This window comes from Delphinapterus leucas, chromosome 15, assembly GCF_059928025.1.
Source record: "Delphinapterus leucas isolate spDelLeu-1000000601 "Yukka" chromosome 15, BTC_Dleu_Yukka2, whole genome shotgun sequence".
Taxonomy (NCBI): domain Eukaryota; kingdom Metazoa; phylum Chordata; class Mammalia; order Artiodactyla; family Monodontidae; genus Delphinapterus; species Delphinapterus leucas.
Window position 1 is genome coordinate 9,111,825 of NC_143143.1, and position 130,824 is coordinate 9,242,648.

The 130,824-nt window shown below is 47.7% G+C and overlaps 4 protein-coding genes across 6 annotated transcripts; 2 read left to right on the forward strand and 2 right to left on the reverse strand.

Annotated features, from left to right (window-relative positions):
- Nucleotides 1–1,283: 1,283 nt before the first annotated feature.
- On the forward strand, nt 1,284–24,217 carry POM121C (POM121 transmembrane nucleoporin C). 2 transcript variants are annotated; one of them, XR_016387760.1, is made up of 13 exons: nt 1,284–1,867; nt 2,808–3,023; nt 3,328–3,486; nt 5,096–5,176; nt 6,619–6,790; nt 15,409–15,500; nt 16,150–16,223; nt 16,976–17,100; nt 17,215–17,317; nt 17,566–17,742; nt 18,645–20,321; nt 21,499–21,792; nt 21,981–22,078. XR_016387760.1 is itself a non-coding variant. In XM_022588057.3 (13 exons), the coding sequence occupies exons 1-13, from the start codon at nt 1,299–1,301 to the stop codon at nt 22,076–22,078; spliced, it is 3,666 nt and encodes a 1,221-aa protein (XP_022443765.2). In that variant the 5' UTR covers nt 1,284–1,298; the 3' UTR covers nt 22,079–24,217. The 2 variants fall into 2 exon arrangements, 1 of the variants encoding a protein (XP_022443765.2); XM_022588057.3 differs by having other exon boundaries at nt 21,499–21,621; nt 21,981–24,217.
- Nucleotides 24,218–24,332: 115 nt separating this feature from the next.
- On the reverse strand, nt 24,333–57,195 carry NSUN5 (NOP2/Sun RNA methyltransferase 5). Of its 2 annotated transcripts, XM_022588058.3 has the most exons (10): nt 57,084–57,195; nt 56,857–56,979; nt 56,172–56,346; nt 55,967–56,075; nt 26,363–26,501; nt 26,157–26,272; nt 25,281–25,459; nt 24,863–25,073; nt 24,646–24,786; nt 24,333–24,570 (listed from the first exon to the last, which is right to left on the reverse strand). In XM_022588058.3, exons 1-10 carry the CDS (start codon nt 57,174–57,176, stop codon nt 24,456–24,458), a joined length of 1,401 nt encoding a protein of 466 aa, XP_022443766.2. In that variant the 5' UTR covers nt 57,177–57,195; the 3' UTR covers nt 24,333–24,455. The 2 variants fall into 2 exon arrangements, with proteins under 2 accessions (XP_022443766.2, XP_089751890.1); XM_089895764.1 differs by lacking the exon at nt 24,333–24,570 and having other exon boundaries at nt 24,642–24,786.
- A 3,939-nt stretch (nt 57,196–61,134) lies between these two features.
- TRIM50 (tripartite motif containing 50) lies at nt 61,135–70,562 on the reverse strand. Its single transcript, XM_030763697.2, has 6 exons — nt 70,088–70,562; nt 67,008–67,103; nt 65,808–66,038; nt 65,664–65,686; nt 64,467–64,591; nt 61,135–63,548 (listed from the first exon to the last, which is right to left on the reverse strand). The coding sequence occupies exons 1-6, from the start codon at nt 70,484–70,486 to the stop codon at nt 62,959–62,961; spliced, it is 1,464 nt and encodes a 487-aa protein (XP_030619557.1). The 5' UTR covers nt 70,487–70,562; the 3' UTR covers nt 61,135–62,958.
- Nucleotides 70,563–75,635: 5,073 nt separating this feature from the next.
- FKBP6 (FKBP prolyl isomerase family member 6 (inactive)) lies at nt 75,636–83,977 on the forward strand. The gene is made up of 8 exons (XM_022588648.2): nt 75,636–75,853; nt 75,948–76,065; nt 76,410–76,499; nt 77,290–77,492; nt 78,950–79,069; nt 82,125–82,319; nt 82,445–82,554; nt 83,746–83,977. Exons 1-8 carry the CDS (start codon nt 75,674–75,676, stop codon nt 83,834–83,836), a joined length of 1,107 nt encoding a protein of 368 aa, XP_022444356.2. The 5' UTR covers nt 75,636–75,673; the 3' UTR covers nt 83,837–83,977.
- The last annotated feature ends 46,847 nt before the right edge of the window (nt 83,978–130,824 follow it).

Below are 130,824 nucleotides of genomic sequence, written 5' to 3' on the forward strand. Positions count from 1 at the left end.
TCTTTCCAACCTCCCTATTCCACCAAACATCGTAATCTCCAGCCATATCAAACTGTTTGCAAACTCTTGTGTCATACTCCTTTCCATCTCTGTGCTTCTGCAAAATCCTTCTTCATCTGCCTTGAACCTGCTTTAAGCCAGTTCTCTTAGCTCAAGTAGCACCTCCCAGCCCATCTTCCCCTTTATCATTCCTTCCCTTTTTGTGCCTCTGTTATCACACTTACCACGATGAACTGTTAACTTTCTATTTACACATTTTTCTTCCCTACTAAACTCAGGGCTTCTAGAGATCAGAGACCCTGTGTTTTCCCCCATTACTCTCTTTAATGTGTATCAGTAATAGAATGAGTAAATCAATGAATGAATGGCCAAGGAAGCTGAGCTAGGCCAAAGCCTGAATTAGCAGACCACCAAGTTTTTTTTAAACAGTTTTATTAAGATATAATTCAAATACCATACAATTTCACAGGGTTGTGCAACAATCACCATAATCTAATTTTTAAACATTTTTGTCCCCGCCAAAAGTAAACTCTACCCTTCAGTAGTCATTCTCCATCCCCTGACGCCCAGCACACTCCCCGGCCCTAGACAAACACTAATCTACTTTCTCAGGCCACCAAAGTTAACAAAGGTAAATTGATCACAAATGCTAAAAATCTACCCGATTCTGGAGCATAATGTGAAATTTGGTAGATAATTGCCCCTCTTTATCAATGTGTACTGCAGAAACGCAAACTTCTATTGCAGCTTCAGGTCTGATCTGCAGTTTATTAGACTATTAGGCAGTTTGATCGGGAATTTATTAGTACCAGATCCACATTTAATGAGGGTGGATAGTTTGGGTTGGTCTTGATTTTTACTATTGCTGTTGAAGTCAACTCCCTTTAGCAGTTTATACTTTGGTAGAAAACTGAGTAACTGAAAAAACTAGCAGCCTCAGGTAGCAATTGTGAAAGTGCCTGATAATCTCTTCTAGGGTGTTTAGGCCCCTAGAAAATAAGCATCACGTGAGTAGTCGCTTTCCGGAGCTTTTATTTCTAACAAGATTCTTCCAAGAGGCTCACCTCTGGATGGGTGCTGTGCGGGTGTACACGAGGGACAAGAATCACAACTCGGCGTTTAGCGAGGCGGCATTTTCTGAAATGGGTCGGGTCTAGCGCGTCGCCAGGCAGTAGCGTTTCCCTTCGCTGTCGCTCGTCCGAGTCGCGTGCGCAGTGACGCAGTCGGCGCGCGGTGACGCGACGCGCGGCGCGGTGCACGCTGGGATATTTAAGTCTTCTCCGCGGCGCGGAGCCGCGATGTCTCCGGCGGCTTCGGCGGCTGGAGGAGGCGACCGACGGCGGCCGTTAGCGAGTGTCAGGGACGGCCGGGGCCGGGGCTGGGGCTGCGGCGGGCCGGCCGGGGCGGCGCTTCTCGTCCTGTCGCTGCTCGGCCTCGTGCTGTACCTGGTGCCGGCGGCGGCTGCGCTGGCCTGGCTGGCTGTGGGGGCTACCGCGGCCTGGTGGGGACTGAGCCGCGAGCCCCGGGGTTCGCGCGCCTTCTCGCCGGTTCGGAACGCCAGGCGTCAGCGAACACTGCTCGCCTCGCCTCCGGCCAAGTCGGCAGTAAACGGAAATCTTCTAGAGCCGCGGAGCCTGCTAGAAGGACCCGACCCCGCTGAACTGCTCCTCTTGGGCAGTTACCTGGGCAAGCCAGGCCCCCCGCAGCCTGCCCCCGCCCCGGAGAGCAGGGACCTGCGGGAGAGGCCGGGCCGACGCCCACCCGCCCGCACCGCGCCGCCCGCTCAGTCGGCGCATCCCCGTGGCGTTCAAGTTCACCCCTTCCTCCCCACTCCTCTCCTCCGATCCTCTAGGAGGCCTTCCCACCGGTAAGATAACCCTGATCTTTCCCATACTCTTCTCTCTGTCGACGGGCTTTGAATTAGGGACTTGACTTTCAAATCCGATTTTCTTTTTCATTAAGTCCAAAGTGGATTCTGTGTCGTTTTGCCATCTTAAACACCTTGATGCGTGTCAGTCGTCTCCTGCCCCTCTTTACCCTTTGGAATGAGATGTGATGCCACAGCTGTTTCCTTCCTTTTAGTTCTTAAACCTGTCTGAATTTTCATACAGTATAGATTTAGCAGAATACTTGATAAACCATTAAGTATTCCTACTTCTAGTGAAAATGTCTTTATCTTTCGATTGTAGTCATAGAGTATGTTTTGTTAGATTTTTTTTCTTTGGACCACTAAGAGAAATTCTATGGTTAGCCGAGCTCAAAGAGGTGTTCCCAGGAAACACCTCTTTGATTGATAAAACTTGGTAGATAAAGATGATCAAATCAAAGAGACAGTTTCATTTAGTCCCAATAGCTGAGTGATACAAGAGAATACAAAAATTTGGTGAAAATATTAGATTCTTGAAAAGTACATTTATTTGAGAAGATGAATGTTTAGGTGTTAAAAATGTTTAACTTTGAGTGTATGTTACTGATGGATTAGCATAAAAGAGTGAAGCATTCTTGAAAAGTTTCTCCCTACACATCCTAGCACACACTTTTCTTCCATCGTAGTTTACTTGTGTGGGCAAGGTTTTCAATTTCCCTCTCAAATTGTTGAAGTCCATTGTAGGGACAGCTGGTAAGCAGCTGTCACTTTCTGCCCTTAGACAAAATGGGGCAAAGTTGCCATAAAAATACCATGTGTTCTTTGTTGCTTAGAAAGAGGTTTAAACTCTCTGGAAAATATCTGAACCCACGTGGTTCTTTAGTCATTTAAAATTTCTGACATTCCTTTAAGCTTCTTTGGTATCTCCCATTCTTCACAGGGATTGTGGGACTTTATCACACCGTTTTGTAATAACACCTCGAAGAAGATATCCAATTCAACAGACCCAATATTCCTTGCTGGGGGTACTTCCCACAGTATGCTGGAATGGTTACCACAAGAAGACTGTGCTATCTGCTCGTAATTCCAAAATGGTGTGCAGCCCAGTGACAGTGAGGATTGCTCCTCCAGATAGCAAATTGACTCGTTCTCCGATGTGAGTATTGTCGTTGGAAGAATAGACTCCTATTTGTCCACTTTATTCTTTGGTTATTCCTGTGACAAAGCAGAAAAAGAAGTAGCTGCTTATTTGAATGAGAAATCCCAAATTTTAGTAATTGAACCATCTTTTTGTTTTGTTTGCCTTGGATTGTAGCTTTAATTGCAAAGGGCAATTTCTGTGAGTGTATAAATTATACTTTTGCTTGTTGGTTAGCTTCTGATGTCCAGTGACTGAAGTCTGTGCTATATGGCATGGTAATTAAAATATCTTGATGCTGGAATCTTATCTTTCACTGTAGACGAGAGCAAATTATCAACTCAACACTGTCCTCACCATCAACTAGTGCCCCAGACCCATGTGCAAAGGAGACAGTACTGAATGCCCTCAAAGAGAGGAAGAAAAGGACAGTGGAGGAGGAGGACCAAATATTTGCTGATGGCCAGGAAAATAAAAGAAGGTAACAGTCCCAACAGAGTAATAACAGGCCTCTCAGGTGGGCTCCCGGGATTTGTTGAAATATAGATCACTCTCCAGAAGATATAGAGGCCAGCTCCAGTTTGTGACCCTTAGTAGGTCCTGTTCTTTGGCTTTCATGGAAGAGCTTGGTAACAAGGGCTTTAATGCTGTTCATTTCCTAAGACACATGTTAGATAAATTTTGTAATTTACCTTTTCCATAAGTACTAGAGATATGCCAATAACTGTTATCCATGTTAGCCTCATACTTTTGATACAAACGTGTTAACTTTTATTTTCGAGAGAGCATGCTTAAAGTCTTCGCCTCACAATCTCGTGCTGTTTAATTATTTGGGTAACCACCAGCTGCAGTATTGTGATTGTGCTGAGGGCAGTGCTTGGCAAAGAAGAGTGAGGACTAGGGTGTGGTAGACTTACCAGTAATGAGAGTAAAACCAGTTTCATTATGTTGTTTTCAGTAACTTAATGAAAATGGGTGTTAAGGCTTTAACAGGCTGCAAAGGAGTAAGTTAAGGAGTCCAGTCATTTTTCTCATTCAATAAGTTGAGTACCCACTATGTGCCAGAGCCTATTCTAGGTAGAGTGGAGAGAGCTTTGAACAAGACGGAGTCCTCATGGGACTTGTTTGAGGAAAAGAGACCAAAAAATAAGGATAATAAAATAAGCAAGATAATTATCAATTATAAGTGTATAGAGATAAAAAACAGAGTGATATAACAGAGGGTAATGAGAAGGGGGCTTCTTTATATAAGGTGGGCAAAGAAGTGCTCTCTGAGGAGACAGTGGACCCCACATGTAAAATCACTGGCCCCATTACCTAGAGAAGATTGTTCATATCCTATAGGTTCAAAATTGGTCAGCTTTGATACTGTAGGTGACAAAATTGAGTAGGGAAATGTTAATCAGTGCAAGTGTATGTATGTAACGGGAAGATCACGTCATCATGACTAGAGATAGGATTGACAAGTGAGCAATTTGAGCTAATGTCAACTAAGTAGGAGTGGCAGGGGGTGGGGAGGTGTGGAGGTGGGAGAAGGAATAACTATTTTTAAGGTGCAGATAGGTTTCTCATGTTCTGCAGGGTGGTAATTTTGCTTGACCCCAATGAGCCTATAACTGAGGATTCTGTACTATCTTTCCCATGATGGGAATAAGCAATGATTCTGTGCACCATGCATAGGCCCTTCTTGTATGTGATATGTAAAGTTTTTCCTTAATAGACTTGCCATATTAACCTCTAGAGCACTATAGGATGTGTGGGTTAATCCCTAAAGGGTTATTTTTGTTTTCAGTTTGGGGATGGTAGGATGTTAAATTTGTGATTCTGATACTTTGGTGAGAAGTTAGCAAATAATTGATATACCTGAAGAGTTCAAAAGGTCTTGAAGTATTTTCATACTTTTCTTACTGCCTGGACACTGTTAGCATAAATTTACCTTTTGGAATCTTTGGAGTTGAAGCATTCCTCTTCTTGTCTAGCATGGAACCTATGCTCCATAGGAATAGTATAGGGTCCCAAGAATATGGGAATATGATTTAAGGGGAAAGAAAAGTAACTTCATTTAATTGAGAGTTTTTTGATTTGTCTAGGCGCCATGATAGCAGTGGGAGCGGACATTCAGCATTTGAGCCCCTGGTGGCCAACGGAGTCCCTGCTTCTTTTGTGCCTAAGTAAGTGAGCATCCATGGGTGAGATATAGACTGTTTGGAAAAAGGGAATCATCAGAGTTACTGTCCTGTAGACTTCCTTTGCTTTTTTGCATTGTTTTATTAGTTCAGGTTCAGATCTTTGAAGTCAGAGAGGAACATTTTGAGTAACTTGCCACAATAACTATCTTCTAATTCCTTTTAATATTTTTCATTGATGTGGAAAAAACACACTAAGGCTAAGAGGGTTTATAAATACGTTTAATGACCAAGTATATAAACAGAAAGATCACAAGGTTTGTGCAGTGGATAAAATGTAACAATATGAAATTTAAGATAAATATTAAATCTCTACATTTGAGTTTAAATACATTTGAGGAGGAATTGGCTGGGAGGAAAAGTGGCCCAGCAATATGTGTGAAAAGCCTTGTGGTAACGTATATGCTTAATTTGAGTCAGCAGTATGCTATGGCTGCCAAAAAAGCTAATGTGCTCCTAGTCTGTGCTGATAGAAGAACAAAGACTAGAATGAGGCCGGCGAGTGGTAGTCTTGCTCGTCTTAGCTCTTCTCAGATTGTCTGTGGAGTGGGTTTGGTTTGGTGTACTACACTGTAAGCATGTACACGAACTGAAATGCATTCTGAGTGGAGCAGCTAAGATTTTATGGGCTGGTGGTGGGTAAGGCAGTTTTGAAGGGGTATGAATACTAGCCCAGAGGAGAAAAATCTCAAGGAGAATAAGGAAATTTGGATAATGGTCTCCAAACTATGGAAGGACTGTCACATGAAAAAAGAAAACCAGTTTGCTCAGTTTGGCTCCAAATAGTATCCATGGGTCAAAGTTAGAGGAAATACATTTTCATCCAGTATAAGAATAAACTGGTCCGTGGTTGAGTATCATAACAGGGGTTGGATGACTTATTCTACAGGAAAGATGTACAGGGAATTTCTGTTTCATTTGGAAGCTGAGAAAAAGTGGTTGGTTTCTCTTAACTCTGATTTTTTACAAAAACAGTTTTATTGAGGTATAATTGGCGAATAATAAACTGCCTGTTCAAAGTGTACAAGCTGATAAGTTTTGACTTGCATACACCTTGGAAAGCATCACTGCAGTCAAGATAATGAATGTAAACATCACCTCCAAAAGTTTCCCCACGCCCCTTAGTAATGCCTCCCTCCATCCTGTCCACATCTCCAGGTATCTGCTGATCTGTTTCCTGTCACTGTAGATTAGTGTGCATTTTCTAGAATATTATATCAGTGGACTCATATATTTGATTTTTAAAATATTTGGCTTTCTCTTCTTGACTGTCAGATATATTTAGCCAAACTGTTAATAATAAAATTAAGAGCATTATGCTCTTTTATTAAGTTTTTTTTTTTTAAGGAAGATTTTGTGTCCATGGACAAAGCCTTAAAAGAATGTCTTTAATAATACATCTAACTATCTTTTCCCCTTTTTATTAGGCCTGGGTCTCTGAAGAGAGGTCTCAATTCCCAGAGCTCAGATGATCACTCGAATAAGAGATCGCGCACCTCTTCTATGAGCTCCTTGACAAGCACATACACAGGTGGCATCCCTAGCTCCAGCCGCAATGCCATTGCCAGTTCTTACAGTTCTACTCGAGGTCTCTCTCAGGTACATTTGTCTTGCGCTGTGGGAGAAATGGGTTCCTAGCATTAATTAATCGATCAGCCAGTGTTTACTACCTGGTAGTTACTACCTGGTTATCTGTAGATATCTTCTATCTGTCAGATATTGGGATTACCACTAACAGAAGATACAAACCCTTGAGTGATAACTATAGACCAGTGGAACAGAATAGAAAGCCCAAAAAGTAAAGCATTCATATGTGGAAACCTGATACAAGACAAATGGGCAAAGGACGAATAATTCAGTAAATGATATTAATTTAATCAAAAGGTAGATTGACTCCAGATTGCATTGGATCATAAAAGAAATTTATCCTATAGGCATTGAGAATTTAATGAAAGTTTTAAAAATATGAAGTGGTTGGGGCTTCCCTGGTGGCGCAGTGGTTGAGCGTCCGCCTGCCGATGCAGGGGATGCGGGTTCGTGCCCTGTTTCGGGAAGATCCCACATGCCGCGGAGCGGCGGGGCCCGTGAGCCATGGCCGCTGAGCCTGCGCGTCCGGAGCCTGTGCTCCGCAACGGGAGAGGCCACAGCAGTGAGAGGCCCGCGTACCGCAAAAAAAAAAAAAAAAAGAAGTGGTTGTAATTCTTTTTTAGAAAGAGAATGTAGTATCGCCTAGGGAACAGAGCAAGCTTTGCTACCAGACAGATGTGGGTTCCAGTTTGGCTCTGACACCTAGTAGCTCTGGGGCCTTGGGCAAGTAAATCACTAAACTCTCTTTGTCTCATTTCTAAATCATTGTTGTAAAGACTGAAGGTAGTGTTTGAAAAGCACCCATTACAGTGCCTGTTAATAAGTGGGTACCCAATATATTGTAGCTAGGAAAAAATAAAGCATGTGTGGAGGAAGATTTTCAAGGGGAGAAAAATTTTGAGATAAGTTAATCAATCCAGAAGGCTCTTACAGTAATATAAATGAAAGATGAGTGTGATAGGTGAGGAATAGTATTTAATTTGTGTCTCTTATGAGTGAGTTTGAGCAGCTTTTCATACACAGTACTAGAGAAACATATTCCAAATGAACTAAAGATTTAAATGTAAAATAGAAACCATAAAAATAAATGTTTGCAAAAGCAGGCTTCTCGGAATTCCCTGGTGGTCCAGTGGTTAGGACTCGGCGCTTTCACTGCCGGGGGCCCTGGTTTGGATCCCTGGTGGGGAAACTTAGGTCTCACAAGTGGGAGCATCAGTTGGTACAGTTCCCTAGAGGGCGGTGTGGCCATTGTTATTAGCATTAGAGATGCACATGCCCTTTGGTCCAGCAGGTTTACTTTTAGGAATTAACCCTACACATATACTCAAAGACATATACAAGGATGTTGATTGTAGCATTATTTTTGCAGAAGCTTGGAAACAATGTAAACATACCTTTTTAAGGGGCTGGTTGAATGACTTACATTATTTCCATAAGTTGAAATACTGTGTAACTGTTAAAAACAGTAAGGCAGCTTTAATAGGCACTGATGTGAATGAGCTCAAAATATTATATTTAAAAAGCATGGTGCAGAACTGTGTGTATAGTGTCCTCTATTCATGCTGCTGGTTTCTTTAATCTTTTGATGTGCATAGAATAATGTTGACAGGATATATTAGAAACTGTAATAACTATTGGATAGGAAGGAAACTTTTTACTGAATTCTTGTTGGAATTTGTAACATGTGCTACAATATTACCTTTCCTGGTTTCAGAATTTTTTTTAAGTATAAATAACCGTTAAGTAAAAATTCCCCTGTCCTGGCTATCTCAGTGTCCATCCCATAGGCACCTATTGTTAACATTCCTACTATGTATGTAAACACAGATGATACACAAGATTTCTGGTCTGTTTAACAAAATGGAATCATAGCATATATGGTTTTTCTACATCTTTTTTAATCATATATTGCATAGCATTCCATGTCATGTAATCTATCTAACGGCTGTTTTAAAATTAGAGTATAATGTGCAGAAAAACAAATATAGATGTACAGCTCCATGTAACCACCACCCAGGTCAAGTAATAAATCATTTTCAACATGCAGAAGCCCCTCTCATACCCACTCACAGTCAGTACTTCTTCCCTTTTTCCTTCCTCAATATTAGCATCATATATAGTTTTCCCTGTTTTTGAATTTTATATAAATGGAAACAGAATATGCTTTCTTCTGTGTTTGGCTTCTTTCATTCAACATTTTACTTGTGAGATTCATTCATGTTGTTGCATGTGGTCATAGGTCTTTCATTTTCATTGCTGAATACTGTTCCATTATATGAATATACCACAATTAATTTATCCATTCTACCATTGGACATTTGAGTTTCTCGTTGGGAGCTGTTATGCATAATGCTGCTATGGACATTCTTATGTAAGTTTTTTTTTTTAATTTAAGCATAGTTGATTTACAATGTTGTGTTAATTACTGCTACACAGCAAAGTGATGATTATACATAATATACATCCTTTTTTTAAAAAATTCTTTTTTGTTATGGTTTATCATAGAATATTGAATATAGTTCTCTGTGCTATACAGTAGGATCTTGTTGTTTATTCATCCTGTATATAAAAGCTTCCATCTGCTAACCCCAACCTCCCACTCCATCCCTCCCCCAACCTCCTCCCCCTTGGCAACCACCAGTCTGTTCTCTGTTTGTGATTCTGTTTCTGTTTCATGGATAGGTTCATTTGTGTCATATTTTAGATTCCACATGTAAGTGGTATCATATGGTATTTGTCTTTCTGACTTCACTTAGTATGATAATCTCTCATTGCATCCATGTTGCTGCAAATGGTATTATTTCGTTCTTTTTTATGGTTGAGTAGTGTTCCACTGTATATATGTACCACATCTTCTTTATCCATTCATCTGTTGATGGACATTTAGGTTGTTTCCATGTCTTGGCTGTTGTGAATAGTGCTGCTTTGTATAAGTCTTTTTTTTTCCCTGTACTGCACAGTTTGTGGGATCTTAGTTTCCCGACCAGGAATCGAACCTGTGCCTCCTGCACTGGAAGTGCAGAGTCCTAACCACTGGACCACCAGTGGTCTAGGGTTATTCCCTGTATAATTCTTTCTAAGGTGATGTTTCAGTTGATTCTCCTACCAGCGCAGTATGAGATTTTGTTCCTGTGTTTATACATCTTCACTAACACTTGGTGTTGCCTGTCTCTTTTAATTACCCATTCCAGTGAGTGTGAAGTAGTATTTCATTGTGGTCTTAATTTGTATTTCTCTGATTAATAATGAAATAGAGATATCAACTGTTCATTGACCATTTGTATGTCCTTTTTTATGAAGGGCCTGTTCAAGTTTCTTGGCTCTTTTCTATTAGATTGTCTGTCTTTTTCTTACTGATTTTTGTAAGGTCTTTATATATTCTAGATACAAGGTCTCTGTGAATTATATGTGTTGCAGCAAGTAAGTGTCCAACTCTGTGGCTCACCGTTTCATCCTTTTCACTTATGGTTAGTGTATTTTGGGTACTGTTGAGGAAGTCTTTGCCTGCCTAAGGTCATGATGATATTGTCTTATGCTACCTTCTAGAAGCTTTATTATTTTTCCTTTTTAAATTTAGATCTATAATCCTCTTGAAATTGGTTTTTTTGGTTTTTTTTTTGCGGTACGCGGGCCTCTCACTGCTGTGGCCTCTCCCGTTGCGGAGCACAGGCTCCGGACGCGCAGGCTCAGCGGCCATGGCTCACGGGCCCCGCCGCTCCGCGGCATGTGGGATCTTCCCGGACCAGGGCACGAACCCGCATCCCCTGCACCGGCAGGCGGACTCTCAGCCACTGCGCCACCAGGGAAGCCCTTGAAATTGATTTTTATGTGTGATGTAAGGTAGGGATCAAAATTAGTATTTTTCCATCTAAATATCTATTTGACTCAGCAACGTTTATTGAAAGGCCCGTCCTTTTCCTATTGCTCTGCAGCATCACCTTTGTTATAATTTGTGTCAGTATATCTGTAGATCCATTTCTGTTGATAGATTCTGTTTTGTTGCACTGGTCTGTTTTTCTGCCCCGTGCCACACAGTCTTTAAGTTTTGATATCTAGTAGAGTAAGTCATCCAACTTTCTCATTTCTCTCATTCCTCTTCAGAATTGTCTTGGATCTTGGCCCTTTGCATTTCTATATAATTTTATCATCTTGTCAATTTCCATACCAAAAACTTTGCTAAGATATTGATTGGGATTGCCTTTAATCTACCAGTTATTTTGGAGAGAGTTGACATTTACAATATTGAATCTTCCAGTCCATGCACATGGGGTAGTCTTCAGTTATTTACATCATCTTTAACTTACCTGTGCAGTGGTTTTACATATTTTTTATTACATTTATTCCTAGGTACATGTTTTTGATGCTATTATAAATAGCATATTAGAAATTTGTTACTGATATATAGTAATACAACTGATTTTTGTATTCAGAAAATTTGCTAAATTCTGAATATTCATCTGTATATTCTTTAGGATTTTTGTATGTACATCATGTTGTCTACAATAATAACAGTTTTTTTCTTTTTAATTCTAGTATTGTTTTTTCTTTTTAGTTTTTTAGAAATTAATTTTTAAATTTTATTTATTTTTGGCTGTGTTGGGTCTTTGTCGCTGCATGCGGGCTTTCTCTAGTTGCTGCGAGTGGGGGCTACTCCGTTTTGGTACACGGGCTTCTCATTGCGTTGGTTTTTCTTGTTGCGGAGCACGGGCTCTAGGCACGTGGGCTTCAGTAGTTGTAGCACTCAGGCTCAGTAGTTGTGGCTCGCGGGCTCTAGAGCGCAGGCTCAGTAGTTGTGGCGCACAGGCTTAGTTACTCCACGGCATGTGGTATCTTCCTGGACCAGGGCCAGGGCTGTCACCCATGTACCCTGCATTGGCAGGCAGATTCTTAACCACTGCGCCACCAGGGAAGTCCTTGAATATTATCTTCTTACATACTTCTTTGTTCTTTTGTTTTACTGTCAGACATTGGAGGGGTGGGGGGACAATGACTTGAAGCTCTGAATGATAGTATCTTCCTCCAAAGAGGTCTGTCTTTTGCCTCTGGCAGGCAGCTAGGATTGGGACAGATTACCCCTGTACAGTTGGAATTGACATGATTCTGAGTTGGTTGTCAGTTCTTGTGAGGGCTGGTTTATTTCTGATTTGCCCTGTACCCTACTGTGTAGCCTTTGGGATTCGAACCAAAAGCCTAAGGTGTATATTAGGGCCCCTCTACTTTGCAAAGCCCTGAATTCCGGTTTTTGTCTTCCCAGCCCTACAGGGCTGCCGAAAGCTTTTCTCAGCCTCTCAACTGCAGCTTTTACTTTTGGAAGGAGCAGTCGCCCTGAGGCTCCTCACCTGCTGGCTCCTCTCCTCTGTCTTACCTCCACAGTGTCTCACTGCCTTGGTAGCTCTCCATACCACCACACCTTCAAACATATGTATTTTATATTTTCTTCAGCATTTTTTGTTTGTCCTCCACAGCAGGGTTGGTCTGAAACAACGTAGTCAATATGTAATAACTCATAATGGAAAAGAATCTGAAAAAGAATGTGTACACACACATATGTATGTATAACTGAATCACTTTGCTATACACCTGAAACATTATAAATCAACTATATATCAATAAAAACTAAATAAATGGTGCTTATGCATTAAAAAACAAACAAACAAACAAACCCATAGCCTGAAACATGGTCAGATTTTGTTTTAAAGCACCCTCACCCCTGGTAGAGCCTGTGATGTCACTACGGCAAGTAATATACTCACTGACACTAATAGCTTCTGGATGTTTTATTGCAAGTAGTTACCAGTCCCCTGTTTGTGTGTGATATTTGAATATATAATGCTGTCAGAAGGAGAAGTTCTAGAACGGAGAGCATAGTGTACTTTCAATTTTGATCATAATTGTCTTTGAAATGGTCCATGGCATGAGTTATTTTAAATTATCAGGAAAGTAAGGGAGTCTTTGGAAGCGGAGATTAGAGTAATATGAAAGTTCTTTATGTTGAAACTTCTCTTTCAAAGAAATGTGTACTGAAGCAGTAAACATCCCCAGTAGTCAACAGAGATGACAGCCCTTCTATTTGGTGCAAGTGGTAGTAGAGATATTTGACTTAATTGTATTTTTCCAGAGGAGCAGTAGTATATACCCAACCCACAGCTACCCAAACTAGAAGTTCTAACTTTGATATTATAAAATCATTACAAATATTAGACTGGTGCCAATTAGAGAAAGTGAACTGTCCTTAGATCTTGTTGTGCGTGACATTGATATCTTCGTAAGTCTTATATAAGACTTGTCATTTTCCAAAGTAGGAATAGTAACCCTGGCCTTCAAAACCTCAAAACCCTAGCTTGCATTTCTGACCCTGTCCCTTATTATTCCTTTACATATACCCTATATTTAAGTCAAAGCAGCATATTTGTTATCTTGTAAGAGCACCTAATTCCTTCCTGCTTTGTTGCCTTTTCTTGTCCTGTTCTCCATCCGGAATCATGTGTCCATCCTACTGCAAGCCTATAAAGTTTGTCTTTCTTCAGGTGTTTTTGTCAGATTATGAAGGACCATCACAAATGTCACCTTCATCCTTTATTATTCTTCTAACCGAACTCTGCATAATCTCTCTCTTCTTGGACTCCTTTTTAGAGACTTCATTCATCTCTTGTCTATTATAGTCAATTTGTGTACCATCCTATCTCTTTTCTAGATTGTAAATTTCTTGATGATGGGAATGGTCTTGCTTGTACTCTTTGTAAAGTATAAAGGATAGTACCTTTATGAAATAGGAACTTGACAAAAATTGAATTACAGTGCAGAACTAAATTGACTGCTGGATACATAGATTGACTGTTTCTTTTTATGACTTGCCTTGGTATAGCCTTTGCCCACTTTTCATTTGATATGTTTATTATGTTTATATGGAATTGCAAGACTTTCACTTTTACATGTTAAGGATATTAACTTATCACTTTAGTTGAATATATCTACCTTTTAATTTTGTTTCTAGTTATGTTTTTATTTCATTTTGGAGTGTTTTTGTTTCCTGTCCACATACATTTTATTTCTAGTTTATGGAAACATTACTGTGGTTGAAAATTCAGATGGTACAGAGTATATAGTAAAGTCTCCTTCCCACATGGAGACATTTTTATTTAGAGAGGTTCTTAGTTGTCCTATGACAGTCCGTCAGTTTTCTTTCCTTTGTTTCTGGAATAGAAAGTCTTTTCCCTACCCCAAGTTATTTAAGAGCTCATTTGGTTTTTTTAAATAGTTCTTTATGACACCTGGATTGTATGTGTGTATAGTCTATGAAGTAGAGATAGAACATTTTCCTCCTAATTGTTGAACCAGGTTGTCTTCCACCCTGGCTAAAGGTTAGAATCACCTTTGGCACTTCGTTAAAAATACAGGTGTGAGGCCTAAGCACTTGTTGTTTTTTCAGGTGGCTGTCCTTTCTCGTTATTTACCTGAGCATAACGTAAAAAACTACTACTGATTTCAGCTTTTTCCTCAAGCTTATTCTGAGTCTCGGTTTCCTGACATTAGTCTTATGGAACTACTCTACTGCTTTACCACCTGTCTTTGATTTAAAACCCTCTTTACCTTTTAAAAATTTTTGTGAAGTATTGTTGCCTCCCTGTTTGTGCTTATATGATACAATTTTACTGAGTAAGAAATCACTAGAAGCTTCTCAATAGGAAAATTGCTTATGGTGATAGTTCAGTATCTTTGTAAATAGGCCAGAGACAGTGAACCTATTTGCAGAGAGCTTGCTCTTTGTCAAGTACTTTGCTGCTAGGCCCCTTCGAAGGAGGCAGAGATGAAAACAGACTACCTTTGCTATCAGGGGACTCCACTTGGTGAAGAGACAGATGCATGGATAATTATAACGATAAATACCACTGATGCTGCAAAAGTCATAGATGTCATGATCGTATATATGTGTGTGTGTGTGTATATATATATATATATTTTTTTTTTTTTTTTTTTTTTTTTTTGCGGTACGCGGTCCTCTCACCACCGCGGCCCCTCCCGTTGCAGAGCACAGGCTCTGGACGCGCAGGCCCAGCGGCCATGGCCCATGGGCCCAGCTGCTCCGCAGCATGTGGGATCCTCCCGGACCGGGGCACGAACCCGTGTCCCCTGCATCGGCAGGCGGACTCTCAACCACTGCGCCACCAGGGAAGCCCCATGATCGCATATTTTTAAAAAATAAAGTTAATAAAGTAAAACTGAAAATTTAATGAGAGCAAAACTAAATTAGTTTATTAGCTTATCTTCATTGGAACAGTTTAATTTACTTTTATCATTTCCACAGACAATATAGAGTAAACGTGTATGCACGTCATAGCTCTAAAACATTACTGAATGTGACAGTCCCCTTTTTAATATACGCCAAAAGTACATTCATTCCTTCTACATTTATTAGTTAGCGTTCCGTTAGTTTTTCAGGCTTTTTCTCCTGTAGTTAATACTGGCAATTGACTTTCTTTTCAGGAGCCTTCCTTCACAAAGAAATATTTTTTTAGTTACCTAAAAGGAGATTTTATATGCAGTGATGAATAGAACCACAGCATTATATTGAAGGTCAGATGATAAACTATCAACTAGGGTCAGTCACGTTATTTGTGTTTGCCTTTTAGCTGTGGAAGAGGAGTGGACCCGGTTCATCTCCCTTCTCTAGCCCAGCCTCATCCCGCTCCCAGACACCAGAGCGGCCAGCGAAGAAAATAAGGTACTCCATTATTGTTTGCTGCGTGGATTACTGAGCGGTCAGGAAAAGAGGGACGTTTACTTGGCTGTTAGGCTTTCTGCAACTCTGATTTGGAGGATCAAAGAAATTAACATCTAGAGGACAGGGAAGGACCCGCCTGAATCGCTCTCATCTCTTACAGTTCTTTTGTACCAACTGTAGAGGCCTCTGGCTCTCTTCCTCACACTGTAGCGTGAGTGACAGGGGTGCAAGAGTAGAGGCCACACAGAATAGAATGAACAGAGCGAACGATGTCATCGGGCAGCAGACTTCCATGTTTTTGACTCCAGCTGACCTTCTAGGTACCTACAGTCAAGTTGAATGTCATTCTGTTAGGGATCAGATCTGTGACTAGAACTTTCAGGGACTTGGTGGGTTGTAAGTAAGGTTTTGAAGATCACTGATTTGTGCTTGTTGTAAGACAAAGGTTTCTCCTTGGTTTCCATGAACTGACTCCATTCTTTTCTGTTGGAATTTTCTTTTGACTTCTTTTATTTTTTCTCCTGGCATACTGAGGTCTTATATCATGGTTGTTCTAGACCAGTTGTTAGGTAAGCAGGTACAAGAAGTTATCCAGTACTTTTTGTCAGCAAGTCTTCCTTAAACTTAATTCTGCCTTTTCCTCCTACAGAGAAGAGGAGCTTTCTCATCATTCTAGTTCTTCAACTCCATTAGTAACAGACAAGGAGTCCCAGGGAGAAAAGGGTAAGTTGATGAATGCACTAGAGTGGCTTTTGGTGGTGGAAGTGTTGAGCATTGCCTTGTGGACGGCCTGTTAGATACAGAGACAGGAGTTTCTGTCCTTCAGAAATTTATAGTCAGGTAAGGGAGAAAGGTGACACAGACAGGTACAGTATAACGTGTGGTAACGGTGGGCTACAGATAAGCTTAGGTTGAGGTATCTGTGACCAATCCAGATAATTATTGTCCAGCAAGCAGTTGTATACCTGCATTTGGAGCAATTCTGCCTTTATATCCTCTTGACTATATAATCTTTTTTTTTTTTTTTTTTTTTTTTTGTGCGGTACGCGGGCCTCCCAACCACTGCGCCACAAGGGAAGCCCTTGACTATATAATCTTTCAGACACCATCCAAGAGCCCAAAATCATGGAAGGTCGAATCTTTCAGAGATACCCATTGAAAACTCAATGTTAAAAACGGGATAGGGCTTCCCTGTTGGCACAGTGGTTGAGAGTCCGCCTGCCGATGCAGGGGACACGGGTTCGTGCCCCGGTCCGGGAGGATCCCACATGCCACGGAGCAGCTGGGCCTGTGAGCCATGGCTGCTGGGCCTGCACGTCCAGAGCCTGTGCTCCGCAACAGGAGAGGCCAGAACAGTGAGAGGCCCGCGTACCGCAAAAAAAACAAAACAAAACAAAATTTAAAAAAACAGGATAGACAAACCTATCCATTTCTGGCAGAGAGGAGGAAGAAAACAAGTCTTTCTTTTTTTTTAGTTGCAGATAAAACCACATGTAAGAAACAGAACTCGTGGAATTCCCCATCAACACCTGGCAGCTCTGGGCGGCGTAAACGGAAGGTTCAGTTGCTGCCCTCCAGGCGAGGGGACCAGCTGACCTTGGTATGGTCTTGTCCATCTACCTCTGCCCACCCCCACTTAACTCTGTCTTAGGAAGGCTAAATATAGGATTCTTCCAGTTTCTCCTGATTGACAACTTCTTTTTCTCTTTGGTAGCCTCCACCTCCCCAGCTTGGTTATTCAATCACTGCTGAAGACTTAGACTTGGAAAAGAAAGCTTCTTTACAGTGGTTTAACAAGGTCTTGGAGGATAAGACTGGTAAGGAATGTAGATCAGTTTCACACCCCAGAGAGGGTTTGTTTCCTTTGGTTTTATTTTGGTCTTTCTCATCTAGGAAGTCCATTTGGGTCCTCAGTGGAATCTGGAGAACAGTGAGCATTGAGACTGAAGGGAAGCCTTTCTAAATGAGTTGTCCTGAGGCCCTGAACTCCCCGTGCTCCATGATATGCCACTGGAAAGAATTCCCAAACAAGGGAGGACAATGTCATCTTTTCTTTCTTCCCTAGATGCTGCCTCAAACTCTGTCACTGAGAACCCACCTGCCAGTCAGTCTTCTTTCACTTTTACCCTGCCTGCTGCTGGGACTGCTTCATCCCCAGCCTCCCTCCCAGCCCCAAGCACTAACCCACTGTTGGAGAGCTTGAAGAAGATGCAGAATTCCCCAGGCCTACCATCCCTCCCCGGTGAGTGGGAGAGCTTACTTTAGAGCACGTAATGACATCAGCCTTTGTTTAGATGGAAGTAAAAGCACCATGCCCATCAGTTGCTGGAAATTGCTGTAAAGGTTGAACCTATTCTAACTTCCCAAACCTGAGCTGGTGCAGGCTTAAGAGCTTTAGAAATCTGTAATCAGGACATTTTAGGGAAGGGCTGCGACACTTAAAGCTGGGGAAGGCAGCTTAGCTTTGGTAGTCAAATAGCTCTTGATTTGAAACCCAGTCCCTTAGCTGCTCTGAGCCTTGTTGTTTTCATCTGTAAAATAAGAACAGTGCTCACCTCATGAGGTGTCCCTGAAGTATAAACGGTCACATGGTTAAGGTGTCTTGTCACATGCTTGCTAGACGGCAGGCACAAGGTAATAGGCTTCCAAGGACCTGCTGGCTGTTCCAGCCCCTTGCCTTGGCACTGCATATATACACACTCCTCTACTGCACTTCATCATAGTGTAGAATATATTAGGCATTCAGCCCCTCCCAGGGCTCATGGGCAGAGACCATCTCATTCATGGTCATATGCTCTGTACTTAGTGCCTGGTGGGTGAATGTAATATAGTACATCTTTGTTAGATGAATAAGGTATATCTACATAATTAATTGGACTTGAGTTCAGGTAATTGGATTTTTCTCAGTTTCTACACATTTAACCCCCAACTGGGCCAAGTTTTATCCTCTTCTGTTTTTCTTATGACCTGTGAAGGGTAGAAATTATGAACACTTCTTTGACTTTCAGGAATGAACAGTTTAAAGGCCTGTGGTATAGATTTAGTCATAATTGTTGACTGTTGAATCCCTAGCACTGTGCTAGGCATTGACACTGCGTCATGTTTGAGATATTCCAAATTCACTTTCTCTACTCTTCTTCCCAGAATCTGCTGGCGTGGCAACCACTGTGGCCCATTCGCCTCCAAAGACACCCAGCCCTCTGGCCCCTCTGGGCTCTTCAGAGTCAGCACCCCTTCCAGGCACCTCCGAAGACTCCAAATCCACCACCACTTTCTTGGGGCTGACCCCTGCTTCTTCCCCAGGACCAGTCACTGACGTCAAGTCACCTCCGGACCCTCAGGCTGAGACATCTGCCAAATCCCAAGCCCCATCCGCCCCGTCTCCCAGCCCCAAGCAGAGTATTCTGTTTGGAATGCTGAGCACCCCACCTGTTAACCCTCCTGCCTCTGCGGCCCCTGCTGTGTCTTCAGCATCTCCCATGTTCAAGCCCATTTTTGTGGTCCCACCTAAAAGCGAGAATGAGGGCCCCTTGCCCTCTAGCCCTTCCAAGGTCACAGCCACGGCATCTTCCAGCTCAGCTGTCCCCATGACGACTAGCAGCCCACCCCTCACTTTCAAGCCTATCTTTAGCAACATGGGGCCACCTGCATCTGTGCCCATGTTAACTCCCTTCTCCCTCAAGCAAACGGCTACTCCAGCCACTACCACGAGCGCCCCTCTCTTCAGCGGCCAGGCTGGCGCCACCTCTGCAGTGGTGTCCATGACCACAGCCAGCGCCTCCGCAGACTCTGCTCCGAAGCCCGCGTTCAGCTTCGGTGTGCGCGCCGCAACCAGCACCCCGAGCAGCGTGACTAGCACCACCGCTTCCGCCTCCCAGCCCTTCCTCTTTGGGACTCCCCCTGCTTCCGGTGCCAGCTTCACCCCAGCCGTGGGCCCCATATTCCAATTTGGCAAGCCTCCCGCCATGCCCGCTTCAACAGCAGTCGCCACCTTTGGCCAGTCCCTTCCCGGTGCCGCCCAGACCGCCCCCAGCAGCAGCAGCAGCAGCAGCAGCAGCAGCAGCACAGCCAGCTTTAGTGGCTTTGGCAGCACCCTCACCGCCTCAGCCCCAGTCAGCAGCAGCCAGCCCACGCTGACGTTCAGTAGCGCCACCGCCCCAGCGTTCAACATTCCCTTCGGCTCGAGCGCCAAGCCACCTCCCCCGTCCTACCCAGGAGCCAACCCCCAGCCTGCCTTCGGGGCTGCGGATGGGCAGCAGCAGGGGGCTGCCAAGTCGGCCCTTGTCCCCAGCTTCGGCAGCTCTTTCACTTTTGGAAACTCTGCAGCCCCGGCCCCGACTGCAGCTCCAGCGCCAGCCCCGGCCCAGCCAGCCTTTGGTGGCACCACGCAGTCGGCCTTCAGTGGTCTGAAGGCCACGGCCTCTGCCTTTGGCACCCCTGCCAGCACCCAGCCAGCCTTTGGCGGCACCACAGCTGCCTTCTCCTTCGGTGCAGCCACCACCTCTGGCTTTGGAGCTACAACCCAGACCGCCAGCAGTGGGACCAGTAGCTCAGTGTTCGGCAGCACGACACCATCGCCCTTCACATTTGGGGGACCGGCAGCCCCAGCCGGCGGTGGGGGCTTTGGGATCAGTGCGGCCACCCCAGGCACCAGCTCTGCCTCTGGAGCATTCGGCTTTGGAGCAGGACAAAGTGGGACCACTGGCAGCACGACCCCTTTCGGGGGAGGCTTGAGTCAGAACAGCTTGGGCGCGCCCAGCCAGAGCACACCCTTTGCCTTCAACGTGGCCAGCACGCCGGACAGCAAACCTGTGTTTGGAGGTAAGGTCAGGAGTTGACTTGGTCTGCTGTGCGGCGTCTGCTCTTGGGGAGCTTTACGTTGTGGTAGTGAAGAAACAGGTGTTAAATGTGTAAATAGTGTGTCAGGTAGCAATAAATGTCTTGATAAAAGTATGTGATTAATGACCGTGGAGGGATGCCTTTCTGAGAAAGTAACAAATTTAACCTCTGAGACTGACAAGAAGAGCTTGGGCTGTGGCTGGGGGGAGGTGTGTGTGAGGGCACCGCAGGGCCTGTTGAAAGTGGTCGCTTTGGAGCTGGGGAGAAGATGGGATGGGATCACAGGCAGCTCTGAGGCTGGAAAAGCGTGCTTGTGAAGTTACAGTGAGGCCAGTCGGCACCGTTCTTTTTCCCCAGCGCCGTTCAGTTACGAGATACAGACCTAAAATAGGTGGTAGCCAGCAAGGCCCGCCTGTCGCAACTCACCAAGTAAAGCAGCAGGGGCGGTGGCCCAGAGGTTCTCTGAGGCTGAGGAAAAGCAGGAGCCAGAGTTGCTGCGGTGGCGAGCGGGGAGCCAGTGCAGTGCCTGCAGGGGAGGTGGGAGTGGAGGGAGAGACGGGGGCCAGGCCGGGCCCCAGGAAGCCAGAAAGACGCCCGCCCCAGCCCGGCCCCCCACCCCCACCCCGGGACGAGGAAGAGCTGGGAGAGCAGGCGGCCTTCCCCGCGGGACTGGTGCGGATGGCAGCACTCAGTGAGGGCGGGGTGTTTTCTGGTGGCTGAGTCCCAGTGGGCCCCGGGGGGAGACCAGGGGACCCACCAGGTGGAGGGGAGGAGACCGGTGAACAAGGAGAAGAGGCATAACGCTTCTAGTCCCGGTGGAAGGGAGGTAACTGGGTCAGGCTACAGGTGGCGGTCCACTGATGGTCATCAGCTGCTGTGTCTGGTGGCCAAGGGAATGCAGAGGCCCTACGCCGTAGGTGGTCAGAAGGCAACCTGAGGGGCTTGTCTCCACCGCGGCACAGCTGTTAGCAGGCTGGGAGGCCCACCTGGGGCAACGCGTGTTAAGGCCTCCTTCCAGCGGGCTGAATGGGAGCTAAGGGGCCCTGCGGGGAAGGCCCTGCCGAGAGCAGACCTCCCCACTAGGCTTATAACCCTCTGCTTTGAGGCCCTCTGCTCACCGGCCTGGTCTCTACAGTTCTCTGCTGTCTCTTCATCCTAGGCACCTCCACACCCGCCTTTGGTCAGAACACCCCTGCTCCTGGGGTGGGCGCATCAGGCAGCAGCCTCTCCTTTGGGGCATCCTCAACACCCGCCCAAGGCTTTGTCGGAGTTGGACCTTTCGGTAAGCGGCCAGTCTCCTTGTTGCCAGTGTGACCTGCGTATCTCCTCTCTGAAGATGGGGTGGGGTGGGCTGGCAGCTCCGGCTCTCCGAGGCCCGTCTGGGAGTCCAGCACAAGCCAGGTTTGGAGTTGGGCAGCAGAGATGAGAAGGAGCCAGACTGCTGGGACGCCAGGTAAAAATGCCTTTCTGGGCCTTGCTCCCAGCCTATCTATCTGTGGTCTTGGGATTTTGCCTTTTTAATAAGCCCTCCCCCGGAAGAATTGCTAGAGCTTGGCGAGGCTTTCTCCCAGCATCCGGTGTTCTTTAGAGACTGCTCTCAGGTAGCAGCTACCCTGATGAGATCTTGTTGAATCTTTCCAGGATCGGCGGCCCCCTCCTTTTCCATTGGTGCGGGATCCAAGACCCCAGGGGCTCGACAGCGACTGCAGGCCCGAAGGCAGCACACCCGCAAGAAATAGCCTTTGCCCCGGCCCCCCACACCCCCGCCTCCCTTGCCCAAATCTGGACCTCAGCACCTGCTAGGAAGAGCCTCTGACCCTTCCAGTTCCATAACACAGACCTGCCCCAGACCTCTGGCTTCGGCCACCAGGGAGGTGGTGGCAGCCCCAGGGGCTGTTTCCCTCTTCCAGGAAGCAGAAGCCTCGGGCCTCTCGAGGGAGGAAGGGGAGGCAGGATGTGGCGGGGCAGAAGCCTATTACTACCTTACTTGAACAGTTCCACTGGTGAGGCTGGAGAGAACTAAAGAAACATCTGTACATATTGTCCACTGCCTTCCCTGACTCTCGTTTAGTGTATGAGCTTGGTCAGGCGGCCTCCCTTCCCGCCTTTTCCCTGAGAGCCATCTTTGCTGGAGGGCAGCAGGTAGAGCCCTCACCCACTTGCATCTCTGATATGCACTTGATGGGATTGGGGGATGGATTATCCCTAAAACTTTACCTTGCTTGGCTTGGCTATAAAAAGTGGTTCTCCCCCTCTGGTCCCATTAGGGGACCCTGTTTCCCCATTTCTCGCTGCTTCATCCCTTACTGGTTCCTTGCAGGATCGATTCCATTTAAAATGATCCTGACTCTAGCTTTGCCTTTGGAGACCCCAGCGGGTGCTGCTCCTGCTGTTCCACTTCCTCCTGCCAAGTCCGAGCCGCTGTTTCATCCCCGACCCTCTCTGCCAGTTTGGCCCCTAAAAGCCTGGTGGCTCAAGACTGTTAGTCTGGCAGACCCAGGGGTGATACCTTCCCCAGGAAAGGGAAGCTCCTGGAGCAGGCAGGACGCCCCCGCTGCTTTCAGCTGCCTCCTCGCCCACCGTCCCCATTGGCCTCATTGGGCTCGTCTGCCTCTCCGGGATCGTATGTCTAAAGCCTTGTCCTGTGTTATTTTGTCTGATGCTCAAGTCTATTGCTCTTTGAATCGAGTTTGGAGGAAGAACTGAATTGTATGAGTGGCGGCATGTTGGTAGTGCCGGACTTAACTGTTTCTCAAGTTCCTGGGGCCTCGCTAATTGAATGTGGAAAGTAGCACCACTTATGGCTACAAGTGCCGAGTCCTGAATTTTCAAATGGTGTTTTGACTTTAAGGGCTGGCAGCCCAAGGAGGATGGGTCTGAGGGGAAGCAAAGGCCTCTTCCCTCTGCTGTTTCTTTCCCACCTGCCTAACTTCACCGTAGGCTAGATCACTTGTAGTATCTGTTAGAAAACCTAAATTAACCACATTTTAAAATTGTATCTTACTTCCTCCACCCCTTCCTTCCTTCTTCCTTGGTTCCAAAACCACATACCCCAGGCCCAAAAACCTTGCTGCCATGCCCATCCTCTTTGGGAGAAGTATGAATGCGTGTGTCTAAATTAAAAGGAAAAATATTTAAACATTTTTTAACAAAATAAAAATTTATTTTTGTATTTAAGCTAAATTGCCTTTTAAATTCCTTCAAGCTTGGTTCATTGAGGTGGTTAAGTATAAATGCTATTGACTAGAAATTTAGCTGTATAGTTAAGTTATACCTGTGTGAAGAAGAGGCTCAAATGCTGTCCCAGGCAGCTTTCCTGAGGGACTAGAGCTCCTTCCGGAAACACAAAATGTAATTCTTATTTTATAAATAATGTGATGTAGATGTAACTAGTCCCCCTCCCCTTGGTGAATGAGCGTGAATGTTGTGTGGCAGGGGACTGTGCCTCCCCAGCCCCAAGGAGAGCTCTGTTAGTACTTAACTGTTGTGTGTGGAGCTGAGGAGGGACCCGAGCCTCAGACACCTGCTAGGATCGGAGGGGGTGGGGTGGGGCGTGGGTCTAGAAATCAAGCTTCTGCCTATACCTTACATAAGGTAGCCCCTCTCAGCTTAGTACTCGCAGCTACAGCTAGTTTACCTCAGTTCCACAGGCATGACAGTTGATCCAGGAGCCCCCTGAAGCGGGCGTCCTGGCGCAGCCTGAGTGTGAGCGTGTGAGTGTGGGTGTGGACATGTACGTGCACTGGACAGGGACGGGAGGCTGGGACTTTCCATTACAAATACAGACTGAATTCCTGTGAGTCTAGTTGGAATTTTTAGTATGAACGTGAGATTGTTCTCCTCGCTTATGTCATTAAAAAAAACTGTGATCTATCGTAGACCATGTCCTGCCTTTTATTTATGTGGGAAGCAGTGCATCTCACCAGCAAGAACAGAGCCCAGGGAAAGGACCCACAGCACAGGGATATCCGCTCTTTCCAGCTGGAGAAACGCGGTTACCGGTTTTCCTCCTCCAGCCATAAAAAGAGCCTTTGCAAACAAAACTGCGGCCTGGGGCTGAGGGCCCGAGACTCAGCTTGAGAGGAGGGCCCGAGGGGTCAAGGCTCCGAGCACCTGCTACATGCCAGGCTGTGAGCTGGGGGCAGCTGTTGCTTTTCGCCGCCTCTTCTTTCTCTTTGGAGCTGGGTTGGGTGTAACTTCTGGGGCTGATGCTTCAGCCTGTGAGACGGAGCTGGAAGAAAAGAAGAGTGAGTTAGATGTGCCCCAATCCTCCAGCGTCTTCCAAGCAGGCCCCCTGCTCACTCACCTTGGCACCTCTACCCGTTCAAGTACAGCAGTGAAGAAGCCGCCAGTGAGCGTGGTCTCAGGGGAGGCCCGGAGGCAGTGCTCAGCACCTGGAAAAGTGCCAAGGCCTCGGTGCGGCCAGGAGGGGAGGACAGGAGCCAGCCTGCAGAGAGGAAGTGGAACGGGCTTCTAAGTAAGAGGGCGGCCCTCGCCCCAAGACCCTGGTGGACACCCACTACCTGAAGGCCGCTGGGCTCCGCTGCAGGGCGGCTCGCACCACGTCTTCGTTCTCCTCCTGGTAGAGGGAGCACGTGGAGTAAACGAGGCGCCGCAGGGCGGGGAACGTGAGTGCGTGGCTCAGCGCCCGCTGCTGGAAGGCAGCCAGTGCTCGCAGGCGCTCCTGGCTCGGTACGCCGGTCCCGGGCTCCTCCAGCTGTCTGGTCAGCATCCCTAGGGAAGAGTGCTTTCACCACACGCTGCCTGATTTCGTATGAAATCCCCACGTACAGATGAGCACATCTGACCATTCACAGGATAACCTGAGCCAGAACTAAACCCGAGGCCAAAACGAACGACCACCGCCACACACACCCCCATCCCCGCTCTAAGGCTGCTCTGGATCTGTGGGGCCCTTGGCCGCGTTTTCCCCCATCTCACCAGAGCCACTACAAGAAGGATCCAGCAAGATGTACTGGACCTGACGGTAACGCTGGTCTGAGGGCGAGACCTCCAGGAAGTCCTGCTCAGCCAGCTCACAGCAAGAAACCCCGGCCCGGGCCAGCAGCGTAGCCGTAGAAGCCAGCCGCTTGGCATCCAGGTCAAAGGCAAAGATCTTCCTGGGGAGGAGGGCAGAGTTGAGGTGAACTGAGAATTTACGTAACACGTAAGAGCCCACAGGTCTGACACAGTAACACGTACTTGAAGTCAGGACACACAAAATCATACTTAAATGTCTTTAAATTCTCAATATTTAAAAAGGGTCAGTGGGGGACTTCCCTGGTGGTCCAGTGGTAAAGATTCTACCTTCCGATGCAGGGGACGTGGGTTCGATCCCTGGTCAGGGAACTAAGGTCGCACATGCTGCGGGGCAACTCAGCCTGTGCACCACAATGACCGAGCTCGCGCACCTCAATGAGAGCCCACGTGCCTCAAACTACAGAGCCCGCGCCGCAACGAAAGATCCTGCACGCCTCAACCAAGACCCTGTGTGCCACAACTAAGACACGACACAGCCAAAAATAAAACAAAAAATTAAAGTGAGTCATGTGAAGTTTAAAACAAAGTTAAAAAAAGTAAAGGTCAGTGGTTAGAAATAACTGCCCAGGGCCCTCTGCCCCAAGGGCTAAGGGATTCACATCTCACACGTGTAACCCACTGGGAAGCTTAGGGAACTGCCCTAGGTCCACGAGGAAATATTTAAAGGGAAGGCCTCCTTTCAGCCTTCATGACCTACTGGAGTTGAGTTCCTTATTTCTTCTTATAAAATATAGCATCAGACCCCACCCCACTCCTCTGTCTGACCATGGCACTCACCCTTGGTTCTTCAGAAGGGCAGCCAAGTGACTGGTCTTATTGCCTGGGGCAGCGCATGCATCGATGACATGGGAACCTGGAGGTGGAGCCAGCAGCATGGCCGGGAGACAGCTCGCCTGGCGGCACACAGCACAGGGGCTGGCTGAAAGGGACCCCAGGCTGATCACTCCCCTCCCGCTCCTCCCTTTTCCACCCATCCACCCTACCTTGTCTTGTAGGATGAGGTGACCAGCTTGGTACAGTGGATGTTCATGCAGATCTGTTCGGGCAGGAAACACGAGCAACTCTGGCAGCAAGGAATCCAGAAGAAAGCACTTCCCTTTGAGGGCCCGTACGTCCTCGAGGCTGCCGGGGAATAAGAGCTGTTCATGCCACATTTTCTGAACCCCTCCATGCCAGGCAGCAAGCCAGACATTTCACATGTCACCTAACTGCTTATTTATGCAACAAACGGTTAAAACTGCTATGAGTAAATTAACAAGCTGATAAGATAGAGGCAGCAGTTACGAGAACAGGCTTCTCAGGCCAGACTCTAGGTTCAGGATCCCACCTCCATCATTTACCAGTGGCGGGAGCACTGACACTTCAGCCTCTGTCTACACTTCTGGAAAATGGTAGATCTCGTGAGGATTAAATGACATGCAAAATACTTAGGAAAATATTTTGCACAAATTAGACACTCACTAGCCAGTACTATTAAAACATAACCCTGGGGAGAGGGGCCTGGTTCAGGGAGGTAAATGCTGAGCTGATTCCTGATGTTCATATAAGTAACCTGAGGAGGTAAGGTGAAAACTGTATTCTCCACACTGCAAAGGAGCATTGTTCATTCACCTGACCCACGAAGAAAACAGGCCTAGAGAATAACAACTCAGAAAGCTATGAAGTAGCAGAGCTGGAATTCAAACCCAAACACAACCATTCTCTACCACCCTGGTCACTAAGCAGCATGCTAGAGGCAGATGGGGGAACATCTACAACAGATGGAGAGAGAGGGAGAGAGAAGAGGCAGCTTCCCAGAGCTGTCAAAGGACAGACCAGGAGGTAGGTGAGTGCAGGGAAGCCTGGGGTGAGGAGCAGCAACCACTGTGATAACACAGGTGCACAGAGTGCATGGCAGATGGGCCTGGAAAGGAAGCAGGGGGCACAGCGCAATGGAGAGCCACGGGTTTTCAGCAGGGGAGTAAAGCATCAGATCTGGCTGCAGATCTCTCTGCAGCCAACACGAGGACAAACATGACAAGAAAGTCTGGAAGTGGGGAGACCAGTTTAGGAGATTATTCTGCCAATCATGATAGGATATGCTGCTTAAACCCAGGCAGTATCCAGGAGGACAAAAAGAAAGATGCTGAAGGCACAGTAATAAATGACTGAAAGGAGAGGAGGGAAGCACCTATGATGACTCAGTTTCTGCCTTGACCAAATGGGTGCATAATGGTGATATCTGTTAGGTTAAAACAGGGAATGCACAAGATGCCAGTGTCAGGGATGCAAGGATGGTTCAACACCCACAAAGTAATCAATGCGATATACACAATTAACAAAAAGGATAAAAATCACATGACCATCTCAACAGATGCAGAAAAAGCATTTGAAAAAATTCAACATCGGGCTTCCCTGGTGGCGCAGTGGTTGAGCGTCCGCCTGCCGATGCAGGGGACATGGGTTCGTACCCTGGTCTGGGAAGATCCCACATGCCGCGGAGTGGCTGGGCCCGTGAGCCATGGCTGCTGAGCCTGCGCATCCGGAGCCTGTGCTCCGCAACGGGAGAGGCCACAACGGTGAGAGGCCCGCGTACCACAGAAAAAAACAAAAAAAAAATTCAACATCCACTCATAAAAACTCTCAACAAACTGGGTACAGAGGGAACACACCACCTCAACATAGTAAAGGCCATATATGACAAGTCCACAGATAAAATCATACTCAATGGTGAAAAGCTGAAAGCTTTTCCTCTAAGATCAAACACAAGGCGAGGATGCCCACTCTCGCCACTTTCATTCAACCTAGTATTGGAAGTCCTAGTCAGAGCAGTCAGGCAATAAAAATAAAAAGCATCCAAATTGGAAAAGAAGAAGTAAAACTGTCACTATATGCAGATGACATGATCTTATATAAAGAAAACCCTAAAGAATCCACCAAAAAACTATTAGAACTAATAAATTCAGTAAGGCTGCAGGATACAAAATCAATATACAGGGAATTCCATGGCAGACCAGTAATTAGGACTCCGCACTTTCATTGCCAAGGGCGCGGGTTCAATCCCTGGTCAGGGAACTAAGATCCCACAAGCCATGTGGCATGCCCCCCCCCCCAAAAAAATATATATATACGAAAATCTGCTACATTTCTATACACTAATAATGAACTATCAGAAAAAAAATTAAGAAAACAATCCCATTTACAGTTGCATCAAAAAGTAAAAAATTCCTAAGAATAAATTTAACCAAGGAGGTGAGAGACCTGCACACTGAAAACTATAAGACATTAATGGAAAAAAACCTGAAGATAACACAAATAAATGGAAGGATATTCTGTGCTCATGGATTGGTAGAATTAATACTGTTAAAATGTCCATACTACCCAAAGAAATCTACAGATTTAACACAATCCCTATCAAAATTCCAATAGCACTTTTCACAGAAACAGAACGAACAATCCTAAAATTTGTATGGAAGCTCAAAAGACCATGAATAGCCAAAGCAATCTTGAGAAAGGAAGAAAAAAGCTGAAGCATCATGCTCCCTGATTTCAAACTATACTGCAAAACCTATACTGCAAAACCACAGTAATCAAAACAGTATGGCACCAAGGAGAAGGTCAAGGTGGCAGAGTAGGAGGACGCTGAGCTCACCTCCTCCCCCAACGAACATATCAAAAATACATCTACAATGTGGAGCAATTCCCACTGACAACAAACTGGAGACTAGCAGAAAGACTCTTATACAACCAAGGGTGTAAAGAAAAACCCACATGGAATATGGGTAGGAAGAGAAGCAATCAGGTCAGGACTTGTGCCCCTAGGAGGGGACAAAGAAGAGAGGGATTACACAATCCTCCTTGGGTTTCAGGATGCTGGCACCATCTGGGTGGCATCACCTGAAGGACCACATGGAAGCTGATTCCCTGCCACAGACACCCTCACTATTCATTACCAAGAGGAACTCCTATAGATACTGTGGTGTAATACTTGTAGACTTTTAAAAAATCAGTATTTATTAACAACCAGGAAAAAAATGGAGCTCATACTTAACATATGACTCCATGACTTGTTTTCCCATTTGCTATATTGTCAATAAACATTCACACCATCAATGTAAGCAGCTCCCTGATATTTCACAGTCTGGATAAAACCAAAATTTACTGAACCAAATACATACTGTTGGGATATTTTAGAATAAATGTAGATCGAGCCCAATTTTCCCCTATTCGAAACAAAATTATGAAAATTTCAGAAGTGCAATCTAACGATAAATGACTAAAAGCAAAATTGCTCAAAAAGGGCACACAGGGCTTCCCTGGTGGCACAGTGGTTAAGAATCCGCCTGCCAATGCAGGAGACACAGGATCAAGCCCTGGTCCAGGAAGAGCCCACATGCCGCAGAGCAGCTAAGCCCACATGCCACAACTACTGAGCCCACGTGCCACAACAACTAAAGCCCGTGTACCTAGAGCCCGTGCTCTGCAACAAGAGAAGCCACCACAGTGAGAAGCCTGCGCACCACAACGAAGAGTAGCCCCCCTCTCACCGCAACTAGAGAAAGCCTGTGTGCAGCAACAAAGACCCAACGCAGCCAAAAATAAGGGTGCACAGGTGAGTGGTTCAAACCACATTATTAGGCACCACAGCCCTAGGGTCTGACACCAGGAAGATGAATCCCCTTAGCTGGTTTGAAAACCAGTAGGACTTAGAGAACAGCTGTTAGAAACCTAGATTCCACTCATGAAAAACAAGCACATGCTTGCTTACTCCAGGGAACAAGGTGCAGGAAGCTGACTGAAACAGCCTGGGACTCTGGCTGGTTTCCTGCAAATGCCCCAGCCCAGTGCACACCCCAGCCCATGTCAAGCAGCTGCACTGATTCCCTGGCTCTGGCACAGCTCCACGCTAGGGAGAAGGCTGCCGGTGCCAAGGAGAGTGCACAGTTTGGGGTGGGGGGGGTGGGGACGAAGCCAGCTCAGACCTGGCATGGCATTCAGTTGGGGCAAGGGCAGCCATTACTGGCATTCGTAGAAGCAACAGATCAGGAGTGGTCTGGAGCTCTGACTGGCATGCCAGGACTGCCCCAGAGTGTGCCCCAGCCCATGCCAAGCACCCACTCCAGCCCCTCTTGCTCCAGCACCACCCCCTCTGGGGCAAAGGTGCCACTGCTGGGAGCAGGGTAGAAAGCACACTTAGAGGAAACAGAACCAGTTCAGACCCAAAACTTGGCTTCTGCTCCAGTATCCTGGGACCAGACACCACTCTCAGTAGGGCAGTGACAGCCACTGAGAATAGGAGAAGCCCTGGCTCACACCTGGCTCTGGCTCTAGCTCTAGCCCCTCCACCTCCAGCCCCACCTCCCACCAAGGTGATAGCTGCCAGCACACCCTGGGGAAAGACATGACCTGTGCTTACTTTAGATCCAGTTCTCCCACCAAAGGCACTGGGCACACAGAGACTGCATAGTGATGCTCCCACACAAGGATACCCCATCAAGACTGGGATAGGTAACTTTTTCACCTAATTTCATAAAGTTAAGCAAAATAAGAAGACAGATGAATTTGTTCCAAACAAAAAAAACAGGGAAAAAACCTGAAAAAAACAACTAATGAAACAGATAAATAATTTACTAGAAAAAGTGTTCAAAGCATTAGTAATAAGAGTGCTAACTGAACTAGGGAAAACAGACAAACACAGTGAAAATTTTTACGAGGAACCAAGTCAAAGCTGAAGAATACAGTAAGTGAAATGAAAAACACACTAGAAGGAATTAACATCAGATCAAGTGATACAGAAGAACACACATTTGATCTGGAAAACGGAATAATGGAAACTACCCAATCAGAACAAAAAAAAAATCTTTAAAAAATGAGACCAGTTTAAGGGATCTCTGGGACAACATCAAGCATACTAATATTCACATTATAGTGGTCCCAGAAGGAGCGGGGAGAGAGAGAGGTCAAAAATGTATTTGGTGAAATTATGGTTGAAAACTTCCCAAACCTGAAGAAGGAAACAAATATCCAGGTATAGGAATCACAGAGTGTTCCAAACAAGACGAACCCAAAGAGACCCACACCAAGACATCATAATTAAAATGGCAAAAGTTAAAGAGAGAATTCTAAAGGCAGCAAGAGAAAAACAAAGAGTAACATACAAGGGAATACCCAGAAGGCTACCAGCTGATTTCTCTGCAGAAACTTTGCAGGCAAGAAGGGAGTGGCATGATATATCTAAGGTGCTGAAAGGGAAAAACGTACAATGTAGGATACTCTATCCACCAAGATTATCATTTAGAATTAAAGAAGAGAGAAAGAACCTCTCAGAGAAGCAAAAAATAAAAGAGCTCATCACTACTAAACCAACTCTAAAAGAAATGTTAAAGGGTTTTCTCTAAGTGGAAAAGAAAAGGCTATAACAAGAAGTAAGAATTTATAGGAAAGGAAAAATCTCGCTTGTAAGACAAATATATAGTAAAGGTGTGGATCAACCACTTAAGCCAGTATGAAGATTAAAAGACAAAAGTTGTAAAATCAACTATAACTACAATAAACAGTTAAAGGATAAACATGAAGATATAAAACATGACATCAAAAACACAAAACATAGGGGAGAACAGTGAAAAAACATACATCTTTTAGAATGTGTCTGACCTTAAATGGCTATCAGTTTAAAACAAGTAGATACAGTTATAGATCAACATATATGAACCCCATGGTAACTACAAATCAAAACCTACAGTAGATACACAAAAATCAGAGAGAAAGGAGCACAAGCATACCACTTAAGAAAAATCATCAAACCACAAGGGAAGAAACTAAGAACAGAGAAGAACTACAAAAACACCCAGAAAACAAGCAACAAAATGGTACATAACTATCAACAATCACTTTAAATGTCAATGGACTAAACGACTCAATCAAAAGACATAGGTAGCTGACTGGATTTAAAAAAAAACAAGACCCATCTATATGCGGCTTACAAGAGACTCACTTCAGAGCTAAAGACACACACAGACAAGTGAGGGGATGAAAAAAGGTATTTCATGCAAATGGAAATGACAAGGAAGCTGGGGTAGCAATATTCATATCAGACAGAGTAGACTTTAAAACACACTCTGTAACAAAAGACAAAGAAGGGCATTATATAATGATGAAAGGATCAATAAAAGAAGAGGATGGGGCTTCCCTGGTGGCGCAGTGGTTGAGAGTCTGCCTGCTGATGCAGACCGTGCCCCGGTCCAGGAGGATCCCACGTGCCACAGAGCAGCTGGGCCCGTGAGCCATGGCCGCTGGGCCTGCGCGTCCAGAGCTGTGCTCCGTGGCGGAAGAGGCCACAGCAGTGAGAGGCCCGCGTACCGCAAAAAAAAAAAAAGAAGAGGATGTTACCCTCAATAACATATATGTACCTAATATAGGAGCATCTAAATATATAAAGCAAATATTAACAAACATAAAGGGAGAAACAGACAGTTATAAAATAACAGTAGGAAACTTTAGCACCACACTTACATCAAAGGACATATTGTCCAGACAGACAGAAAGTCAATAAAGAAACAGTGGTCTTGAATTACACATTAGACCAGTTGGACTTAATCGGTATCTACAGGACATTTCACCCCAAAACAACAGAATACACATTCTTTTCAAGTGCACATGGAATATTCTCCAGATAAATCACATGCTAGGCCACAAAACAAGTCTCAACAAATTTAAGAGAATATATCAAACATTTTTCCAACCACAACAGTATGAAACTAGAAATCAATCACAGGAAGAAAAATGGGAAAAACACAAACACATGGAAACTAAACAATACACTACAAAAAAGCCCCAATGGGTCAATGAAGAAATCAAAAAGGAAATCAGAAAATACCTTAAGACAAACAAAAATAAAAACTCAACTTTCCAAAACCTATGGGATGCAGCAAAAACAGTTCTAAGAGAGCAGTTTATAGCAAATACAGGCCTACCTCAAGAAACAAGAAAACTTTCAAATGATCAACCTAACCTATCATGTAAAAGAATTAGAAAAAGAACAAAGCCCAAAGTAAGCAGAAAGAAGAAAATAATAAAGAGAAGAAATAAAATGGAGACCAAAAAACAAACAAACAAAAAAATAGAAAAGATCAATGAAACCAAAACCTGATTTTTTTTTAAAGGATAAAATTGATAAGCCTTTAACCAGGCTCATCAAGAAAAAAAGAGGGCTTCCCTGGTGGCGCAGTGGTTGGGAGTCTGCCTGCCGATGCAGGGGACACGGGTTCGTGCCCCGGTCCAGGAGGATCCCACGTGCCGCAGAGCAGCTGGGCCCACGAGCCATGGACGCTGAGCCTGCGCACCCGGAGCCTGTGCTCCGCAACGGGAGAGGCCACGGCAGTGAGAGGCCTGCGTACCGCAAAAAGAAAAGAAAAAAAAAAGAGAGAGGACCCAAATAAAAGAAATGAAAAAGGAAATATTACAACCGATATCATAGAGATTAAAAAAATCATAAGATCCCATTTGTTTATTTTTATTTTTATTTTCATTACTCTAGGAGGTGGGTCAAAAAAGATGCTGCTGTGATTTATGTCATAGACTGTTCTGCCTGTGTTTTCCTCTAAGAGTTTTATAGTATCTGGCCTTACATTTATGTCTTTAATCCATTTTGAGTTTATTTTTGTGTATGGTGTTAGGGAGCGTTCCAATCTCATTCTTTTACATGCAGCTGTCCAGTTTTCCCAGCACCACTTATTGAAGAGGCTATCTTTGCTCTATTGTATATCTGGCCTCCTCTGTCATAGATTAGGTGACCACAAGTCTGTGTGTTTATCTCCAGGCTTTCTATCCTTTTCCATTGATCTATATTTCTGTTTTGTGCCAGTACCATACTGTCTTGATTACTGTAGCTTTGTAGTATAGTCTGAAGTCAGGGAGCCTACTTCCTCCAGCTCCATTTTTGTTTCTCAAGATTGCTTTGGCTATTCGAGGTCTCAAAGGAAACCATAAATAATAAGAAAAGACAACCCTCAGAATGGGAGAAAATATTTGCAAGTGAAGCAACTGACAAAGGACTGCTCTCTAAAATATACAAGCAGCTCATACAACTCAATATCAAAAAAACAAATAACCCAATCAAAAAATGGGCAGAAGACCTAAATAGACATTTCTCCAAAGAAGACATACAGATGGCCAACAAACACATGAAAAGCTGCTCAACATCATTAATTATTAGAGAAATGCAAATCAAAACTACGAGGTACCACCTCACACTGGTCAGAATGGCCATCATCGAAAAACCTACAAACAATAAATGCTGGAGAGGGTGTGGAGAAAACGGAACCCTCATACACTGTTGGTGGGAATGTAAATTGATTCAGCCACGATGGAAAACAGTATGGAGGTTCCTTAAAAAAATAAAAATAGAACTACCATACAACCCAACAATCCCACTACTGGGCATATACCCAGAGAAAACCATAATTCAAAAAAACATATGCACCCCAATGTTCATTTCAGCACTATTTACAACAGCCAGGACATGGACGCAACCTAAATGTCCATCAACAGAGGAAAGGATAAAGAAGATGTGGTATATACACAATGGATATATAGATATACACAATGGAATATTAGCCATAAAAAGGAATGAAATTGGGTCATTTGTAGAGACGTGGATGGACCTAGAGAATGTCATACAAAGTGAAGTCAGAAAGAGAAAACCAAATATCTTATAATAACGCATATATGTGGGATCTAGAAAATGGTATAGGTGCTTGCAAAGCAGAAATAGAGACACAGACGTTGAGAACAAATGTATGGATAGCAAGGGGGAAAGGGGTGGGGTGTGAGGAAGTGGGAGACTGGGATTGACACATATACATTATTGATACTATGTATGAAACAGACAACTGGTGAGAACATGCTGTATAGCACAGGGAACTCTACCTAATGCACTGTGGTAACCTAAATGGGAAGGAAGTCCAAAGGGAGGGGATATCTGTTATGTGTACAGCTGATTTCATTCTGTTGTGCAGTGGAGGCTAACACAACATTGTAAAGCAACCATACTCCAATAAAAATTTAGAAAAATCAATCTGAAAAAACAACATAAGGGAATACTATGAACAAACAGTTATATGCCAACAAAAGACAACCTAGAAGAAATGGATAAACTTCTAAAAACATACAATCCTACAAGACTGAATCAGGAAGAAATAGACAAATCTGAAGAGACCAATCACTAGTAGTAAAATTGAATCAGTAATCAAAAAACTCCCAGCAAACAAAAGTCCAGGACCAGATGGTTTCACAGGGAAATTCTACCAGATATACAAGGAAGAGCTAATACCTATCCTTCTCAAACTATTACAAAAAAACTGAAGACGGAACACTCCCATATTCATTCTACAAGGTCACCATTACCCTGCTACCAAAATCAGACAAAGAAACACTCCAAAAAAAAAAAAAGAAAATTACAGGCCAATATCTCTGATGAACATGGATGCAAAAATCCTCAACAAAATATTCGCAAACTGAATTTTAACAATATATAAAAAGGATCATACACCATAATCAAGTGGGATTTATTCCAGGGATGGTTCAATATCCCCAAATCAATCAATGTGATACACCACATCAATAAAAGGAAGGATAAAAATCACAAGACCATCTCAATAAATGCAGAAAAAGCATTTGAAAAAATTCAACATCTATTCATGATGAAAACTCTCATCAAAGTTGGTATTAAAGTAACATATCTCAACATAACAAAGTCTGTATATGACAAACCCACAGCTCACATCATACTCAATGGGGAAAAGCTAAAAGCTTTTCCTCTAAAATCAGGAATAAGACAAGGATGCCCGCTCTAGCCACTTCTATTTAACACAGTATTGGAAGTCCTATCCAAAGCAATCAGACAAGAAAAAGAAATAAAAATGCATCCAAATTGGAAGGGAAGTAAAACTATCACTATTTACAGATGACAAGATAAAGAAAACCCTAAAGTTGCCACAAAAAAACTGTTCATTAGCAAATGAATCCAGTAAAGTTGCAGGGTACAAGATTAGCATTATACACTTTTCTATGCACTAATAATGAACTATTAGAAAGCAAGAAAACAATCCTGTTCAAAAGTGCATCAAAAAGAATTAAATACCTAGGAATAAACCACAGAGGTAAAAGACCTATACTCTGAAAACTATGACACTGATGAAGGAAACTGAGATGATACAAAGAAATGGAAAGATACCCATATTAAGGGATTGGAAGAATTTAAATTGTTAAAATGTCCATACTATCCAAAACAATCTACAGATTTAATGCAATTCCTATCAAAATATCCATGACATTTTTCATAGAACTAGAACAAATAATCTTAAAATTTATATGGAACCACAAAAGACCCTGAATAGCCAAAGCAATCTTGAGAAAAAAGAACAAAGCCAGAGGTATGAAGCTTCCAGACTTCAGACTCTACTACAAAGCTACACTAATCAAAACAGTAAGGTACTGGCCAAAACACAGACACATAGATCAATGAAACAGAACAGAGAGCCCAGAAATAAACCTACAAACTTATGGTCAATTAATCTATGACAACAGAGGCAAGAATATACAAAAGGGAAAAGACAAAGTCTCTTCAATAGGTGGTGCGAGGAAAAACAGACAGCTATATGTAAAAGAATGAAATTAGAACATTTTCTCACACCATATACAAAAATAAACTCAAATCAATTAAAGACCTACATGTAAGACCAGAAACCAAAAAACTCCTAGAAGAAAATATAGGCAGAACACTCTTTGACATTAATCGTAGGGGAATTCCCTGGCAGTCCAGTGGTTAGGACTCTGTCCTTCCTCTGCAGGGGACACGGGTTCAATCCCTGGTCAGGGAACGAACAAAGATTCTACAAGCTGCATAGTGCAGCCAAAAAAAAAAAAAAAAAAAACTAGCAACTTTTTTGTTTTTTGATCTGTCTCCTATGGCAAAGGAAACAAAATAAATAAATAGGACTAGTTAAACTTAAAAGCTTTGGTACAGCAAAGGAAACCACTGACAAAATGAAAAGACAACCTACTGAATGACAGAAAATATTCACGAATGATACGACTGATAGGGATTAACATCCAAAAACATATAAACAGCTAAGACAATTCAACATCAAAAATACAAACAACTGGGCTTCCCTGGTGGCGCACTGGTTGAGAGTCCGCCTGCCGATGCAGGGGACACGGGTTCGTGCCCCAGTCCGGGAAGATCCCACATGCCGCGGAACGGCTAGTCCCGTGAGCCATGGCCGCTGAGCCTGCGCATCCAGAGCCTGTGCTCCGCAACGGGAGAGGCCACAACAGTGAGAGGCCCGCGTACCGCAAAAAAAAAAAACAAAAAAAAAACGTGAAGGCATGAATAGACATTTTTCCAAGGAAGACATACAGATGGCCAACAGGCATATGAAAAGATGCTCAACATTGCTTATCAGAGACATGCAAATCAAAACCACAATGAGATATCACCTCACACCCATCAGCCATCAGAAAGGCCATCATCAAAAAGAACACAATTAACAAATGTTGGCAAGGATGTGGAGAAAAGGGAACTCTAGTACACTGCTGGTGGGAATGTAAATTGGTGCAGCCACTATGGAAAAACAGTATGAAGGTCACTCAAAAAAGTAAAAATATAACTACCATATGATCCAGCAATTCTACTCCTGGGTATATATGTGAAGAAAATGAAGTAACACTAATTTGAAAAGATACATGCACTCCAATGTTCATAGCAGCATTATTTACAATATCCAAGTTACTGAAGCAACCTCAGTGTCCATCGATAGATGAATGGATAAAGAAAATGTGGCATACATACACAACAGACTATTACTCTGCCATGAAGAATGAAATTCTGCCATTAGCAAGAATGTGGACAAACTTGGAGGGTATTATGCTTAGTGAAATAGAGAAAGACAAATTCTGTATGTTATCACTTATATGTGGAATTTAAAAATAAATTAACAAATACAACAAAACAAACAGATTCACAGATACAGAGAACACCACAATGGTTACCAGTGGGGAGGGGTGTAGTGGAATAACTGAGGACATGGAAAGGAGACGTGACCCATGAGCCCCCCCTCGGCAAACCGAGGGCTAGCGAATAAGCCAGAACCCCTCGGCAAACCGAGGGCTAGCGAATAGGCCAGGACTGCAGGCAGTCCTGGACACTTTGGGCACTGATCCATGAAATGACCTCAGTATAATCAGAACACAAGGAAACGTCCTTGTGCTACTTTAGTATAATCAGAATGATGGGAACACAAGGAGATGTCCTTGTGCTGCTTATGAGCTCAAGGACGAAGCACGGCACGTCAAGAAAGCCCATTGTTGCTTGTATAATCAATAAAAGCATATGTTGCTGCTTTGGATTTCTGGAATGTTAAGAAAACAAGTCTTAAGATGTAAACATAGATAATGCTTAAATAAAAGCTACCACAGCAGGACAGACGGCACTGTATTCTACTGCTGTGCTTCTGCACAGTTCATCTCGGGTGATGAGCTTACTTTCGGCCCTGTCATAAGAAAACTACAACAGAGGGGGAAGGAGGGAGGGGCAAGATAGAGGTAGGGGATTAAGAGGTACAGTACAGAGAATGTAGCCAATATTTTATAATAACTTTAAATGGAGCATAATCTATAAAAATATTGAATCACTATGTTGTATACCTGAAACTAATATAATATTGTAAATCGACTACACTTCAATTTAGGGAAAAAAAACCAGTACGGTATTGGCATGAATATAGACACAGATCAACGAATCAGAATAGAGAACCCAGAAATTAACCCACAAATATATGGTCAAGTATACAGTTAAGGAGCCAAGAATATACAGTGAGGAAAGGACAGTCTCCTCAATAGATGGCATTGAGAAAACTGGACAGCTGCAAATAAAAGAATGAAACTGAAAAAAAAATAAAATAAAAGAATGAAACTGGACCACTATCTTACACCGCACACAATAAATTAACTCAAAATGGATTAAAGACTTGAATGTATGCGGCACATTACTCAGCTATAAAAAAGAATGAAATCTTGCCATTTGTTGACAATATGGATGGACCCAGGGGTTATTATACTAAGTGAAATAAGTCAGAGAAAGAAAAATACTATATGATTTCACTTATATGTGGAATGTAGAAAAAAAATGAATAAACATAACAAAACAGAAACAGAGTTACAGATACCAAGAACAGGTGATTGCCAGAGGGGAGGAGGGTGGCAGGGAGGAGAGAAATAGGTGAGGGAGATTAATAGGTGAGGGAGATTAAGAGGTACAAGCTTCCTTGGGCTTCCCTGGTGGCGCAGTGGTTGGGAGTCCGCCTGCCGATGCAGGGGACACGGGTTGGTGCCCCGGTCCGGGAAGATCCCACATGCCGCGGAGCAGCTGGGCCCGTGAGCCATGGCCGCTGAGCCTGCGCGTCCGGAGCCTGTGCTCCGCAACGGGGGAGGCCACAACAGTGAGAGGCCCGCGTACCGCAAAAAAAAAAAAAAAAAAAAAAAAAAAGAGGTACAAGCTTCCAGTTACAAAAAAAATGAGGCGGTCTTCCCTGGTGGCGCAGTGGTTACGAATCCGCCTGCCAATGCAGGGGACACAGGTTCAAGCCCTGGTCCAGGAAGATCCCACACACTGCGGTGCAACTAAGCCCGTGTGCCACAACTACTAAGCCTGTGCTCTAGAGCCCACGAGCCACAACTACTGAGCCCACGTGCCACAACTACTGAAGCCCATGTGCCTAGAGCCCGTGCTCCACAACAAGAGCAACCACAGCAATGAGAAGCCCGCGCACCACAACGAAGAGTAACCCCTGCTCACTGCAACTAGAGAAAGCCTGCACGCAGCAACAAAGACCCAATGTAGCCAAAAATAAATAAATTAATTTTTTAAAAAAATGAGTCATGGGTATGAAATGTACAGTATGGGGAATATAGTCAATAACTATGTAATATTTTTGTATGGTGATGGATGGTAACTAGACTTATCAATTGTGGTGATCGTTTTGAAATGTATAGAAATATCAAATCACTATGCTGTGTAACATGAATTAACAGTGTTATAGGTCAATTATACTTCAAAAACAAATCAACCAACTCATAGAAAATGAGATCAGATTTGCGGTTACCAAAGATGAGGGGGAACTGGATGAAGGTAGTCAAAAGGTACAAACTTCCAGTTATACAATATGTAATGTATATGTAACATACACCATGATAAATATAATTAATACTGATATATGTTACATATGAAAGTTGTTAAGAGAATAAATCCTAAGAGTTCTCATCACAAGGAAGAATATATTTCTTTTCCATCTCTTTCATTCTATATCTATGTGAGATGATGGACGGTCACTAAACTTACTGTGGTCATCATTTCATGATGTATGGAAGTGAAATCATTATGCTGTGCACCTCAGACTTCTACTGTGCTGTACGTCAATTACATCTCAATAAAACTGAAAGGAAAATAAAAGACTTGTATGTAAAACCTGAAACCATAAAATGCCTAGAAGAAAACAGGTGTAAGCTCCTTTACATCATCCTTGGCAACGATTGTTTGGATTTGACACCAAAGCAAAGGCAACAGGGGCTTCCCTGGTGGCGCAGTGGTTGAGAGTCTGCCTGCCGATGCAGGAGATACGGGTTCATGCCACAATCCGGGAAGATCCCACATGCTCCGCAACGGGGGAGGATCCCACATGCCGTGGAGCGGCTGGGCCCGAGAGCCATGGCCGCTGAACCTGCGCATCCAGAGCCTGTGCTCCGCAACGGGAGAGGCCACAACAGTGAGAGGCCCGCGTACCACAAAAAAAAAAAAAAAAAAGCAAAGGCAACAAAAGCAAGCAAAACAAACACAAAAACCAAGTGACACTACATCAAAGCTTCTGCACAGCAAAGGAAACCATCAACAAAATGAAAAGGCAATCTATGGAATGGGGGGAAATATTTGCAAATCATATATCTGATAAGGGCTTAATATCCAAAATACACAGCGAACTCATACAACTCAACAGTTTATTAAAAACACCCAATTAAAAAATGGGCAGAGCCTCTAGAGAGATATTTTTCCAAAGAAGACATACAGATGGCCAACAGGTACACTACACTGTACGGTTGTTAGCATAAGCGACACCATCATAAGTCAGGACAGTTTCTCCTGTCCTGCTGACTCTACTCAGGAATATACTGTGCAGTAAATCTTCTCTGCCGTCAGGGCTTTGTAGTTAATAGATAGTGTTTAATAATCATTAGGACCAGTGGCCTCTATGCTCCGTTAGTCCCCAAACAATGGTGAAAACCTTTGCTGGTGTATTCCCAGCACCCATGAGACTCGTCACTGATTTATAAATCTTGACTTAGGAATGCACGCCCTGTTTCCAAGGACCTACCCACATACCCTAGGTTAACTATAAAATTGTCCCATTGGCCCCTCTGCTGTGCAGAGTGCAGCAACAAATCCTTCCAGATTGTTGTCTGACCAATCCCACCCTGTAAGTTACCCTGTAATAAACTGATCCATTGATTATCTAGAGCTGCCTGCCTCATTTTTCGGCCTCCTGATGCCTTCTCAGTTCAGTGAGCACTTTTCATTCCCTCCATCCTCCAACAATTGGCAAGCCAGTCAGGAAACTGAAAACGACACAGGAATGGGTAAAGGGGCAGTAAAGCCCACTGATGGTAGGGGAAATCCCAGGCTGGCCAGCCACTTCCACGTGCAGTGATTTGGCTAGGCTTAGGGAACACTTCCAGCCAGTGTGTGAGTACAGGGATGCCCCCAAAACACCAAAGGGCTTATTAGATATATCAACTGAAGCGGTGGGAAAGCAAAAAGTGGAAAAACAAAGTAAGCTATTGCATTGCATGACCTTTGTTATGCGCTCTAATGACTGGCACAGAAAAAGAATTACAGCTCAACAGGGAACTAAAGAAGACTAAAGATGCGCCGGCATTAGAAAGGGATGTCCAGATGGCATGTTCCACCACTTCAGACATGTTAAAGACAATACAACAGGAAGAACATGTTGAAGTGATAACATGTAAGATGCCTAAAATGCAGGGCCACAGGCTGTTCCATTCAAACGTGAGGACCTTTTCACAGGAGAACTGGGACCCCAAGAGGTGGGATCCTTGGGATAACTACATGTCAGAAGATGTGGACATAACTCTAGAGGAGGAAGACCTGCAGGCAAGACCTCTGATCCAAACTACAACACAGGCCACTAGGGAGCCAGGAGATAACCGAGAGGAGATCCCTAGAATCCAAGACACAACTATGCGGGGATATTTCTCCACTGAGTTAGAATTCACTGGCAGGTTTAAACAAAAGAGTAGGAAAGGAATTGCAGCCTAGGTGTTCCGTTCATGGGATACTGGGAGAAATGGCATTATGTTAAATGAGTCAGAAACATCAAAAATGGCCTTGGTCACAGCACAGCCCACCCTCCAGCAACATTTGTATGCGACTGGGTTGGGAGAAACCCAAGGGTGGCTATAGCCACCTTGACTGACTAGATACATGCAGGTATACACACGGCTGGGCCAAATGAGGGGGATGTGCCGTCCCCATCCTGAAGATGGGCCTCTACGCAAGAGTTACAAGAAATAGCTACGGGAATTGGGAACAAAGCATGCTACCTATGCTCCTAATTTCCGAGAACTTGATGAAGAGTTATTTACAACAGGCATAAAGGATGGTATCCTGCAGTCTACTCTAGGAGCTTGGTACGGGACCTTAGTTTCAGTTTTGGCCCCAATGGTTAATCGACTCATTCAGACGGGGCACCCATGATAGCTGATCTAAGCAAAACTGAAAAGATCTGGCATTAGGGAAACAGAAGGGGAGATAAAGGCAAAGAGAAAAAAAACGAAAAGTGAGGAAACTAAACAAAGGGGCACAACTAGAATTTCCCACAATTATGGTAAGACCTGGTATTAGCTGGAACCCGTAAGGAGAATATAAATAACCTAATCCGATCCTTTTAACCTCATGGAAAGCATTACCCAATGAAATAAGTTTACTCTTCAGTCAGCAAGAGAAAAAGAGGAACAGGCTTAAGCCTATGCTCCACAGGGGCAGGAAGATAACGAACAGGGGTGCAGGGCTTCCCTGGTGGCGCAGTGGTTGGGAGTCCGCCTGCCGATGCAGGGGACGCGGGTCCGTGCCCCGGCCCGGGAGGATCCCGCGTGCTGCGGAGCAGCTGGGCCCATGGGCCATGGCCGCTGGGCCTGCGCGTCCGGAGCCTCTGCTCCGCAACGGGAGAGGCCACAGCAGTGAGAGGCCCGCGTACCGCAAAAAAAAAAAAAAAAAAAAAAGAACAGGGGTGCATACGCCCCACTCCTAGGAGTTAGGGGTGAAGTCAAGGTTGCTCCTTGGTGCAGGCCACAGGGGGCAACTGGAGGTCCCATACTGAACTATTAGTCCCACACCAATAAACAGACTGTCCTGGCTTTAACAGACACTGTGCCAAGTGTACCCTGATTTATGGGAATCCATCCAAGTTCCAAGGGGAAATACAAGCCACTGATGGATATGGAGGCCAGAGGTGAGGATGAAACAAGTGAGCCTGTATTTACAAGTTGGAAGACCCCACCCCCACCCCCCGGACCCTGCTCATCCCCTTCTGGTTTATATTTTCCCCATACCTGAGTATATTTTGGGTGTGGATGTCCTACAGGACCTGGACCTCATAACCACCATGAGCGAGTTCCACTTATGGATCCGACCAGTCAAGCCTGCAATGGTGGGTCATGGTAAACGGGATACTGTAAAGTTGCCTATCCCGTGGAGAGTGGTGGCAATAAAAAATATCACCTACCTGGGGGACAGGAAAAAATAACAGCTACCGTCAAGGAATTAGGGAAGGTGGAAGTTAAAAGACCAGCACAAAGCCCGCTAAATAGCCCCATGTGGCTGGTGGAAAAACCAAACCTGGTGCATGATAGTAGATTACAGAGAATTAAACAAGGCAACACCTCCCTATCTATGCAGCAGTTCCAAACAGCCCAACCCCTGGATCCAATTCCTCTTCCCTTTAGACAGATCACTGTGTCTTAGGTTTGTCTAATACCTTTTTCAGCACACCCTTAGATAAGGAGTCCCAGGACCAGTTCACCTTCACGTGGAATGGGAGACAACAGACTTTTACTGTCTTACCCCAAGGTTGTCTGTATAGTCCTGCTGTATGTCATGGGATAGTGGCCTGGGATTTGGAAAACTGGGCTTTCCCTCCCTCTTTAGTTCTCTATCATTACATCGATGAGATGTCAAGCTGTGATGCCTTGCGCTCTCTTCCCCAAGCCACTACGCCTCTTCAGGAACATTTAAAAGCACAGGGATGGGAGGCAAACGCCAACAAGGTGCAAGGACGGAGACAGTCAGTAAAGCTCTTTGGAGTTACCTGGTCTGGCAAGACTAAAGTGATGCCTGAGGCTGTTTTGATAAAACACAGGTGTATCCCATGCCCTGACATGTAAAAGAACTACAGGTCTTTATAGGTCTGCTAGGGTACTGGCACCCTTCTATTCCCCACCTTGACCAGATATTAAAACCACTATATGCTTTAATGAAAAAGAGAACAATCTGGGACTGGAATACCCCACAACAAGAGGCTTCTGCAAAGGCCAAGCTGACTGTCCAAGGACTGAGGGTGTTAATGCCAGGTGCAAGTTGCGAATTGGATTTAAGTATATACATCCAGATGGGTTTGGGTGGAGGCTCTGGCAGCAACAAAATGGGAAATAAGTCCTGCTAGGAGTTTGGTCTCAATAACAGAAAGGGGCAGAGAACCGGTATGGTCCTAAAGGAAAACAACTGTCAGCAGTTCATCTAGCCTTACAACAAACCAAGGGTCTGACCACCGACCTACCGGCTGACATGCAGAATTCCTACCTGTGTGCGACCGAGCACCTTACAAAGTGTAAGCCTACTCAGCAGAAGAGCACCCTCTCCCAGGAGGTGCATGTGCCTGATTAGGGCCAGTGACCTACAGCGACCCACCAAAGACCCCCGCAACATCACCTGCTGCCTCCCCTCTACCACAGGCACAGGGAGATACCGGGATGCCCCCTGCTAACACATGATACACGATGTCAGCTGTAGGGCCGAGCCACTCGGTGGTCCTCCACAGCTGCTTGGCTCCGGATGTCATCTGGTTCAAGGGACTGAACAAAGTAGTCAGTGGGCAGAACCCAGAGCCACGTGGCTGGTGATTACCCACAAACCCATGCCCCTCAAGCTTACCACTTGGCATCAAAATAATCGGGAAATATTAAATAAACCTCTGTGGGGGGCTGAATTGAGGGCTGATATTTGGGCTGCCTGCGCACAGCCAGGTGCCAGCATGACCTTATGGCACTCGTCAACTCTGCCTGGTCATCACGAAGCAGCTGCATTAGCAAGAGCTTTGTTGCTGGAAGAATTACAGACCCCCTCTGACATGGCGGACTGACTCCACCGAAAGTCGAGACACAGAGGCCCCAAAACTTGGGAAATAGTAAAAAAGCGGCATTTGCCTCTCCAATACACAGACCTCTGAGTCACAGATAAGGGCGGCCCTCAGTGTCCTTTGAAGTGCCACCCTCTTCGACACACCCCAGGGTACACTGGACGCTCTGACCATCCAGTTACCAGATGACAAGCGGACTACATAGGGCCTTTGCCAGTGTCAGAAGGACATAAATATACTCCAACCTGTGCTGACACAGCCACTAGATTGATGCAGTCCTTTACCAGTAAGAAAACCAACTAGGCTGCAACAATCAAAGGCCTGTCAAAATTGGAAGTTATGTATGGAACACCAGCCCAAACTGACATGAACAAGGAATCATTTCACTGGACATGAAATACAAGAGTGGGCAGAAACCCCAAGAAATACTTTGAACTTTCCATCTACCATACAGTCCCACCACGGCTGGCCTTATAGAGCATGTCAACATGTCGGAAGCCACATTAAAAGCCCCATCTCCTGACTGCACGTTAAGAGATTGGTCCCTCCCCACTCCCTCCACGTTAAGAGGTCTGAAACTATCGGACGATTGAATGCTGGCCCCAGGACGACAACCTGCAGATGAATGGCTACCTGACCAGTCACCAAGGGCCTGAGACTGCAGGTCCAGAAGGGAGGCCTTAAGCCTACCCTGTAGGAAGGTCTCCTCTCGCCACTGCCACAGGACCTCTGACCTAGTGTTACTGTAACTCATTAGCATTTAAATTGGTCTCCCCCTTCCAGGTGGCTTGGTACCCTAATCCCTTGGGGCCTGGGTATTGCCTTCCCTCAATCAGGCCTTTTATATGGTAATGGGCCCCACTCAGACCCAAATCTCCTCTCCAAAGCATTAGCACAAGGACCTGAAGTGGGTTTGCTCATGTGGGTTCCTGCTGAGGCCCCAGGTACTGAAGACATTAAAGGACAAAATGAGTCATACCACCTGCCAGGAAAAAGGCCAAAACCAGGGGTGGTTTTGGCCAACGGTGATCAAACAGCTACGGTGCTCACAAATGAGGATTTGCCTACCTTTCACCCCTACAACATCTGTCTTATCACTCATAGTGTGTGCCTCATAGACTCCCTGGCTCTGGTTACCAGAAATGTCCTCCTCTCCTGGGCCTCAACATATGCGAAGGTCCACAATCGCTCTGACTGCTGGGTCTGCAGCCTGTCTCCAATGCAGAGTAGATGCTGTGGACAGTTCATCTGTCCACAGAACGGGACAATGGCTTGGTGACCAAAAATCCCCTTGGTGATCTGGTTCCTATACATGAAAGTTCTGTTTGATTATAGTGACTCTAAACAATATGTTTTTTCCCTGGTGCAAAACTGGTCAAGTAATCCCTGGACTCCCACAGCTTATATTTGGGACGGTTTAGTGTGGCTGGGAGCTGCACAAGGAGTCTTGATGTCCAGAGCCCCCACCTGCATAGGAAGGACCAACCACGCCCAAACAAATCACAGATGTATGGGGGCTTCCCTTTGAAGTCTGCTGAGGAACTCACAACATATCAAATGATGAACGGACAGGAACGGAAGCAGCTTCCTATAGAACAGGCGACTTCATGGCTCCCAAACAAGGGATCTGGAAATGTGGAGCTTATCTGTGGCCTTATTTGCCCTAGTGGACGGGCCAATGCGCCTTCTCTTCTGGGCCGTACATACACCTCTTTACCAGGAGTTCCCTATAACCTTCCTGCTATTAAGTCCGGGTGGTGGGCCCATCATAGTATGTCATGGTGGGAATGGCCGACAAACAAGAAAACCAGTGTAAGTGCTCAACTAGAAATCCAAGTGTTAGCAATTTACCCCATCAGCTTTAAATGACTCCCATCTCTCCATGAAACCAGGAAACCACTCCAATGAGAAAGGTGGTGCTGCAAAACTATATGGCCTTAGATATGCTGACAGCCTCACAGGGAAGGACACGCACCTTAACTGGGCAGGAATGCTGCATTTACATCTTCATGTGAATCCAACATAACCGATTAACACTCCCATATGAAAATAGTCATTAATCAAATGGACAAAATCCCCTTTGCCGATGCTTTACCCACTGGCTTATTTCTCTCCCAGGTAAATGGAGAACCATAGTTCCTACTATACTTTTGTTTATTAGGAACACTTTGTTCGTGCTACTTCTTATACTGTTGCTTTGGGCTAGGGATACAAAAGCCACCTCTCGATATCTAGCCCTAGGGTCTACGTGGAAAAATTACAGACAAGATTATACGGGCCATCAAGATGTCAGGAGTGGAGTATATGGCTGCACATAACTGCCACAATCTTGGGCCCTTCCAGTTTCTCCGGTCCTTCGGCTGACCCTACCCAGGACTCTACTGTGCAGTAAATCACTTCCATGTCATCAAGGGCTTTGGAGTTAACAGTGTTAATAATCATTAGGACCAGGTGGCCTCCGAGCTCTGTGAGTCCCCAAAGATGAAAACCTTCACTGACATATTCCCAGTGCCCACAGGACTAGTTACCCGTTCATGAATCTTGACGTAAGAATGCACATCCTGTCTCCAAGCACCTACCCCATACCCTAAGTTAACTATAAAACTCTCCCAATGGCCCCTCGGTGGTGCACAGGACAGGTATGAATGCTCCCGGGCTGCTGTCTGCCTGATCCAGATCCCACCCTGTGAGTAAGTTACCCTGTAATAAACTCATCCATTGATTAGCTGGAGCTGCCTGCCCAGTTTTCAGTCTCACGATGCCTTCTCAGTACAGTGGGTGCTTCTTGTTCCCTCTGTCCTCCAACATATGTGAAAAGATATTCTACATCACTAACCATCAGGGAAATGCAAATCAAAACCAAAATATCGGAGAGGAACCAAGATGGCGGAGTAGAAGGACGTGCGCTCACTCCCTCTTGTGAGAACACCAGCATCACGACTAGCTGTTGGACAGTCATCGACAGGAAGACGCTGAAACTCACCAGAAAGATACCCACTTCCAAAGACAAAGGAGAAGCCACAATGAGACGGTAGGAGGGGTGCAATCACAGTAAAATCAAATCCCATAACCGCTGGGTAGGTGACTCACAGACTGGAGAACACTTACACCACAGAAGTCCACCCACTGGAGTGAAGGTTCTGAGCCCCACGTCAGGCTTCCCAACCTGGGGGTCCGGCAACGGGAGGAGGAATTCCTAGAGAGTCAGACTTTGAAGGCTACTGGGATTTGATTGCAGGACTTCGACAGGACTGGGGAAAACAGAGACTCCACTCTCGGAGGGCACACACAAAGTAGTGTGCGCATCGGGACCCAGGGGAAGGAGCAGTGACCCCAGGGGAGACTGAACCAGACCTACCTGCTAGTGTTGGGGGGTCTCCTGCAGAGGTGGGGGGTGGCTGTGGCTCACCATGAGGACAAGGACACTGGCAGCAGGGGTTCTGGGAAGTAATCCTTGGCGTGAGCCCTCCCAGAGGCTGCCATTAGCCCCACCAAAGAGCCGGGAAGGCTCCAGTGCTGGCTTGCCTCAAACCAAACAACCAACAGGGAGGGAACCCAGCCCCACCCATCAGCAGTCAAGCGGATGAAAGTTTTACTGAGCTCTGCCCACCAGAGCAACACCCAGCTCTATCCACCACCAGTCCCTCCCATCAGGAAACTTGCACAAGCCTCTTAGATAGCCTCAACCACCAGAGGGAAGACAGGAGAAGAAGAAATACAATCCCGCAGCCTATGGAACAAAAACCACGTTCACAGAAAGACAAGATGAAAAAGCAGAGGGCTATGTACCAGATGAAGGAACAAGATAAAACCCCAGAAAAACAACTAAATGAAGTGGAGATAGGCAACCTCCCAGAAAAAGAATTCAGAATAATGATAGTAAAGATGATCCAGGACCTCAGAAAAAGAATGGAGGCAAACATCGAGAAGATGCAAGAAATGTTTAACAAAGACCTAGAAGAATTAAAGAACAAACAAACAGAGATGAACAATACAATAACTGAAATGAAAACTACACTAGAAGGAATCAATAGCAGAATAACTGAGGCAGAAGAACAGATAAGTGACCTGGAAGACAGAAAGGTGGAATTCACTGCTGCGGAACAGAATAAAGAAAAAAGAATGAAAAGAAATGAAGACAGCCTAAGAGACCTCTGGGACAACATTAAATGCAACAACATTCGCATTATAGGGGTCCCATTAGGAGAAGAGAGGGAGAAATGCCAAGAGAAAATATTTGAAGAGATTATAGTTGAAAACTTCCCTAACATGGGAAAGGAAATAGCCACCCAAGTTCAGGAAGCGCAGCGAGTCCCATACAGGATAAACCCAAGGAGAAACACGCTGAGACACACAATAATCAAATTGACAAAATTTAAAGAAAAAGAAAAATTACTGAAAGCAGCAAGGGAAAAATGACAAATAACATACAAGGGAACTCCCATAAGGTTAACAGCTGATTTCTCAGCAGAAACTCTACAAGCCAGAAGGGAGTGGCATGATATACTTAAAGTGATGAAAGGGAAGGACCTACAACCAAGATTACTTTACCCGGCAAGGATCTCATTCAGATTCGATGGAGAAATCAAAAGCTTTACAGACAAGCAAAAGCTAAGAGAATTCAGCACCACCAAACCAGCTCTACAACAAATGCTAAAGGAACTTCTCTAAGTGGGAAACACAAGAGAAGAAAAGGACCTACAAACACAAAGCCAAAACAATTAAGAAAATGGTCATAGGAACATACATATCAATAATTACCTTAAACGTGAATGGATTAAATGCTCCAACCAAAAGACACAGGCTTCATGAATGGATACAAAAACAAGACCCATATATATGCTGTCTACAAGAGACCCACTTCAGACCTAGGGACACATACAGGCTGAAAGTGAGGGGATGGAAAAAGATACTCCATGCAAATGGAAATCAAAAGAAAGCTGGAGTAGCAATACTCATATCACATAAAATAGACTTTAAAATAAAGAATGTTACAAGAGACAAGGAAGGACACTACATAATGATCAAGGGATCAATCCAAGAAGAAGATATAACAATTATACATATATACGCACCCAACATAGGAGCACCTCAATACATAAGCCAACTGCTAACAGCTATAAAAGAGGAAATCGACTGTAACACAATAATAGTGGGGGACTTTAACACCTCACTTACACCAGTGGACAGATCTTCCAAAATGAAAACAAATAAGGAAACAAAAGCTTTAAGTGACACAATAGACCAGATAGATTTAATTGATATTTATAGGACATTCCATCCAAAAACAGCAGATTACAATTTCTTCTCAAGTGCGCACGGAACATTCTCCAGGATAGATCACATCTTGAGTCACAAATCAAGCCTCAGTAAATTTAAGAAAATTGAAATCATATCAAGCATCTTTTCTGACCACAATGCTATGAGATTAGAAATGAATTACAGGGAAAAAAACGTAAAAGACACAAACACATGGAGGCTAAACAATACGTTACTAAACAACCAAGAGATCACGGAAGAAATCAAAGAGGAAATCAAAAAATACCTAGAGACAAATGACAATGAAAACACGATGATCCAAAACCTATGGGATGCAGCAAAACCAGTTCTAAGAGGAAAGTTTATAGCTATACAAGCCTATCTCAAGAAACAAGAAAAATCTCAAATAAACAATCTAACCTTACACCTACAGGAACGAGAGAAAGAAGAACAAACAAAACCCAAAGTTAGCAGAAGGAAAGAAATCATAAAGATCAGAGCAGAAATAAAAGAAAGAGAAACAAAGAAAACAATAACAAAGATCAATAAAACTAAAAGCTGGTTCTTTGAGAAGATAAACAATATTGATAAACCATTAGCCAGACTCATCAAGAAAAAGAGGGAGAGGACTCAAATCAATAAAATTAGAAATGAAAAAGGAGAAGTTACAATAGACACCGCAGAAATACAAAGCATCCTAAGAGACTACTACAAGCAACTCTATGACAATAAAATGGACAACTTGGAAGAAATGGACAAATTCTTAGAAAGATATAACCTTCCAAGAGTGAACCAGGAAGAAACAGAAAATAGGAACAGACCAAATCACAAGTAATGAAACTGAAACTGTGATTAAAAATCTTCCAACAAACAAAAGTCCAGGACCAGATGGCTTCACAGGTGAATTCTATCAAACATTCAGAGAAGGGCTAACACCCATCCTGCTCAAACTCTTCCAAAAAATTGCAGAGGAAGGAACACTCCCAAACTCATTCTATGAGGCCACCATCACCCCAAAACCAGACAAAGATACTACAAAAAAAGAAAATTACAGACCAATATCACTGATGAATATAGATGCAAAAATCCTCAACAAAATACTAGCAAACAGAATCCAACAACACATTAAAAGGATCATACACCATGATCAAGTGGGATTTATCCCAGGGATGCAAGGATTCTTCAATATATGTAAACCAATCAATGTGATACACCATATTAACAAACTGAAGAATAAAAACCATATGATCATCTCAATAGATGCAGAAAAAGCTTTTGACAAAATTCAACACCCATTTATGATAAAAAAACTCTCCAGAAAGTGGGCATAGAGGGAACCTACCTCAACATAATAAAGGCCATATACGACAAACCCACAGCAAACATCATTCTCAATGGTGAAAAACTGAAAGCATTTCCTCTAAGGTCAGGAACAAGACAAGGGTGTCCACTCTCACCATTATTATTCAACATAGTTTTGGAAGTCCTAGCCACAGCAATCAGAGAACAAAAAGAAATAAAAGGAATACAAATTGGAAAAGAAAAACTGTCACTGTTTGCAGATGACATGATACTATACATAGAGAATCCTAAAAAATGCAACCAGAAAACTACTAGAGCTAATCAGTGAATTTGGGAAAGTTGCAGGATACAAAATTAATGCACAGAAATCTCTTGCATTCCTATACACTAACGGTGAAAACTCTGAAAGAGAAATTAAGGAAACACTCCCATTTACCATTGCAACAAAGAGAATAAAATACCTAGGAATAAACCTACCTAGGGAGACAAAAGACCTGTATGCAGAAAACTGTAAGACACTGATGAAAGAGATTAAAGATGATACCAACAGATGGAGAGATATACCATGTTCTTGGATTGGAAGAATCAATGTTGTGAAAATGACTATACTACCCAAAGCAATCTACAGATTCAATGCAATCCCTATCAAATTATCAATGGCATTTTTTAGGGAACTAGAACAAAAAGTCTTAAAATTTGTATGGAGACACAAAAGAGCTCGAACAGCCAAAGCAGTCTTGAGGGGAAAAAACGGAGCTGGAGGAATCAGACTCCCTGACTTCAGACTATACTACAAAGCTACAGTAATCAAGACAATATGGTACTGGCACAAAAACACAAACACAGATCAATGGAACAAGATAGAAAGCCCAGAGATAAACTCAGGCACCTATGGTCAACTAATCTATGACAAAGGAGGCAAGGATATACAATGGAGAAAAGACAGTCTCTTCAATAAGGGGTGCTGGGAAAACTGGACAGCTACATGTAAAAGAATGAAATTAGAACACTCCCTAACACCATACACAAAAATGGATTCGAGACCTAAATGTAAGACCAGACACTATAAAACTCTTAGAGGAGAACACAGGAAGAACACTCTTTGACATAAATCACAGCAAGATCTTTTTTGATCCACCTCCTAGAGTAATGGAAATAAAAACAAAAATAAACAAATGGGACCTAATGAAACTTCAAAGCTTTTGCACAGCAAAGTAAACCATAAACAAGACCAAAAGACAACCCTCAGAATGGGAGAAAATATTTACAAACAAACCAACGGACAAAGGATTAATCTCCAAAATATATAAACAGCTCATGCAGCTCAATATTAAAGAAACAAACAACCCAATCCAGAAAAGGGCAGAAGACCTAAATAGACATTTCTCCAAAGACATACAGATGGCCAAGAAGCACATGAAAAGCTGCTCAACATCACTAATTATGAGAGAAATGCAAATCAAAACTACAATGAGGTATCACCTCACACCAGTCAGAATGGGCATCATCAGAAAATCTACAAACAACAAATGCTGGAGAGGGTGTGGAGAAAAGGGAACCCTCTTGCACTGTTGGTGGGCATGTAAATTGATACAGCCACTATGGAGCACAGTATGGAGGTTCCTTAAAAAACTAAAAATAGAACTACCATATGACCCAGCAATCCCACTACTGGGCAGCATATACCCAGAGAAAACCATAATTCAAAAAGACACATGCAAAAAAAAAAAAAAAAAAGACACATGCACCCCAACGTTCATTGCAGCACTATTTACAATAGCCAGGTCATGGAAGCAACCTAAATGCCCATCGACAGACGAATGAATAAAGAAGGTGTGGTACATATATACAACGGAATATTACTCAGCCATAAAAAGGAACGAAATTGGGTCATTTGTAGAGACGTGGATGGATCTAGAGACTGTCATACAGAGTGAAGTAAGTCAGAAAGAGAAAAACAAATATCGTATATTAACACATATATGTGGAACCTAGAAAAATGGTATAGATGAACCAGTTTGCAGGGCAGAAATTGAGACACAGATGTAGAGAACAAACCTATGGACATCAAGGGGGGAAAGTGGCGCAGGGGAGGGGGGTGCTGGTGTGATGAATTGGGAGATTGATATTGACATATATACACTAATATGTATAAAATGGATAACTAATAAGAACCTGCTGTATAAAAACAACAACAACAAAAAAAAAAACCCCAAAATATCACTTCACACCTGTTAGAATGGCTATTATCAAAAAGATAAGAAATAACAAGCATTGGCAAAGATGTAGAGAAAAGGGAACACTTGTGCACTGTTGGTGAGAACATAAATTCATGCTGCCACTATGGAAAACAGTATGGAGGCGCCCTAAAAATTAAAAATAGAACTACCATACAATCCATCAATTCTACTTCTGGGTGTTTATCCAAAGAACACAAAAACACTCAAAGAGATACATGCATCCCCACATTCACTGCAGCATTATTTACAACAGCTAAGTCATGGAAACAACATAAGTGTCCATCAATAGAAGAAGTGGATAAAGAAATTGATATATATACACAACAGAATATTATTCGGCCATTAAAAAGAATAAAATCTTGCCCTTTGCGACAACATGGATGGACCCTGACGGCATTATGCTAAATGAAATAAGTCACACAGAGAGAGACATACATTGTATGATCTCACTTTTATGTGGAATCTAATACAAAAACAAAAACCCAAGCTCATAAATACAGAGAACAGACTTGTGGTCACGAGAGACAGGGGGTGGGGTACAGGTGAGCGAAATGGGTGAAGGTTGTCACAGGGTACAAATTTCCAGTTATAAAATAAGTCCTGAGAATGTAATGTACAGCACGGTGACTACAGTTAATAATATCGCTTTGCATATTTAAAAGCTGCTAAGAGAATAAATGTTAAAAGTGCTCATCCTAAGGAAAAAACTTTACAACTATGTATGGTGCCGGATGCTAACTAGGCTTATTCTAGTGACCATTTTGCAATATGTGCAAATATCAAATCATCACATTGTACACCTGAAACTAATAATGTGTTATATGTCAATTTTAAAAAAGGATACTGCAAAATAATCCAATAATGCATTTAAGTACACTGTTTTGGCAGCATTTCTCTTAAATCTTAAATTTTGAATGAATAATGTAACGTTAAAAAAAAGACAGTGCAGAGTTCAAAAGAAAGATAAATTTGGTTTGACAAGTACTGCGACTGTGGTGTCTGTGAAGCAGTAACATGAACCTGAGAGTAGGACAATAGGAGAGAAGCCTAGACTGGGAGACTGAATGATCAGGTGAGAAGTAGGAGTCAGAGCCAGAGAAGAAATTGAGGGATACATTTAGAAAAATGTATCAGTAAAACAGGGCTCCCAAGAGAACCACTGTTTAAAGGATGAAGGAAGACAGGCCTTGAAAGGAAATGGAGAAACTGCTGGAAAAGTAGGAAGAAAACCTGAGCGCAGTCACAACCACCCTGACTCTCTCCCCACTGATCCCTTTCCCCAGGCTCCTTCCTAGATGAGGGCAGCCATTCACAGTTCTAAGCTCACCTGGAAGCCCGACCCTGGTAGGAGAATCCTTGTCTCTTAAAATAATCAACTGCATCCTCAGAGCAGGTCTTCAGAGTGTTCACTCGCACAAATCGAGGCACCTGGGAGGCTAGGAAACCATCAGCAGTGAGTGGGCAGGAACATGGACGGCCCTCTCCTGAGGGCCCGATGGCTACCTCCACCTCCACAACTCCTTCCAGCTCACCTGGGCCAGGTTTGGATCCCCCTTCCAACAGGTCCTCATTCTGGCTCACACCTCGGCGAACCTTGAGCCGGGCCAACTCGGCCTTCAGCCTTGCCTGGTGCCGGTCCAGCAGAGGCTTCCATCGGCCCCCGCGCCCTTTAAAGCCTCTTCCCAGCAATAACTCATATACTAGCACCTGGGGATGGGGAAAGGAAGACAGAAAACCTTGAGCATGAATATCTTGGAACGCCACAGTGTTGGAATTGGAAGAGCTAAACAGACCACCTGTAAAGACGGTAACAGGTAAAAGTGAAACACCTCATTCAAGGTCACACAAGAAATTAATGGCAGATACATGATTTGAACCTGGTGCCTTGCTTCCCAGTCCTGAACCCTTTCCCCACGGCTTCTCACCAGGAAAGCTCTGGATGCCAACCCTCCTCCCTGGTCAACGTCACAGTTTTGTTTTACCTAGAGAGTCCCTGCCGTCGCTACTCTGCACTTTCGTTCTTTATCTTTCACACAAGACTCGAAGGTAAAGTATGTTCATCCCACCTCAATTCATAACCCAGCGAGGGGCTGCGCCTTCTCATTTCAGAGGAGCGACTTGACAGAGTCACACCGTGCACGGTGGCGGTGCTGGGACCAGGTTAGGAGGGGCTCACCCCGCCCGCCCCGCCCCACCCCACCCCACCCCACCCGTCACCTTGGCCAAGTGCGGACGCAGCTTCTTCTCGGCGCGGAGAAGGCCGGCGCTGGCGATCACTGCGTCCAGCACGGTGGAGTAGCGCTGCGTCTCGCACACCAGCGCGTACAGCTGCTTCACGTTCTGCGCGCGGCCGAGAGAACCCAGGTGAGGCGGGGGCCGGGCCGGGGGAAGCCCCCGCCGGGCACCCCTCCCGGGCCCGAACTCCGAACCCCGTACCCCGCTACCTGGAAGTTGCTGCCGTACACCAGCCCCTTGAGGGAGCCCTGGCGACTCTCCACGCCGGCCAACACGGCCGCCGCCGCCGCGTACAGCGCCATTCTCCACGCCCACGCGTGCGCCTTTACGGCTCTGTCGCGAAGCGCGCCTGGCTCCGCACCGCCCATCCCGCCCGGACTTCCGGGGTCAAAGGGCACGGAGGTTCCAGATCCGGGAGCCACAGTGCCCATCCAGGTCCCCACAGGGCGTGTGCCAGGCTCCTGGCAGGGAGTGGAGGCCGACGCTGGGAGCCCGGTTCACCACTTCTTCGTAGCGCTTCTCTTTTTTCTTTCAATTTTTACCGATTTCACAGGCAAACAATGAGATTTTATTGATGTCTTAATTTCTGTGATTGAATATTTTCATGTATTATTGGTCATTTGTATTTCTGTTGTGACATGTAAATGTCTTTTGTTCATTCTTCTACCATCGTTCCCTTGGTGCTCTTTATGGATTAACAATATATACCTCTTATCTTAGGTTTTGCCATTTCTTCCAATTTATTGTTGCTTTTTTTTGTTTTCTGGCTGTGCCGCGCAGCCTGCGGGATCCTAGTTCCCCCAAACAGGGGTGGAACCCGCGCACCCTGCAGTGGAAGCACAGAGTCTAACCACTGGACTGCCAGGGAAGTCCCTATTGTTGCTTTTTAATGTGGTTTATAGTTGTTTTGGGCAACATAGAGTTCTCATTTTTAAGATACTTACCTTTATGGTTTCTGCCTTTGATGTCATGCTTGAAAACTGCTTCACGCCGCTACAATATAGAAATCACTTATGGCTTCATCATTTCACACTTAAATCCATTTAGAATTAGGTTTGGCACGTGATGTGAGAAATGGCTCTTTGTTTCCCAATGGCTAGCCTTTTATGCAATCCTTGTGAGGATTCATCTATAGGAACGTTTCCCCAGCCTCACCCATGGGAGGACAGGGATTGTGTGGTATTTGGGTCTACAGCACCCATGTGGTTACTGGTTACATAATGGGTTGATTGAGAAGAAAAAAAACCAAAAAAACAGTACACTTGTATCTCAAGCATTCAAGTAGACAGGACTCCATGAACTAGAATATTGCAGCCTGTATATTCTCTGTATTACTAATAGCACATAAGCAAGCATTTTGCAAGAAGGTTGACTCTAGTCTACAATAAAATCACTGAGTCACTTAAAGGTTTAACGCATTCCTGTAGCTCTAGGTTGGTTCGTTAGTGATCTTTTAGTGGAACTCTCCTCCTCCCACATCAAATTACATCATCTGTTTTCTTTATAGTACCTATTCCACATGTGGTTATGATTTATTCTCTGTCTCTCCATCTGGCTCCATGAGGGCAAATCCTTGTCTGTCTTGACACTCATCTACCTTTAGCTCCAAGACCAGTGTCTTTCTCACAGTATGGACTTAATAAATATCTGTTGAATGAGTGAAGGAGTGAATGGATGGACAGAGCACAGACTGATGTGGTTCTGGACAACCAGCTGTACTAGAGTTGACCCATCCTAAAACAATCCCCCCTCCTTCAGGTGAGTGGGTAACAGGTACATCACTATTGATACAAGTCCACAGTTTATTCAGATTTCCTTAGTTTTTACCTGATGTCGTTTCTGTCCCTGAATCTCATCCAGGACACCACATTCCATTTAGTCATGTCTCTCAAGGCTCCTCCTGTCTGTGACAGTTTCTCAGACTTTCCTTGTTTGTGGTTACCTTGATTGCCTTAAGGAGTCCTGGTCAGTATTTTGTAGAACGTTCCTCACTTGGAACTCGTCTGTTGTTTTTCTCATGATTAGACTAGGGTTATGAGTTTTGGGGAGAAAGACCACAGGTAAAGGGACATTTTCATTACATCAGAGCAAGGACACATAGTACCAAAGTGACATCACTGTTGATGTTAACCGTGATCACCTGGCTGAGGGAGTGTTTGCCTAGTTTCTCCACTGTAAAGCTACTCTGTAACCCTCTGGCCTCTCTGGCAGGACGTCACTATGTGTAGCCCACATTTAAGGAGGCTATTATGCTCCCCCTCCTTGAGGGTGGAGTAGCTATGTAAATTACTGGGAATTCTGCACAGATTTATCTCTTCTCCCCCATTTAATTAAACAGTCATTTATTTGTATCAGTATGGATTCAGGGATATTTATTTTATACTTTGCACTGTAATCCAAAATATTTTGTTGCTTAGATTATTCTTGTTTTGACCACTGGAAGTGCTTTCAGTTGGCTCCTATATCCTTTTCACAGGGCTCTACTACTGTACTTTTTTTTTTTTCACGTTTGTCTGGGTTGGAGCATTTCCTTGCCTTCTGGCACTACAAGATACTGAGGCTCATTTGGTGTATTTCCTGTTCTAGTCCCAGAATCAGCCAGTTCTCCAAGGAGCCCTCATTCCTTTTATTGTAGAATGGTATTAAGAAATCAAGATCTGAGTGCTAGCTGACCTGGGTCTGTCAATTTTTTTTAATGTTTTACTTATTTTATTTATTTTTGCCTGTGTTGGGTCTTCATTGCTGTGTGCGGGCTTTCTTCTAGTTGTGGCGAGCAGGGGCTGCTCTTTGTTGCAGTGCGTGGGCTTCTCATTGCAGTGGCTTCTCTTGTTGTAAAGCATGGGCTCTAGATGCACAGGCTTCAGTAGTTGTGGCACACAGGCTCAGTAGTTATGGCTCACGGGCTCTAGAGCACAGGCAGGCTCAGTAGTTGTGGCACACGGGCTTAGTTGCTCCGCAACATGTGGAATCTTCCTGGACCAGGGCTCAAACCCACGTCCCCTGCATTGGCAGGCGGATTCTTAACCACTATGCCACCAGGGAAGCCCTGAGTCTTTTAATTTTTAAAATGTGACCATTAGAAAACATAAACCTACATATGTGGCTCATATACTTCTGCTGGACAGCACTGCCTCTGTCCTAAAAATGCCTTCTCTTAATCCCACCTTCTCCCAAACTCTTGACCCAGTTTACTTTTTCCCTTCACTATCAAACTTTTTTTTAAAATTTATTTTTGGCTGCGTTGGGTCTTCATTGCTCTGCGCGGGCTTTCTCTAGTTGTGGCGAGCGGGGGCTACTCTTTGTTGCAATGCATATGCTTCTCATTGTGGTGGCTTCTCTTGTTGCAGAGCACAGGCTCTAGGCGCGTGGGCTTCTGTAGTTGTGGCACGTGGGCTCAGCAGTTGTGGCTCGCGGGCTCTAGAGCATAGGCTCAGTAGTTGTGGTGCACGGGCTTAGTTGTTCCACAGCATGTGGGATCTTCCTGGACGAGGGATCGAACCCATGTCCCCTGCAATGGCAGGTGGATTCGTAACCACTGTGCCACCAGGGAAGTCCCACTATCAAACTTTTTAAATGGAGAATCAGCAATCTTTGCCTTTACATCTTCATCGCATGCTATTATCTAACTGCCTGCAGTCCGTTTTCCACCAGCTGCACTGAGATGGGTCCCTCCCAAACTACCAAGAATCTCCAAATATTCCTTAGGCCTTTCCTGCTGAATCTGGGGTTTCATGGCACTGTTGAACACACCTTCTTTGTTGGTAAGCTTTGGCTTCTATGACCTCTCCTGCTAGCATACCCTCCCATCTCTCTGCCTGTTTCTAAGGTTCCTTGGCAACCCCGTCTAAGCTGTTCCCCTAGGTTCTGGTGTTCCATTCTCTGACCTCCTTTCTGTCAGTCGGATATTTTCTCCCTGAGCAGACTCGCCCACTCCCACACTGTCATTATCACAGGACAAAGTTAACATACACTAAAGTAGCATAGATGCCCCCCACCCCGGATCAGCCCCCACCATCATCTCCAGGCCCAGCTCCAGCTGCAGCATCCCTTTTGGACCTAGATCCCTGAAGGCTCTTCTCCTCTGCCTGTCTTCCACTTCTTTCAGCTTAAATGCCAACTCCACACGAAGAATTAACTGCTCTTTCCTCTGCCTTCTGCACATTGGATGTGTATCAGTTAAGATCTTTCGGTTGCAAGCACAAACACTAACTCTGGTTAGCCAAACAACAGAGGGGATTTATTAAATGGGTGCCGAAGTATGCCATTGTGTCTGTCAGGGTCTGGCTGGAGGCAGAAAGGTGCACATAAGTGAGTAGCTGAGTTTAAAGAAGGGACTGTTTCTAAAAGAACAGTGGGAGTTAAGGGGCCCCTACGGAAGACGGCACGGTGCTCACTATTCAGCGACAGGAACAAGGGAAGAGCAGCAGAGGGAGAGGGCTGTCTGCCAGGAGTCTTCAGTAGAGGGAAGGCGCCAACGCATAGCCCAGCAGGCAGAAAACCAGGAAAAGAAATACCTCCAACTCCCTCTACTGCCCTGGGATCTCCTGCCAGGCCCTCCCCTCAGCTGAACCCAACAGGAAGCCAGAAGGGTTTGCATTCCAGCGGGGCCAGCCTCCCAGGACACAGCATGGTGGAGAAGGGTGGAGAGTGGAGGTAGACTGATGGAATTGAAGGAAGAGCTGCAAAACCAAAAACCAAGTCTGGAAGGTGTCAAGCATACAGCAACCAAGGCCAAGGCCCGACAGATTCAGCTGATCAAGAGACAACAACCAGCTTTTGATTCAGTTTATTACTTACATAGACAGCAGGAGGAAGATTAGCCAAAGGTGGAAGCTGCACGTGGGCCTTGTTGCCCCGCCGAAAAGGATGGTGTGGAAATCAAAGGGCTCGTGGCTGCAACTTGACTTGTGGGATATCCCGTTGCTGAGGAGCCAGTTCTAGATGCGGCTAAGCTCTTTTATAGACTGCAGCCCTACTGGGACGGAAGGGGGGCAGAAAGCTTCAGAGCTTCTCACAGCCAGGGAGGTGATGTCCTGAGTCTCCCGTGAGGATAAAGGTCGGTAAAGATGGCCTTGAGGTAGCGCCTCACGATCTTCCTCCCTCTTCTGTTCCTGGAGGATCGTTCAGATAGGCTGTGGGTTGAGACTTTGTGTGGCCGATGTGGATTCATGCCAGGGTGACAGGGCAGGGCTGTGCCCCAAGGAAGGCTCTTGGACGGGTCCACAGACCTCAGGGCACAAGGCTGGGGAGCTTCTCTCTAAAGCACCAGACCTCAGATGACTCAGCCCCAGCCACTCTCTCTCTCTCTTCCAATTTTCATGTTCTTGGGAATGAATTCAGCTGTCGCAGCCTTGGTCTGGGGTGACCACAGGGCAGGCTCAGCATGCACAGACCTGGGCTCTGGACCCACTCCCATGTGCCCGGCAGCTTTCAGGGATGGGCCACACCCCCATCTGGCCCCTACTTGCTTCTGCTCTGCAGGAGTGTCATTTCCATCTTCTCTAACAGAGACGGAAGTTGAGAGAAGTCTCTGGGGACAGAGCAATGACGGAGTGTTTGCTGTGACTAACCAGAGACCGATGGGCAGGGGGTGGAAGCAAGATGTGGCCCCACCAGAGGCTGGAGCTGCTTTTAAAGGCCTGAGCATAAAGCAGTGGGTACGTACAGCGGTTGATAACTGCAAATCATTTGAAAAGGAAGAAATAACGTCAATTTTATTATCCTTAAAGTCATTTAAAGTTCACAGTGATGGGGGGAAGTCACGTGTGGGAGCGTTTCCACCCTCAGGGGGAAGAGTAAGCAGAGATCGCGGTTAGGAGGGCCCAAGGGAAGCCCAGCTTGACCCGCGGGCCCCACGGCCTGGCTCCACTGGTTAATAAGCAGGTTAATAGCCTGGAAAGAGGTTAATAAACACACCCCTGACTGCTGGGGATGGGACCGTGGTCCTCTCCCTATCGTTAAACGTTTCTAGGGACACCCAGGCAGGAAGACCTCCCCGAACGACTGCATAACCTCTGCTCACCAGAGCCGGTAGGACCCCTCGAGCCCCCGTGCCCAGCTGGGAAGGCAGCCCCCCGAGCAGCGCTACAGCTTGGTGGGCTGCGGGCGGGCGAGGTGGCTGGGCCCGCTGGGCGGGGGCAGCACCAGGGGCAGGGAGTTGCTGCCCCTCTCGTGCCAGCACGTGTCCAGGATGGGGTAGAGCTTGCCCTGGAAGTCGGCCTGGAACGTGTAGAGCGGCCGCAGGTCGTCGGGGCGGTCGGCATCGAAGAAGGTGAGCTCGCCCTGCTCGTAGTGCAGGTAGACGCCGATGCGGTGAGGGTGGCCGGCCACGGGCAGGGGCGCCCGCGGGCAGCCGAAGGCCTCGTACACCCGGCCCTCCTTCAGGCCGATGAGCCACACGCCGTGCCCTGGGGACTTGGTCAGCTTGCCCTTGCGACTGGCTGTGCCCTTGATGACCCCCAGGCGCCAGTCGCTCTTGCTGCCCACCACCACCTCCCAGTAGTGGCGGCCACAGGAGAAGCCCCTGCTGGCCAAGACGCAAGTGCTGTAGTCGAAGCGCTCGGGCTGGCTGGCGCGCCGCTGGGCCAGGAGCCCACACTGCACCACCGTGTTGCCCTTGGAGAGCTCCAGGAGTGGGTGGGCCGTGGCAGGATCCAGCTTGAGGGACTCCGGAGCTGGGAGAGATCAGAGGAGATGTGTATTCAAGCCTCGCAGAAGGCGGCAGGCCCTGCCCCAAGGGAGGCCGATGGCAGGCCCTGAGCTCCTCGGGAGAAGAACTGAGTCGGCCTCTTCCCTGTATCCGCAGGGCCTAGAAGGGGCTGGGGCCTGGAGCAGGCAACCCTGAGGACATTTGCCGAATGAGTGAATGATGCCTGAAGGGTGGAGAATGGGCTGCTGCAAGCCCAGGCATTCTGGCAAGGGAAACGGTGCAGGCGGCCTGCCTAAGGCGGAGGTGCCAGTGGAAGGATCTGGGAGACGGCCTGTCACGTGGGCGCCTCAGCTTCACTCCCCAGGTTTTCTGGAGCCTCTAACAACGGCAGTGGTTTCTTGGATACCCTAGCAGCCCAGTCAAGGACAAACTATCCCAACTGACCTCTTTGCTCGCTGCCAGCTAAGCAGTTTACACCTAAAACGTGCAAACAGCATTCATGGTTCAGAGATTACCTGCAGGTTTTGTTCCCCCCTTTCCCCCTTTTGTTCTTATATCAACCCTGTTTGTGCCTTTGTTGGATGAAATCAGTCTGTTGATTGATCTTATGTGCTAGTAATGAAGGAGTTAAAGGTCCGAGTTATTTTTTGGCAGAGCAGCCGCTGCCATTTATTAAGTACTAAACTACACACACACACAGACACACACACACACGTCTACTTAGAAACTACGCAGCCCAGCAAGGTGGGCTCTTTACAGATGAGGAAACTGAGGCTCAAAAATTACACCACTCTCCCAGTCACTAGTAAGAGATGGAACGGGGCTTGAGCTCCCCCTGCTGGCGGAAGCCCACCACCGCGCCCTCACCGTTAGCTGTGCCAGCCCCCACTCCAGTTCTCTGCACCTCACACACTGGAAGGAGGATGGGTGGGTGGGGTCTCACCTGGCAGAACCTTTCGGAAGAGCCTTTTCCACGCAGTCAGCTTGATGTCAGCCTGGTGCAGGCCTGGCTTGAAGGAGATGGGGCTGAACGCGCCTTCCAGGGGCCGGGCCTGCTGGAGCTCTGCACTGGGGGCAAAGGTCCACAGTGATGGTGGAGCTGCTTACCGTGCACCCCAGCCCTTCACCCAGACGCGGGCCCAACCAGCCAAGCCACAGCTCAGAAGACCGTGCACTGAAGATGCCCACCATATACCCGCCCCCCTCTGAGGACCTGCCTCCTTCCTGGAAGGGGAAACACTACATCAGTAGCTCTCAAAGTGCGGGTCTGGGAGCAGCAGCAGCACCTGGGGGCTTGTTAGAAACACAAACTGTCTTGGGTCCCACCCCAGGCCTGCTGAATCAGAACTCATTACTGGGGCCCAGTGACCTCTGTTTTAATTGAGCCCTCCAGGTGGTTCTGATGCACCGTTTGAGGACCACTTCTCTGTATCTGGTGACCCTGGCCCCCAGCTCCAGCTGGAGTGGAAACCAAACTCAGCCAATCAGATCCTCTGTCCATTCATTTAAGCCAATGCTCCTAACCAAATTGTCCTTAAGACTAAGGGAAATTGGAGAAAACAAGGAGGCTCTCATAAACGTGGCAGAGGAAGGCTCATGAACTGCACAGGTGATTCATTTGTTGGGTTTGGAACATGGATCCAACCCCTTCCTACAAGCCATGGTGCATGTTTCCTTACCCACCATCGCCCACCTCATCTCCTGCTCTGCTCTGCATCATCCTTTACACCCATGACACTGAACTTCTCACAATACTCCAAACCTGCACACACTCTACCCTTTCACGTGAGTCAGCGTGCCTGGCAAACGCCTGTCCTCTGCCCTTCTCAGCCATCCCACCTGTGTGCTGTCTTTGCCGATCTCCCCCCAGTCACCTCCCCCTCTGTGTTAATTCTTTAGCTTGTGTGAACTTCTACTGTTCTAGGTGCCCATAGTGATGTAACCATACTTCACCGCCGCCTCCCACAAGGATTGGAGACCCCTAAAGGCAAGGCTGTCACTTTCCCTGGGCTCAGTACAGAACCAGATGTGGGCAGCTGCTCCCGGCACCAGTAAAACTGAAGGGAGGATCCAGTGGAGATGAGACGCCCATGCCCGCAGCCACCAGGCCCTCGCTGAGAGTACCCTCTGAGGTTATTACCTGGAGGCCATGGCATGGTACTTCTGGAAGACAAGAGGGAGGAGGGTTAGAGCATGGACGAGGCTATGCGGAAGCCGACAGGAAGGGGGAGGCACTTGGAACCCCAGTGGCCTTGGCACAGGGGACACTCCCTTGTCCACTCACCCGGATGAACTCATGGTGACTCTCGTTGCCGAACTGCTCCAACACACCCACAGCCTGGACTAGCCGCTCCCGAGCACCCCGGGCCTGCTCCAGCTGCATGTCCAGGGAGGCCACGAGGCCACGGGTGTGACCCTCCACCCCCTCCAGGCAGCGGGCCTTCTCCTCGTCCACCAGATGGTGCAGCTCCTGGAACTCACTGCGGATCACCCAGCTGAAGACATCAGACTCATTCTGGGACAGGGAAGGGCTGGTCAAGGCAGGAGCCATGGCTGACCTCGGCGTCCCCAGAGCCTGGCAGCTCGGGCCTTCTGACCGGGCTGGTCCTGGCGCCCAAGTCCCAGGGCTGACTCCTGCCAGGTGTTCACACACTGTACCTGGGGATCCCAGATGTGGCCCCGGGGGGAGGACGACAGTGGCAGGGCAGAGGCTGGGCCCCCAGCTCCCAGTTCCAACACAGTGGCTCTCCTTTTGCCCATCTTTGCTAACAAGTGTGAACGTAAGATTTTGCTTTATCACGGGGTTCCACAACTGAAAAAAAGTCTGAAAGGCCCTGGAGAGCAGACTTTGGAGTGAGATAACAAGGGTTCCCCGTGTGACCCTGAGTTCTGCCTCCATCAGACGGGGTAAAGCAGGCTCCCTCTCCAGGATGAGGAAGATTAATTGAGTTGACTTTCAACGGATGCCGGTCTCCTGCTCGTTTCATGACTACCTGTAGGGCCCAGGCTCCACAGACTCCCAGACCCAAGTGCCCCTCATTTAGGAAAAGCAGACAGCCACCAAGGGCTTCAAGCCTTTCCGTGCCTGTGCTCTAAGGTACTAGGAGGGCATTGCCCAGGCTGTCAATGTCAAGCAGCCACAGGTGGCAGAGGGCGGGCAGTCATGCCCACGTGTTAAGCTGTTTACCTCCGGGACTTGGGTTCTAGGTTATCTCAGTCTCAAGGACGTGGAGGACACAAGCCAACTTGGCGACAGTCCTGACAACTGTGCTGAATTCCTCCAAGAGCCTTTGCACTTCCCCCACCCCACCCTGGAATGCTTTGAATTCTGGCTTTATATGGAAGGCATGGCTTCCTGTCAGGAAAGGGAAGGCGGGTGGCTGGCCCCAGGGGAGGGCACAGAGGGGCGGGGCACTGGGCTCTGCAGGAGAGGGAAGGCGGGTGGCCGGCCCCAGGGAGGGGCACGGAGGGGCGGGGCGCTCACGACAATCCGGGTCCTGTTGTTCACCAGTCTGGCGATTTGCTCCTCCACCTTCTTCTGCTCCTGCTTCAGGTCGGAGATGAGGGCTGCTAGCTCCTCCTGGAGGCAACAGGCCCCATAAGCCGCCGACCCCTTCACCCCCACCCCCAGCTCCCGGGGGCAGCCCAACGGCCACAAGCACAAAATAGGAAAGGCTATTCAAGAATATTCCACACTGACAGCACGGACTGCCCGGACGGAAGAGATCTCCACGTCATCACTCTTTATGCCGTGGACAGAGATGCTACACGTTGTTACAGCCACCAGAAGTCACCACACAACATCCAAGTGGGGCGACCGCCAATCTGAAGTCGACACTCCCTGCGTGGAGTGCTGCCCGTAGGGAACCCACCTGGGAAACTTGCTGGTCACCAGCAGGTCCAGAATTAGTGGGCATTTCATCAGGAGTCATCACAGAAAGGCTGGCCCCAAGTGAAGCCAATGGTGCATGCAATGGCCAAGGGAGGGGTCACCTGGTGACCCCCCACTCCCTATAAAGACCTGAATCCATTTCCAGCAGGCTTGGGCCCAGGCTGGATTTAGGGCCTCCCAGGCTGAAGTAAACTTCTCCTAGGTTGCCCTGGCCCCATATCTGACTTAACCTTAGGGATCCAACCAGAACCACCTAGAGCACCAACTGGCCACACGACCTAATGCAGCCCTGCTGGTTTGTGCCCATGGAGTGCGCAGAACCTTTGGCTTAGACAGTGCCCGAGCAGAAGTCGGCTGCAAAAGCCTTTCCGGAAGGGAGCTGAGAAAAAAATAGAGCCAGCATGGAGATAAATGAACACAGAGTCCTTGCTCTCCATAACAAGGCATCCGATCTCATAGGAGCCTGAGAAGGGCATCCCAGTGGTAACCCTCCCAAGGCAAAGAGAGATGGGACTAGTTCCTTCTCATCAACTGGGCCACAGTGAGTGGAAACAGAATTATGCAAATAAACAAAGTATCTTAAGATCCCAATCAATAGGAGAAAACAGGAATGCATGAAAGAGATCTGATAATGGAACGTAACTTAGTTGCAGCACACGGAGGAGTCTTGAGATCACAAAAACCCACATCCAAAAGCAGGACCCAAGCCCTCCCAGCTCCTAGCCAGAAATGACGGGCTCCCAGGAGTCTCCTCCTCCGCCAGGCAGCCCTCTGCTGATAAAACTCGACTCAGTTTCACTGTACTGCAATTTGGCTTCCTCCTTTCACACTCCCCTAAAACTACTCTTGCCAAGATAACCAATTCTTACTGCTAAACCAGACAGGCTCTTTTCAATCAGCAGACATTTCACACAAGTGATTTCCTTCCTGTCAAAATGCTCTGTTCCTCTGATTTCCTGGAGGCTACATTCAGCCAACGTTCCCGCTCCCTCAGTGAATTCCTTCCCGCTCCTTTTCAGAGTTCTCTCTCTACCCAGATCTTAAGTCCTGATGCTCCTGGGGGCATCATCTTCCCCATCACTCCTGCAGACTCTCCTGGCTGGTCTTCTCCACACCTGTGGCTTCAACGACCGCCTGTATGTAGATTACTCCTAATCTCTTATTCCCAGCCTCACTCTCCAATCTATCCTCTGGCAGAGCGATCGAGCCACATCACGACTCTGCTTAAAACCTTCCAATCCTGGTTCTCTGAATAAACCCCTAATCCCGTCTCATGTCACACAGGCCTTTTCATGACCTGACCCCCGCTTACCTCACCTCACTCCCACCTCACTCTCCCTCGTGCTTATTGGAACAATGTAGAATTCCTCAAATGTGCCATGCTGTTTGCCTCCTGGTCTTTTGCACGCGCTCTTTTTATACTTAGGATGCTTTTCCTCCCTTTCTTTTCCTTTCAAGTCCTCCTTATGGTTCAGGTCTCAGCTTACCAGTCCACTTCCTCCAAGGAGCCTTCCCTGACCACCTGAGACCACGCAGGAGCCATGTTCCAGATGGTCTCACCATTGCCTGCACTTGACCTTGACAGCAGCACCTGACACACGGGACTCTGTCAGACCCCCAGACTGTGAGCTCTGGTGCAGGGTGAGCTTCTCGCCCACTGCTGTACCATGGGCGTCAGTGTAGCACCTAGCACATACTAGATGCCCAGGAAATGCCTGTGGGTAGGGGAACTTGGTGGACGACCTGGCTTGGCCCTGTGCACCTTTCCTACTTCTCTCCCAGGGTTGAAGGAGCAAAGAAATGCTGCCCAGAGCACTCAGCCAGGAAAGCCCTGCAACAGCTTCCAGGGGCCCCTCTGTCTACGGATCTCGATGCTTTTCCCTCATCCTGCCCCCTCCCCTGAATTTCCTCATTCCTCATCCTTACTGCCCCCAGCCACCCACCCACCCAAACACCGGGCCAGGTACCCTATTACAATTTACTTCCAAAAGCCCTTCCTGTCCTTCCTTGATCTGGTGCCAGGGGAATGAAAACTGGCCTTGGTGTGAGTCCTAGCTCTGCCACTGACAAACTGTATGCGCTTGACTAAGACCCTTACCCTCTGGGAGCCTGTTTCCTCATTTGCAAGTACGACAATAACCCCACTCTTCATAAACCTTAGCTCGATAGACTAACCTAAGATGGTATCATTATTATTATTATTATTCATAAACAGTGATCTGCTAGTTCTGAGGCAACAGTCCATGAGGGCAGGAATCCATTGATTCCACAAATACATTTTGGGCATTTACTACCTGGCCGGCACGGTCCTAGGCACGGAAATATCCCAGGGAATGAAACAAAGTCCCTGTCTTCACCTGCCTGAGAGTGCAGTCCCCTGAGCGCTCAAGAATCTAATGAGGGCTACAGAGAAGACTAAAGCAGGGGAGGGGGCTAGCACGTGACGCAGGGGGCTCTCCATCCGGTGGGTCACCTAGTCCCCAGCACCTGGAGAATGGAGCAGCTGCTCAAAAGGTGATCGGTGGATGAGCAAATGCTCCGCAAGTTCTGCTCCAGAACAAGGCTGACCCTGGACCCCTCTGTGCCGGGCGATGGCCCCAAGGCCTCAGGACCCGGCTCTGTGTCCCCAGGGGCGGCCCGGCTTCCCACCCCCCAGCAGCCTCGCTGCCCACCTTCATGCGGCTATAGACGGTAGAGACAGGTGTGACCCGGTGGTGCTGGTGGGAGCCCAGCAGGCCGCAGAGGCCGCAGATGAGCTCCTGGTCCTTCTCACAGAAGAGGCTGAGAGGGTTCCGGTGGTGCGCACAGACCTGGGGCTCAGGGTCCCCGGGGAGCTGCAGGGCTTCGATCACCCTCGCCAGGGAGACGTTAGGCGGGGAGCTGCTGCAGTCCACCTCCTGCCGGCACACGGGGCAGCGCAGCTCCGAGTCCGGGTGACGGGACAGGGACAGCAGGCAGCCCTTGCAGTAGGAGTGGCCACACTGCAGCATCAGGGGCTCCTTGAAGACCTCCAGACAGATGGGGCACTGCAGGCGGTCCTCCAGCTCGGGCACGCTCACTTGCCACGCCATCCACGGAGTCTGCTGGAGCCCAGGGCGGCCTCCCTGGAGCCTGCTCTCTCCACTCCTTTGGCCCCCAGCCCCCAAGGGCCCTGAAAGGAGAGGCTCTTAAGGACGCCAGTCTTCGATTCCAGTCCTAACCCGCTATGACTTTGGGTCTGTTTCCCCATCTTTAAAACAAAGGGCTTAAATGAAAAGTGTGGTCAGTTGGAGGTCCAGGAGTCAACATTTTTAACTCGGATTTGGAGGTAAACATGAAAGAGGCCATCTGCAGGGTCATATGGAGTGACACTAATAATGCAAGATCCAGCCCAGTAGGTGTCCTGACCTAGAACTGGAGAGCGAAAACAAGCCAAGGTCTTTCCCACCTTCTAGATCAGTTCTCAAACTGGCGAGCAGCTGTTGGAAGCAGAGTTACAACAGAAGTCCTGAGTCACCCCTTCACACATCTCAAATGAACCCCGGAAATCTGCACTGACAACTGACGCCTCCAGGCCATTCTAAAGCGGAGTTCTGTCTTAGAACAACGCTGTTCCAGAGAGCCTGGGACCCTGGAGAGTGGTCTCCCGAGCTCCCACCCTGTTCCTCTGTAAAAGCTGACTGGCGTCTCACCGGAAGTCGGCAGTGGGCCAGGGGAACCCCACACTGGACTACCTGGCTTCTCGGGAATCCGCTGAGCCCCCCACCGGGGCCTCACACCAGCATCATCGACTTGATCTGCTCTGCCTTCTCTTCTCCCCAGGATGGGACAGCAGGTGCAGAGATCTGGGGATTGTAGCTGGACACCAGTTCTACCTAGTCTCTGCTCCTTTCCTCCTCCCCTTTCCCAGAAACACCCCGGTGTCCTCAAGGTCACTCAGAATCAGGTGGAACTAGGCCATATCACGGGACCGGGGAGGCAGCCTCTGTTCCGCCGGCTCTGATAGCGGCAATACTCAGGTGCTTGCCTTGGCCAGGCATGGGGGAGGGGCAGAGACAGAGGGACTGGGTACCTATTCATACCTCACAGACCCCAAACGGGAGTGGACTCGTGCTTTGACACAATTCTTTCTGAATCTCAATCTCTCCCTCTCTCTCTCTAGAATAATGAAGGTAGTTTTAGTTACCTAGATTTTTAAACTGATGTATAAATTCTATAAAGTGCACAAATCTTAACTACACAGCCGCGGCACAACTTATATGTGTATTCTCACTCACAAGGTCAAGATACAGAGGAGCAGGACTTCCCTGGTGGCACAGTGGTTAAGAATCCGCCTGGCAATGCAGGGGACATGGGTTCGAGCCCTGGGCTGGGAAGATTCCACATGCCACAGAGCAACTAAGCCCGTGCACCACAACTACTGAATCTCGCATGCCTAGAACCCGTGCTCCGCAACAAGAGAAGCCACCGCAATGAGAAGCCCGCGCACTGCAACTAGAGAAAGCCCGCGCTCAGCAACAAAGACCCAACGCGGCCAAAAATTAAATAAATTTATAAAACAAAGATACAGAGGAGCTTCTGGGTTGGTGAACACATCCATGCGCTGAGAGGGTGGTGCACCCCAGTTCCACGGGGACAGAAGTTCCTACACTTTGGACCCTTCCAGACTTCACCCTATATACCTTTTCATATGGCCGTTCATCTGTATCCTTTACCATAAACTGGTAAACATTTTTATAAAAGATCAACATACAGAACATGTTCAGCACCCAGAGGCTTCCTAATGCATCCCCCATTCAGAACCCCTAACAGTATCCTGACTTACATCATCATAGATTAATGTGGCCTGGCTTTGAATTTCAAATAAACAGAATTACATAGCATGTATTCTTTTGTGTCCAACTTCTCTTACTCAATATTGTTGAATTACAAACATTTTTATTAAGGTTATTTCGAAGGTTTAGAAGTTCAATGTCATTTTGTTGTGTAGTTAATAAATATTATGGTCATACTCTACTATCCGTATCGTGGCTGTGTGGTGGGAACTCACTGAATGGAAAAGACAGGGGTGGGTGAGGGTCTCTAGAAGTGTTAAGAAACAAGGAGCTTTGGATCAGCAGGCCACGACCCCTGCAGGCCTAAGCACCCATGTCTGTCAGTGGGGTGAGGTCTCTACCCCAGTGACAAGCTAGACCAAGGTCTGGTATAGGCAGGTAGAAAGCCAATTTTATTGAATTGGACAAATATTTATTGAGAACCTGCTATGAGTCAAGCACTAGGCTGGGTATTAGGGATCCATTAGAGAACAAGACAGACAAGGCTTCTGTCCTTTTGGATTTTATAATATATGGGGGTAGGAGTAGGGTGAGGCCATAAATAAACTAGATAATATAATAGCGTTAAATGCTATGCAGGAAGTAAACGGTGTGGTAAGAAAGAGGGAGATGGAGTGGCAGGATTGTGAGGTGCATTCTAGAAGGGGGCAGGACAATCTTTCAGGAGGGATGGTTGAGCTGAGGACTGAAGGATACCAAGAGGCCAGCCACCTGAAAGGAGGGCAGTCCAGGCAATGGGTAAGCAAGTGCACAGGCCTGAGGCTGGAAAGAGTTCCGTACAATTGACACTTGAGCAGTGTGAGGTTAATCCTCATATACCTTAGAGTCGGCCCTCTCCACCCATGGATTCCACCAACCACGGATGGTGCAGTACAGTAATATGTGCTATTGAAAAATGTCTGCGTGTAAGTGGACCCTCGCAATTCAAACCCCTGCTGTTCAAGGATCAACCGTATTTGTGAGATCCACCAGACAGGGGGCCTGGGTGGCTGGATCACAGTTAAGCCAGAGGGAACATCAGAAGATGAGGTCAGAGGGGTTGGCAGGGAGGGCCCTGTAGACCAGGGCAAAGGTTTGGATTTAATTTCAAGGGCAGTGGGAGCTATTGGCGGGTTTTAAAGCAAGGGGATATGATCTGATTTATATTTTTAAAAGATCCCTCTAGCCGCTGTGTAGATAATAGATCACAGTGGCTAGAGCACCTGGGTGGGTGGATCGTGATGCCAAGGAGATCAAGGTGAAAAAGGCAGGTGGGAGAATCCAGAGTCAGATGCCTGACTGAGGACAACCAGGTGAAGCAGCTGAGTAGCCCGGTGGTCTGCAGACTTCAACAGACACAAGAATCACATGGGGGCTTGTTAAAAGAGAAACCTGTGGGCCCAGGCCCCAGACTTTCTGATTCAGGAGTACAGGGAGGGGTCCAACAATTTTGTCCCAATTTTTATAAGTTCCCAGGCAACACTGATGCTGCTAGTCTGGGGACTACACTTTGAGAAGCACTGAAAAAGTCAATTGGACACAGGCACCTAGAGCTCTGGTTCCCAGGGGAGGCTCTAGGCTGTCCTGGTATATCACATCCTTAAACCTGGGAATGGTTGGGCTCTCTCAGGGACTGGGAATAGAGAAGGGCAGGGGTCCACAGACAGGGCCCTGAGGTTGCTAATGTTTAGAGGTCAGGAAGAGAAGGATGACTGAGAAGGGACAGCCAGACAGGTAGGAGGAAAATGAGGAGGATATGGTGACCAGGAAGGTGTGGCAGGCAGAATGGTCCCCCAAAGATACCCATGCCCTAATTCCTGGAATCTGTGAATACGCTACCTTACACGGCAAAAGGGACTTTGAAGATGTAATGACAGTCATGGAGCTGAATTATCTGGGTGGGTCCAATCTAATCACATGACCTTTTAACAGTAGAGAACTTTCCCTGTCTGGACTCAGAGGGAGATGCAGCAGAAGAAGAGGAAAGCCTATAAGAATATCAATCAGATAATATGCTCTCCAAGCCTGAGAAGGAATTGGCATGCTGTTGCTGACTCTGAGATGTAGGGGCCCACGTGCAAGGACCACAGAGTAGCCTCTAAAAGCTAAGGGTCACTGCTGGCTGACAGCAAGGACATGGGGACCTCAGGCCGAGACCTGCATCTGCCAACAAACTGAATGGGCTTTCAAGTGGATTCTTCCCCAGAGCCTCCAGTGAGGTTGATGCCTTGATCTTAGCTCAGTGAGACTGGTGTCAGACTTCTAATGCACAGAACCGTGAGACAATAAATAGGTATTACTTTAAACAGCTAGTTTTGTGGTCCTCTATTGCAAGAGGGAAAGAAAACTAAATACAGAAGCCAAGAGAAAAAAAGCATTTAAAGGTCAGTCAGGTCAGCTTCATCAAATGCTGACAAGAGTCCAGTAACCTGCGGACAAAGAGGCGTCTGGTGGATTTGGCAACGACAGAAGAATGGTGGCGTGGAACAGGGGAAAGTGGTATTGAAGTGAGTTGAAAAGAAAATGGAGGGTAAGGAGGTGTTGACAGAATAGCCGAGAAAGCCTTTGCAGCAACACTTTTGAGAAGTTTTTCCCACACAGAGTAGGAATGAGACCACCTGTTGCAGCGGGGGACATTTGGGACAAAGGGAGGCGTATTTGTTTTAAGGCGGGGTATCTGGGGGCACATATGAGCGGAAAGAAATGATCTGTAGTCGAGGCAAGGCAGGTGCAGGAGAAAGAGAATAGCCAAAGGCGTCCAGTCCTCGGTTTGGCAAGAGTGGAAGGACGCAGGGGACAGGCTGGAGGGGATGGAATCCAGGGCTATTCTTCCTTTGCTCCACAAGAGCGCAGGTGCTGCAGATTTTGCAGCTCCGGTGCTGGGAAGGTGAGGGCCATCACCTTGTTTTCTCGGGAACTGGGCAGTTTGACTTTAAAGTCCTGTCTGCGTCTACGTTTCCCGTGAATGCGATGGAGAAGGACGGAGGGTAGAAATAACCCACGGCTGTGAGGCCTGACCCCTCCAGCAGCCCGCCGTCTCTGGGGCCTTGTCCCCACCAGCGTGTTCTGCCGGCCACGTGCCCACAGCTTGGCCATCATGTGCCCCACTGCTGATCCTCACCACCTGCGTGTCCCATTCCTTGCGCCTTCACCACGTGCCACCACACGCCCCTGCCACGGGCCCCCGTCATGATCTTCGCGTCCTCACCGGATGCCTGATTTTGCTCTGCACACCCCCATAATGTGCCCAGTTATGCTCCACGTGCCCCGTCACGCTCCGTGGGTCCTCACTACGTTTCCCATCATGCCCTGCGAGCCCTCAACTCGCGCGGGATCAAGCTCCTTGCGCCCCCACCACGTGCCCTGTCACGTGCCCTGCCTGCCATCCGCTGGCGCGTGGTCCAGCCCCCAGCCCCCAGCCCCGGCGTGGGCCCGCAGGCGGTTGGCTGCGGTTGGAGTGGTGCAATGAGCGCCTCCTCACGGTTCCTGAACGGATTGCCACCGTGGGGTGCGGACGGCAGGGTAAAAAGGGGAGGCCGAGTCTCCGCTGGGGGAGGACAGCGGAATCGAGAGGAAGGCCGCGCGGAGATGGGGGGCAGCACCCGGAGCCCGGGAGTCCTGCAAAGGGACGACGCCTCCAGCCAGGTGAGGGCCTGGGTGCTGGGGAGCCAGGAGCCGGGGCCGCCGGAGTCGGGTGTCAGCTGAGGACTCTGAGATCTTCTGTTTCATTCCCCACAAGTCTCGGTACCAGCGGTTAAGTCAAAGGATGCTGGACCTTTCGGGGGACCGGGGCGTGCTGAAGGATGTCATCCGAGAGGGTTCTGGAGAGTTGGTGACACCAGACGCTTCGGTGCTCGGTATGTCGTGCAGCCCTGGGTGCCGTCTGCCCTTGAGAGGCTGGCGATGCCCTAGTGCTGGCAGTTCCTCGGGTTTTAAGGGATAAGCGAGGGAACTCACTACGCTTTAGTGTGAGACCACTGTGAACAAGGGGCTCTGGGAGGCCCCCCAGCCCAGCTCTTCAACCTCAGGGCCAAAGGGCCGCATCCAGATGTGGAGCAAAGGTTTCTTCTATCGCTCAGGATGTGGGGCAGTTTAAGGGCATCTGGTGCTCACATTGCTTTTGTGTGACAAAGAGATGAGATGTGGAGGTGTGAGTGCCTTTGGTCCGTTTTCCTCCCACTGTCTCTTTTTTCTGTCCTAGTGAAATATTCTGGGTATCTGGAGCACATGGACAAGCCTTTTGATTCCAATTGCTTTAGGAAAACCCCTCGGCTCATGAAACTTGGAGAGGGTAAGTTCAGAAAAGGAGCTGGAAAAGACACCGCAGCTTGGGGAACTGATGCAGGGCAGCGCTCTAGGACTGGAAAGCTGTCCAGAAAACTGAGTCTTCAAGTTGGTTTTTCTGAGGCTGGGTTTTGCTAAACGTTGTCTTCCACATTCCCCCCTGAGACCGAGGTATTTGGGAGATGGCCTGCCTGGCAAGGAAGGTAACCTTTGCATCCTGACTTAAACATGGGGTGCTGCATTCTTCTTTGTTAGTTTACTAAGTACAAATCTATTGAATGACTCTTTTACAAGGCAGGGTGAACAGAGAGGATGTACTCAGATGATTAGAAAGGCTGGGGCCAGTATGGTGGAGATTGACACACTCCAGACAACTAACCTCATGGAGCTCCTGGGAGGCATAAGCAGTGTTTTATGGGAGTGCTTAATGAAGGCAGAGTTAATTCCAGCTGGGAAGACTTCATGGTAGAGGGGGCATTTGAAATGAGCCCTGAAGTTTGAATAAGGGTTCATTCAAGGTAGAAGCTGGGACTTGGGGGAGGAGAACAACATTGCAGGAAGAAGGAACTGCGTGAACAGAGACGTAGAGGCCAGAATGCTGCAGAGCCTGGAGGAGTTAGAGCCTGCGGGGGTGGGGCGCAGGGGGGGAAACAAGGCTGAGAAGTGAGTTGGGACCACAGTGCAGAAGGCTTGGGATACTTGTGGAGAGATGTGGACGTGAAGGGGGAGGAAATGGATAGCACTGGGACAGTATACTGGGCAAGCTTCCGCCATGTATTTTTTGTCCCTTCTTCCAGATATCACACTTTGGGGCATGGAGCTGGGCCTTCTGAGCATGCGGAGAGGAGAGGTGGCCAGGTTTCTGTTCAAACCGACCTACGCTTACGGAATGCTGGGCTGTCCTCCCCTGATCCCCCCAAACACTACCGTCTTGTTTGAGATCGAGCTGCTTGACTTCCTGGATTCTGCTGAGTCAGACAAGTTTTGTGTCCTCTCAGCCGTAAGTTCTGGAGCACAGATGTCAGCACTTGACAGAGAGTTGGGATGGGTTTGTGTTTGGGGTAATTATCCAGCCCTGCTGAAGACCCTCAGCCCCAGATTCCGCCCCAGCCTCCCGTGTGGCGGCGGGGAGCGGGGGAGTATCCTGCCACTTGTTAGTATGCGTCTGTCTTAGTTCTGCTGGCTCTTGTGTGTGGGTACATGTGCTAGGCCAAGGGTTTGTTATGGACCACCAGGCTGAACTGACCTTTCGGTCACTGTTTGCCAATTCTCCCTGAAAGACAAGGAACATTTGTTTCTCAACGCTGTTTGGTTCCCAGCAAGTTGAGCACTGATAGCTCATAACTAAGGTGATCGTATAATTTATTGTCCAACCCAGGACCCTTGAAAGTGAGAGGTACTGTTAACCAGATGGCATACCAGGACATTGGATGTAAACCGGGACAATCCCAGGCAAACTGGGACAGATGGCCTCTGTCTTCATAACTTAAAAATTGCCTCTCCTTTGTAGCCTTTCACTTAACCCATCCCGTAGAGACAAGGCTTTTGATCGTCAGCAGTCACATGCACTCCTTGTTACGGTGTCTCACCCTGGCTATACATGTGGCCTTAGATGTCTACCCCAGGTTCACATCTGTATATGACATCTCCCCAGCTAAACTGTCACCACCTCAAGTGAGAGTTATTACCTTTTTCTCATCTTTCCACAAAGCAGAGGTTCTTGCAGATAACCTGGGTCCCAACTCTGGTGTACTGATTTAGAATCTTTGGGGATGGGGCTAGGACATCTATTTAAAAAGAGGCTCTTGGGCTTCCCTGGTGGCGCAGTGGTTGAGAGTCTGCCTGCCGATGCAGGGGACACGGGTTCGTGCCCCGGTCCGGGAAGATCCCACATGCCGCAGAGCGGCTGGGCCTGTGAGCCATGGCCGTTGAGCCTGCGCGTCTGGAGCCTGTGCTCCGCAATGGGAGAGGCCACAACAGTGAGAGGCCCGCGTACCGCAAAAAAAAAAAAAGAGGCTCTACAGGTGATTCTGATGTGTACCAAGGGTAGAGCCTCATGGCCAGAAAGACCAGCAGGGCCCTGGGCAGACCAAGACCTGTTAAATGCTTGCTGGATGAGTGGTTGTCCTGATACGTGACTTCTGTGCTTGACAAGTTCCATCAGTTTCTAATTCTATGAGAAACTGCTTCTTTAGGGAGCATCTCTGGGTAGGACTAAACTAGTAGACGTCATTTTGGCTCTAGTCTGTAGAACAGGAGCAGTAATGGCAGCGACCTGCCGTGGCTTCTGTTGGGATTCACAGAGGTGACTTCTGCAGAGCCACCTAGCCCCGTGCTTGGCACACACGTGGCAGTGAACAGAGGTTCCTAACCTAAAGGAGCAGAACTGACAGCTGTAACGACACTGGCACTGTGGCGTTCAGTTTCCTTGCTGGTGTCCTTGTCTTTGATCCTCAGGAGCAACAGGATCAGTTTCCACTTCAGAAGGTCCTAAAAGTGGCAGCTACTGAACGGGAGTTTGGCAACTACCTTTTCCGCCAAAATCGTTTCTATGATGCCAAAGTGAGATATAAACGGGTAAGACTGCTTTAAGGTACACGTTTAGACCCTGGAAACTTCCTTCTTTAAAAGGTACAGACTTTTGTCTCTGTCCCTACTCCTCACGTACAGCCGTTAAGAAACATCTTGCTTAAAAATCCGCATGCCAGAGGGCTGGAGGCTAGGAGAGGGGACACAGGGTGTGGGGGAGCCGGTGATGTCTGGTTATGGATCTGGATGTGATTGCGTGGGTGTGTTCAGACTGTGAAAATCCACTGAGCTGGATGCTTACTTTTGTACTTAACTGTGTGTGTTTCTCAATAAAAAAGTTTTTAAAATTCTCTTTCTAGTTCAGGGTTCTCTACCTACTGACTTCTCCACCCCATTTGCCATCTTCATTTCATGTCTCTCTGACAGTGGAGATTCATTTAATTGTGACTCCATTCTCACCAAGCTTCTGATTGTGATTTGGCTTCCTGTGGAGGTTTTGCTGACAGGAATTCACTGTTGGCCTTGCGATGCATTCAGCAAATATTATAAACACTTTCTGTGTGCCAAACTTTGCACCCTAAGTTCTAGAGGCAAACAGGATAGAGTTTAGGGGTGTTCTGATTTTTGTCTCACTTGCATAGTGACACTAAACATTCAGGATTTGCATTCAGCTGTAAACCACAGAATCCTGAAAAACAGTTTTTCAAATAAACTAGAGACGTAATATTTCTCACATAAGAAGGGAGGCAGTCAGGGCTTCCCTGGTGGCGCAGTGGTTAAGAATCCGCCTGCCAATGCAGGGGACCCGGGTTCAAGCCCTGGTCTGGGAAGATCCCACATGCTGCGGAGCAACAAAGCCCATGTGCCACAACTACTGAGCCTGCGCTCTAGAGCCCGTGCGCCACAACTACTGAGCCCGTGTGCTGCAACTACTAAATCCCGCACACCATAGAGCCCGTGCTCCACAACCAGAGAAGCCACCACAATGAGAAGCCCGCACACTGCAATGAAGAGTAGCCCCCGCTCGCCGCAACTAGAGAAAGCCCATGTGCAGCAACAAAGACCCAACGCAGCCAAAAATAAATAAATAAAATTTAAAGAAAGAAAGGAGGCAGTCAAAGCCTGGCATAGCAGTTCCACAAAGCCATCAGGGATTCAGGTTCCATAGGTCTCTCTGCTCAGCTGCCCTTAAGCGTGTTTTTGTTGTTTTTTTTTTCCCCCGGGATGGTAGTTCAACCTGCAGCATCATCTGGGCAGGAAGAAGGGAAGGGAGAAGAGTCTGGTGTGTTTATTTATATTAAGAGCTTTCCAGAATTCCTCCTACCCCAGCTTCCCTTTATATCTCATTGGCCAGACCCGTGGTAAATGTCCATTTGCCCTTAGCTGTGTATGTATTAGAAGCTGGGAAGTGTGGTTTAATTAGTACATTGCTGCTTTGAATGAAATGGAGGCTCTGTTAGAAGAGGAGGGAAATACCAATAGACGTTGTCTTTCTCTGACTCATTTCACTTAGCATAATACCTTCTAGGTCCATCCGTGTTGTCGCAGATGGCAAGATTTCGTTCTATTTTACGGCTGAATAATGTTCCATTGTGTATATATACCACATTTTCTTTATCCATTCATCTATTTTGGGGCACTTAGGTTGCTTCTATATCTTGGCTACTGTAAATAATGCTGCAATGAACGTAAGGTGCATATATCTTTTTTTTTATGAATTGGGAGATGGGGATTGACATATATACACTTTTTAAATTTATTTTATTTATTTATTTTTGGCTGCATAGGGTCTGTGTTGCTGCACGCGGGCTTTCTCTAGTTGCAGCGAGTAGGGGCTACTCTTCGATGCGGTGCGCAGGCTTCTTATTGCGGTGGCTTCTCGTTGCGGAGCGTGGGCTCTAGGCACACAGGCTTCAGTAGTTGTGGCTTGTGGGCTCTAGAGCACAGGCTCAGTAGTTGTGGCACACGGGCTTAGTTGCTCCGTGGCGTGTGGGATCTTCCCAGACCAGGGCTCGAACCAGTGTTCCCTGCATTGGCAGGCACACTCTTAACCACTGCGCCCCCAGGGAAGTCCCTATAGTAATTTTTCTTAAACACCAGTCAGCCTTCAGTCATTTTCTTCATTCACTTTCTTGATAGTGGCTTTTGAAGCACAAGAGCTTTTAATTTTGATGAAGTCCAGTTTATTTATTCTTTAGATATTTGTGCTTTCAGTGTCATTATTAATCTAAGACCACAAAGATTTACACCAGTGTTTTCTTCTAAGAGTCTTACAGTTGAGCTCTTAGATTTAAGTCTGTGGTCCATTTTGAGTGAATTGTTGTATGCAGTCTGAGGTAGGAATCCAGCTTCATTCTTTTGCATGTTGACATCCGTTTATCATAGCACCATTTGTTGAAAAGACTGCTCTTTCTCCATTGAATGGTGTGGCACCCTGTTGAAAATCAGTTGACTCTAGATGTATATAGGTTTGTTTCTGGATTCTCAATCTGCATTGTTGGTTCTCTTCCACTGATCTATATGTCTGTCCTTATGGGTATCACACTGGCTTGGTAATTAATAAGTTTTGAAATTAGAGAGTATGAGTCTTACAACTTTGTTCTTTCTTTTCTTTAATGTTTTTTGGCTATTCAGGATCTCTTGAATTTCCATACGAATTTTCAGATCCACTTGTCCATTTTTGCAAATTTTGGTAGTGGTTGCATTGAAAATGTAGAACAATTTGGGCACTCTTGCCATTTTAACAGTATTAAGTCTTCTGATCTGTGAACATGAGATGTCTTTCCATTTATTTAGATCTTCTTTAATTTCTTTCAACAATGTTTTATAGTTTTCAGTCTACAAGTGTTACACTTTAAATTTATTGCCACTTATTTTATTCTTTTTGATGCTGCTATAAATGGAGTTGTTTTCTTAATTTCGTTTTTGGATTATTTATTGCAAGAGTAAAGAAATACAACTAACTCTCATATATTGATCTTGTGTCCTGCAACTTTGCTGAACTCACTTTTTAGCACTAATTGCGTGTATGTGTGTGTGTGTTCTTAGGGTTTGCTATATATAAGACCACCTTCTCTTGACCTCCTGTCTTCCTTCTCCACAGGCCTTGTTGCTTCTCCACCGGCGATCAGCACCCGCTGAAGAGCAGCTCCTGGTGGAGACCGCCAAGCTGCTTGTTCTCCTTAACCTGTCCTTTACGTACCTGAAGCTGGAGCGACCCACCGTGGCCCTGCGCTATGGAGAGCAGGCTCTAGTCATTGACCAAAAGAACACCAAGGCCCTCTTCCGATGTGGACAGGTGAGTTGGAGGGCAGGGACTTGGGAATGAATGCCCGAAGAAAGGCAGCAGTGGTGTTCAGCTTGGGCACTGCAGAAGTGCTGTCTTTCCTAAAGTGTGCTTTTAAAATTTTGTCCTTTTGACAGGCCTGCCTCCTCATGACTGAGTATCAGAAGGCCCGGGATTTTCTAGTCCGAGCCCAGAAGGAACAGCCCTTCAATCATGACATCAATAACGAGCTGAAGAAACTGGCCAGGTGAGACCTGTGTTTGCAGGAGTGCAAACAGAGGAAGGAACGTGTGGTGTGGCTGCCACTCTGGCCTGCCCGCTTGGGTGTAGGCCTGTTTGATGTTGCCAGGCTTGTGCTGGGAGGCAGCGCCCCCTAGAGCTGGCTTTGTGAAGTGCTCGGCACTCTGACCCACAGCTCCCAGGCCGTGGGGGGGCAGAAGGGAGGGCGGCTGTAGGACAGACCTCCAAACCACACATGCCTGGACCATCGCCTGCCTCCCTGTCCTGCCCCAGAAGTAAGCACCTTAAAGAGGCGGCCAGTGTGACTTGCAGAAAGGGCAGTGTTCTTCAGATATTCTTCCCTACTCGCCACCAACTGAGGACTGCTGTTCTCAACTGACTGCAGATCCTGGTTTGATGTGAAATGGCTCTTTCGAGTCTAGTCATACCCTAGGGTGACGCTCTTGTTACTCAGGTGATATGGATACCAACCTTGAAGTAATCTAACTTTTTCTGATTGTAGAAGCTACATGTTCATTGTAGAAAACTTTGAAAATTTCAACATAGTTAATCACCGATAATTCCATCACTTCATATTATAACCACTGGGTTGGTTTGTTTGTTTGTTTGTTTGGTGCTCTTTGGTTCCTCTGTCTTGGTGAGATTTTTCTACTCCTGTTAACATTTTTAAATGTTTAATCCAGATTGCTAGTTAAAGCTTTCTTGCCATTAAAAAAGGTCTGAGGTGTGTGTACCTCTTATTTGGATCCGATTGTTTGCATTTCAGGCCTTTAACACTTTCTAGCAATTTCCTTTCTGGTATTTATAAATATCCTGTCAAGTTAGGTGTAGAAATTTTGGAGTCTGACCATTCTTTAGCAGGAAAATCTCAAGGTAAGTTTGAGGTCTCTGAGTGTGAGGTGTTGCTCGGCAGGACTCTGCTGGGCAGCCTCACTGACAGCGGCTCCCGCCTTCGAGGCTGCCATCTTTGCAGACGGTGCGCTTTTTGTCCAAGGACTTCCTGAACAGCCCTCGGGAGCCTCCCCTATCCCTATCCCCCCACCCCCCACCCCCCAGCATTGCTTCCACTCACTCCTGATTCGATTTAAGGCCTGCTGAAGCTTTGGTGTTTCTGGACCTGAGTGGAGAATTCCAGCCACCAGGTGTCACCTCCCACAGAGACAGCCCTTCTCTAACTACTGTGTATTTCTCCCGACAGCTATTACAGGGATTACCTGGGTAAAGAGAAAGAAATGTGTCACCGAATGTTTGCTCCTGGTGAACATGGCTCTACAGTAGGAGAAAACTAAAGGTAAGGAAAGGGCTGATGCATGAAAAGTTTCAGGATTTTGTCTAGTACAGGCCTTCCCTGTAACGGTGGGGTTATGTCCCAATAAACCCATTGTAAGGTGAAAATATCGTAAGTCACAAATGCATTTAATACATCTAACCTCCCAGAACACCCTAACTTAGCCTCCCTGGTCTTAACCGTGCTCAGAACACTGACGTTAGCCTACAGTTGGGCCAAATCAGCCCAAAGAAGGCCTGGTTTTATTATATAATAGAGTGTCGACTGTCTCGTGCAGTTTATTGAACACTGTACTGAAAGTTGAACCAGAGTGGTTGTCTGGGTTCAGAACGGCTGTCAGCGTGTCGGTTGTTTACCCTCGTGATTGCGGGGCCGATCAGGAGCTCTGGCTTGCTGCCCGGCATCAAGAGAGCCACTGGGACCGCATGCTGCTAGGCCGGGAAAAGATCAAAATCCAGAATTTCAAGTACCATTTCTGCTGAACGTGTATTGCTTTTGCACCATCATAAGGTGGAGAAGTCGTGAGTCAGATCATCGTAAGCCGGGGGCCGTCTGTGTGAGGAGGTGGGCTCTTCTCCTCGGCCCCCAGTGACTAACGCTGCCTACAGTGAGGAGAGAAACCCTCCTTCCTGGAGCTGATGGGCCGCTGTGGTGCAGGGGGAGGGCACGTGCTGTGGGCCTTCTCAAAGAAGATCACAGAAGTGAGGGAGGTCCCTCCAGGGCTGGAGGTTAGAGTCATAGGTTTGGGAAGCCTTAAGCCTAAAATTGAAAACGGAAATGTTTCATGGTATATGTTCACCTCCCTCACGGTAGCGTGGAACGTGAAGCTGTGAGTATAGTTATTAATGCAATGGTTTATCTGGGTGTTGAAGATAATGCTTTTCTTAATCTGGTTTCTCCCCAAAACCTGAAAGCCTCCAACCTCACCTTCCATCTAACACATTGTTAAAGACGATCCACATGTCGAGGGTGGGAATGGTTGGTGACTGCTAAGTTCCAAGTATTCCGAGAACTAGAGACGGAAGGTTTTCAGAGCAGCAGGGGGTGGGCACGCCCCGTCCTGCTGCACCCAGGGTTTAGCTGCTCGGGGTTGCGGTTTCCCCAGGACTACATGACATAACCCTCTTGTCTGGTTTACTGTTACTTCAGAAAACTAATGGAAACAAAATCACCTGCCTTAAACACCTGCTTAGCTGGGTAGATAGCTCTGCTCTCTTGAGAGAAGTTAAACAAGGGACAACAAGAAAACAGCTGCTGGACGGGCTCGTGATGATAAATCTCTCCTTTGTTGCCTCCTCCATCTCCCTACAAAGGAGGCTTGAGAGAAGAAGGCAGTGAAAAGGCCCATTCATCTCAGGGCTTTCGCAAGTGATCTGTACACTCTTGTCTCTGCCCCGTCAGAAACAGCCAGTCAGTATCAGACGTAACGTCGCCGTCACCATTGACCGTGACCCTGTGACCTTGGCCTTCAGGTCTTGCGGGGACATTGGCGTATTAGCAGGTCTCCTGAGCTGAGATGTGAGCCCGAGGACTTCTCTCGTTTGGCGACTGTCGGTGTCCGCCAGAAGTGGGCGCCCAGTGGCTTTCTGCCAGACGTCTTGAGCTGTGAGCTGCCATGTTCTGCCACTTAATGAAGATCTGATTCTTCCCAGGTCTGTCCTAGAAACAGACTTTGGAAAACCCAGCAGGGAAACAAGTGTCCTCTCTGTTGTCCTCGCTTCCCAGCTTTCTGCATCTGGCAGACGTTTTGGAGCCGCTGATTCTTAGATGGTTTTGGCGGTATCCCTAAGTCTCGAGTTTGTCTTATCACCAGCAATGGCCACGATCGTCAGACTCCCACCGCCATTGAGGTTGTAACACGTTTTGGCTTTTGCGTCGTTGGTCTTGCTGCTCCCCTTTTTTTCTGTTGTACTTGTGCCTAAGTTTAAGTTAGTCACTTAAAATGTCTAGGTTTTTAGATTATGTTGCCAACTAGTTTTAACTAACTAGGATCATTTAAAATGTGTACTTGTCTTCCAAGGTGTTAGATGCTACTGACTCGTCTCCATCTTGTCTTCAAAGATGTTAGATAAGAACAAGAGTTCCCTCAATTATATTCTCTAAGCCTCTGGTGATAGACGCAGTTTTTTAAGATCAATAGACCTCTATGTCCTTTTCACCTTTGTATTTTGCAGCATCTGGAACCATGCCTAGCATGTGATTGACGCTCAGTAAATGTTAGTTGGATCAAATATGAAATAGCTGAAATGTTAGCCCAGCCTCTTTGAAACCATACCTTCCAGGCTGACTCTTGTATTGGCTGTCAGGACTCATGTTATTGCCAGTAACAGAAACCCATTTTTAACTAGTGTCCACTAAAAAAGAGGTTTACTGAGGGGATCCTGGGGTAGCTCGCAGAATCCAAGGAGATGGTGAACAGTCAGTAGTCGGGCAGGTAGAGACTGTGGGCCCCAGGGAATCAGTCTCATCTTTGCTTCTTTCTCTCCTGCCCTAAGGAATGCCCAGGCATCCATTTACACAGCCTTTCTATTGGAGAGGGGTATTCCTTACCCACACCTTCCTCCTCTTCCTGAACCAACTATAACTCCAGTTTGAAGATCTCGAAGCAGGGCTCTGGCCTGGTTTGGAGGGTGTGGAGTCCCAGTTATCATATCATTTCATCCAAAAGGATTTCCCTGTGTATCTCTCAAAGATAAGGACCGCTCTTGCACATTTTCTTTTATTCTCTGAACTGCTTATTTTTCTGTTCATTTGCTTTGACTTTTCTCTTTTCCACAAATGGTTGGTGTTTCTTGGTTGCTTATTCACATATAAGAATGAAACAGTAAGGAAAGTTGACCAGGAGCTCTGTCACCTGGGCAGGGCTTTTTGACTCATCCTTCTTAAGGCTGAACAGATGGGAGCTGAATGAAATGCTTTAAGATCCTTAAATACCACAGGGAGGGGCTTTGCATTGGGCACCAACTCCTATACTAGCTTCCCAGATTTTCCTTGGGTGGATTTCCCCCCCCCAAAATACGGGGTACAAGTTCTGTATTATTTTAATTTGTATATTCTCAATTTCTAGTGAAGTTGAGCATCTTCTTGCATATTTATTGGCCCCGTTATATTCTTTATGCAAATTTCCTATTGATATCCTTTGATCACTCTTAGGTCTTTTCTTCATTGTTGTGTAAGAACCCTTTTTCACGCGAAGGATGTTCACTAACTGTCACATATTTTCTTCTAGTTGTTCTGAGTACTTATATATTTACATGTGTCGCTGTTTTCTGTGTGGTGTCTGGAATTCACATTATGCTTGCACTTGACCTGTGGGAGTAGCAGAGGTCTGTAATGAATGGGCAGGAGAGCTCAGGGGTAACGGGTTTCCTAACAGTTCTTCCTGGAGTCTGAGCATCATTCCATGTCCACAGTGCTCCGTAACGTCCATAAGCCCATTTAATCTTCCCAACATTTTTTTGAGGGAGAAATTATCTCCGTTTTACAGATTGGGGAAGGAATAAAGCTCAGAGAGTTAGACCCTTTCCCTATTTGCCTGTGTGTAAACGACTGTGACCATTTTCATTTGATTTGAAATGTAAACCCCAGGCGATATCTGAGGCTTTGAATATATTCAGCTTCTTTCTTCAGCTGGAGCATTATCACTGGTTGCTCAGGGATTTTTTATTCCTTTCTTAGGTGTTTAGGAATTTCCTCCCTCTTCTCTGCTTTTCCATACTTAAGAGAAGCTGAAGCCTTTGGGCTATAGAATTAAGAGGATTGAGCCGTGTTGCTTGGCCAGCCTCAGGGAAAGAGTATCCTAACGGACTTCATAAAAAGTGTTTTCTGGGAAGTCAAAGCAGCCCCCAGGAGGCTCAGGTAGAAATAAAGGCCGAGCTGTGGAGAGTCCATTCCTGTAGTTGATGAGATTCTGGGATTCGTTTAGTCCTGGTTCAAAATGTTGGCCGGAGTGAGCCCTGGAGCAGCAAGCCCCACAGAGCTCAGTGCCGAGGCTCGAGGGGTCCTCTGGGGTCAGGGGTTCCCTTGTTCCAAAATAGCCTTCCTGTGTCCGGCCCGTACCAGTCAGTTGCCCGGAAACCCTAGGAGCAGAGCATCATCCCTCACGGTATGTGACCAGATCCAGACGGAGAATCTGTTTGATCCCATTCTTCCCAAAGGGATTAAGGAGAAACTCTCAAACCTGCTGTTGAGTCTATAAAGATATTTCATGCCTCCAGTTAGACTCATCTGAATCCTGAACAAATAATAACTTGCTTAAGTGTATTTTTATGATTTTATATATTAATTCTGACTGACTTCCCTGCATCTCCACTTGTTTTCCTCCTCCAAATGGAGATGTATTTTCTCAAGAGTAACAGGGCCAGGCAGGCATCCTCTTGTTCTCAGATGAGGGCCGTGCTGTTTTCCAGGCAAACTGTTAGACACAGTCTCTTGATCTTTAGGAAATCTGTGAAATGCCTTTTCTCCCAGCTCAGGGGTGTCATTGAAGTCATCCCTTTGTTGTGTGACTATAAATAACTCCACTTAGGTTGGCACCTCTTCATTTTACCCCTTCCTGGGAAACGTTTCCGCTGGTAGAGCTTCTTTGGCCCGTTCACCTCTGCAGCCTCTCTTGGCAGCCGTTAACAGGCCCCAAACCTGCTGCCTACTGAGATTTACTTCTGTGCTCTTAGTAGGTGAGGTATCAATGAGGGCTACATGTCAGGCGATAACTAGGTTCCTTTCTCTAATCTTCAAATCAGTGATTACTGAAGTGCCATTACCTTTCCTTATGGGGCTGAAAAATGGGAACTTTGGATTCTCAGTCTTAGCTTGCTTTCTGTGACATCAGCCAAGTCATTTAACCCCTCTGGGCTTCAGTCTTGTCACCTGTAGGATGAAGCGATTAGATCTTTAAGGTCACTCTGTACCTCTTTCTCATGTCAGATGTTGGCTCAGTTGTTTTTAATTTCTTGGATTCATAATTACCTAATTATGAATAAGCCTTGTCTCCAGGCCTATGTAAGCCAGACCCTGATTTAGGTAAATAAGGGTACAGGCAAATAGTGAAAGAAGTGAGCCTGAGCAATGAGGAATTAACGTGTGGTAAGCCTCTTAGTGCCTTGAGACACTTGAGGCAGAGGATGGGGAGTCTTAGTTTGGTTCTCCTCACTGCCCTTTGAGGGCCCGGCCAGAGCAGTCCCAGACCCAGGCTGAAGCCGAGATGAACGGGGATGAGCCTCAGAGTCTCAAGAACCCAGAGAAGCGTTTTCAGATCTGTTAGACAAAGGGAATGAACACAGATCATCTGTAGCACAGAGGACAAGGGTGTGTCCACAGGCATGTGGTCTGCATCATCCACACCGTGGTCACTGTCACAGTCTGAACAGGAAAGGCTGTGAGAGACAGAGGCAGGCCTTGGCTCTTTAATTCCTTTTGGCATCCCGACACATCACAGGGCTTGGTGGTGATGATGATTTTTGGTGAACTGCATGTGATAGCCATGAGTGTAAGAAAATTCCTCTGTGCTAGTTTCCTACCGCGGCTGTAACAAATGGCCTGGAGAGGCTGCTTGCATCCCTTGGCTAGTGGTCCCTTCCTCCATCTTCAAAGCCGCTAGCATAGCATCTGCGAACTACCATACCCTCCTGCCCTGGTCAGCATCTCTCTCTCTCTCAGTCCCTCCCTCCCCTCTGCTTCTGTAGTCATGTTTTCTTCTCTGATTCTGACCTTCCCATGTCCCTCAGAATCCTTCTGAATGCATCGGGCCCACCCAAATGATCCAGGATACTCTCCCATCTCAAGATCTTTAATTTAATCACAAATTCCCTTTTGCCACATATGGTGACATAGTCACAGGTTTTGTGAATTAAGAGGTAGACACCTTTGGGGGGTGGCCATTATTCTATCATACCCTCTTATGTATCACCACATACTGGGAACTACAGATCTCTTTAAAGATAACTCAGAACCATACATCCTAAATGTTCTCCACTTGGTCCCTTCTGTCCCAAATAAGATAATCATAACAGCCTTCCTTGGAACATTTCCTCTCTTGTGGTCATCCCACTGGTGGCTGGGCGAATAATGGTATAAGGGGAAAGGACCAGAACCAGGAGACAGTCACAGCCAACCTCTCAGCCAGCAGATGAGGGCCTGAATGCGGACGTGGGGAGCAGGGTGCAGAGGGAGAGACTCTTTTAGGTGGCAGAATCACATGGTTTGGTGTTGGGATGAGGGAAAGAACCAAGAATGATCTCCAGATTTCCAGCTTCGATAGCTGGGTCCCTGGAGGCATTAGCAACTGAAGGAGGCTTTGGGCAGGTATTATTTTTGTGGCTTGAGGAACCTGAGGTGCCTGTTGGACATCCAGGTGGAGGTAGCCGGCAGGAAGTTGACTGTGAGTGTGGGGGTCAGAGAGGAGGTCTGGCTGGAGAGCACGTGGCAGCCACGAGTATATGCAGGGCGCTAAAGTCCAGGAATGTGAGGAAGTCACCCAGGAGGAGGTGTAGGGAGGGGAAGGCCGTGGACCAAGGATGGACCCTGGGAGCACCAGCATGGAACTGAGAAGAGAGGCTGGGAGCCAGGAGGACGAGTGGGAGGTTTAGCTGGGAGTCTGAACCAGAGAAGAGAGCAGGTGGATGGGAATTAGAAACATGTTGAATAACATGTTTTGAAACAAGGGTGGCAGTTGGGTGGCACTTCTGACCCCTCTTTGATCTTGTCTTCTGTTGTCTTCACCATGGCACTGTGGCACCTGATGGCTGTGAACTCTGACAGTTGTCATCAGAGGAAGTGTGCTGTGAGTCCTAGGCCACCCGCAAGTCAGGGCAGAGGCCTGGGGGTGCTCTCTGGTTCAGTTTAAAGCTAAAAAGTGTGGGCTTCGTGGGACCACTCAGAGAGCCTGATGTGTGTTGCCAGCAGGGAGGGGATACACAGTGACGCCAGCCTCACGCCAGTGGTGAGAAGTAGAGAGGCGTAGCCGGCTGGGGGTGGGGAGGGCACCAGGGAGGCTGAGGGGACTGCAGCAGGGAGAGTCGGTGTGGAGCAGGCCTCCAGAGGCCAGGGCCAAGGCGGGGACAGGCAGAAGAAGGTGGGCGCAGCAGCGAGGGCTGGCTTTGAATGGTTGCCGGGCACGGTGGCGGGAGGAGGAAGGGCAGGATGGAGAACCAGACAAGCCAGAGGACACAGCCAGCTGGTGAGGTGGCCAGCACATCACATCACAGAGTGTGTGAGTGGGCTCGGGCTCCTTGTAAAATTCTTTTCCCCCAGTTAGATGTTTGAGATACCCAGCCTAGGTTATTGCGATTAAGTAATGCATTTTGAGAAAGAGAACTAGTTAAATGGCCTCAGGGAGGGTCTAGGGGTCTTCACCTTAATGTGCAGCGTTTGTGCATTTTCTGGGATTTGAAGTGGGATCCATAGCTCTCACCAGTTTTTTTCTTTGTTTTGTTTGCTTTTTTTTTTTTTTTTGTCTGCGTTGGGTCTTCCTTGCTGTGCGTGGGCTTTCTCTAGTTGCGGTGAGCGGGGACTACTCTTTGTTGTGGTGCGCGGGCTTCTCACTGCGGTGGCTTCTCTTGTTGCAGAGCACGGGCTCTAGAGCGCATGGGCTTCAGTAGTTGTGGCACATGGGCTCAGTAGTTGCAGCTCGCGGGCTCTAGAGCGCAGGCTCAGTAGTTGCGGCGCACGGGCTTAGTTGCTCCGCGGCATGTGGGATCTTCCCGGACCAGGGATTGAACCCGTGTCCCTTGCGTTGGCAGGCGGATTCTTAACCACTGCGCCACCAGGGGAATCCTCTCACCAGTTTTTTCAAAGGGCTGTATGACCCATAAAAGGTGAAGACCGACTATTCTAGAGGTTTCTCACAGATGCTGTTCATGTCTGCTTGCTCACTCTGGTTCACTGTTGCAGGCCTGGAGGGAAGGGCTCTAGGCCAGGGCTGCGGATGGGCAGGGCTGGTGCGGACACCGTGGGAACTCCGCTTACCCTGCCCTGATCCTTGGCTCTTTGTCCTCGGGTTTCAAACATAAACATCCCAGGCTCTGCAGCCTCCGGCTCCTGGTTCCAGGATTACATCACTTCTCCATCTTCTCTGTTACATTTTCACACTCTTCTTTGATTACTGCCCATTATTTTGTGCAACTGTTGTGGACACCTATCATATCACTGCCTGAGCTTCTGTTTCACAGTGACTGTGCCTTTTCCCCAGGCCTGGGCTGTACTCTCTTCAGAAGCGGCTTGTTTAGTATTAATGTATTCAGCTGGAGTCTGCCCTGCTGGACCTTTGTCTGTGTCCTCTGCCTGAGTCTGACTGCCTTTGTTTTGAGGGTCTCCTGGCTGAGCTCTCCTTGAGCCCTGGGCACACGATGGCTTTTCTCTCTGCCTTCTGCACCTCAGTGTGCAATGGGTATTGGATTTTCGAAATGAAATTTGAACTTTTCTGTTTTGATGCCTTTTCATTTCTGCTAAAGTGTTCTTTTTATCGGTTTCAGTTTGAAAATTCAGCTGACTGAACCTCATAAAATCCCAGTGTCTGATCTTGGAGGCTGTCCCTGCCCATCTGCATTCCCGGGCACATGTCTGTGCTGAGTGAATATTGAATACAGGGTTTATTTCTACAGTCATTTCATGGGGCACAGACTAGATTGAGTTTTGTTTTTCACTAATGATTATTAAACTTTTTATTATGGACATTTTCAAACCTATGCAGGTTTAGAAAGAATAGCATGACAGTCTGAGTTATCAGCATTCTGCTGTTCTGTTTCCTCTACCACCCCCCACCCCATAACTTTTAGTCATATTTTAATTTAAATTATAAAAATGCTACCTGCTTATAGTTTTAACCCAAAGAGTGGAAAATAAAACCTCCCAGTCCCCAAACCTACTCCCTAGAGGCAACCACTGATGTTTCATATGTGTCCCTCCCTAAAGGTTTTTATGAATATTCAAGATTGTGGGTGTCGGGCTTCCCTGGTGGCGCAGCGGTTGAGAGTCCGCCTGCCGATGCAGGGGACGCGGGTTCGTGCCCCGGTCCGGGAAGATCCCACATGCCGCGGAGCGGCTGGGCCCGTGAGCCATGGCCGCTGAGCCTGCGCGTCCGGAGCCTGTGCTCCACAGCAGGAGAGCCCACAACAGTGAGAGAGAGGCCCGCGTACCGCAAAAAAAAAAAAAAAGGTTGTGGGTGTCAATGTAATCTTCCCCACAAATAGAATTATACATCTTGTACCATAATGCAATTTGGATGTTTTCTAGGTTAGCGCACAAAGAACTACCTCATTAAAAAAAAAAAAAAGACCCAGTAGCATTCCATCCTAGGAAGGAATCCTCATATTCTTAACAGTGATTGATAGATAGATGGATGGCTAGACAGACAGGAGATGACATAGTTATCCCCACACCTGAGTTTTCTATGGTGTTTATTTAAATGTCGTGTCACTGGGTGGTAGCATGTATATCTTCAGCTGAACTAGGAATCACTAAATTGACCTCTCAGGCGTTTATACCACTTTACATGCCCTTTGGTAGTGTCTGAGATTCCATTCCATAGCTTTGCCATCATTTGTATTGTTAGGTGTCTTAATCTTTGCCAGTTTGGCGCATCCAAAATGGGATCTTGTTATCAGAATTGGCATGTCCCTGATCAGGCATCTTTTCACATGTTTACAGTCACACGTCCTTTCTATAAATTGCCTGTTTCTCTGTAACCAAACACCTTTCTGAATTTTTCAGTTTTTTGATAGTTATTAAAATGTCAGTTGCTTCCCTGGATACTCTAGGCATATGATCATCATATACAAGTAATGGTAACTTTGTTTTCTCCTTCTCACCTTCTCTTATTTTATTCAGAGCCCATCTCACCATGTGGGCTGAGTGTTTCCAAAACAGTGTTAGATGGTGGTGACGGCTCAGCATCGCATCTTTCGTGACCATAGTGGGTGACCTGTTGCTGCTACACTGCTCAGCATGATGCGGACTTTCGGTTGAGATATATTCTTCTTTTTACCATGTTAAGGAAATGTTTTTATACTAAAGGCTTCTGTCAGGAAAGATTGTTATCAAATGCCTTCCTGTCACAAAGATAAGCTTTTTTTACCCTTTGACTTCTTATTATGGTTTATAATATTGAATCTTCACGGCAGGGATAGAAATACTGTGCTTTTTTTTGGCTGCATCAGGTCTTCATTGCTGTGCACGGGCTTTCTCTAGTTGCGGCGAGCAGGGGCTACTCTTCGTTGTGGTGAGCGGGCTTCTCATTGCGGCGGCTTCTCTTATTGTGAAGCACAGGCTCTTGGCATGTGGACTTCAGTTGTTGCAGCACGCAGGCTCAGTAGTTGCGGCACGCAGGCCCTAGAGTGAGTGGGCTTCAGTAGTTGTGGTGCACGGGCTTAGTTGCTCCGCAGCATGTGGGATCTTCCAGGACCAGGGATCGAACCCATGTTCCCTGCATTGGCAGGCGGATTCTTAACCACTGCGCCACCAGGGGAGTCCAGAAATATTGTGCAATTTTAATTGGTTGCTTTGGGAGAGCAGCAGAGTTCCTCTAACACAAAAGAGCATGTTCCTTCCCTAAGCAAATGCATTCATAGGACATTCTGTAATGAAAGACTTTTAAACTCAGTAGGAGAATTTGAGGCAAAAGGAAACTAAATTTGTTCTTCACAGGTCAACAGGAGTTCTCTGTTTTCCTCAGGCTGCTTGATGCTCAAGAGGGAGGAGTCTGGGGGGACCGAGGACTTGGAGAAAAAAGCAAAAGGAGAGCCCAAGAGCTCCAGGAGGAGGGGCAGAGGGAACCTGAGAAAGACCGTGTTGATAGCCTGGGGCTCCCAGCTGGGCGGGCAGAGGCAATAAGCTCTTCCCAGATTTCGAGTCCTTAGGATATTGGTACTTCTGTTTCTGTTGAAAGGATTTCAGGAAGTGAGGATACCTGTGGGAAGGGCCTCATTATACCTTTTTGATGTTTTAATGTGTTTCGTTGATTACCAGTAAAGCTCAGCATCTAATTTATTTGCATTTCCACTACTTAACTTAGAAGTAATGTCTTGTTTCCGTCTAATAGTTTTACTTATTATGTTTAAATTTTTATGATATCAGCAGTTTATTTACATCCTTAATTTGAAGTAGGGATCTAACTTTATTTGTTTTTCCATTTTTAAAGCCTTTATTGAATTTGTTACAATATTGCTTCTGTTTTATGTTTTGGCTTTTTGGCCCCGAGGCATGTGGGATCTTAGCTCCCCAACCAGGGATCGAACCCACACCCCCTGCATTGGAAGGCGAAGTCTTAACCACTGGACTGCCGGGGAAGTCCCTCTAACTTTATTTTTAATCAAATGTCTAAACAGTTGTACCCAAACCTTCTGCTTATTGACTTAAAATACCATTTGTAATACCTTGATCAAAGAGTTTAAACCTACCTAGGGTAAATTCATTCTTCACATTAATGCTAGAATGAGTCTGTATGTTTATATAACGAAGTTGGCCTATAGTAGTGGAATTAGTCAGTGGTCCCATGGGCCTCCCTCTCTCCTCACTGATTCTGTGGCTGGAGCTCTGTCTTGGTTCATCAGTAGGTTCTGGGCCTGAGCACTACAACTGCTGTTGGAACTCAAGCTGGACAGCAGTTCCAGGTGACCAGAGGGCGTGTCAGGTTGGTTTTGGCCCCAAGGCTGGACATTTCTCAGTGTGATTGCATCACAGATCATCACAAGACCCCATTGTTTCTCCATGACTTTGCGTGGGGTTGGACAGGAAAGTGCGTCTGCTGTGTCTGCCCTCCTGCATCCGGTGTGGCCGGGGCCCCATCTAGCTGCTCTGGTTCTGCCCCATCCCCTCCTCTCCTGGGTGCTGACAGCACAGCAGATGCCTCCGCCTCAGCGGCTGGGGTGGCCCTCCTTCTAGGCGAGCGTGTGAATGGACTGTCAGCTGGAGCCCACAGTGGCCCTCTCCAGTGTGCTGGTCTTACAATAGTTGGACTTGTTGGCAGTGTGGGTTTGCAGAGGAATAAATGGGAAATGAGTGGGGAGTGAGGCGCTGCAAAATGAAGAGTGAAGCGGCCAGCTTTCGAGTGCCTGGACTAGGAAACGGGCACCACGTCACGACCTCACCTCGGCCTGTCGGGCAGGGCAGTGTAAGCACTGGCCCAGGCCAAGGGGCTGCTCTTCCTGCCATGGTTCTTAAGCCCCGCAGTGCCTTCCACGGAGCAGCCAGAATCATCTTTTTTCAAAGTCATTTCTCTGTTCAGAAGCTCCAGTGACTCACCTTTTAATGCCTCTGTGGCCCGTGTGACGGGGCCCCTTCCCATCTTTCTTCCCTGCGTTCACTCCACCCTGGCCACGCTGGCTTCCTGGTGCCTCTCACACACTCCAGTCGTGTTCTTGACTCTGGGCCTTTGCATCGACGTTCCTCCAACCCGGAAAGCCCTTCTGACTGTTCAGAGCTCTGTCTACTTAAATGACCCCCGCTCAGAGATCTCTCCGGTTACTTTATGTTAAACAACAACCTGCATCATTCTGCACCCCAATAGCCTGCCGATTTTTCTTCACAGCAGTTATGTGCTTTGGTTTATTCATCTCTTTATCCCACTAAAGAGAGTCCCAGGAGGTGGTGACTTTGAGGTTTGTCCGTTGCATTTCACTGGTGCCACGGTTTTCTGTAATTTGTTATAAAGGCCAGCCAAGAAGGCTTAGGGGCACAGAAAAGCACCCTTCATGGTAGATATAAATGAGAAGCAAGATGGCCATCTTGAGTCAGCACTGGCCCTCCCTCCTGCCTGCACTGAGCCCGCCCGCTTCTGCCCAGGGGTTGGGTTGGGAGGAATGTCTCAGGGCAGGTCTCTCCCCCCACTCAGAAACTGCTGTTCAGCAAGATGGGAGTGAAGGATGTGTTCTTACTCTGACCCCCACCTCCTGGACACACACAACATGGCCCAGACAGCTGCTCACACCAGGGCACCAGGGCACCAGGCTGGGATGGCGCATCAGCCAGCACCCACCCCTGTGTACCAACCAGCGTTTTTCGTGGCTCTGGGGTCGGCGTTGGGCTCTGGGGAGGCGGGGGCGGGCAGCGCCTGCAGAGCCAGCACCACAGAGCCATCGATGGGCTGTCATACTAGCTTTCACTGTGTTCCTGCCCTCAGACAGTGTCACACTGGTCTTGTGACAGCCCGGTGAAGTACACACTATCAGGCACATTTTATAGGTGAGGAACAGGAGGTATTACTTGTCCAGGATCACAGAGCCGGAAAGAGTCCATTTGGGTCTCTTGGCTCTGGCAAAAGTACCACGCTGTGTCTCTTCCGTCAGCGCCCACGTTACCTGTCTGTGTGGTGAAGCCAGTCGTCCTGTGGAGCTGCCTGGCGAGGCCCGTGCAGGCTTCCTGTCTGGTCACACCCCGAGTGCTTTGCGCTGTCTGGTGTGTGTCACGGGTTCCGTGTGTCCCACTGAAAGCAGCTGCTGTGCGTCTGGCTCTTCGGGGCGCTTTCCGTGTCTCTGAAGTGGAGCTGCAGGAAGTGCTAGTCCTTGTGGGACAGTTGAGAAAGTCCGATGAGTGAGAAAGCTCTGCCCGCATTCAGGAATTAGTCATCTATTCTGGGGCCTCATCTGAACAATGAACTTGAACTGGATGGTCTCAGGGTCCCTTCTAGTCTGGTTTTCTGAGACTGTGTTCTTGATTTGAAGTTTCAAAGCCACCGTATTAATTGGTCACCATTTCCCCGGACCCACCCCCTAGGGGCCTTGCAGCGATGGCGTCTGTCCCTGACCGCAGACCCGGGACTGGCTTTGGCGCCCCTCTGGGACGTCTGAGTCCCGTTGTGTTTCTAACTGCTGTGTTTGATTTCTAGATTCCTCAGCTAACTACAAGCAAGAGAAGAGAGGCTGCCCAGTTCTCCATCGTTATGGGGGTGGCGAGGGAGCTTTCTGGAAGGAACTCCTCAGAGCAGACTGTGTGGCAGTGACCTGCTTGGAAGAGGGGCTGGGATTCTGCAGCCCGAGGCCACTGCCTCATCTCTGACACTGCTGCTGAGGTGTTTTCACAGGTGCTGTTTTCTGTTTCACGTTTTCATACAGAGGAGGGGAAAGGGTAGCTACTGACAAGTAGAAAAATGCTATTTTTTAAAGGCAGTTTCTTGTTTTTTCAAATAGAATAAGTCCTTGGTTTTTCTCCAGTCCCAACCCCCTTCCCGCTGCTCATGTCTCTGGGTAAATACAAATAGAGATGGCTTTGTGTATTTTTGTAGGGCTCTCAGTTTTGAGGAGAGAGAATTATGTTACAGATGTTTTTGTTGTAAGCAAATAAAAGACTTCCTTGTCCTTGCAAGATCCAGTGTAAATTGTGTGAATTCAATTAAACTTATAAAGTCAGTAGGTAGGGTAGAGGGACAGCCATTCGTTGAGACCAGCTGGATCAGTGAGTGGAGTTGGGTTTGTTTTGCTGGAGCCAGAGCAGTTCTTTTTGATTGACCTAAGGGTGAAACGCTTGTGCATTTGGGTTGGGGTTCCCTTGAAATCTGCTCCCTTCTCTGGGAAGCTGTTTCAAGACAGTTAATTGGAAACCTGGGAGCCAGCCAGTCCTCCTGCACTTTTGTGCACCTCGGGTCTTGCAAAACGTGTGTGTTTGAGGTGTTATAAAGCCAGCCTCCCTGTGGTGTCTTGGACAGTGTGGTGCTGGGTGATGACAGCTGCCACCTGAGAGGGGCAGCCCGGGGCCCTCACAGCATCGCTGCAGCTCGTTCTTGCCACAATCCTGGGAGGTGAGCAGTGGCCCTGCACTTACCAGGGAAGGGACAAGCTGGCCTAGAGAGAGTAAGACACTGCCCCAGGGCCTCCGGGCTCTCCCCGTTAGAGCCGGAATGTAAATCACTGCCTCTCCTGCCTCACAGCCGGCAGCGGGCTTGGCTTGGAAAGGCCTCCGGCTCCCAGAGGGCTTGGTCGTCCCCACCCAGCCACGGTGCTCAACCCGCCTCTGCGAGCCTTGCTGTCCCCTCCTGGACCCTCACCGACAACTTCCCATCTCACTTAAGAGCCGTGGCTGCAGCCTAGGGTGGAAGGTCTCGGCCCGGGTCACCCAGTTAGGGCCGAGCTGGAGCGCTTCTAGCGTGGAGGGGGGGCCTTTCTGTGAGGTGCTCAGGGACCTCTCCCCCCTCGCCCCCCAGGCCGGTTGCTGTCTTCTAAAGAGGGTTTGGGCTCTTTTCCCTCAAGACAAGGCCTGAGGCCCTGGCTGACTTTTGCTGAGCAAACCGGGCAATAGGTGGCGACAAAACCTGCTCTATGCTTCTGGGCCAGCCCGCCTGGGCAGCAGCAGCAAATGCCCTGGGCTGGGGGCTGGAAGGGCCCTGGATGGGGTGGAGACCTCTTGGGACGGCTCTAGGCCTCTCTCTCGACCCAGCTGCTTCACATGGTCGCTCCATAAGACTGGTCTGGCTGGGCATTGGGGCCCAACTCCTGGGCCCCTGTCCTCCAAGAGGAAAAGGCAGCAAGTGTGGTCAGTCCTCAGCACAGCTGGAGAGGCGGAGGGGCTCTGCAGGCAGGTGACTTGTGACAAAGAAGGAGCCTGAAGGGCCGCTGCAGGCAGGCAGAGAGCATGGCAGGAGCAGAGGCCCGGAGGTGACCCACCTGTGCATCTGCACATTTGCGAAAATAAGTCTTTGCGTGGATGTCACTTGGGCAGGCAGACGGGATGGATCACGGAGAGCTGTGTTTGTGTCGGGCTGAGAAATCACACCCTCCTTTGGGCCTTGGGGAGCCCTGCAGACTCCTCCCCAGGTGAACAGCAATCCTGGAGATCTCTCTCTCTCATTCTCTCCCTCTCTCTCTCTCTCTCTCTCTCTCTCTCTCTGGCTCAGGAGCCAGGCTGGCTGCAGGGAAGGGCTGGGCCCTTTACTTGGCTCCTTCTCTCCTGACCTCATTAAGAAGCTTACCTTGACCTCTCTAATCGCTTTGGTCAACCCGGTCATGATAATGACATCATAACAGTGAGGAGTCAGACTTAATCCAAAGCATCAGTTAAGCAAAAAAGCCTGTGTGTTTGCGTTTGCACACAGGGCACTCGTGTTTTTGGCCTAGGAGGCAAACATTCTAGAAAGAGACGGAAATGCCAGAAGATAGATAAGAAGGTGATATAAATATTGTAATAAACCAAAAAATATGTTATCTTTCTTAAAAATGTGATTTTTTTCTTTTTTTTTTTTTTTTTTGCGGTGCGCTGGCCTCTCACTGTTGCGGCCTCTCCCGTTGCGGAGCACAGGCTCCTGCGCAGGCTCCAACGCGCAGGCTCCAACGCGCAGGCTCAGCGGCCATGGCTCACGGGCCCAGCCACTCCGCGGCATGTGGGATCTTCCCAGACCGGGACACGAACCCGCGTCCCCTACGGCAGGCGGACTCTCAACCACTGCGCCATCAGGGAAGCCCTAAATGTGATTTTCTTAATTCACAGCCCTTCACACTAAAAGCGCAGCTGCAGGTGGGGCAGCACTTGAGTCCGATCTCTGTGTCCCCGTCCTGCCCCCTTTACCAGCTCCCTCCTGCTGAGCTCGTCCTCCCTGACCACTCAGACAGAAAGAGAAACACCCTTCTAGGGAGAAGCAATGTCAGACCCAGAAAATTCACCATCCACGACGGGAATTGACTTGGGGGGGGCGGGGCGGGGGCACTGTGGCTGCTCTTTGAGAAATGTCAGGAAATAAGAACAGCCCCAGGAGACAGACTCCAGACAAACGGCCACTTTGGAAAAGATGGACTCCAGGAAAAGGGTCATGTGGCCCCAGAAAGAGCCCCACACTTTCTCCTGCCTAGTGACTCGGTGTTTGTGCAGCAACTGTGACAGGTGCTCACTGGATGCCAGTGGAACCTGAATCCAAATTCCTGATGCAAAATCTCAGCTGGTTTCTGAGAACCTCGAGGTACGTTGCGAGGTGGACAAGTAAGCGGTCATCATCTGTTCACGAGGAACAGGCTGTGGCCAGACTCATGCTGCTGTGGCTCGTGTCGGAGGGACTCCTGCGTGACTCGTGAGACCTCGCACATACAGACTATATCTCCGCACCCTCACACAAGGCAGTGAAAGTCATTTCCCTCACACTGCTGCCCCCCCCCCCGCCCCAGCCCTGAGCCAGACCCTCAGGGGCCCTGCTGCCCTCCCTCCTCCCGCTCAGCGTCATCCCAAAGCTGAGGGTTTTGCCTCCGTAGTGTCCCTTGTATCAGCCCCTAACTCTCCATCTCTCTGCCCTTCCTGGCTCAGATGTAACGACCTCTCTCCTTGATCACTGGACACCTTTCCCCCTAGCCTCCCCAGTCCTAGACTCCATCCCTCCATCCTCCACCTGCCAGCCCCATCCTGCTCCGGCTTAAATGCTTCAGTTGTTCCCAGTAGCCTTTAAGATAAAGTTCAAACTCTCTAATTTAGCATAGGAGGCCTGGCCTATCTCCAGCCATTCCCTGCCAGCCTCCCTGCCTTCCAGCCACGCTGAGCCACCTGCGGCTCCTAAATGTTCACACCATTCCACCCCTTGTACCTCCCCATGTGTTGCTCTCAGACCAGACCACATTTCCATTCCTCTTCCAAAGCTTAACTTAAGACAGGATCCTGAGTGGAAGCCTCCAGGGCTCACAAAGAGGCAGGACACGTGTCCCCAGCAAACTGTCAGTCATCCCAACAATCATGGGAAAGGGGCCATTCAGCACAAGAGTGAACTTCTCTGCCCCCAGTCTGGCAAATAAAATCATAAAGCTTCCTCTTTTCTTGGTATTAAAACATTTCTCATATTTTAAAAAATTATTTTAATTTCTTTATACAAAAACCACACGTATAAGATAGTTATAAATATATGCATAAACCTGGAAAGAAAAAAAAAACTTAAACGTCCCCTCCTCCAGGCAGCCTTCCCTGACCACCCTGACATAGCTGCCTCCGAGATGCCCAGGGCCTTGGTTCCCAACACCCCACAGTAACTGGATGGTCTGGCCTGACTTCCCCAAGGCTGTGAGCTCCTCCAGGACAGGGACAGGATGTCACCTGACTGTGGTCCTCCATTCCCCTGCATAGTCAGAGAGACAGGAGCCCCAGTTTGTTGAAGGAATAAATAGAGCTCACTTATAAGCTATGTTCACATACCTCATGAAATCCTTATGGACAAGTCAAAGACAATGCAGAATAGGTGGCTTGAAATGAGGTCTGCCTTGGCTGGCTGTGTTGAGGAAATCTGGCTCAAGGACCCTGGATAGAAAATAAAGACGAACCCGGGTCAGACAAGAAGACTGTGAACTCAGCGTGAGCCATGGGCGGCAGCGACTGCTAAAGAGGGCAGGGCAAGCGCTGGTGGGGCAAGTGGGGGCCGTGGGACCCCAGAACCCCGGGCAAGTCTGCAGGCTGCAGATCTGGAGACGATCGTCGACCCAGAGAAGGGCCGCGGGCACACGGACACCTTAACAACAGGGCTATCTCCCTCCGTGGTGGTTGTGAAAGCCAAACCTGATGGCATCTTCGGTGTCAGGGGAGCCCTAGGAGCCAACAGCAGACAGCAACTAGTTGGCTGGAAATGCGGTGAGGGTTTCCAACTTAATTGTGAACAGTTGTTGGAAAACGTGCAGTTGACTAGGAGGACTGAAGGTCACGACGATGTCAGCCCCTCTGAACTACCCAGTTCAGTCCCCACCCCAGAGATGGCGTGGCTCCCCAGCCCAAGGGTCACTCCCCGGGCACCATCCATGCTGTGCCCCTCTGCTAGGGCTGGCGCCTCCACCCCCGTTTCTCCTAAACCCCCGCAAGGCCCACTTGCCCCACCCCGTGCGGCGGCGTTTGGAGTCTAAAGCAGACGCCTAGGTGGGCTGACCCCTGCTTGGCCACAGCCGATAGCTGCCCGCCATCAATAGCACAGTGTCCCGGCACACAAAGAGCCTTACTCAAGCTCCATGGAATGGATGTGAAAATCACCGAGGTGGATTTCCAACCTCAGAATTACTCAGCAGCCCTTTCCTGCGTCACTGGTTCCTTTCTGGATTCCATGAGGGAGCCCTTCCCAACCTTGCCCTTGATGTTCATGCCCCTTCTTCCCCTCCAGCACCCCCTTCTCCTATCTCCAGGCCCAGTGACCTGGCCTCTTCCTCCACAGAGCCAGTAAACGTCATTGGGCATGAAATAAGACCCCCCTTTCCCCTCACCCCTACTTCTGTATCTTTGCCCCCCTCACCTCCTCCCCAGGGTCCTCGGGGCAGGAGTTAGGGGTGGGGGAAATGCCCACCCCTTGCCCCTTTCTGTGCTGTCGATCTGGGCCTCAGCGGTTCATCAGCCTCCTCTGTTTGTGACACACAGGCTTCTTCTCCCCTTCTGCCTCCAAACATGGCCCAGTCTCTCCCTCCTAAAAAAGACTCCTTCAATCCTACCTCCTCCTTTCACCCACAGCCATTTATTTTGTTCTATTTATTTACTTCTTGAAAAATGTAATCCATTCCCCTGACTCAGAATTGAGGTACAAGTGCCCTCCCTCCCATCCTCGCCCTCTGCCCCATTCCTGGTCCCTTCACTGTTGGCAATTTCCTCGTTATCCTTCCAGGAGAGTTAACAACTTGTACAAGAGGATGTCTTCACATATTCCTCCTCTTTTAAAAAAAATGAGACATAATTCACATACTGTGAATATCACTCTTTAAAGTTACATAATTAAATGGGTTTTTTTTTTTGAAAAAAAAAAAAGCATGTTCGCAGGTCGTATCTAGTTCAAGAATATTTTGATTACCCCAGAAAAAAAGGCCACACGCATCAGCAATCACACCCCGCTCTCTTCTCTCAGGCCCTGACAGCCACCCGTCTCCTTTCCACCTCTATGGATTTATCTGTGCTGGACGTTTCACATAAATGGAATCATACAATATGTGGCCTTTTGTCTCTGGCTTTTTTCACTTTAGCATAATGTTTTCAAGGTTCGTCCATGTTGTACTGTGTATCACTACTTTACTCCTTTTTATGGCTGAATAATATACAATTGTATGTATACGCCACCTTTTGTTTATCCATTCATTAGGTGGTAGACATTTGCTTTGTTTCCACTTCTTGGTTATTTTGGGTATATACCTAGGAATGGAATTGCTGGGTCATGTGGTAATTCCACATGTCGTTTCTTAAGGAACAGTCATACTGTTTTCCACAGGAACTGCACCATTTTACATGCCACCAGCCACGTATGAGGGTTCTGATTTCTCCACGTCTTCGCCAACACTTGTTATTTTGGGGTTGTAGCAGTAGTAGTAGTAGTAGTAGTCATACTAGTAGTGGTTTTATAGCCATTCTAGTGGGTGTGAACTGGTATCTCATTGTGGTTTTGATTTGTATTTCCCTGAGAACAGCTGAAGTCAAGCATCTTTTCATGTGCTTACTAGCCACTTGTATATCTTCTTTGGAGAATTGTATATTTAGATCCTTTGACCATTTTTTAATTAGATCATTCATCCTTTCATTGTTGAATTGAAAGACTTCTTTATATATTCTGGAACTAGTCCCAGGGGGCACCTTCCTTCTGGAAAGAAGTCTTCCCATGGACCTCTGAAATCACTTGCCACTTTGGAGCAGTCCTTTATTAAAGCACCTTCTCATGTAGCTTTCACAAAGCACTCTCCTTGTTCTGTCTTCTTCACTGACCTTCCTCCTCTTCTCTCCCCACTGCGCTCCCCCCACCTAGCCCCCCTCCTCTGCCAGTCCCGCAAATGTTGGGATTCTGTCCTTGATCATCTCCTCTCCCACATGAATGAGTTCCTCTCGGGTGAACGCATCCACTCCCAAGGCGCTCAGCCTGCACCTTTACCTCTGAGTCTCCTGAACCTCTTCCTCCAGCCCTGTCCTCTCTGGACCTTCTGTGCTGTATCCCCAGGGGCCTTGAGACCTCCCCTCCCTGGTCTCTTCTGGGTAACCCGGGCGTCCTCTCACGTTTCTGAGTTTAGTTAATGATCACACCCAAGCCAGAAACAAACCAAAGGGGTCACCGTATTTGACTCTCCTCTCCCGTCCTCACTTCCCAAATCTCATCCATTGTCACATCCTGTGGTTTCTGCCCCCTCAGTATTCAAAAGGCACACCTAGAGCCACATGGGACAGGCTCCTGCCTTTAGCCCTGACTCTGTGCATTGGGGAGCAAGGTGGGGATACAGCAACCCAGCCCACAGCATCGGAAGCACAAACGCCAAATGACTGGTGCAGACTGCAGGCTCAGAGGAGGGGGAGGGGAGGCGGACACACACTGAGCTGTGAAGGACAGAGGTCAGCAGCGGAGGCAGGGGAGGGGGGGACCACAGCCACTGCACTGTGGAGACACCCGAGTGTGGGGTTTAGGAGCGGGTGGGAGGGAGGGCTTAGGAAGGGAGAGGGAGGCTGGCTGCTGTGGCTGGGAGACTGGCTGTGGTCAGAGACAACTAGGCTGGAATTGGTCCACATTATGCCTCTGTGACTCTGGATACGGCACTTAACCCTGAGGCTTCAGCTTCCTTATCCAACACCTGCGTTGTGGTCAGGATCGCCTCCAATCACGCTTGTGAAAATCCTTCGTAAGTGGTAAGGTGCTGGACGGGCAAAGGCAGCCCAAGGCCAGAAAGGGAAGCGGGTTGGACATTGTGAAGGTCACAAGTACCAAGTGCAAGGGCTCAGGTTTTACTGTTCAGGTGTGGTGAGGATATTAGGTGGGACTCTCAACTCCAGCTGACAGAAACCCAACCTACTCGGGCCCAAACCGAAAGAGAATGGATTGGTCATTGTCATGGGTGGCCCGGGGTGGCTCTGTCTGCAGCACAGCTGGGTCCTGCCGACCCAGGATGACGTCAGTGTCTCCGTTGGTGTCTCTCTGGGTTTTCGTCTTTCTCGCCCCCTCACCCACCGCATCTCTCACCTCTGCTTTCCTCCTAGCAGCCTCAAGCTCACTCCTCTCAGGCACCAAGACCCAGAGCCTCACTGTCCGCCTTCACAGGGAAGCTTTGATTTCCGTAGGGTGGGTCACTGCTCATCCCAGAACCAATCAGGCAGGTGGGTGGTGTTCTTTGATTGGCCAACAGGACCAGCGCCCTCCTCTGGCATTGGGGTGGGAGCCAAGTGATGAGGTGGGACTGGGAAGGGAGACGCCCGGGGGCCAGGCTGTGGGCTGACGGAACCTCTCCCGCTACCGGGAGTCCTGGAGCTTCTGAACAGGGTGATTAATCCTCCTGCGAGGGGGTGGGAAGCAGTGCCTCGGCGGAGGCATGAGTAGGGCAGATCTGGGCAGTGGCCAGGAGTGCCTGTCTCATAGAGAAAAAGGCCCGGGCACCCTGCAGTTCCCAAGCCGTCCTTACCTCTCCTCAGACTTTTCCCTCAGCCTCACACAAGTCCTGCGAAGTAGGGAAGGATGACTTGGCTGTGCCCATTTAACAGGTCAGGTTGAATGGCTTTCACAACCATTAATTAATAACTATTAATGGGAGTAATGGTCCTGGGTTAGCAAACCATTAGGCTGCCCATCCTCCAGGGAGAGATTTGTATGGGGAACACTCAGCAGCCACGTCTGGGGCCGGCGTCAGGCATGGACCCTCTCTTCGCCCCACGGACACCTTTGGGGATGGGAGAGGTTCGCACTGGGTGAGGGGCTGCAGGAGGCTTGCAGACTCTGCTTGGGCCTAACAGGGGTCTCGAGGAAGGACCAGGTACGGCCCGTCGGAGTCCAGCGCAGGGATGATCCAGGCGGGCTTCACGGAGGAGGCTGCCTGGAGCCCAGTGAGCACCCACGATGCGCTGGGGGCTGGGCTGAGGACGCGCAGCGGCCCGGGGCAGAGGGGCGGCCCCAGCGAGGGGAGGCAGGCAGTGGTGTGGACCGAAGCGCGCGGATGGGAAACTCCGGGCCCCACCTGGGCGCTCCGGGCGCTCAGGTGAAGCTCGGCCAGGAACCGCGCCCCGCAGCCCGGCCCGGCCCAGCCTCCGGCGCTCTCCCCGCGGCCCCGGCGTCCCCGCCGCCTGGCGATTTCGGTGCGTCAGCAGAGCGGAAACGGGGAGCGGCGCCAGCCCGCGAGCGGCGGGGACGCGGCCTGGCAGCGGCCGGCGGCTCCGCAGGTTCTGTTCCGCCCGCGTTTGTGTTGGCAGCTGCCCGCGGCGCGCGGCCCGGCCGATGAAAGGGCCCTCTGTCTGCGCCTGAGCGGCCCCGCTCGCCTTTCATTCTTAATATAATCTTCACTTCATTTTTAACCGAGCAGAGGTTCTCTTGGAATTCTTCCCCTTCTTCCAAAAATACATGTGCGTGTGTGTGTTTGCAAAAGTTCCTTCACGGTGAAGGTCGGGATTGTCCCGGGGAAGGGAAGTGCGAAACCCGAGGCGGATTCAGAGCGAGACAGAAATGCCTTTCTTCCTGTGCAGGGGCCTCCCTGGGGGTCGCCGCTTCCGCTGCGGTGTCCCCCATCCCGGCCCCGGGGTCTGGGGCAAGAGGACGGGGATCCTTCTCCACCACCGCCCACAGCCCACCCCCGACCCCTAGGATGAATGGGCTGTTTGGAAGCCGAGGTCAGTGGGGAGGGGGTGGGGTGCCTTCTCAAGGGGTCCCTGCCCAGGGCTGGTTGGAAAGCACTGTGGTCAGGTGTGGCCAGCACGGGCTGTCCTCCCAGAAATGGATGCAAAGGAGAAACAGGACCGCTGGGACCGGGGTTCTGCCTGGGGAGACTTTACTCTGTACTCCTGTCTGTGAGGAAGCTCAGAACAGCCTGCAACAATGCCTGGAAACCTGCCTCCAGCCAGCCCTCCATTCACCTGGCTGGGCAGAGGGGTGTTACGCCTGAGGCAACGTTCTAGATTATACCAAAGACTGCCATTTGGAGAGACTCCCACCTCAAGCATCGCAGGGCCAGGGCTTTCCATGCATGTTCCCAGGTTCTGGGAGTTAGGTATGGTCATCCATACAGAAGAGAAACGAAAGGCTCAGAGAAGCTAAGTAACTTACCCCAAGTCCCAGAACATGAAGGGTGTGAGGGCCAGAATTGTGGAAGCAGGTGGCAAGAAGCCTGGGTTCGCCCTTCTGTTTCAGTGGTTTTCAAACTGTGTTCTGCAGATCTTCTACCTGCTTTGACAGCCAGGAAATTTTGATTCCAGTTCTTAAAAAAAAAATAATTTGTGTTTGTATTTGGACTTGTGTTTTGAGCAATAGAGTAGATTATATAACCTGAAAACTATCCTGCTGTAAACACCTAGGAAAGTTCAGCTAAAACTAAAACAAAAAACCACCACCAACAGTTTCCTTTCAAATCCAAGAAATTAAGAACCAAAAGGAAATCTCCAAGAGCTAGAAATGAAGAGGGTAACAAAGGTAAACTGACCACAGCTGCCCTACTAGGGGGATGAGGGAACCTTGAGGGCACAGGCAGAAAATGGGGGCAGGTTGTCATCCAGAGAAGGTGATGCCTTGGATCTACGCAAAGTGGGGTTTGAAACAGAGACTCCAACTAAAGCTGGGACTGTCTGGGGCTATACCTTCAGTGAAATAATGTGCAAAAATGAAAGGAAAAAAAAAAACACAAGACCTTTAGGCACAAAAGGACAAGAAGGAAATTTGTCTGTCTCAGTGTGGCTGGTAGAATTTTTTAAATGCCTCCTGAGAGTTTGTGAACCAAGAGCCAGTGCTCACACAGGTCTTAGATTCAACGTGACTCCACCTGTTAACCTATAACTGAGAGATTAACATAAATATTGGTCCCAGGCTTAGTAATATCTGTGGGTTACTTAACAGAAACAAATACAAAACTTGCTCTAAAAGAACAGGTCCTCAGCTGAGGTCACACAGCACTCCCACAGATAAAGCCCTGATGAAGATGAGTTGATAGTGCGCAGAAGAAAACTCAACCCCAGTCAAAAGTCTGGAGATACAAAGACAGCAAGATCAAGCACCCAAAACCAATCTGATAGACTATAAATATGTTTTTATTTTTATTTATTTATTTATTTGGCCGTGCCACAGAGCATGCGGGATCTTAGTTACCCCACCAGGGATCAAACCCGTGCCCCCTGGAGTGGAAGCATGGAGTCTTAACCACTGGACCGCCAGGGAAGTCCAAAATAAGTATGTTTAAAATGATAAAGAAAGTAGTAAAAAAAAACATGAGAGAAAAATGACACAAATACAGAGGTACAGTATCACTTTCTTAATTTTATAGCATTCCATTTTCCTCCATGTGATTTTGCAGCTGCAGCTCCTATCATCAAGAAGCGGAGTCTTTTCCTCCACCCTGTTAATCTAGGCTGCGTTTGCAACTTCATTTGACCAATAAAATGTGGTGGAAGTGATGCTGGTTCTGAGCTTTGGCCTCAAGAGGCCTTGGGCACTTCCGTTCATTCTCTTAAAACCCTTAATGAATAAACCCAGAGTAGCCTGCTGGAAGATGAGGGACAGTGTGGAGCAAAGAAGTGCCATCCCAACTGAGGCCATCCCAGACCAGCCAGTCCTTAACTGACCACATATGCATGAGTGAGCTCAGCCAAGACCATGAGAACCACCCAACTGAGCCTAGCCTAAATTGGTGATGCACAGAATCATGAGCTGAATAAATGGTTGTTATTTTAAGCTAGTGCATTTGGGGATGATTTGTTATACAACAAAAGCTTACTGATCCAGAGAGCGTAAGAGACATGAATAGAATGAGAAGGTCTGACACACATCTAACAGGAGTTCCATGGGGAAGAGAACAGGCAGATGGTGGAGATGACATATTCGAAGAGATAGTGTCTACAAAATGCCAGTTTTTGTGAAAAATATAAATCCTCAGTTTCAGAAAGCACTGGTTCCAGTAAGACGAATAAATTCAGAACTATATACATCCCTGTGAAACTGCCAAACACCATAAAGAAGATCTTAAAGGCAACCAGAGAGAAAAGACAGATACCTTCAAAGGAATGACAATGACGCTGCCAGGAGATTTGCTAATGGCAACATTAGAAGCCTGAAGACTGTGTTAAAGAGCATCTCCATGGACTTCCCTGGTGGCGCAGTGGTTAAGAATCTGCCTGCTGACGAAGGGGAGACGGGTTTGAGCCCTGGTCCGGGAAGATCCCACATGCCACGGAGCAACTAAGCCATGTGCCACAACTACTGAGCCTGTGCTCTAGAGCCTGCGTGCCACAACTACTGAAGCCCGCGCTCCTAGAGCCCTTGCTCCACAACAAGAGAAGCCACCACAATGAGAAGCCCGCACACCGCAACGAGGAGTAGCCCCCGCTCACCGCAACTAGAGAAAGCCCGCACGCAGCAACAAACACCCAACGCAGCCAAAAATGAATAATTAATTAATTTAAAAAAAGAGTATCTTCAAGTTGCTAAGAGAAAATAAGAGTGTATCTAGAAATTCTTTAGCTAAATTATTATTGAAGAGCAAGGATAAAAATAAGGTTATTTTTTGTAAAGATTGAGAGATTTTACTACTAACAGACATTTTATGGACTGACTATATATCTATATAAAAGTATGTGTCCTATATATCCTTTGTATTGTACACATATCTCCTATATATGGTATATATTATAACCCAGGAAGAAGTGGTGTTAAGAAAGCAGCAACGATAAACAAAAATACAAATAAAAGTGAGCAAATGTGAGTAAGTCTAATGATAACAACAGTAACCAATTTGGGGGTATAAAAAGATGTAATTAAAGTATTGGGCACCAATGGTGACTAAGTTCCTTGTATTAGTTAAAAGGGTAGACATATGCTGCAGACATTGTTAGTTCAAGTATACAAATTAAAAATTTAAGGGTAACCTACAAAGGGAATGAAATAGGATGTATAACTTCCAAAGTAATATGTGGAGCAGGGAGTGGGAAGAAAAGAATACAGAAAATGTAACCAAGCTAATGGAAAACAATAAAGGAGAAAAGGAAATAAAGGAAAAGGAAGATAAATAACACAGTCCAAAATATATAACTGATCACAAAAAATAATAAATGGACAAAATGTATAGATTAAAGGAGCATGTCAAATGAAATAATTAAACAAAAGCAAAAAACATAAATATCAGAATACAGGAATACTGGAAGTAATGGAATAGGAAATATTTATTTGGCAAATTTTAATCCAAAGAGTGGTATATTCATATTAGTATTAATAAAACACTTTCTGTTTCCAGATAAGGCGGCCTATAATATGGAGCAGCATTCTCCACCCCAGCTCCCCCATAAAATAAAGCAGCAAAATGTGAACAGACCATATTTGAAGAAATACTGGCTGGACACTTTCCAAACTTGGCACAAGACATAAGCCTACAAATTCAATAAGCTCAGTAAGCTACAAATAGGATAAACCCAAAGAGATTCACAACCAGACACATTCTGATTAAACTGCTGAAAACAAAAGACAGGGAAGAAATTATGAAAGAAGCCAGAAAAAAACATTCATTTTTAAAGAATGACAATTCAAATGACTGTGGTTTTCTCATTAGAAACCATGGGGGCCAGAAGGATGTAGAATGACATTTTTAAAGTGTGGAAAGAAAAGAACTGTCAACCCATATTCTGTATCCAGTGAGAATATCCTTCAGGAATTAGGGTGAAATGAAGACATTTTCAGATGAAGGAAAACTAAAAGAATTCATTCCCAGCATACCTACTCAAAAAGAAATACTAAAGGAAGTTTTTCAGACAGAAGGGAAATAGTGCCAGAAGGAAACTGAAATATCAAGATTGGGAAAAGCGACAGAAATGGTAAACATCTGGGCAAATGCAACAAACTATTCTTAAGTTTTTACAACTATGATGGTTGAAAGCAAAAATTATGACATTATTTGGTGGGATTTCCAATGTATGTCAATGTGATATATGACAACCATTATGTAAATGGGGAGGTTAAAAGGACATATACTGTGGAAAGTTTTCTACATTCCACTTGAAGTGGTAAAATATTGATGCTAAGTAGACTTGAAAAGTTAAGTATGTATATTGTGCTCCCTAGAGCACACTTGAAAACGATACAAAAAGATAATAGTCAAAAACACAATAGATAAATTAAAGTGAAATACTAAAAAACATTAAAATAACCTAAAAGAAGACAGGAAAGGGGAAATAGAGAAACAAGAAAAAAACAAAATTAATAAAATAGTAGATCTAAATCCAAACAGATCAGTAATGACATTAAAAACAAAACAAGACTGAGACTTCCCTGGTGGTCCAGTGGCTAAGACTCCACGCTCCCAATGCAGGGGACCCGGGTTTGATCCCTGGTCAGGGAACTAGATCCCATGTGCCGCAACTAAGAGTTTGCATGCCACAGCTAAGGATCCCGCATACCGCAACTAAAGACCTTGCATGCCGCAACTAAAAGATCCCACACGTGGCAACGAAGATCCCGCATGCTTCAACTAAGACCCAGCGCAGCCAAATAAGTAAATATTTTTAAAAATAATAATAAAAATATAAAAGAAATAGTTTATAAGTTAAAAAAAAAAGACCTAACTATAATGCCATCTACAAGAAACTTACTTCAAATATAATGATATAAATAGGCGAAAAGTAGAAGAATGGAAAAAGATTTACCATGAAGAAAACATTCAAAAGAAAGCTGGAGTGGCTATATTAATTATTATTATATAGCCAGACAAAGTATTTAGAGCAAAGGATTACAAGGGTCAATTTACCAAGAAGACATAGCAATCCACAAAGTGTATGCACCCAAAAATAGAGCTTCAAAATACATGGAGCAAAGGCTGTCAGAAATGAAAGGAGAAATAAACAAATTCACAATTATCGTTAGCAGTTTTCTCTCAGAAAGTAATAGTACTGGTAGACAGAAAATCAGAAAGGCTATTGAAGAATTGAACAATACCATCAACCAACTGGATCTAATTGACATTTATAAAACACTCTACCCAACAATGGTAGAATACACATTCTTTTCAGGTGCCTGTGGAATATTCACCAGGATAGACTATACCCAGGGTGGTAAAACTAACCTTTACAAATATAAAAGAAATGAAACCATACAAAATATAATCATAGTGGACTTAAACTAGATGTCAATTACAAAACGATAACAGGAAATTATTCAAACACTTGGAAATAAAACAGCATACTTCTGAATAATCCATGGGTTTGAAGTCCCCAATTTGTTCTATTACTCTGATATCAAAGTCAAAGTCATACAAGAAAAGAAAACTGCAAACTAATATCTTTTATGAATATAAATGAAAAAATTCTCAATAAAATACAAGCAAACTGAATCTAGCAGCATATGAAAAAGATTATACACCATGACCAAGTGGGATTTATCCTAGAAATGCAAGAGGGGTTCAGCAAACAAAAATCAGTCAAAATAACTCAAAATGTAAGAACTAAAATGATAAAATGATAAGAAAACATGGATAAGACGTCCCTGGTGGTCCAGTGGTTAAGAATCCACCTTCCAATGCTGGGGATGCAGGTTCGATCCCTGATTAGGTGACTAAGATCCCACATGCTGCAGGGCAACTAAGCCTGCGCCACAATTAGAGAGACTGCGCGCCACAACTACTGAGCTCGCGCACTATGGAGCCTGCGCGCCACAACTAGAGAGCCTGAATGCTGCAACTACTGAGCCTGCATGCTCTGGAGCCCGAGTGCCACAACTAGAGAGAAGCCCGTGTGCTGCAATGAAGATCCCGTGTGCCACAACTAAGACCTGACACAGCCAAATAAATAAATATTAAAAAAAAAATGGATAAATCTTCACGACCTTGTATTTGGCAATGGTTTCTAAGAATGACACCGAGGGCTTCCCTGGTGGCGCAGTGGTTGAGAGTCCGCCTGCCGATGCAGGGGACACGGGTTCGTGCCCCGGTCCGGGAAGATCCCACATGCCATGGAGCGGCTGGGCCCGTGGGCCATGGCCGCTGAGCCTGCGCGTCCGGAGCCTGTGCTCCGCAACGGGAGAGGCCACAACAGTGAGAGGCCCACGTACCACAAAAAAAAAAAAAAAAAAAAAAAGAACGACACCGAAAGCATGACCAACAAAAGAAAAAAAAAATAGATAAATTGGACTTTATCAAAATTAAAGACTTTTGTGCTTCAAAGGGTACCATCAAGAAAGTGAAAAGATAACCAATAGAATGGGAGAAAATATTTACAAGTCATATCTCTGATAAAGGACTAGTATCAGGAATATATAAAGGACTCTAGGGAATTCTCTGGCAGTCCAGTGGTTAGGACTCGGCACTTTCACGGCTGTGGCCCGGGTTCAGTCCCTGGTCAGGGAACTAACATCCCACGAGCCACACAGCAGGGCCAAAAAAAAAAAAACTCTAAAAACTCAGCAATAACTAAACCAACAACCCAATTAAAAATAGGCAAAGGATGGGGACTTCCCTGGTGGTCCAGTAGATAAGACACCACGCTCCCAATGCAGGGGTACTGGGTTTGATCCCTGGCCAGGGAGCTAGATCCCACATGCTGCAACTAAGAGTTCGCATGCTGCAACTAACAAGCCCACATGCTGCAACTAAGAAGCCTGCATGCTGCAACTAAAAAGATCCTGCATGCCTTGATCCCGCAACTAAAGATCCCGCATGCCGCAACAAAGATCCCACGTGCCGCAACTAAGACCCGGCACAGCCAAAATAATTAATTAAATAAATAAATATTTTTTTAAAATTTGAAAAAAAATAGGCAAAGGATCTCAATGGATATTTCTCCAAGAAGACATACAAATGGCCAATAAGCACATGACAATATGTTCAACATCATTGGTCATAAGGGAAATGCAAACCAAAATCACAAAACTGCTTCATACCAGTTAGGATGGCTATGATTTTTTTTAAAAGAAAAAACAAAAATAATAATAAAAGGCTGTGGAGAAATTGGACCCTCATATATGGCTGTATGGGAATGTAAAATGGGGCAGCTTCTGCGGTAACAGTTAAACATAGAGTTACCCTGTGATCTGGAAATTCCACTCTTAGGTGTATTACCAAGAGAATTGAAAACATGTTCACACAAAAATGTGTACAGAAATATTTATAGCAACATTATTCATAATAGCCAAAAATTAGAGGCAAAACTGATGCCTGAAGAAATAGAAAGGCTCAATAGACCTATAATAATGAAATAAATTGAACTGGTAGTTTCACAGCTTCAAAAATAGAACACTAGGTTTAGGTGACTCTTTAGGTGCGTTCTTACAGATATTCAAGGAACATAAAATACAAATCATGAACAAAATATTCTGGAGAAGAGAAAAAGATGGGATGCTTACTGACTCTTTTTATAAGGCTGTTATATTATTGAACTCAAGTGAAAGCCTTCCTCTGTTCATTTTTCTTCATTCTTTTTTTATCTGTGCTCTTCAGACTGCTTAATCTCTAATCTATCTTCAAGTTCACTAGTTCTCCTTACAGAGCAAATCTACTGTTGTGCTTCTCTACGGAACTTTTCGTTTTAGACATGGTACTTTTCAACTTCGGAATTTCCATTTAGTTCTTTTTATAATTTCTATCTCTTTTTTTGTTTTGTTTTGTTTTTGCGGTACGCAGACCTCTCACTGCTGTGGCCTCTCTCGTTGCGGAGCACAGGCTCCGGACGCGCAGGCTCAGCGGCCATGGCTCATGGGCCCAGCCGCTCCGCGGCATGTGGGATGTTCCCAGACCGGGGCACGAACCCACATCTCCCGCATCGGCAGGCGGACTCTCAACCACTGCGCCACCAGGGAAGCCCCTATAATTTCTATCTCTTTATTGATATTCTCTATTTGATGCAGCTTTCCCATCATAGCTTCCTTTACTTCTTTTATCATGGTTTCCTTTAGTTCTTTGAACATATTTATAATGGCTACTTTGAAGTTTTGTCTGTTAAATCCAACATCTGGTCATTCTCATAGGCAGTTTCCATTACTTGCCTTTTTTCCTGTGTATGAGTCATACTTTCCCATTTCTTTGTATGTCTCATATTTTTTGTTGGAAACTGGACATTTTAGATAATATATTGTAGCAACTCAGTATGGTGTCCCTCCCCTGGGGCATTGTTGTTATCTGCTTATTTATTGGTTTAGTGACTTGGTGGATTATTGAGTAAAGTCTATTCTACCCTCTCCCCTTAATGTGTAGCCTCTGATGCTCCTCGGAGAGCGCAGGCTTGGTGGTTGTGGCCACAGTCACCCTGGAATGACAGTGGTTTTGGCAGGGCTCTCTTTGACTCTCTCTTTCCCTGACCAAACACATCTGTTAAGCGCCGCTAATTGCTAGTGAGTTGCACCACTGTTTTCATCGCCGCCCTGTGGCAAATACTGTTCCCAGGCTAATCCAATCAAATCTAGACTCCTTTGAAGGGACGGTTCCTGAGGTCACCCAGAAGGGCTCCTTACAGCTGTCTCCTTCCCCGGTCCTCTCTGACAAACTAACTAGCCTACATCTCCAATGAATCCACCAGTCTCCTCCCAACTGTCTGCCACCACAGCCTCCAGTGTTTCTGAGGGCACCTCTGGGCTTGAACTTCTCCACACTTTGCTGCAAATGAAGTCGATTCCTTTGAGAAGAGATTGGGAGCTCTCTGTTCTACAGCCTGCCTCTCCCTCTGGGCAGAATCTCTGTGCCATGACTCTGGAGCTGGGACTAGGGACAAGGGTGTGCTTCTCTCTGAATGGCACCCCTCCTTTAGGAGCTGAGTGCTCAGTGGAGGAGAAAGGCTATAGCCTCAGGCCTTCTTGGCTTGCCTCTCGAAGGATGGAACCTCTTCCTAGAAAGCCAGGGCAAGGGGATGGGGGCCCAGTGTTCTGAGTGGTGCCATGCCCCTGGTAGAGTGGGTGCTGGGCAGAATAGGGAGCCCCCATTTCTCGGCAACACTTACAATGCCTCAGCAGCAAGTAGCTGGGGGCAGGCTGACAAATGCTGACTTCCTGCCTGTTCTGGGAAGATGACCCCTGCCTTGGAGCTGAAGGGAAGGGACCTCTGTGTGCTGGGCTGCAGCAGCCTAGAGGGGAATTTCCATCCTGCTGAGCTGGGGGTGGGGATGGGGCAGGATCTTGTTCAAATACCACGGACTCTGTTCTTACCAAGTTTTAGTAGAGTTTCTTGTATGTTTCTTCATTTGTTCTAAGCCTTCAGGACCATTTCCAAAGGGTGCCTGAGTGCTGTGATGAGCAAAGGCCTCCTGCCACCCACAGTGGACAGGTAGCACGAGGGAGACTTATTCCTTTACTGTTTTAAGCCACTGAGCGCAGGGAGTTTTTGTTACCACAGCAGATCTAGCTTAGTGGTTCTCAAGTTTGGGCATGCGTTAGAATCCCCCAGAGGGCTTGCTAAAATACCGAGCGCTGCGTCTCACTGCCCTGAGTTTCTGATTCAGCAAATCTGGGTTGGTTCCAGAGAATTCACAAGTCTAATGAGTTCCCAGGTAAAGGTGATGCTGCTGATACGGGGACCATACTTTGAGAACTACTGCTCCAGCCATCCTTTCTGATATCTGGGGATAAATAATAGTACAGTAGTGTTTACCCCGCTACAGAGTTGGTAAGGATCATTGCATTAACATCTGTAAAGCATTTCGAATAGTGTCTGGCATCCAAACAGCCTTAGCATTATTATTAACATGTCCCAAGGTTTTTTTTTCAACATAAGGATATTCTCAGGTGTTAAAAATTTTAATACTATTTGGCCTTTTACTGGAATAACCCAGATGACTAGACTTTCCAGCATTTTCAGCTGTCTCTTTTTATTACTTCTTGATCCGCTTATAGCTCAGACCAATTGCTGAGGAAAGATAGTCATCCAGGCAGGATTGTTAACTAGGCCCCATAATCTCGCCTGCTTTTCTAAATTGGTGTGCTGGCCCCTGCAGACCTAAAGGCAGCTCTGTTCCTCTCCCTGCTGGGCTTTGTGGCTGCGGTTACCCTCTGTTCCCATCAGGGCTAGACTAGGGGTGGGCCAGTAGCACCCACTACAAGACCCCAAACTAAACCAAGTCAGGAAGGAGGGGAGGTCAGTGTTTCTGCTGCTTCTTCCACGCCCTTTTCCAGTTGCGTAAGGAATCAGGAGGTTATCTGTTGTCTAGGAGGCTGTGGCCCAAGAGGAAAAGGCAAGGGCAGGTACCTTTGAACTCATAAGAGGGAAAGAATGCTGGGGCTGCCATAGGACAAATTATGATACTTCATACTCTGATGCATAATGTCTTGTCATAATCCCCCCAACGTTCCCTGTGAGGACCTCGGGTCAGGCACTGATAGTGACAGCAGCCAACAGCCTGTGCCATGTGCCATTAGCTCATTTAATCCTCCCAAGAGCAAAGCAGGTATCATTATTACCCTCACCTACAGATGGGGAGCTACAGCACAGAGCAGTTAAGCATTTTGTCCAGGGTCATACAGCTAGTTGAGAGTCAGAGCCAGAATTTGAACCCGGGTGCTTCTAGAGTTTCCACTCTTAACCCTGTTGCTGTGGCACTGCGATTTTCCCTGGGATGTAAGTGCCATGTGGACAGGATCTCGGCCTGTCGTGCCCCCTGCTGTACCCCAGCCCTGGAAGTGTGCCTTCCCCGTAAGAGGTACTCCATCAACACTGGTAGAGTGGACGAGAGAATTCCCGATTTGGAGCTGGTCAGTGGAGACTGTCTGATGGATATGTGCTCATCAAGCATTTGTTGCACCGCGAGGCTCAGAGAAGAGGAACTCCTCTGAGGTCTCCTAGGGCACCATGTGGCCGGAACCACTGCCCTGGTCTAATTAGACGAATTAAGTGCCTGCAGTCTCTGCCAGAGTGAGAGCCTTTCCCCTCAGCCCCCAGGGCATGGCCAGGTCCTGCTGGGCAGAGGCTGCTGCCCAGGAAGAAGGGTGTGGCTCCAGGGGGGCGGGGCGCCAGGGAGGCAGGGCCCAGTGAGGGGAGGGGGAGGGGAGGGTACCCGGCCACCACCCTGGTCTGGTCGAGGCCAGTCGCCCACATCTTGGACATCACAGGAGAGAGACGCTGAAGGTAGCTCTGTGGCAATACTGAGCTTGGACACAGGAAAGAATATGGGGTTTTCCCCTGTGACCTAGACCATGGGCTGTGGTGACAGAGACCCCAGTTCAAATCTCAGCTTCTGCTTCCTCCTGCGTGAAAACACTGGTAATAACCTGCGGGGAACGTTCTTTGTGCAAATTGATGAACATGATCACAAACAGCACTCGACAGGCCCTTCCCCCATTGGCTCCCCCCAGACCTGAGCCCAGGCCTCATCCCTGAGAAGGCAGCCTCTCCCTGCCCCCAGCCCCGTGGGAGTGGGTTTCCCAAAGAGAGGCTGGGAGGCTGGGAGGGTGTGATCATGCCTCAGATAGGTCACTTTTGCTGGAAAACTGGCTTGCCGAGCAGGAACGGTAGAGGGGCGGCAGCGGGGAGAGGGCCCTGCCCCGTGTCGTGCCTCCCACCCCCCAAGGCTCCAGTCTAGTGGTGGGGGGGCGCATCAGAGCGGGGCGGCCTGGGCTTAAGGCAGGTGCAGTGGGCCCCAGAACTGTGGGGTCTTGTTTAAAAATGCAGTGTCCCCCCCCCCCACACACACACACACAGAGTCCATGCCCGGGAGTCTCCACCAATTGCTCTGATGCAGACCTCAGACTGCCCTTTGCGGTGCACTGGCTGAGGGGTCTCCCCCGATATCCAACCCTGCTTCAGGGTTGCCCTGAGTCCCGCCTTCCGCTTGTGCCTGTTTCATCTGGTGTCAGGTAGTGGAAGGCCTCATGGTGATCTCGGATGCTTATTTGGGGTCTCCAGCCTAAGTCCCCCGCCCACTGGCCCCAAGCCTTATTCCTCACCCACTGCTGGGCTATGACCCTTTCCCCACCTTGACCTGGCCGAGGACGTGTGCTGTCCCCTCTGTGGCTAGCCTGAGTCAGCAGTCTTGGCCTGGTGGGCAGAGCTTCGGGGAGCCTACCGAGCAAACCCTCCATCTGGGGCATCCCCTCTGTAGAGGTGAGGGGCCAGCAGCAAGCCTGATGCCCGGCGGGGAGGAGGAGGTGGAAACTTTGTCCCAATGACCAGAGGGAGGAGGGCTTGGCCGGGCCAGCTCTGTTCCATGCACAAACATGTGCAGGATGCCGTGGGGCTATTTTTACTCCTGTCAAGGAGACAGTGTGATTTATGGGAAGCCTGGTCCCCTTCAGGGCTGTGTTATAAATACACCTGGCCCCATGCTCTTGTTCACTGGGAGGGGAAACTCAGGCCCCGTCCTCTCTCCTGCCTCCCTCCCTGCCTCACTGGGCCGTGTTCATACGTGGCCTTTTTGGGGGCGTCCTTCCCCTATGCAGCTGTCCCCCTGTGGTGGCCCAGCTCTCCTCAGTCACCAGGGCCTCAGTGTGAGTGAGTTTTTCAGATGCTTTTAGGAGTGACGGTTATCTGCGAACTGGCTTTGATGAAGGGAAGAGGAGAGAGGCTTGAAATCTGGGGTTCACACTTCCTTCAAGGGCCGGATATAGGTAATAGGAAGGGGAAAGGGGCACAGGTAGGAGGCTTAAGAAAAACTCTGCCTCTCTCCCAAGATGTACCCATCTGCCCAGAGTCCCCTCCTGGAAGGTGGCAGGCCAGCTGGAGAGGGGCCTCTCTGGGCCCAGGACTGGTCCCTGCCCACCCCCTTCCTTCAGCTGCAGAAGGCAGACAGCCCTGGTGTGGGAAACGGGGGCTGGTCTGGTGTACTCACCGGCTGCGTGGTCTTCCGCAAGTCCTTTAACTTCTCTGACCCTCAAGTGTTTCTTCTAGAAATGGATGCAACGATGCCTGCCTTCTGGATTGATGTGTGTGACATGCAGGCCAGGCTGGGCTGACAAGGGAGATATGCAGGCAGGCAGCCCAGCCTGTGTCTGACATCATCCCCTTCCTCTGAGGAACCCTGGTCCCTCATCTGCAGGGGCACAAGGGCAACACTGATCAGAGAACCCCCCTCCTCTGTCCTGCCTGGAGGAGGGGGAGGAGGTAGGGCTGCTTCTCCATGAGCCCCTGGGGCTCAGTTCCTTCACTCTTGGGAGGCAGGGATCATTCAATGCAACATCCAGTCCAGACAAGTGGATGTTCAAACCTGGCCAGGACTGGTCCTCTTGTAGAGGCTAAGAGCTATAAGCGGGGGCTTCCCTGGTGGCTCAGTGGTTAAGAATCCTTCTGCCAATACAGGGCACATGGTTTGATCCCTGCTCCGGGAAGATCCCACATGCCACGGAGCAACTAAGTCCGTGCGCCACAGCTACTGAGCCTGCGCTCTAGAGCCTGTGAGCCACAACTACTGAGCCCACCTGCCACAACTACTGAAGTCTGTGCACCTACAGCCCGTGCTCCGCAACGAGAAGCCACCACAATGAGAAGCCTGTGTACCGCACCGCAATGACGACCCGACACAGCCAAAAATAAATAAATAAAATAAATTTATATTAAAAAAAAAAAGAGCTATAAGGGGCCTCAGAGTTCATCTAACAGTACCAGTCGGATGTCAGATATTGCCCCAATAATGCTGCGGAACAAACCACTCAAGTGTTTACTTGCTTATGCTTCTGCCGGGCAGCTGGGCTTGGCTGTAAGCCCAGTTGGGTCCCGCATTCTCCATGGATCTCTCAACCTCCTAGCTCAGGTGGGCTGGCCAGGGCATGCGCTTCCTATAGGGCTAAGACAGGAAGCCCAGGGGGGCAAGCACTTCTCAAACCTCCTGTTCACCTCGTGTCTGCCTACCTTGCATTGGCCAAATCAAGTCACGTGGCCAAGCCCAACCTAAATGGGGTGGGGACACACTGCTCCCCTGGAAGGGCGTCAGAGGGGAGGGAGTGACTGCTGCTGACTGATAATCTAATGAACTGACTTTCCAGCTCTGCACTGCATGACGGTCGGGGGTTTCTGGACGTACTTTGGGGCAGCGAGAGGGAGAAGGGGCAGCTTGGGTGCAACATCTCCCACCCGGCTCCATCCAGAGCCGTGAAGAGCCTTGCAGGTGGAGAGTGGGGGGAGGCGCTTAGTTATTCATGTGCTCCATTCACTCTTGTGCATTTCTGAGTCACGTCCTTTGGTCAGCCTTGGGGAGGCCAGGATTTATTACTTTGTTACGGAGGCAAAGAGAAAGAGGGAACACAGGGGCCCCTCCGACGCTCAAACATACGATCTCGCCGTCTTGAAAATGAGTGAACTTAACACCAGTGTCTCCCGCTGTAACTTACCGGGGTCCAGGCTTGGTGAACTATCCGTTTTCTGTAGAGATTATCATGAGGAAAACGGTCCCATCGAGAAGAAGGGGAGGGGTCTTCCACTTCCTGGACCCTGGGAATCATGGGAGAGGAAGTGAGGAGATTGGGCGTCCGGGTTTGGGCGTCCCCACCTGGGCTTCTGCCGGGAGGGGCAGTTGCGAGGGATAAACGGAGAGGGGCGCCACGGGCAGTGCTGTCTTGCGCTGCCACCCGTGGGGACTCAGCCACGTCAAAGCAGACACAGTGGCCGGCGTGGTCGGGCCGGAGAAGCCCGGGACGCAGAGCTCTCCGAGGCCTTCACGTGGGTCCTACAGGAGGAGCCCCTGGGTTAAAAGCCAGCGGGTCAGCCGCGGGGCCAGCCCACAGGCACCAGCAGGCGCCAGCCCAGGTCGTGGGCAAGCAGGAAGCTGGACCCTTCGCCCTTTCCCCATATCCAGGCCACCCTCTTTGTTACCCTCTTTGTTACAGAGAAGAGGCGTGTGGAAAGTGTGGCTCTCAGAGAGACAGGGTTTGTTCTAATCTATGAGAGACTAAGAGCCACTTAAACGGGCTTCACAGAGCAGACCTACAGGATTCCTGCCCAGCCTCCAGGCCCCTGCCCGTCACCCTAATGCAGCCCCACAGAGTAATCCTGCTGGCATCATCCTCCCCCGACACGCGTCTGAGCAGTCTTCACTCTCTTGCTTAACACGTGTGCCCATCCCCTTGCCCACAGGGCTGAGACCCACTCCTGGCAGCCCTCCAGGCTGGCAGCCCCTCCTCAGCCCTTGCTGCAGCTGGTGGCGTACTTCCTTCCCCGGGTCAGCCCTTCGAGGCGGCACAGCTGGGACGGGAGCCCAGGGAACTGCCGTCCACCCCAGAGCCCTTTCCGCCGTCAGCTGCTGTCTCCCCTGCCCGGGAATCCCTGCCGGGGGTCCCTGGCTCCTGGGCTTCCTCTCTGGGGGCAGCCCCTGACTGAGGGCGGGAACTGGAGGCACGGAGCGGCCCAAACCCTCTGAGGTCCTGCTCCTCCGGGGGTCAGCAAAGCTCAGCGGGTGGGGTCTCGGCCTCCCCGTCCCACGCTCGCGGCTCCACGCCACCTGTGGCCATGGGGCTGGGGTGCAGGGAGCAGTACCCCGGTACCCTGCTTTCTGACCCCGGCCCCAGCTTCTCCGTATCTGTTTATTTACCTTGGAAAAGGCCCTGTGGCCCAGGCAGGAAACGGGCCAATTCCAGGAGGCTCGCCGGGCTGGGAAACAAGGAGCCACATTGTGCTCGGTGCCTGGCCACTCCCCACCCTGGGCCTGCGAAGAGCCCGGAGAGGGGGACCAGTTGGGGGCCTGGCAGGAAGGAGGCGTGGGGGCTGAGGGCTGCCAGCGCGCCAAGCCCGCCCGCCCGTGAAAGGGCTTCTGTGCAGGGGTGGGACGGGGGGCTGCCGAGTCCCCACGCCGCCAGTGAGCGGATGAGGCGGGGATGCTGGGCGGCGGCCCCTCGTCACGGCCTAGGGCCCACCAGGCACCGACCTGCCGGCCACCGACCTGCCAGCCCGGGGCAGAGGGAAGAGACCCGGGGAGCCGGCTGGCCCTGGTGCCCCTGGCTTCTCTTGGGCAGACGCCACCCCTCAGTGGAGGGACATCCTGCCCTCAGCCTCCCCTCCCCTGTCCCAGCTCCTGCCAGGCAGCTGGTCCGACCTCAGGCCTCCCTGCCCGGCAGAAGCTGGAGGCAGGAGAGTCCTGCGGTCAGAGCCTGGCCCTGGCTGACGAGGCCCAGGCTGGCGTGCGGCTTGATGTCGTCATGGGGGCACTTGGGAGGGCTGACCCCTCCCCAACCCTGCACACTTCCTCACTGACCGGCTGGTGTCCGTACGGGCTGACCTTCCATCCATCCATCCATCAGTTCATTCATTCAACACGGGGCTCCCTTCCTCTCTCTTCCTATCGCCCCAACTTGCAGTGACAGCGTCCTCCAAGCCCCCTTCCCCGGTTCCCAGCGTGCTGTTTGAGAAATGTAGATCTGATTACGTCATTCCTGTCTCTCAAGGTCTTCAGAGACTTCCTACTTGTTTCTGGGCAAAGAGGTTCACAGGCCCTTTGAGCTCAGCCCCACCTGCCCCTCAGGCCCATGAACACCAATGACTGGGTTGAGGGCGGGCAGGGGACTTGAGGGGGTCAGAGGTGAGATGGATTTCTCCCACCCAGCACTCGGGGGGGGGCGGGGAGGGTCTCTGGGTGGGCATGTCCTTCCAGTTGGAAGGGAGTCCGAGGGACCTCAGAATGGGGATGAAAACCTGGGACAAGAAATGTGCACGGCTGTCACCTGCCCAATGCCTCCGCGTCCTTCTAGGACAGCCCCTCCCAGCTGAATTGCCACCTCCCACCCCCACTCAAGGCAGCTCTCTGCCCCCAGCCCTGCTGTCCTCTCAGCCGACATCACTCCATGTATGTGTTCATCTCCAGATGGGCAGGCTCGATGTTGTAAAGATGTCAGTTCCCCCCAAGGTAATCTATAAACTTCCATAAATGAACCTCTAAATCCAGGAAGATTATTTCTGGGACTAGATGACAAAGTTCATCTAGAAGAGAAAATGAGGAGAAAGAGGCAAGACAATCATCAAAATAAAGAACAAAGGCAGGGAGCCTGCGCTTCCCAGTAGAAAAGTAAACTGCACGTTTACAATCATGAAAAAGAGTGTTTCCTGCACATTTACTGCTGTTATACCCAGTGCTGTCGTGCTCTTCTTACCTGTGTCAGGCACTGTCAGGAACAGCTTTCCCTTTATTGACCCCTTTGATCCTCGCATTAATCTCGTGGTACAGCTAAGGAAACTAGCTCTAGGACAGCCTGGTCTGCCCCAGGCCCTGTTCTAAGCACTTCACATCCAGGATGCCAGTTAATTCTCACAGTACCGCCTGAGGTAGGTACTGTTACTAATTCAGTCCAGCTATGATATATTAATGCTATAGAGAAGATGGCCCATTGAGCTTCGAATGGGCCCAAGACCCATCAGGTGAAAAAAAGTTACAGAATGACATATGTATCATTTAAGGGAAACACAAGAAAACTCCTAACCTGTATACACTTGTGTATAGGGATGTAAGTGCATAGAAAAGTGTCTGGAAGGAAATGAAATGAAACCCATATCATTACCTCTGCAGAGGGGAGAAGGGTGGGGACTTTCCCTCTTTGCCTCATGTATTTCATGGGCCTTTTCCTTCTTAAATAGTAAAATACAGGGCTTCCCTGGTGGCGCAGTGGTTGAGAGTCCGCCTGCCAATGCAGGGGACACGGGTTCGAGCCCTGGTCTGGGAAGATCCCACGTGCCGCAGAGCAACTAGGCCCGCGCGCCACAACTGCTGAGCCTGCGCTCTAGAGCCCGCAAGCCACAACTCCTGAAGCCCGCGCGCCTAGAGCCCGTGCTCCACAGCAAAGAGAAACCACTGAAATGAGAAACCCGCGCACCGCAACGAAGAATAGCCCCCACTCACTGCAACTGGAGAAAGCCTGCGCGCAGCAACGAAGACCCAACGCAGCCAAAAATTAATTAAAAAAATTTTTTATAATAAAACAAGAACAGGATGACATAAAAAAGGAAAAAATAGAGAACAAGAAAGGGCTCTTGCAAATTAAAAACATGATGGTTAAACGTAAAAAGGAGAAGGAAAAGGAGAAATAATAATACAAAGTTGGAAGATAAAAATGAGGAAATTTCCCAGGAAGCCACTGAAAAGATAAAGCGGTAGACAGACAGAAAAGAGTATCAGGGATCAATCCAGGAGGTCCAACATCCACCTAATAGGCCTTATGCATCAGGCTCAGAGGGCACCACGCCAGGCCCACAGCACTTCTAGGGGCCCACCGAAAGGCTTTCTCTTAAAAGCAGGAAAAAACAAATCAATTTTAGGTCAAAAAGTGTTTTCGTAGATAATATATTCATCTTTATACTAGTGTAGCCATAAAATACAGTTTTTTAAATTTTATTTTAATGGTGGAAGGGACCCAGGAAAGCAAAAGTGCCTAAAGACCGTGAAAATCAAAATGTGGCCCCAGGCTTCAAGCAACAGCTTGAGACAACAGTTCACCCCAGAGTCCCCGAGAGTTGAGTGGAGGATGTGTGTCTGAGGGAGGGAGTGAGAGCAGACCAGGGTGTGGACCGGCAGTGACTGTGACACTCGTCTGAGTGCAGAGCCCCAGCCCACGCTGTGCAGATCACCCAACCCTCCCAGCAGCCCTGGGATGCGGGCACCGCTGGAGTGTTCCCTTAACTGCTGGGAAAAGCGCAGCCCACAGAGGTTGGGCAGATTAGCTAAGATGACAGCTGCGGGGTATGATTTGAATTCAGGCCGCTGGATCCAGAAACCACGTCATGGCCTCCCATGGCCTGAATGCCCCAAAAATATACTTGAGATGTTCTCTGTGTGGGCGCCTGCAGAAATGTTAACACAAGCAGCAGAAAAAGACCTGTGGGCATGGGGATGGTGTGGGGGGCGCTTCTGTCCTTCACGTGGAATAACTCCCCCTGGCCTCTCCCCACCGCACACCTAGGAAAAGCCAGGACCGAGGCAAGGACCAGGAGAAGCCAAGATGGATAGGGACACGCTCCCTGCCCACGGGAGTTTCTGGAGCAGTCCCCTGCAGATAGACCAGCAGGTCTCTCAGACCCACTGACCAGGCCAGGGGAGCAAGTGGACCCATCCTGTGGGATGACCTCAGAGAGAAGTGAGGCAGGCTGCAGGCCTAGTGTCCGGAGGTCTGGGATCCAGCTCTACCTTGCAGCCTCCCAAGGTTCAGTTTCTTCATCTGTATAATGGTGGCAAGCAAGATCATGGGTGTGAAAGGGCCTCACCAGGCACAGGGACGGTTGGACGGAAGGAAGGGGAGGCAGGCTGTGCGGTGGAGAGCTGGAAGGCCCTCCCTGGGCTGGGGGCAACGTCCACACCTTTTCCTCCACACCTCCACCCCTGCCTGAGGGACCACAGGGTATGGAGTGGTTAAAGGTCACGGCCTCACTGAGCTCCGCCCTCGCACCTTGAGAGGCAGTGTGGCCTGAAGCCAGGGCCTGCGCTGGCTTCGGAGAGGGTTTGTGGGGGCAGAAGAAGGGTTCCAGAACACACTAGGGATGGCCTCCCCGGAGCCTCCCCCGGCAGAGGCGGGGCACCGTGATGAACTGAGGCCCGCATGTCCTGGAGAAAGGTGACTTTCCTTGGGAGGAGCCACAGGGGGACCCCCAGCCAGCCAGCAGCCTCAGACAGGGTGGGGGCCCCAGACCTACCAGGCCCCCCTCTCCAGGGGCAGAATGAGGCCCACAGCTGCTGGGAGAGCCTGGGCTCCATCCGAGGCCCCTGGCTGGGCCAGGCGGGGTGGTGAGGGCCAGGCTAGGGCCTCTTTCCTCCTAGCTCGGCCGCTGAGGTTATTTTTTTCCCCTCGTTTGCCGCTGAATTTCCCTTCGAGTTGGATAAATAAGCAGCAGGTTCCAACGTCAACGAAACAGGAGCCCAAGCGGCCGCACAAAAGCAGCTTTCAGCAGCGTCAGGCACCTCTGGCCCATCCTGGCCGCAGGGTGGCCACAGCGCCCCGGCAGGGCTGGGGAGGGGTAGGTGGGCACGCAGACGCCACACCCCTTCCCAGCAGCTCCCCCACCCCCACCCCCGAGCCTCCGCCTCAAATGCCCGCCCTCCCTCTCTGGTACTCACACGCTGGTCACCTCTTCCGGTCCCCGCCCACCCCCAGCAGAGCCCACGCTTGTCCTACGACCCTGACAGCCCTCCGCGCAGACCGTGTAAAGCCGTCCCTCCCTTAAAACCTTCCGAAGCACGGCTCCCCATGGCCGGAGGGTCCAGCCCCTCTTTCCAGCGTCCGCTGTGGGCTCCAGGAGGCTGCTTCTGTTTTTTCTCCAAAGCTTCTGCGAAGGCTGTTCCTTCTGTCTAGAACATCCCCTGTCTCCTGCCTGGCTCCCACTGGGCTAAGCGACCCTGTTCAAGTATCACCCCCTCTGATGCCCGCCCCAGCTTCTCTCCCATGTCACAGACATCAGCTGCCCCCAGAGTGGTCCCGATTCATCACCTGACCATGAGCAGAGGGCAGCTTCATCTCGTGTGCTCAGCGCCCTGCTCGGCCGTGCTGTGTGCTATGGGGACGCAGAGGAGGCGCCCAGTTAGAGTTTGCCGCTCCACATCCCTGTAACATCACACTCACCTTGCACGTACCTGAACTAGATGTACACTAACCCGTAGCGACAGCAGTTCAGGGGCTGCCTGGGGAAGAGACGGAGGGAACAAAAAAGCTTCGGGTGGTGAAGAATAGGATTTTTTAAAATTATATTTTAATTTAATTTTTTTTACCGAAGTAGAGTTGATTTATACAGCGTTTCGCCAATCTCTGCTGTACAGCAAAGTGACTCAGTTACACACATAAAGACATTCTTGTTTATCATATTCTTCTCCATGATGGTTTATCACAGGGTACTGAAGACAGTTCCCTGTGCTATAGAGTGGGACCTTGTTGTTTATCCATCCTACGTATAATAGTTTAGATCTGCTAATCCCCCCTCCGCCCCGCCCGCACTCCCAGTCCTTCCCTCCCCCACCCACCTCCCCCTTGGCAACCACAAGTCTGTTCTCTATGTCTGTGAGTCTGTTTCTGTTTCGTAGATAGGTTCATTTGTGCCATATTTTAGATTCCACATACAAGTGATAAAGAATATGATGGGTTTTTAAAGTCTCGATGCTATCACTTGCCTGAAGCGAGTTTCTTCCATTCTTTCTAAGCCTGTTTCCTCATCTAGCATTTAGGGTAATAGCCACCTCATTAGGGTGTTATGAGGATTAAATGAGATGTGAATTAATACTTAATAAATGGTAGTTTTATTAAGCTCATTTCACACTGTATTGACCATATATTAATACATATACCATTTATTAACATTTTAATGTACTACTTCTCAGTAAGAGAGTTGCATTTTAACTAGAGGATATTCATTATCTGGATCAATTGTGGTGATGATTTCCCAAGTATATCCTTATGTCAAAATGCATCGAACTGTACACTTTAAATATGTGCAAGCTGATTGCACATCAATAGTGTACCTCAATAATGCTGTAAAAAAATTCAAAGACCAATTGACCCAGCAAGTTCTCAGATTCTGTGCTATGGAAATAAAAGCACAGGTACACTCAGGGGTCAGCAAACGTTTCCTACAAAGGGCCGGATAGTAAATGTTTTCGGCTTTGCGGGCCATTTGGTCTCTATCGTAACTATTCAATTCTGCCAAAGTGTTATAGCTGGAAAGCAGCCATAGATTCTACATAAACCAACGAGCATAGTTGTGTTCCAGTAAAACTTTATTTATAAGAACAGGCAGAGGGCCAGATTTGGACTACGGGCCACAGTTTGCAGATCCTGAATCTAGGTACATCTACCTATGTCAGGATCATAACAGAAACAACCTAAATGTCTATCCATAGGGGACTGGTTGAATCGTTTATAATAAACCCACACTGTGGAAATTAGAATGACTATTAAAAAGGATGGGTTGGATCCTGTGTGTTGACCTGTAAAGACCATTCATGGTAGATTATTTTTCAAATATTTTATTGCAAAAATGTAAAAATACACAGACTATTTAAAGTCTATAGCAAACAACTGAATGCCCACCATGAGATTCTACCATTAATATTTTACTACACTTTTTTTTTTTTTTTGCGGTACGCAGGCCTCTCACTGTTGTGGTCTCTCCCGTTGCGGAGCACAGGCTCTGGATGCGCAGGCTCAGCGTCCATGGCTCACGGGCCCAGCCGCTCCGCGGCATGTGGGATCTTCCCGCAACGGGGCACAAACCCGCGTCCCCTGCATCGGCAGGCGGACTCTCAACCACTGCGCCACCAGGGAAGCCCTACACTTATTTTTTATGATATGTCCATCCATCTGTCCATGATAGATTCTTAGGTGAGAAAATGAGGTGTAAAATGTACAATATGACTTCCATTTTAGTAAAAGAAAGAAAAGATCAGAAAAGACTGCACTACGTATATTTGTGTTTGTAAAGTCTAGAAAAAAGTATCAGAAGAGATGCCTGAACTCTTTTTTTTTTAAATTGAAGTATAGTTGATTTACAACGTAGTGTTAGTTTCAGGTGTACAGCATAGTGATTTAGTTATATAGATAGCTGTTCTTTTTCAGATTCTTTTCTACAATATCATAGGTTTTTACAAGATATTGAATATAGTTCCCTGTGCTATACAGTAGGCCTTTATTGTTTATCTGTTTCATACATAGTAGTATGTATATGTTAATTCCAAACTCCTAATTTACCCCCCCACCACCCCCACCACCCCCACCCTTTCCCCTTGTGTAACCATAAATTTGTTTTCTCTGTCTGTGAGTCTGTTTCTGTTTTGTAAATAAGTTTATTTGTATCATTTTTTTAGATTCCACATGTAAGTGATATCATATATTTGTCATTCTCTGACTTACTTCACTTAGTATGATAATCTCTAGGTCCATCCATGTTGCTGCAAAGGGCATTATTTCATTCTTTTTAATGGCTGAGTAGTATTCCATTGTGTATACATCTTTTTTATCCATTCCTCTGTGGGTGGACGCTTAGGTTGCCTCCATGTCTTGGCTGTTGTAAATAGTGCCACTGTGAACAACTGGGATGCATGTGTCTTTTCAACTCAGAGTTTTCATCTTTTCCAGATATATGCCCAGAAGTGGGATTGCTGGATCATACGGTAATTCTATTTTTCAGTTTTTTAAGGAACCTCCATACTGTTTCCCATAGTGGCTGCACCAGTTTACATTCCCACCAACAAGAGTAGTAGGGTTTTCTTTTCTCCACACCCTCTCCAGCATTTGCTATTTGTAGACTTTTTGATGATGGCCATTCTGACCAGTGTGAGGCAATACCTCATTGTAGTTTT

Bases quoted from the DNA above. Each gene is read 5' to 3' on its own strand.
- POM121C (XM_022588057.3), top strand. From the start codon at position 1,299: ATGTCTCCGGCGGCTTCGGCGGCTGGAGGAGGCGACCGACGGCGGCCG. The intron at 3,487-5,095 runs GTAACAGTCCCA...TGATTTGTCTAG, and splicing joins GGCCAGGAAAATAAAAGAAG to GCGCCATGATAGCAGTGGGA. The intron at 21,622-21,980 runs GTAAGCGGCCAG...GAATCTTTCCAG, and splicing joins TGTCGGAGTTGGACCTTTCG to GATCGGCGGCCCCCTCCTTT.
- NSUN5 (XM_022588058.3), bottom strand. From the start codon at position 57,176: ATGGCGCTGTACGCGGCGGCGGCGGCCGTGTTGGCCGGCGTGGAGAGT. The intron at 56,347-56,856 runs GTGACGGGTGGG...CCCCATCCCCAG, and splicing joins TGCGTCCGCACTTGGCCAAG to GTGCTAGTATATGAGTTATT. The intron at 26,502-55,966 runs GTGAGCTTAGAA...ATTCCCCGGCAG, and splicing joins TACCAGGGTCGGGCTTCCAG to CCTCGAGGACGTACGGGCCC.
- FKBP6 (XM_022588648.2), top strand. From the start codon at position 75,674: ATGAGCGCCTCCTCACGGTTCCTGAACGGATTGCCACCGTGGGGTGCG. The intron at 76,500-77,289 runs GTAAGTTCAGAA...CCCTTCTTCCAG, and splicing joins GCTCATGAAACTTGGAGAGG to ATATCACACTTTGGGGCATG. The intron at 77,493-78,949 runs GTAAGTTCTGGA...TTTGATCCTCAG, and splicing joins AGTTTTGTGTCCTCTCAGCC to GAGCAACAGGATCAGTTTCC.
- TRIM50 (XM_030763697.2), bottom strand. From the start codon at position 70,486: ATGGCGTGGCAAGTGAGCGTGCCCGAGCTGGAGGACCGCCTGCAGTGC. The intron at 67,104-70,087 runs GTGGGCAGCGAG...TGTTGCCTCCAG, and splicing joins CCGTCTATAGCCGCATGAAG to GAGGAGCTAGCAGCCCTCAT. The intron at 63,549-64,466 runs GTGAGACCCCAC...GATCTCTCCCAG, and splicing joins CTTCCGAAAGGTTCTGCCAG to CTCCGGAGTCCCTCAAGCTG.